General features: G+C 41.6%; 1 protein-coding gene across 1 annotated transcript; it reads left to right on the top strand.

The window, feature by feature from the left end:
- Nucleotides 1–26354: 26354 nt before the first annotated feature.
- On the top strand, nt 26355–90426 carry LOC119647900 (delta-1-pyrroline-5-carboxylate synthase). Its single transcript, XM_038049206.1, has 12 exons — nt 26355–27166; nt 55959–56132; nt 69904–70047; nt 70103–70210; nt 70282–70452; nt 70523–70711; nt 70791–70983; nt 71046–71287; nt 81122–81379; nt 89447–89672; nt 89744–90022; nt 90081–90426. Exons 1-12 carry the CDS (start codon nt 26996–26998, stop codon nt 90341–90343), a joined length of 2418 nt encoding a protein of 805 aa, XP_037905134.1. The 5' UTR covers nt 26355–26995; the 3' UTR covers nt 90344–90426.
- The last annotated feature ends 53753 nt before the right edge of the window (nt 90427–144179 follow it).

Genomic DNA, 144179 nt, shown 5'->3' on the forward strand with positions numbered 1-144179 from the left:
GAAACAGAAGAAGTAAAAATAGGTTGACCCGTTTGTCGACTCAGGGAGCAGATGTCCCTGGAGCGCTGCTCTAAATGCATTGGATTTGGCTACATACCAGCGAAATGCACCGGCGACTGTGACAGGTCAAAAAGATGCAGAAAATGTGCGGGCGAAGGCCATTTGTTCAGGGAGTACAAGGCTAAACCAGAATGTATGCTATGCAAGGAGAAAAAGGGCCGTTGACTGTCGGCAGGCAGCAGCAAATGCTTAGTGTTTTGGAGAGCCTTGGACGCATTAAAGGAATGAGGTAGATACAAATCAACCTTAACCACTGCGAGGCAGCTCAAGTCCTACTCTCACAGACCATCTAAGAGAAGGGGATCGCAGCTGCCATAATCAGGGATCGTTATCACAACAATAAGGGTGGTGTCTATTAGTAGGGAGGGGGCAATAGAAATCTAGGCATCCAAAAAGTTATAGAGTTTACCGAAGTTGGATGCGTCAGGCAAAAATAGCTGGCATCTGCATACATAGTTGCTACACTCGATCCAGCGCGACGATAGCAGAAGTGCGAACACCAGGTAGATTTCGTGCTTCCAAATACGGGAAATGTATCTATCTCTTGTGGGATTGGGTCGAGTTTAATAGTCCATCTGACATATGTGAGTGCCACATCGGTGGCGACAATGGTCTGGCATTATAATCATGGGCGCTCACCAGGCAATTTTCCTCCAGATCGAATATGGGCCGTGCATCGATGTATATTTTCGTGGAGCTGGAAATCAGGGCTGGTTCGTGAACAAGTTTAAAGAGGACTCATGCATAGAGATATTATTGCGAGGCCACAAAACCGATGGTGTGGCTTCAGAAAAGGTAGAGCAAACGATGAGACGTTTAATGGGAGCATACACGAGTTCTGGCAAATAGTCGGTCAAACTATTGGTGGAAAGAAGAGATCGCAGAGATGTGGGCTGCATGTTTTCCAACCATCCTAGGAGGATCTGCAAACGATCTAAGAAAGATCAGATTTCGACTAGAAACGGCAAGTATATGCCGGGGTAAGCCTAAGCACTGGTCGTCTAGACCATACTTGCGGTAACTGAGGAGTAACTTGCAGAGATTTGACGGAGAATTGCTCGAAAGCACTATTCGAATAGACTTCTCCCTATAATAAAATATAAGAATGCCCTATTGGAGCGACAATTTGGATTTCGACAAGCACACTCAACAATCGACGCCGTTGACGCGGTTTTGAAGCTGCTGTGCCAAGATAATATAATAATAATCGTTTGCGAAACAATCCATATTGGATCAGAGCCTTGAAGTGTGTTAGAGCATTTCTTTCAACACCGTAACGATACACTGGAGTACACTGTAGGAGGCAATGTGGTCAGCATTGCGCTTTTCTAATTTGACTCAAGTACTCATTCACAGCTGAGTCGAGTGATATCCGACGTCCAGTTACGATAACAAATCGCTTTGCCATTAGTGGGATTTGAATCGCGACAGCCCAGCGCTTTAACCATTTGAACCATCCGGATTCGTTGGAGGTCAAAAATGCGATCAAGTTAGCTGGGAATGGGTAAACCGCTCATTGGCTAGAACGGGTGTCTTTAGTTATTTGACCAAGCTCCTGGGGTGTCACCTCTCGGAAAAGACAGTTTAATTTGATACAGTCGAGGAACCTAAGCAGTACACCGCCATAGCAGGAGTACCACAGGGCTCAGTGTTGGGTCCTCTCCTGTGAAACGTCATGTACAATGGTGTCCCTGGTCTTCCCGTGCCAAAGGTAGTTACGGTAATTGGTCTCGCAGATGATCTAGCCACGGTTGTCCTTACGAAACTACCTCAAGACGTTGAAGTATACGCAAGCGTAACAATTAGTGTCATAAAAGTGTGGCTGGAAATTGTTCAGCTAGACCTTGCGAAACAAAAGACGAAAACGGTCTTTATTACCAACTTTAGTAAGAGGAGAACGATTAGAATTCGCGTTGGTGGCCACATCATCACTTCAAAGTAAGTTATCAAATACCAGAGGGTGCTGATTGACGCTATAATCAATTTCAAAAGACTATGCCTGTGGGAAAGCGGCAAGTACCAGCGTATCGTTAGCGCGAATAATGCATATCATTGGAGGTCCGATATACAGTCGCAGATTGTTTGTAGCCTAAAGTAAACATGACTTACCGCTGCTTAGTGGTGCTAAGCGTGTGCAGCGTCCTCAGAACAATCCCATGCGAGTGAGTGTGTAATATAGTGGGAATGATCCCGATGGATATTGTAGCAAGCGAGGCACGCTATTGGTACGAGGAAAGAAGAACGAATCCACCTGCAAAAGATACAGAATACTGCAAAGCGGGAGTCCCTGGAAAAGTGGCATCAACGGTGAAATGATTCGCAGATCCAGACGGCTCGGCGAGAATAACTGCCATCTGACCTGTCAGCGGACAGTGGTTACAGGCAGTATCTGTACCAGTTCAAGTTGGATGATTCTCCCTTTTGCCCTGTATGTGGTTGCACAGCTGAGGACCCAGAGCAGGTCATGTTCTACTGTCCACGAAGGAGAGGAGTGTACAGGTCCGAAAGGGATCAATTATTCAAGGAGCCGTTCTCTGAAAAAAAAAAAACAAATAGTAGATAAAGTTCAAATGTGGCGGAACAGCGGAGACGTGAACCGTCGACTGCATCGCCGGCAGTGTGAAAACCTACGATGCACTGTACTACCGCCGGCACATCTGGCAGCCGACGCATTACACTTCCTTCTCCGAGTTGCCGTAGTCGAGTGGGGACGTGTCGAATTCCTCTCGTAGATCTCTAAATTTTTTTGAATAAATAACTGTTTATTCTATTTTGAACCAAAAAGACGTTGTCAATTTTACGAATTTCAACTTTAAAATTAAACCATGTACCGACTTGTTGGAATGGTAGCCATCGCCACGTTATTATATTCTGGATCCCTGCTGCTAGTTAGGTTCCTAGGATCGTAAAATTGCAGTGAGATAGATTTTAAAGGAAGTGGCATACTGGAAAGTTTGGTAGAAATCCTACTGTTATTAACAAAGTTATAGTATGTAAAAATTATCTCTTTCCGTAAGGGATAAAAAGTCAGTACTACGACGTATTGGACATCGGGAATATTCAACGCATATGCACTAAGAGCTACGAGTATATATAAGTGGACGGCGCGATGGTTGAGAGGGTAGAGCTTCAGCCTCCCAATCTCGCTGTTCTGGGTCCCAGTCGACATGGGTGTCGTCTTGTGTTTGCCTCGCTGCTGTCAGATTAATTCTTGCACAGCGTTAAGTGTGCTGACAGTGAAACTGAAGTGCAATTGGACTGGATGCCTTATCCTCCACCAAGGAATGAACACGAGCACTATATATAAGTGGAACCATCGTGAACCCAGAGATTCTAACATCAAAAATTAACAAAAGCTTTCCTTCATACCTGAAGGGCCGACCTTGTGACTTTCGAACTGTTTATTTACATTTCTGTTATTTGAAAAAAAAGTCCAAGAATGATACAGGATTCTAAATATCTTCAAATGTCCGCTAAGGTAAACTAGATTCGTTTGCTCATCTGCGCTAGTGAAGGCTTTTATCAAAAACACCGCATATCATATTTGTAAGTTGGCTAAGTTGGTCAGAACAGCAATCAACTGAATATAATTGCAAGAGCTCTTGAAAATCAGGGAATTAAAATTGTGAGAAAAACTCCTGAAAATGAAATTGAGTTGATTAAAGTTAGGAAATTCACCACATTAGGTTGAATGTACGTTGGGGTGTGGGCTCAAAAAAGATTATCTGTTTTAGAGTTCATTAATCATTGACGTTGACAAATGATATTAATATAGCAAATAATATTATGAACCATTAAATCTTTGAAAATTACTGTATGAAATTATTATATTGCTTAAAGCGTCCAGCTGTTGATAAGTTTTTATTTCCGAAGTTTTTTTTGGAAGATTTATAAATAGAGAGTGAGAGTACGACTAGAGAAAATTCCATCACATTTTGGGGTGCTGTCTTTAACATGCCCTGGACTATCAAAATAGCGTGATGCAAACTGCTTTATACGAAGAAAGTTTAAAAAATGTTTTGTGTTATTGTTTACGTCAAATGTAAAGTTTAAGAGATACTTTTTTGATTCACCTCGACCCAGTGCTTAGGCTTACGAAATCAGAACACAATATGAAAATAAAACAAAAACAAAATAAAATTGCTCTATTTTTTTTAGTTTCCACGTTTTTTTCACATGTTTTTAGATATTCCAAAGAGAGGAAAGTATATAAAAGCAGCTAATACCAGTAGGTTCACTACTAATCTTAAGATATCGGTTTTTGATACTCAACATATGATGGCTGTGTGGAGTTGCCAAATTTACCATCAGGGGCGTGCCTTCATGCGGATAAGGGAACGCTCGGTGGATGCGTTGTGGATATGCATCAGGAGATGTGCGTGCATGTGCATGCCTATACTCACTCCGGGTAGGTGGGAAGTAAAGTCCCACCCGTGGATAAAAATTGGCTATGGGAAGGATACCCACAAATCAAACCAAATATGGAGGACGAAAAAGTTAGTTTTTTTACGGTGCAGGACCTCGGAAACCCAGTACTGGCGGTTTTTGGGAGTGGGCAAGCGAGCTCTGCCTTAGCAGTGGGAAACTTGGTTATTTTGACATCTAATGCTACAAGAGATCTTAGTGGAGTGGACATGAGATCTACACCGGATTCTTTTCGGAAAACCTTAAAATTTGGGAGGTCACCACTGAGAGCAACTTTATCCCTATACAGTCGAGATTCGTCGCGGGACTCGGAAAGGAACTTGGAGAGTTCCCGGGCTGACATAACTATCGATGCTGTAATAGGCTATCGTGGAAGACCGAAAACTGCAGCAGCGTTTATTTCACTGGGGGAACGCATAAATGAACTCTGTGATTTCATTAAAGAGAGGCGGAATATCAACCGAAATATCAGGGCTCTGATACGAGGTATTAAGTTGTCCTATATTTGGGCGGTGGATGAGAAAAACGCCCAAACGTCATGTGGTAAAGTCACGCTGTAGACGCCGATGACGCCATCTCAACATAAGGTAGGTAAGAATGCGGGCAAACGGAGTAAGGATGGAATAAATGAATCTTTTGGTGTCGAAAGAGCGGCCAAGAAGAAAAAAGCCTCTTCGCTAAAGAAAACTGAGCCGGCGAAAGTGCCGGGTAGTTCATAGATCATGGCTCCAGAAAAAGAAGATTCGTCTGGAAGTAATCATTACTTCTAAGAAAGGAGATATACCCTACGCCGATATCCTTCGGAAAGTCGGGCCGACCCGGAACTGACAGACTTGGGTGGCAGTGTGGCTCACACTGCCCCGTATCAAGCGTACGCAAAAGGGGAATCTGATGCTGGAACTAAACAAATCTAACGGAAAGACTGTGGATAGTTTTCACGATCATGTGGAAAAGGTGCTAGGGTAGCAAGCAGCCGTGAAAGTTCGAAAGCAATAGATAGTAATTGAGTGCAAAGACATAGACGAGGTCACATCGCGAGAGTTCATCTGTGCAGCGCTAAAGCAACAAATCAACCTTAGCGAAATAGAAGAAAGTGAATCAAAAGGATTCAGAAGGCATATGGAGGTACACAGGCCGCTGTTATTAGCTTGTCAGTGATTACCTCGGGCGGGTAAGAATAGGTTGCGTCGTATGACGACTAAGGAAGCAAATATCTCTCAAGAAATGCTTGAAATGTAGCATGTACTAGCGAGTCCGATAGGTCAAGAAGGTGCAGGAAGTGCGGATAAGAGAGCCACCTTATCAAAGACTGCATTGGAAATGCGCAATGCACGTTGTGCAAAGTGAAGACTGGAGTAGACCATCGCCACGTTGCAGGTGGTGGCAGGTACCCGGGATATAGGAGGGAGTTGAATCGTAAGGCTAAATGAGGTTAATACAAATCAACCTCAACCATTGCGAGGCAGTTCAAAACTTGCTTTCGCACACCATTCGAGATTCGAATGTGGACGAAGCGGTATTTTGTGAACCGTACCGAAATTACGTTGATGCTACGTGGGTGAAAGACTCATCGGGAAACGCGGCGATATGGACACAAGCTATTCAAGAAACAATGGCATTCCCGGGAGCCGGCTTTGTATGGAACATCGGTAGCCGGAGTAGAAATACCGGATCTTTGAAGTAGCCTCAAGAAGGCTATATGGAAAAGTAAACGGAAATAGTTCTGCCTTTAGGCAAATAAGAACCCGTGGGACCCTACTTACAAGGTTGTAATGAACAAGATTCGTCGACAAACATCACCCCAAGTGATGTACTCGCGACTCTTGTTCAAATTAATCGCAATCCTTTTCCCACAACAAGAAAAAAGGGGACCTCATCCAATGGTTCAACAAGACGTCTTCTCAATCTCCAGGGTGACCGAAAAGGAACTACGGGAGATCTGTGGACGAATTGGGGATTGTAAGGTTCCGGGATTCCGAACAAAGACCTGAAGTTGGCTGCTAAAATTAGACTCATCATTTGAATCATGCATGGTTGAAGGAGTGTTTCCCGCCCAGTGGAAGAGGCGGAGGCTGGTTTTCTTACCGAAACCAACCGCTTCATACCGCCTTATCTGTCTTTTAGACACTATGGGGAAGATGTTGCAGAGGGTGATATATAACAGGTGGCTTCCGTTCGTCGAGTTAGCGGGTGGTCTATCGTAGTGGCAGTACGAGTTTCGTAGAGCGCGGTCCACGGTTGAGGCCATTGTAATGGTAGTGGACTTGGCCCGGGAGGCATCGGGAGCCGGTAAGTGCTGCGCGGTGGTAACATTGGAATACAAGAATGCCTTTAACTCAGCTAACGCGTTGGATTAAGGGCACCTTGGCTTAACTGGGTGTCCTTGGTTAGTTAGTTTAGATAATCGGGAGTTACCTCTCGGAGAGGCTTTTTTGGTACGAGTCGGACGACGGGCCAAATGAACATGCTGTGAGAGGTGGCAGGCAGGTGTTCCTCAAGACTCCGTACTGGGGCCCCTACTGTGGAATATAATGTACGGAGTGCTCGGCCTTCGCGTGCCAAAAGAGGCAACATTGATTGGTTTTGTAGACGACCTGGCGGTGGTAGCAGTTGTAAAACACCACCTATCAAAGTATGGCTCCAAATGGTGAAATTGGACCTGACGAAAGGAGCTGTACAAGAGATGACAGCAACGGTGGGATAATTCCGAAAAAGTCCGCTGCACCATACACTGATCCCGTGTACTGAGAGATGGGTCGAACGCAATCATGGAAAACTGAATTACCACCTAATGCAGTTGGATATAAGAAGTACTTACATCGCTTCGGAGTGGATGAGTTCCCAGACTGTCCCGAATGCACCGCTACACCCGAAGACCCGGAGCATATTATATTCTACTGTCCGAGATTTGCGAATGGGAGAGGGAGATTAAACGATGCCCTCACGCGTGGAGGAGATGCTGAGGTCCGCAGCACCCTGGAGGGTGATAAACGGAACAGTAACTGCGATGCAGGAGAAGCTGTAGGAACCGGAACGAACCCGAAAAGCGCGACGTACGCGTGACTAAATTGTGTGGGTGTAAACCAGAGCCCTCCTCGCAAAGTATCACTTAGCCCTGCGAGGATATGGGCGGAGAAGTGGGGGTGCAACACTGCTGCAACCCGGTGCAGCATCGTCTTTATAAGATTTCCATCTCCACTCATACAAAAAAATGGTATCGGTTTATGATACTCAGCATAGGATGGCTATTATGGAGTGCCGAAAACGCATGCTAGTAAATCCATTTATCATATATTATATATTCAGTCTAATTAAGCTGATGTCGAAATTCGTTCCTATTTTAGAAATTACTATGGTTGTAAACCCTATTTTCTTTTACTTTCCTGCTGCATTCACGTAAAATTTTATTTAATTTTTTTGGAAGGTGCTTCAAGGTAGTAGTTGACCGCTGATATTGCTATTTTCTGCAGGACTATCTATAACTTCATAATGTAGGGGGAGCGAATAGATTAACTTTGGTTGTGAAGCCATTTGAGAGGTAATTTGAGAATTTCTGATTGGACTGCGCGTTACGGTCATATGAACTTATGAAAGTACGGTGGTAAATGGGAGGTTTCTCTTTTTTCCCAACAGAGTATTATCATAAGGATATAACTTTCATCTCGGATTATGTACTTTTTAAATTAAGACAGTCTGCAATTTTAAACAACCAATGAGCGTCTTGACGCCTTACAAAATTCAATCAGATAACCTAGTATTTTTCCTCAATTCAAAATGATGTAATTTTCTAAAGTCAAAAGTTCCAGTTGCATCAATGTAAGTCGCATATTTTAACAAAATGAAAAGTTTATAATTTACATTAAGAAAAGATTCACGAAATTGTACGAATAAAATTGGACGTACGTAATTCTTTCATAGGTTCAAAAAAATCTTATCTTAACCATAGCCAATTATTTTATTGACGTTGACAAGTATATATATACATAAATATGCATATATGAGTATATTATTTACTAACAAATTATTTTTAAAAAAATTGCAAATTGATGTCTCATTTTGTTTGGTTTATTACGGAAGTATCTTTTCAGCTGGTGATAAGCATTTATTTTTACTTTTTTTAATAATTTATAGATAGCGAAAGTGATGGTAATACATAAAATATTTCATCACAGTTTAAAGTGCTACCTTTGACTTGTTAAAAGTTATCAGGGTGGTGTGATATGTTTTGGAAGGGTGTGCAGTGTTTTTCGCATGTGGATAAATATACTAGCTATCAGCCGAAAGATAAGACACAAATGATGTTTCGCTGTTGAAGGAATGATCGACGTGGAAACAAATGGATATTGGAATGACTGATTTTATAACAAAAATTCTAGGGGAGCGTCGCGTCGATCCTATAATATTCGAATAACAATATTTGGCAGAAATATGATTGCAGTGGCGGGCAAAGTGAAGGCCCAACAGTATTCGCAATTTCTTGTCGTAAACAACGTTAAATCATTGGACGTATAAAGTTCGGAGCAAGAGAAATTATCGACGGTCTCAAAGTTGCATTCTCCCAACTTTATTATTCCCTTTTGATCAATGCGATTTGATGTTGCTTTTAGCACTGGCGTTTCCACCATCTATTTCGTCTCGTCTTCACTAATGTTCAGCCCAAGAACTCACATTGATCGCTGGCAGCTCGATCTGGATGAAGTCAAATTGTACATCTCGGTTTGTTCTTCCCCCCCTCCTTCCATCGTATAGGCCATTAGTTGGGTGGACTTGAAAATGATGATGTCTCTCGCATTAACATAACATCACGCATCACTTTTCCAGGGCCAGATTAAAAACGATGCATGATACACTTGTCTTTGATCATTGTTTAACGGAATTTTTCGGATGTTATTGAAAAGGAGGTTCTGCGAGCCATAAACAGTTCGAAGAACTGGAGGAGTGCAAGTCTGGATCGGGTGCAGAACTTCTGGTACAAAAAGTTTACTAGTGTACATGGTCGGCTGGCACATAGCATAAACCAGGTCATGTGGAAAATTTCACTCTTCCTCACTCCGGGGATTACCTACCTTATCCCAAAGATGGACAGGTTACACGATCCCGTAGACACAAGACCGATTAATTGCTTACCAATTCTCTACAAATTCATAACGGCCATTATTAGGACAGGAGCACAACCCGCACAACTTGGCTAATCGATGTCCTACATCTGTATCGCCTTGACCTGAAACTAATAAAGTTTTTGGCGACAATCATAGAAGGGTCGCATATCATCTTATTAGTGCGCTTATCTGAGAGTACCAATACCTCAAAGCCGATCCATATTTGGAGGGGCATTTTCCGGGGCGATTTGTTGAGTCTCCTTTGGTTTTGTATGGCGCTGAACCCCCATTTATGGCTACTGAATGATGCTAGACGGTATGGTTTTGCAATAAAATGTGGCCCGCGTGTTAAGTGTAAGCTGACACTGTAGCTGTATGCTGGTACAGACAACCACCTTAGAAGTTTGTTCCGAATACTGGAAATGTTTAACCGTGATATTCGGATGGAATTTAGATTAGACAAGTGTCGAATCCAAACCATCCGCGAAGGTCATCATGAGCCGCATGCCGCATGCCATTGCTGACCTCTTCTCGGGAAAGAATAAAATAGGTGCATTCAACATATTCGCTATCCCTTCGCTGGTATATGCATTCGGAATATTACCCTGGATGAGGACCGATCTGGAAAAGGTTCAGAGACGGATACGGACTACCATGTACAAACTTCGAGTGCATCACCCTAATTCTGCCATGGAGTGCATGCACCTACCTCGTGACATCTAAAGCAGGGGCGTGGTTGACGTGTCGGCACAACATCACCGTGAAGTCGACTTAATGACCGCTTATTTTTACAGCAAAGAGTAGGTTAGTTACTTGCATAAGGCTGTTTGAATGCAGACTGTGGGCTGACTCCATTTAACTTGAGGGATCGATCTTTCAATCCTTTGAGTGGGATGAAGTTAGACTAAGAGCGAATCGATAAATGGAAGTCGAAGGCAATGCACGGTGAAAACGTGATTTACCTTTGTCAACCATTTGTCGATTTGTGTTTGCCGAACAGATGGCTGTGTGCTTGTAAGCTCTTTGTGAAGACGGATGGATTCATGTGTGCCATTTAGGACGACGTGGTCGCTACCCGAGCTTATAAAAAGCTCATAATGGAAGAGCGGGTGGAGAATGACCAATGCAGAACGTGTGGTTCGGCGCTAGAGATGCTGGACCATATAATTTCTGGCTGCATTCGTATGGTGTAGATGCAATACTCAGTGGAATTATACTGTATATAAAGTACAGGCATGGGATGATCATGAGAATATGTCACCAATATGAGCCGAAGGCAATGTTTGATAGCTTTGGTGCTTTCTTGCCAGTCAAATCGTGTTCAACCTTTCTGAATACCACAATTGAAGAACTCACTGAGCCAAAGTGTTGGGTCCATGTTTTGCTTTCGCTTTCGCATCTGAGATGTTATCAGGCCCTGTTTCTTTCCCCGAAGACCGGTATGCTTGTGGAAGTGGAGGGTGAACAAACTCTTCCGTTGAACGAAATCTCCTCGAAATATTCTCGCCATCTATCCACCGTCCGAATTATCATGAAGATCTTTATAATGGACCGCTCGGGTAACAGCCATCGCTTTTTGCAATAGTAAGGCCAATGAGTGCCTATGGGACAGTAATGGGTAGACAGAACTGAACTCAGCACAACAGCCTAGGAGCTACACACATTTCGAAGGCTGGCTTGTGTGTCGGTCAGCGGGGCCATGAGGACATACCCAATGGCATTCCTGGAGGTCCTTCTGGGATAGACTCCCCTCACACATATCGATCTTCAGAGTATCCGATAGTATCACTGATATCAGGTTGATTTTGTTTCATTTCGATAGGAAGTTAGAAAATTTGAAACATTTTGGGGCAACAGGGCAAACTCGGAGAACGGTGCGGTGACCGGATTTCAAATAGTAAACAATTGACACTGACCGCACCCGCATAGCAGAATGAGTTGGCGCTGCGGTCATTTATTCAAGGAAAACTCATAGACAGACGTGCCTCCTTCAATCTCCAAAGGAATTGTACGGGGCGGAGTATAGGTCCAATCAGGTGAATCTTTCTGTGGAATCGGAAATGGTTTCATGGCCATGGTGCTGAAAAGCGAAGAGAACAAGCTTTCATAGGCATCCAGCTGGTTAATTTTCATTCATCATCATCATCATCATCAACGGCGCAGCAACCGGTATCCGGTCTAGGCCTGCCTTAATAAGGAACTCCAGACATCCCGGTTTTGCGCCGAGGTCCACCAATTCGATATCCCTAAAAGCTGTCTGGCGTCCTGGCCCACGCCATCGCTCCATCTTAGGCAGGGTCTGCCTCGTCTTCTTTTCCTACCATAGATATTGCCCTTATAGACTTTCCGGGTGGGATCATCTTCATCCATACGGATTAAGTGACCCGCCCACCGTAACCTATTGAGCCGGATTTTATCCACAACTGGACGGTCATGGTATCGCTCATAGATTTCGTCATTGTGTAGGCTGCGGAATCGTCCATCCTCATGCAGGGGGCCAAAAATTCTTCGGATTTCTTCTCTCGAACGCGGCCAAGAGTTCGCAATTTTTCTTGCTAAGAACCCAAGTTTCCGAGGAATACATGAGGACTGGCAAGATCATAGTCTTGTACAGTAAGAGCTTTGACCCTATGTTGAGACGTTTCGAGCGGAACAGTCTTTGTAAGCTGAAGTAGGCTCTGTTGGCTGACAACAACCGTGCGCGGATTTCATCATCGTAGTTGTTATCGGTTGTGATTTTCGACCCTAGATAGGAGAAATTGTCAACGGTCTCAAAATTGTATTCTCCTATCCTTATTCTTCTTCGTGTTTGTGTTTGACCAGTGCGGTTTGATGTTGTTGGTTGATTCGTCTTCGGTGCTGACGTTGCCACCATATATTTTGTTTTGCCTTCATTGATGTGCAGCCCAAGATCTCGCGCCGATCGCCGCCTGCTCGATCTGGATGAAGGCAGTTTGTACGTCTCGGGTGGTTCTTCCCATGATGTCAATATCGTCAGCATAGGCCAGTAGTTGGGTGGACTTGAAGAGGACCGTACCTCTTGCATTCACCTCAGCATCACGGATCACTTTCTCGAGGGCTAGGTTAAAGAGGACGCATGATAGCGCATCCCCTTGTCGTAGACCGTTGTTGATGTCGAATGGTCTTGAGAGTGATCCTGCTGCTTTTATCTGGCCTCGCACATTGGTCAGGATCAGCCTAGTCAGTCTTATTAATTTCGTAGGGATACCGAATTCTCTCATGGCCGTGTACAGTTTTACCCTGGCTATGCTATCATAGGCGGCTTTAAAGTCGATGAACAGATGGTGCAACTGTTGTCCATATTCCAACAGTTTTTCCATCGCCTGCCGCAGAGAGAAAATCTGATCTGTTGCTGATTTGCCTGGAGTGAAGCCTCTTTGGTATGGGCCAATGATGTTCTGGGCGTATGGGGCTATCCGGCCTAGCAAGATAGTGGAGAATATCTTATAGATGGTACTCAGCAACGTGATACCTCTATAATTGCTGCACTGTGTGATATCTCCCTTTTTATGTATGAGACAGATTATGCCTCGTTGCCAATCGTCAGGCATTGATTCGCTGTCCCATACCTTGAGCACAAGTTGATGAACCACTTGGTGTAACTGGTCGCCTCCATGTTTAACCAATTCGGCTGTAATTCCATCGGCTCCTGGCGACTTATGATTTTTTAGCCGATGAATTGCACGGACTGTTTCTACTAAACTTGGTGGTGGCAGTATTTGTCCGTCGTCTTCAGTTGGCGGGACCTCCAACTCGCCGATGTTCTGGTTGTTCAGTAGCTCATCAAAGTACTCAACCCATCGCTCTAATATGCCCATTCTGTCGGAAATCAGATTTCCCTCTTTGTCTCGGCAGGATGAGCATCGAGGTGTATAAGGCTTCATCCTGCTGACTTCTTGGTAAAACTTCCGCGCCTGGTGCGGTTGCTCCCTGTACTTTTCTAGTTCACAGACTTGTTGGTTCTCCCAGGCTTCCTTTTTCCGTCTGTGAAGTCGCTTCTCCGCTCGACGGAGTTCGTGATAAGTCTCTGCGCGTGCCCGCGTTCTTTGAGAATGCAACATTACTCGGTATGCGGCATTCTTCCGTTCCGTTGCTAGCTTACATTCATCGTCAAACCAGCCGTTCCGACTCGTTTTGCGGCAGGGGCCAAGTATATTTGTGGCCGTATCCATGATAACGTTCTTCAGGTGGTTGTGAAGATCATTAGTTGATGCTTCATCTCCAGGTCCTCTGTTGACTGCGGTTATTGCGGCATCCATTTCCCTCTTATAGGTGTCGTGGAGGGTTGTGTTGTGGATGGCTTCAGTGTTCACTCTCACCTGATTGTCGGAGGGGATTCTAGGTGGTATTGTTATTCGAGCTCGGAGCACCATGCCAACGAGATAGTGATCCGAGTCTATATTGGCCCCCCTATATGTTCCGATATTCATCAAGGCTGAGAGGTGGCGGCGTTCAATCAACACGTGGCCAATTTGGTTGAAAGTGGTCTCGTCTGGAGAGGTCCACGTATGTTTGTGGACCGCTTTCCGCGCAAACCAGGTACTTCCAACAACCATTTCGTGTGACCCTGCTAATTGAATAGTCCGCAGTCCGTTATCATTTGTTTTTTCGTGTAAGCTATGGGAGCCAACGTATCGCCTGAATACGGGCTCCTTCCCTACTTGGCTGTTAAAATCCCCAAGTATGATTTTGATATCATATCTGGGACAGGCTTCGAGGGTTCTTTCTACTGCCTCGTAGAAGGTATCCTTCTGCGACTCTGCAGTCTCCTCTGTAGGGGCGTGAACGTTTATGAAGCTTGTATTTCTAAACTTACCTCGCAAGCGCAGAGTGCATAGCCGTTCGCTTATGCTTTCAAAGCCGATAACAGCAGGTTTCATTTTTTGGCTGACTAAGAAACCTACTCCGAGCACATGGTTTACTGGATGACCGCTATAATATATGGTGTAGTGGCTCTTCTCCAGGAAACCGGTCCCTGTCCATCGCATCTCTTGCAACGCTGTTACATCAGCCCTATTTTGGGACAGGGTATCGGCTAGCTGCTTATCAGCTTCATCTCTGCACAGGGAGCGCACGTTCCATGAGAAAATGTGCAAATCGTTATTCCTTTTTCGTTGCCGGGTCCGTCGTTTTAAAATCCGTCCAATCCGAGGCTCCTGTTGTGGCTTCCGTGTTTTCCGTGTAGGGTTGTCAGCCCTACCCAACCCCCAACCTGGAGGACCAGTTGGTACAATTTGTCCCGTTTTTAGGCACGGAGACTCGCCTTCATCCTTCTCCGTCTGCAGCTTTTCGTCAAGAAAGAGCTCCCAGCGGTCACCACGTGGAGGTGGAGATAGGGTTTGGTAGTAGAGCTGTTGGAGTTGGTGCAGCAGGCATTTGCCAGGTTTTATGCTCCATCGTGGGTACCAATCCACGTTTCGCCCCGGGACCTATACTACCCTTTGACCACCTGCTTTAAAACCTTCAAATCATCGGCGCTTATTTTATGGCCGCATTCCACCATACATTTAGTCACCATAGATTTACGTAGATTACAAAAAGATTTACATAGATGATAGATGATTTGAAGGTGTTAAGGCAGGTAAGGAAAATTTACCAGCTGGATGCCTATGAAAGCTTGTTCATTAGCAAACAACCGGTAGACACTAGGTTGAATTCAAATCTGGGTAATTGTTATTCCCCATTGTTTAAAAAACTTTTTAAGAAAAATATATAAAAATATATAAATAATAAATAAAACGCTTCTCGTTTCAGGATAGATAAATTAGCCATTAGAATATAATTAAATATTTATTCTTTTATAGGACCTAGATATAAGTTTTTTAAAATTCTAATTTAGCCATAATTATTATATTATAGTATATAGTATAGATTTAGACTAGTATAAATGCAACTAATAAGCCTACAGGTGAGCAAACTTGTTAGCACTGATGAAGGGAACAAGTGGTTCCCGAAATATCGGTATTTGCAAGAATAAATATCCACACCAACGAAAAAAAAGCGAAAAGTTTTTTATTATTTCAGCCTCTGAATCGTCCCAATATTCCATATTCTGGGGAATTACTACTATGTATTTCCGAACAGATCTGCATTCTCTCTAGCTCCGTTTGATGGGCAGTTTGAGGCATTTGCGAACTTTCTTATAATTTAACGTTATTGCGCACCTGGCCTTGCAGCAAGTCGATCGAAGGGTGCTCAATTTCCTGAGCTCCATCCGTGGAGACTTTTGCCTTAATGGGATCTAACGACACCTCCATGAATGTTTGTTCATTCATTGCTTTTGCAGATAAATCTTCTCCTCCTTTTGTTCATAGGTGTTTATATCCCTTTCGCCAATCCATCGGTTGAATCTGTGATACTCATATGTCGCCGTGAGGATATCTGTTGGATTCATTTATAATGACAATTTCTCTAATATGTAGATGCATTAGTGATCTACTCAAGTAAATTCAGAGCGGCGCTGAGGTTTATTTGAATTAACCACATTTTTTTGTAGCATTCAATGCCTTTCTAAATTCCGGGCATTCGCCACGCAATATGTCGGTTATCCTGTTTATCCGTTTCGATTGGTGGACAGAGGGGAGGAGGGGGGGGGGGGGGTTAGGGAACCATAAAGGGACCACTTAATTAATTTAAAGGGGCAGAAGCTACCCATGAAAAAAATCATAATGATGCGTCTATATGACATCTGGACTCTGAAGCATCCTCCATTCCAATATTTGCTGAAATAAAATTCATAGTGGTAATTTATTTTAAAATTTATTTTATTATTTTATTTAAGTTTATTCTAGATCCTTGAAATCTTTCATTAGTATAAACTTTAAAGTGGAGTAGTTTACTGGAAAGTTTAGTGGAAATTCTAATAAAGGTAGTAAATATTGCCTCTTTTGTGTCAAATTGGTTGAACTTTAAAAAAACGTGAGAAACACAGGTTATATTTCGGAATCCATCTTGCATTGGCATGCAGAACATCAAATAAGATATTTCACCATCCAATCAATATGGCTTTCATTAAATGTTGTTTTTAAATAGTAAATTATTTCTCATTAGGTTGCCAGCACATCGAGGAGGGCGTCTTCATTTTATATTGGCGTAAATATCAAAGACATTATCTAGTTGCTTAGTGTAACAAAAATTATATTGTTTTTATGTTAGATTAAAATCTGACTGTTATGGAATTTAGCCTTATCATTCAGTTGAATATTTCCATTCAGATTTTATTAACATCCAGGTCTCAATTCTTGGCACGCGTAAGCTGGCATGCAGCTTGTCCGTGCCTTCGAATATTTGCCCTTGCGCTCCAATTTTTGGAGAATTGTTTTTGTTTACCATTTCTTTATTTTTATACCTTCAAAAATAGCACATTCAACCTAGGAACAGTGTGCTATATTACATATTATTCTTATCAATTTTTGCCTGATTGAAGCTCATTAGAGCCGATAAGAGACTTTATAGTTTTCGGACATATCATTCGATATGTTATCAAGAAAGAGAAGGATGCGTGGTTTATCTCTTGAGTAGGTAGTTAGGAACTTGAAAATTCTGTAACAAAATTAACTTGCAGACGTTCTTCGAGGAAACAATTTGTTCAACTAGATAGACAAGCAGGTAAACATATTCTTATAAATTTGTTAATTGGCTACCATTACATCAACAAGGAACTTATCTTAGAGGCGTTTTATTTCATGAACCTTAGTTTGGTTATTGCCATTTCGAAGTCAAGTGTCGTAGGAGATACGTCGCTCATCAGGTTTCGTAGCTCCGAGGGTGACGTGGGCCGCTTTCAAGTTCTTTTAGATCGGTTCGACCTTTCTTCCTAGGAAACCACTTTGCTGACAATAACGGTGAGAAAATAGAAGGCTCCTTACCAGATATATACTACAGAATGTTAAAAGATGATTCAACCATCTAGTAAACGATTACTGTGTATCGAAGCGAATTTCAGGAGTACGAGTGATATCCACGCCTTCCAGGGATAAAATCGAAAACAAAAAAAATTTTGCAAGGCCAGGGTCCATCTGGGGGAAGGTGGATTTCACTCGCCGTTTTAATGTTGGGTCTACGGCGACGTTGCCGGAGAAAGCCAAAAGTAGAATAGAGTTACTAGTCGTAAGAATGCTGTGCTTTCTGCAAGGATCTTTCCGCTTTTATCCCATATTGAACAAGTTAATGCCTACTGCTGGAGAAAAATTCATGTCATTGAAAAACAAAATTTGAAGTGTGAAAGGTAACTTTAACGCCAGACAGTGGTAAGTAAGTTTCAAGACTCAAACGCAAATAAAAGAGAATTCGCTGATTCACTAGTGGACCCAACAATAAGCCTTATTGCGTTGCCTCAGCTCGCAAAGGGAGAGCCCGTCAGTGCAAGCAGACCGGGTGGTGGTAAATAGCAGAAATTGCCAATTTCTGAAGGGATTGCTTTAAGTACAATTCCCGAGAGGCCAATTGAGATAGTTTGTAGATCCGTTGTATTTACAATGAAGCGAAATTAAGACTTGAGCCGGATTTACTGCTTAGCTCGCTCAACTTGTTTCTTAAAAACGGATGTTCTCGCTTTCTGCTGGAAGGCTACGATTTAGGTGCTGATAATCAAACCCAGTGGAGACGATGATTTGTTGTCAGCGTATTACCCTCTCAGCATCATGGATACAGTGGGGAAGGTGCTCGGGAACTTGCAAAGCCAAGATGAGCTTGCATAATTAGTGCGGTTGGAGACCTATCGCAGAAACAGTACGATTTTAGAGCGGGGTTATCTTCAATTAATGTCATTGAGCAGTGATATAAGTGGTTATATTATTATTATTATATATTATCATACTTGGTCGGATGCGAAAATCACTTTGCAAAGAAAGGATTCCCACTCAGTCATTCAGTCCCATAATTGAGTGCAAGCTAGCAGTGGAATATCTTCGCGTAATGATAGATTTCAAGCTGAACTCCAAATACTACAAATAAGGCTTCAGCTGAAACTGTGAAATTTTTACGATTGGCCGGCTATTGGTCTACGTCGGGTGCTCCGAATCGAGTAAACGTCACTTGCTAATGAGTGCAGTTCAGTTAATTCTTCTTTACGGTTCTGAAGTACAGACTGGTATCCTTAGTAAACAGATGTAGCCCGGTCTTCATCATCAACGGCGCAACAATAGGTATCCGGTTTAGTCCTGCCTTGATAAGAAACTCCAGACATCCCGGTTTTGGGCCGAGTTCCACCAATTCGATATCCCTAAAAGCTGTCTGGCGTCCTGACCTACGCCATCGCTCCATAACAGGCAGAGTCTGCCTCGTCTTCTTTTTCTACCATAGATATTGCCCTAATAGACTTTCCGGGCTGGATTATCCTCATCCATACGGATTAAGTGACCCGCCCACCGTAACCTATTGAGCCGGATTTCATCCACAACCTGACGGTCATAATATTATAATATTTTTCTCTGGAACGCGGCTAAGAGTTCGCAATTTTTCTTGTCAAGAACGCGTCTCCGAGGAATGCATACGGACTGGGAAGATCATTGATTTGTACAGTAAGAGCTTTGACCCTATGGTGAGACGTTTCGAGCGAAACAGTTTTTGTAAACTAAAATAGGCTCTGTTGGCTGCCAACAACCGTGCACGGATTTCATTATCGTAGCTGTTATCGGTGGTGATTTTCGATCCTAGATAGGAGAAATTATCCACGGTCCCAATTTTTTAGCCTCCTATCTTTATTCTTCCCATTTGACCAGTGATGTTGTTGGTTGGTTGGTTTTTAGTGGTGACGTTGCCACCATATATTTTGTCTTGCCTTCATTGCTGTGCAGTCCAAGATCTCGTGCCGCCTGCTCGATCCGGATGAAGGCAGTTTGTACGTCTCGGGTGGTTCTTTCCATGATGTCGATATCGTCAGCATAGGCCAGTAATTGGGTGGTCTTAAAGAGGATCGTGCCTCTTGCATTTACCGCAGCATCACGAATCACTTTCATTAAGGGCCAGGTTAAAGAGGACGCATGATAGGGCATCCTCTTGTCGTAGCCCATTGTTGATGTCGAATGGTCTTGAGAGTGATCGTGCTGCTTTTATCTGGTCTCCCACATTGGTCAGGGTCAGCCTAATCAGTCTTATTAATTTCGTCGGAATGCCGAATTCTGTCACGGCCGTATGTAATTTTACCCTTGTTATGTTGTCATAGGCGGCCTTAAAGTCAATGAAAAGATGCAACCCCACTGTAACTGATGGCCATATGACAACTGTTTTTCGATCACTTGCCGCAGGGGGGAAATCTGATCTGTTGCTGATTTACCTGGAGTGAAGCCTCTTTGGTATGGGCCAACGATGTTCTGGACGTATGGCGCTATCCGGCCTAGCAAGATAGAGGGGAATATCTCATAGATGGGACTAATCAATGTGATACCTCTATAATTCCTGCACTGCGCGATATTCCTCTTTTTATGTATGAGACAGATAATGCCAGTCGTCAAGCATTGATTCGCTGTCCCACACCTTGAGCATAAATTGATGAAACGCTTGGTTTAATTGGTCGCCTCCATATTTAACTAATACGGCTGTAATCCATCGACTCCTGGGAACTTATGATTTGTAAGCCAAAGAATTACACAGACTGTTTCTCCTGCATTTGGTGGTGGCAGTTTTTGTCCGCCGTCTTCAGTTGGCAGGACCTCCAGCTCGCCGATGTTCTGGTTGTTTAGCAGTTCATCAAAGTTTTCAACCCGTCGCTCCAATGTGCCCATTCTGTTGGAAATCAGATTTCCCTCTTTGTTTCGGCAGGATGAGCATCGAGGTCTGTAAGGCTTCATCGTGCTGGCTTATTGGAGAAACTTCCCCGTCTGTGCGGTTGCTTCCTGTACTTTTCGAGTTGACCGATTTGTTGGCCAGGCTCCCAGGCTTCCTTTCTCCGTCTAAAAAATCGTTCCATCTCTACTTGATTGTTAAAATCCCGAATTATATCATATCTGGAACAGGCTTTCAGGGTTTGTTCAACAGCCTCGTAGTAAGTATCCGTCTCCGACTCTACAGTCTCCTCTGTAGGTGCATGAACGTTAATGAGGTTTATATTTCTAAATTTGCCTGGCAAACGCAGAGTGCTTAGCCCTTCGCTTATATTTTCAAAGCTAGTAACAGCAGGTTTCATTTTTTGGCTGACTGAGAAATCTACTCCGAGTACATGGTTTACTGGAAGGGCACTATAATATATGGTGTAGTTTCTCGTTGTCGTCGCCGAATTCGTTTTCCCTGGTTTTATGCTCCATCGTGGGTACGAATCCACGTTTGGCCCTGGGACCTATACTACCCTTTGACCACTGATTTGCCATTCATGCTTATTCCCCCCGAAATCATTATATTTGAGCCTTGTTTTTTCTTTGCACATGATTTTTTCTTTTAGGTTTAGGAAGCAGCTCCACAATCGACTCATCTATGAACGGTATGCGGCTGCGTTGTTTGCAGCCTAACCTGTTATCTGCGGTAAATCCTTCTCTTAGCAGCAATATTTAATTCGCTTATTAACGGCTTAATGGATCTCGCAAATGCATGTCGGCCCCAAAGATGGGTTTTGATATATCTGAGAACGGTCGATCGACTTACTTTTTTTTATTGTGGTTAGTATCATTTTTGGTTACATTCAACCGTTTCGTTATGGTCCTTGTTCCTACGCCAGAAGTATTGTTAACCATATCGCGTACCTTTATTTTAATTTCTTGCGTCAATTCAGTCGGCTCACCACATCCGGGTTGATCTGAAATGTCCCATCTTTTTTCCTGGCCCATTTAATTACTGCTGCTTTGGATACCTAAAACGTCCTATTAATCTCGGCATTTGCCAAACCGATTCTGTTAAAGAGTTTGAATATTTGCACTAACTTGCTCCCTCTAGCTAAATTTACAATAAGAAAATATAAAACAAGAAGTTGAGAAACCTCCAGGTATGAAATCTTTTGTCTATGTATGTGTACATTTGCTCCATTAGTACGTAGCACGTAATATGTTGTATACATTATGTAAGAGTATCGACTTTGATGGTGATATTGACATTCTGGAATTTGCAAAGAGGGGACAACTTTGACCTATCATAATTTTATTAATAATAGTGCGATTTCTACCAAACTTATAGCCTATGTTACTGCGGACTTTCGTGGTGCTAGGAAGAACTTAAGAGGGGGGTTTTGCAACCAATTACCAAAAATTATAGTAATATGCTATTATTAACTTCATTTAAATAGATATCGGTATGGAAGGTATTTAGGAGCCTAGGTAACATACAGTGCAGCCTCTCGATTTTTTTCAGATTTTTCAGTCGGGTAGTTTCTGAGAATGGGTCGGTTAAAAAATCATCACTTTCGACGCCTCCCATTCCGCGCCTTTCCAACAAATGTCGAAACTAAGATCGCATCGAAAAGTACCAATGAAGATCTTTTTATCTAAGTTGAAATGTCCATGTTTTTTTTACAGTTGGTATATAAGTTGAAAAAAGAACTAGAACTAATCTTTGGGTACTAGCACTGAGGAAGGAGGCACGTGGTATGCGGGGAAAAAATAAAAATATTTACAGGATAAGGAAAAAAACCTAGTTCTTTTTTCAACTTATCTTTCATTTGATATCCAACATGACTACATTCGGTGAAAAAAAATTTACACCCCCCCTTGAGCGTTCACAGTTTCCATTTTTCCATCAAATTTGGTGTTAATCGCTACAAGCGTCTCCGAGAAAAATTTGTGTGACGGACAGACGACAGAAAGGTATGCACCAGCAGCATTGATAGATAGATAGATAGATAGCTTTATTAGTGTAAATCAATTCATGTTCAGATACAATCAATATTTAAGTGATACAGACTAAGTCTTTTCAACTATGGTAAGTTGTGCAGTATAAACAATCTTAATAAGTGCAATCGCTTCAATTCTCAAAATTCCCTAGGAAAATTTAAAAAAACAAAAAAACCTAGATTGCACCAGCAGCATTGATCGATCCGATCGATGCAGATGGTGTGGGGAGAAGAGCCATATTGCCAGAGAGTGCAATAGGAACCCCAAATGCCTATTGTGCGCAGTAAAAGAGGGACAGGATAACCGGCATATTGCCGGAAGTGGTAAATGTCCGGAATTTAGGAAGGCGCTCACTGCAATGAGAAAATGAGGTTTATTCAAATAAGCCCGAATTTTTGCAAGGTCGGTCAGGATTTACTTGAGCAGACCGAATCTGAGATGGAAATTGCCATCATAAGTGAAGTATAGAAACTGTCACGGTGGCATATGGTTCACAGATTCGACTGGTGGAGCGGCGACCAGACAATATACTCCAAGTCAGGCAGCCAGTGGCGTTGTATAGGCAAAAGTAAGTGGTGTATATGTATGCAGCTGCCATGCACTACCACGTCTGACACTGTTTGAATTCGAGGAAATTCTTGTTCTCGACGCAAGCGAACGAAGTCCAAAGGTGATTGTTGATGATTTTAATGCTTGGGCCCTTGAGTGGGGTAGCAGAGAATCAAATGCTAGGAGGCGCAGTTTATTAGAAACTTTTCGCAGATGGACATAGTTTTGGCTTTTGAAGCTGATGTGAATACTTTTCAGAAAGGGGAATCAGGTTCGGTTGTAGACCTGACCTTTGGCAACCCTGCGCTGGCGCGTGGTATGTCCTGGTGCGCCAGCGATCGCTACACCCACAGCGATCACCAGGCAATCTTCTTTGAGACATGTGTCGAGCGACTGGGCAAAGGGCTATCATCCCCGAAACTGAAGAAGATTTTAGGCAGGTCTGCAAAATCTTTGGATGAGCAGATCTTCGTGGAGGTGTGGTTAGATCAACCTGATAAAGCAGGCGCCTCTATGGAAAGAGCCGTCCAACTGATTCAATGCATCGCCAAAGTATGTAACGCGTCCATGCCTAGGAAATGCTCATTCCCTAGTAGAAGACTAAACTGCTGGTGGAATGATGAACTGACCGACCCTCGATCAGCCTGCAACCGAGCAAGAAGAGCGCCTCACCATCCAGCGAAGCAAGAGAAAATACTTTAAGGAGCTCTGCTCTGAAACGGACGTAAACCCGTGGGGGGGGGGGCGTGTTTATAGAATCGTGATGGGACGATTCAGAGGCCGTTCATCTCCGCAGATCACGTGTCCCACCCTCTTGGTGAAAATCATCCAGGGGTTATTCCCCCAGCAAGAGGAGGGCACCGATTCTTTTTAAACCACCTCTGAATCTGACGGTAATTCCGCCAGCCACCAGAGGCGAGCTGCTGGAGAACTGGACGGAGTACCGAATATGGGCCTTAAGCTTGCAGTGAAATCCAGACCGGACATGTTCGCTAAGTTGTTCGAAGTGTGTATGTCTGAGGGAATATTTCTAGCGGAATGGAAGCGGCAGAAGCCTGGTAGGTGAACCATCCTCATACCAACCCATATGTCTTTTAGACACTGTGAGAAAAATGTTAGAGCGGGTAATCTATAATAGATTAGTCCCGGTTGTTGAGAGCCAAGGCGGCTTTTCAGATCGGCAGTATGGGTTCCATAAAGCCAGATCAACCATTGATGCCATCAAATTGTTTACTGGTTTGGCCAAAGATGCGATCCACCAGCGAATATTGTGTGGTAGTAACTCTGGACGTAAAAAACGGATTCAATTCGGCCAATTGAAATCTAAATCCCAAATCCCTAGCGATGGTTGGTAATACCGCCTATCTTGCTGCTTTCGTCGATAGTTATTTAATTGAAAGGAGACTCTGGTGTGACACTGATGAGGGACCCCAGGAGTACAAACTGAGTGCAGTCTACAGGAGAGGAGAAAAGCGCAGTTACGTACGCTGCGTATAGAAGAAAGGTGCTAGAATGAGCTGACTCCGCCTCGTGATGTACGATGGTTCCCGCGGGGCAGGGAGAGAGTCGGGAGTGGTTTTAGTGGGTAAAAATCCCAGACACTGGCGTGTACAGACCAGTGTCTCCACCTCCTCAAAAAACAAAAAAAAAAGAGCAGACAGACAGTAGACAGATTTTAATAGGGAAAAAAGGAAAAACACTGTATTGAGAAAGTCCGACAAACATGCATTTAATTTGATAGAAAATACATACTCGTAAAAGTTGTTCGCAAACGCGTATATGACCAGTTTTGATTAATAATTTCGCCAAAACTAATTAAAAATGAATACAGATGATAGCGAAATCGTTATGATTTTCTAAAAAGGGGAAATCACATGTATCCAAACACACGGTGGGAATTTTTAAACACGCTAAACTTTAATAAGGTTTATAAAATGTACATATGCACACTTACATATACAAATGGAAATATTATGGGCGCAAATATTTTTACATTAAATCATCATCATCATCAACGGCGCAATAACCGGTATCCGGTCTAGGCCTGCCTTAATAAGGAACCTCAGACATCCCGGCTTTGGGTCCAGATTCGCCGATTTGATATCCCTAAGGGTTTTCTGCCATCCTGGCCAATGCCATCGTCGCATCTCAGGCAGGATCCGCCCCATCTTCTTTTTCTAGCATAGATATTGCACTTATAGACTTTTCGAGGTGGATCAACTTCATCTATACGGATTAAGTGACCCATCCACCGCAACATGACGGTCATGGGATCACTCATAGATTTCATCATTAGATAGCCTTACGGAATCGTCCATCCTCATGTAGGGGGCCAAAAATTCTTCGGAGGATTCTTGTCTGGAACGCAGCCACGAGTTTCCAATTTTTCTTGCTAAGAACCCAGGTCTCCAAGGAATACATGAGGACTGGCAAGATCATTGTCTTGTACAGTAAGAGCGTTGTGGTGGGACGTTAAAATAGGCTCCGTTGGCAGCCAACAACCGTGCGCGGATTGCATTAAACGTCATACCCTAATGTTTCCCAACTTAATTTAACATTGTAGATTTGGGACTGCGTTAGGCACAGTGTAAATCAATATGTTTTTCAATATGTGCCATTCGGGCTCTAATTTCTGCTCGACGATGGAGAAATTGGATACATTGCATTGAGGTGAATTGACCATGTTGGATTTGCCATGCAAACCTCACTGACATCATTCGTTACTCGAACTCTATGGGCTTTTTTGACTATGTCAATTCTTATTAGTTTCCTCGATGGTTTGGGAATAATTTCTCTGAAATTTTAGCCTCGCGCTGTTAGAGTTTGATCCATTCTGTTCCTCAGTTACTAGAGTTCTCAAAATGTGATCAATATTATTTTAAAGCTTTTCGTTATAACTGCGAATTTCTGTTGAGCTTTTCCTTTAACAGCATTAATATTGGTCTTTCCGGATATTTGATTCTTCCATTACGCCAGATTTTTTACACATTCTTTTGCTAAGCAGACCAAAAGGGATGTTCGAGAGTGTGTAAAATATGCTTATTCCTTGGTCAGGCTTGTAAAGGGTCGTTAATCACGTACGCATCTGAAGAATTTCTCGAACATTTGATTCAGCTGGTTCTAGGTAGTTTCAGTATTCGAACCAGTTTCAATTATTCGCTGATTCAATGAGTCTAATGTTTCTAAAGTGTTTCCGGATTCAGCCAAGTCCAAGGGTCCATTGCGGTGACCTTCATATACTCCCATGCATAAAGTTGATCTGAAAACATATTTGCATCGCAAGCCATGTGAACTTCATGCATGTCTTCAGTGTCAGTCCAATTAATTCGAGCTTGATGGACTGACAATTAAAATCAATAAAACTATATGAAATATGGTCTCCATTGCCTCTAAATTTCGATCAGCAGTCTGTTCCCAATTGCGCACTCGGAGGCAGTAATTGGTTTCTCATTCTCATTTTGTCTTCGTTACGTAACGCGTGCAAGTGTATACTTTGTATTTGATAACAGACAAGTTTGGCAATTTCGGGGTAGGCTATCAGCTAATCTATCTTACACCCTATTATCATATAATTTGGTGGCTAAGTGTTTTAGGGCGCGCTTTATAAAGCGGCTCACTGTTTTGAATCTGCTGTCAGACGATGGGAGGGGGAGGAAGAAAAATATGCAAGTCGAGTATTGATACGTATATTGTTGATTTATATACATATGTGCATATGTACACCGCGGGTTGATTTGATAAGAGCTAGGTCTCGGTGCTTTATGTACACTGAACAATAACGATCTGACTCGTCGGACTGACCCTTATCAATTTTATTGAATGTTAGTCGACTGGACTTCGAATATTTGCCATAGAATTGAGTAGATGCGGCCAAGAGGTCTTTAATTGATAAGAAACTCATCTACAAGTCAGTCTGTGTGGACTCTTGGGTTAAAAACATGTTTTCCGAATAGCATTTTATTGTGAATTTGCGCGTAGCTTATTCCATAAAGATTCGTTATTTAACATTACAATTTTTCCAATTGTTTCAATTTTCTACTTTAGTTTTATTTGTTCTAATAGTGAATACTTAGTTTGGTTGTAAACATGACGGTGCTAACGAAGGGAGTTAAGTTTGTAAATAGTGTTGTGTCGCGTAATAGGATTTTTTCACTTAGTGGAAATAAAAATTTGAATTTTTCGCAAAATCTTCATACGAAAACGCTGAAAAATGTTATCCGAAACTCATCAACAAAGGGTGGAACTGTAAGAAATCTGGTGGGTATTATCATGGATTAGTAGTGATCATAGCTTTTTATAGGTTGCCGTACATTGAACTTGATATGCGTCTTGCGTCATTCGAAAATTGCCAGATGAATTGAAAATTTTATCTGTAAGAACCTTTGACATGATTTCAGATAATTAAAAGTGGGATTAAAAAGTGAAAAGGTTAAGAGATTTTCAGAATCATTCTCCTTTAAAATGCAGTCTGGCAAATTTATTATACATCATTCGGAATATTTACATAGTGTTGTCTTGTGTGCGTGAAAATTTTTCAAAGACAATAACTGTCTGTCTGATTTCTAAATAGCTCTTATTGTGGCGAACATTTTACTGGTTCATCATTTAGTAGCAAATGGAACCCAAACATAATCAGTAATTTTGGAAAGTACATAGAATTACAGTTCTACGAAAAGGACCTACACTTCTATCACTGGATTCAATTAAGAATTGTTGGCAATCGATTGCGCACCAGTGATGGTTTCCCAAAACCTCGTACGTGACTGAGAAATACAGGCGAAGTTCATGATATCTCTTGATCCGATAAGTGACCGGAAATTCGGGGCTCAGCATAATCTGAAGGAACCCAAATTTTTGAAATCCATTTAATTTTAAAAAATCAATTGCACTTTCGTAATTAAGTATTGATATTCCACTTTGGAAGGCTTTGTATCCAACAAGCAGTTGCTGATGTTGATCTTGTAGGCCAACCAGAGCCGTAGAGAGGAAATGTGGAAAAATGAGCAAAAATGAAGGTCCTGAGCTGAAAATTATTCAGTTCTGGTATTAATATTATCATCATCATCAACGGCGCAACAACCGGTATCCGGTCTAGGCCTGCCTTAATAAGGAACTCCAGACATCCTGGTTTTGCGCCGAGGTCCACCAATTCGATATCCCTAAAAGCTGTCTGGCGTCCCGGCCCACCCCATCGGCTCATCTTAGGCAGGGTCTGCCTCGTCTTCTTTTTCTACCATAGATATTGCCCTTATAGACTTTCCGGGCGTAACCGTAACCTATTGAGCCGGATTTTATCCACAACCGGACAGTCATGGTATCGCTCATAGATTTCGTCATTGTGTAGGCTGCGGAATCGTCCATTGTCATGTAGGAGGTCAAAAATTCTTCGGAGGATTCTTCTCTCGAACGCGGCCAAGAGTTCGCAATTCTTTCTGCTAAGAACCCAAGTCTCCGAGAAATACATGGCGACTGGCAAGATCATTGTCTTATACAGTAAGAGCTTTGACCCTATGGTGAGACGTTTCGAGCGGAACAGTTTTTGTAAGGCTTTTGAAATAGGCTCTGTTGGCGGACAACAACCCTGCGTGGATTTCATCATCGTAGCTGTTATCGGTTGTGATTTTCGACCCTAGATAGGAGAAATTGTCAACGGTCTCAAAGTTGTATTCCTCTATCCTTATTCTTCCTGTTTGACCAGTGCGGTTTGATGTTGTTGGTTGGTTCGTCTTCGGTGCTGACGTTGCCATCATATATTTTGTCTTGCCTTCATTGATGTGCAGCCCAAGATCTCGCGCCGATCGCCGCCTGCTCGATCTGGATGAAGGCAGTTTGTACGTCTCGGGTGGTTCTTCCCATGATGTCGATATCGTCAGCATAGGCCAGTAGTTGGGTGGACTTAAAGAGGATCGTACCTCTTGCATTTACCTCAGCATCACGGATTACTTTCTCGAGGGCCAAGTTAAAGAGGACGCATGATAGGGCATCCCCTTGTCGAAGACCGTTGTTGATGTCGAATGGTCTTGAGAGTGATCTTGCTGCTTTTATCTGGCCTCGCACATTGGTCAGGGTCAGCCTAGTCAGTGTTATTAGTTTCGTCGGGATACCGAATTCTCTCATGGCCGTGTAAAGTTTTACCCTGACTATGCTATCATAGGTGGCTTTAAAGTCGATGAATAGATGGTGCAACTCGTGTTCATATTCCAACAGTTTTTCCATCGCTTGCCGCACAGAGAAAATCTGATCTGTTGCTGATTTGCCTGGAGTGAAGCCTCTTTGGTTCCGGCCGTATGGGGCTATCCGGCCTGTTATAGCAACGTGATACCTCTATAATTGCTGCACTGTGTGATATCTCCCTTTTTATGTATGAGACAGATAATGCCTCGTTGCCAATCGTCAGGCATTGATTCGCTGTCCCATACCTTGAGCACAAGTTGATGAACCACTTGGTGTAACTGGTCGCCTCCATATTTAACAAATTCGGCTATAATTCCATCGGTTCTTGGCGACTTATGATTTTTTAGCCGACGAATTGTACGGACTGTTTCTCCTAAACTTGGTGGTGGCAGTATTTGTCCGTCGTCTTCAGTTGGCGGGATCTCCAACTTGCTGATGTTCTGGTTGTTCTGTAGCTCATCAAAGTACTCAACCCATTACTCCAATATGCCCATTCTGTCGGAAATTAGATTTACCTCTTTGTCTCGGCAGGATGAGCATCGACGAGTATAAGGCTTCATCCTGCTGACTAGTTGGTAAAACTTGCGCGCCTGGTGCGGTTGCTCCCTGTACTTTTCTGGTTCACAGACTTGTTGGTTCTTCCATATTATGAGGGCCCCATATTATCCCCTTTTTTCACTGAAATTTCTATTGCGGTCCCCCGAGAAGATACTGATCCCGAAGAAAATCCCCCTTTTTTACCTCCCTCAATTTAGGTTTGAGGCCAACTATTAGAAAGAGCTCTTTGAGTCGGACGCGAAGTTACGCTTTCTTCTAATCCGCATCCGCATTCCTTCTAAAATAGACACTTTAGCTGAAATTGTACTTTAATGAAATAATTGTAATCATTGCCTTGAAATTTATCGCTGGACTTAAAAACATTTGGAAAGAAGCCGGATTTGGCTGGAAATATTTGTAACTGTTGAAATTTACCTTAGTCGAAGATAAGAACTACTAGTTTCAGCTGTCGAAGTCCAGTCGAATCTCATATTATTATCACATAACATTTATTTGCTAACACACTGACCCAATAAAAAAAGTACAAATATGAATTATACGTGGGTAAGCTGTACGCCTATTGAATGCGCGTTTGCTTGTTTTGAAGTAGCAATTGCATCGTATTTATGTAACAACCACAAGTTTACTATTGGAAATTCTAGTAAACTGCGGACAACTTACATTGTGAAACTTGGCTTGTCACTACACACCGGAAGCGATAGAACAGTCAAAACAATGCCTTGCTGAGGGGTGCAAAGTACTCGACAAGGTCATCGTCACTCCACTGTAAAGATGGGTGCAAATTTTGCTTAATATTGGTTTGTACATACTCGTGTAATGCTTCGTTTGATTCGAATAATTTTAAGATCCTTTTTGAATAATTCTCTGAAAATCCCGTAGTATAGTTGACCTAAGTGTCTTCGTACTGATTCATTTATAGTGAGGGTGCATTTATCCAAAAGTACCTTAAGCTGTTTCTACTTTTAAAGATGGTTCAGCATCACTTCTATAGCTGACAAAAGCTTTAGTGTGTTTTCTGGTTCTTGATGTTTTAGCTTTGAATTTGATACACTCCAGCTGTGTTTTCCTACTTCGTATAATTTATTTATAATTTTACTAATTCGTGGACAATGCCGGTTAATATCTCCGGTTTTCCCAGATAGTAGTTTAGCCTGCTAGGCTGCTTTCCTAAGGCTCGTAATTTTTTTCTTTAGCCTTTGTCCCATTCACAAGCGGTTGCACTATTTTGTTTTATCAAAAATCTGATCTGGATGCAATCGCGAGGCTGTCAAATTCACATCCAACGTGTCAAGCCACTGTTGTTTCGGCCGGCCTTTTGGTTACTTACCTTGACTTCGATGCTCAGACGATGTTAGCGAGTTGAGTTGCGTTGATACGACGAACCCAAAGAACACCAGTTGTGGAACGCCGTCTCTTTCAGACAGAGACACCAAGCGGTTTTGATATACCTGTCACACTTCGAACTTTACTCTTTGGATCGTGGTGGAGTAATTGAACCCGCGAGTTCTTCTGGTAGTAAGTGTTGTCGTAGAGCAGATGAGTTCGTGTGGCACACGGTCAAATGCTTTTTCTAGATCCAGAAATGCGATATAAAGACGGCGATGCTTCTCACGCTGTTTCTCCATGAGTAACAGGGCAGCATGTATTGCGTGAGTAGTTTCGCAGTTCTTGACAAATCCGGCTTGGTTCACGGTTATTTGAAAGGTTTCGGGAATATGCTTGTGAAGAATGCTTTGAAAAATTTTCATACTGTGGGAAAGATCGGATGGCCATTTGAACATTATACTGTGGATTTTTTCTAAGGCTCTCCTTGGTGCGGTTAAACAACTCTGGGTGCGCTTTGGTTCTCATTTCCTCAGAAAGCATCCTGTACTGTTCTATTCCTTGTAAATTCGCCTAGTATAGTTCCCAAATCGTTCCTCTTCTATCCTTCCCAATTCCACATGACAATTCTGGTCCATAGAGACTTTTATGCTTCCATCTTAATTAGCTCATTCCTGCTTTATTGCCTTCCTGTTATGGGTTACAAATCTTCAAAGTTATTCTAGTTCTCTTACATATATTTTTGACTTGCATCTTTTGGGGTAGCTTTTGGTTTAGTGTAATTTCCAAATATTTGATCCTTGTTTAACTCCGGTGTCGTGTAGTTTAATGGCCCTTAGGTGATCAAAGCTATGCTCCCTAGTGAATGGTACTATGGCGAATTGAATAAATAGAATTGGTGTACAGTCCTGCTATCCTAAACTAGGTAATAGTTATTCAGAATCTACGTTGGATTCTGTCACATAGGCTGCTCTCATATTTACCCGTACAGGTTTATATAATATCGTCAGGGTAACTCTGGATCCTTGTTACAGTGTTGATTAGCTTTTCTAAGGGCCTGTCAAATAGCATATTTCATACCGGTGATGCATGTGGACTTGGGTTTTATTGATGAACTTGTACATGGTGTTACTTTTACTGATCTTTTTCTCACACTTTGCCCATTCAGAACGCCAAAGTGTTCTCGACCCCTTCCTGATAAGGATATTTTGTATTTGCACATATCTTGTGTTGTCGAAAAAACTTTCGATATTCATAAACTCCTCTTTGGTGTTTGTTGCGCCACATAGTATATCGGCCAACTCATATAGGGAAGTTTGTGCTGATTCCCTGTTCGGTAAGCATGTTGGTAGGGATGTAGCGAATTGCACTTTAGATTATTAGTTCTGATACAATTGTCTAGTACCTTCTCCACTGTTTTCAATGCGAAGAATGCTAGGAATCTGAGCTCAAAAAATTTAGGCAGCGAGGATCGGAATGAAGGCCACTTTTGCCCGTCTTAAGGACTTGGTATATATATCCAGGGTACACCCCTTCTTATCATTCTCAACAGGCTGGCTAAGATGATTTCTGTAGTAACTTTGGGCATGTCGACTAGGTAGTGGATATTTTTGTTCACTACAAGAAAGTGCGGCTGAATGACGCTTTTGGGGAAAAAATTAGGTTGTGAGGTTTTAAGTTTTAAGTCAAGTGGGATTTCCGAAAATTTCACATAACTAGGTAGTGAATTCTCAATGTAGTTTGAGTTGATTTTGGAATATATTTGCTTTTACTTATTGAACTTCTTTATTCTTGTTGTTGCACTTCATATTGTAATTCAGTTTCTACTTTTTGGAGCAATTAGCAGTTGCCCCGTTTTTTGTTTTAAATTAGGAGATTGGAAAGGCTTCATGTATACTTAAAGAAGCAAACCATTCTGAAAAACTAACCACCGCAAAAATCTGAAAGAAATATGTTATTATCCGCCATCCTTCCTTTTCCAGCCAGAATAGTGGTACGTTGAGTACCACTATTCTGACATCTTTTTAAAAAAAGATAAAAATATATTGAAATATTTGAAAGTTTACTGCAAACCTATCTTAAACTCAACCTAGGATCACAAAAGTGATATAGGTTATAGGTTATAACATGAAGCATGAACATGAAATGATACTGACATGATACGACTGGAAATCTAGCTATTATTGACAAAAGTTAAACCGGAGGAAAATTATTCCGTTCGAGTAAATTTATGTGTCTCTAAGACGTGTCATTCATATTAAATGCATATGCACACTGAGGAAAAAGTTACTTACAAATATACCAGAATATTCCTACCTAAGAAATCTACAAAACCTTTCATGTCTTAAACGCTGAGCCTGTGCTTTCTATTTTGCTTTTGAGTTTTACTAAAGTAACTGCTTCAAAGATATTATCAGATTAGATTAGAATTAAACGATCTTTGAGATTGAGCTGGTTATTTATATGATTCAAATATTTGAAGTTCTTGCTTTAATCGGATTTGATTCCGAGAATTTATGCAATTTTTATAATCTCTTATGACCTGATCTTGTTGGCTAATATGATTGATGATATTTTCGGATTGTTTTATAATTTTTACGTTTAATTTAGATTGGTGAGTTATCTGGACATTTAATTTTTTATTATTTAGTATTTTGTTTATTTCTTTATTCGCTTTAATTGCATCTTCTGCTTGCAGATTAACAGTAATGTATTCGATGATTGTTAGCAAAGCGTTTATCAATCCTCGCTTGGTTCGTTGCTGAGGTGTTATTTTATTGTGAGAAGTTTATTATTAACTTTCCCAAGTTTGTTTCTTTTTAAGGTTTTGTGTGAAACAAAACCTTATTAGAATCGATTCGATGTCTGTCTGTCCGTCTGTCTGTCTGTCTGTCTGTCTGTCTGTCTGTCTGTCTGTCTGTCTTTTTTTTTTTTTTTTTTTTTTTTTTTTTGAGGAGGTGGAAATCTTCAAAAGACACTGGTCTGGACACACCAGCGTGTGGGATTTTTACCCACTAAAACCACCCCCGACTCCCCCCCTACCCCGTGGAACCACCTTTAGGTATTACATCACGGGGCGGAGTTAGCTTAGTTTAGCTAGGTCTCCTTCCGTCTTCCCGCGGGGTCCGTAACCGCGCCTTCCTCACTTCTTCTGCTTTTCGCAGTTTCTCCTGGATCACTGCGATCATGAAATTGATCGCATCCCAGTCTTCCTGGCAAGCTACCATTCTCCGGACAAAATTTTCCGGTGATAGCACTTCACCTAGAGTTTCCTCTAGGTTCCTCCTTTCTTCCACGAACCTAGGACATTGGAAGAATACGTGCGCTGGGTCTTCCGGGACCCCGTCGCAGTTTGGACAATTAGGCGAGGTGTCCAATTTAAACCTGTACAGGTATTGACGGTATCCTCCATGGCCGGTGAGAAACTGGGTGAGATTATAATTGATCTCCCCATGCTTTCTCTCCAGCCACTCCCTGATGGAAGGGATCAACCTGTAAGTCCAACGACCTTTTTCTGACTGGTTCCATCGCTGTTGCCACCTGCTTATGGATCTCTCTCTTTCGGCTTTTTTCACCTGCGATAAGGGAGAGATGGACCTGGTGTTATAAATGTTCATCATTTCGGTTGCCAGGATGTCAATTGGCATCATTCCCGAGATGATGAACGCTGCATCGTCTGAGACGGTCCTGAAGGCAGAACACACCCTTAAGGCTGTTCTTCTGTAAACCCTACTCAGTTTATATGCATTTCCTAAAACCTGCAGCGCGTTTCCCCAAACTGGGACTGCATACAGCATGATAGAACTCACCACCTTGGCTATGAGCAGCCTGCAAGTATGCCGCGGTCCTCCTACGTTCGGCATCATCCTTGCGAGAGCCATACTCGTGGTGGATGCTTTTTTACAAGTATGCTCTATGTGCTGCTTAAAATTGAGTTTTCCGTCTATCATCACCCCCAAGTATTTGATGGCCGGCTTGGAAGTGATGATACGATCCCCGATTCTGACGCAGGCGTAATTTCTTTTGCGGCGCTTAGTGATGAGGACCGCTTCCGTCTTTTCCTCCGCGAGTGCCAGTCCAGCACTTTCCAGCCAAGCCTTAACAGCACTGATTGCTTCGCTTGAGTACAACTCAGCATCCTCGAGATGCTTTGCGACCACAACCAGTGCTATGTCATCGGCGTAACCCACCACCGTGGCCTCCTCCGGAACCGGAAGGTTAAGCACATCATTGTACATGATGTTCCACAGTAGTGGGCCCAGTACAGAGCCCTGTGGGACACCCGCGGAGACAATGTACTCCTTGGGTCCATCATCGGTATTATACCACAATGTTCGCTCGTGCAAATAGCTATCTATGATAGTGGCAAGGTAGGTGGGAACACCAATCGTCGCCAGAGACTTTCGTATAAGGTTCCAATTGGCCGAGTTAAAAGCATTCCTCACATCCAGGGTGACCACCACACAATATTTGCTGGTAGAACCCCTTCCGTGAATTGCATTTTCGGCCAAGCCAGTAACCATTTTGATGGCATCAATGGTTGATCTGGCTTTGCGGAACCCATACTGCCTATCTGAAAGGCCGCCTTGGCTCTCGACGACTGGGAGCAGTCTATTATAAATAACCCGCTCCAACATTTTTCCCATAGTGTCTAGAAGACATATGGGTCTATAGGAGGACGGTTCCCCTGGCGGTTTGCCAGCCTTAGGCAGCAACACCAGCTTCTGCCGCTTCCACGTCGCTGGAAAGATACCCTCGGACATGCACGCTTCGAACAGCTCCGCGAACATATCCGGTCTACATTTGACGGCAAGTTTGAGCGCCTTATTCGGTATGCCGTCCAGACCCGGGGCTTTGCTGTCGCCTATTCGACTGCAGATCTCCAGCAGCTCGTCCCTGGTGACTGGTGGAAACGGCGTCACATTCAGGGGACGCTGGAAAGTGTTAGTACCCCGCTCCTGCTGGGGAAATAACCCCTGGATTATTTTCAACAAGAGCATAGGGCACGTGATCTGCGGTGATGATCGGCCTCTGAATCGCCCTGTCACGATTTTATAGGCGCTACCCCACGGATTTATGTCCGCTTCTAAACAGAGCTCCTTGAAACATTTCCTCTTACTCCGCTGGATGGCGAGCTTGAGGTTCTTGCGGGCTTCCCTATAGGCATACTCCTTTTGCCTTTGATCGATCCTACCTGTTGCCCTCTGAGCCGTTCGTCTGGCTCTGTGGCAAATCGATCGAAGACTGGCAAGTTCACTATTCCACCAATAATTGGGTCTTCTAGTGTAGAATGAGCATCTCCTAGGCATCGACGCGTCACATGCCTTGGAGACGCTTTGTGTAACATGGAGAGCTCTATCCGTGGACGTGCCGGCTTTGCTAGGCAGGTCTAGCCACACTTCCATGAATGTTGGCTCATCCATCGCTTTTGCAGACCATCCTGGTGTTCCTCTGGATTTCGGCTCCCGGGGTGCGGGTCTCCTGCCTTGTGGCTCGGTCCTTAGTTCAAAGGTGATCGCCTGGTGGTCGCTGTACGTGAAGTCCTCGCTAACTTGCCAGGACATGCCACGTGCCAGCGCAGGGCTGACAAAAGTCAGATCTACAATTGAACCAGTTCCCCCCTTCCGATAAGTGTTTACATTGCCTTCGTTGGCCAGAACTACATCTAACTGGGCAAATGCTTCTAATAAGCACCGCCCCTTTGCATTAGTCTCTTTGCTGCCCCACTCGATAGCCCACGCATTAAAGTCACCGGCTATCACCTTTGGACCTCGTCCCCTTGCGTCATGAACAAGATCATCTAACAATTCTTCAAACTCAGGAAGTGTGAGGCTCGGTGGAGCGTAGCAGCTGTATACGAATATACCGCTTATTTTCGCCCACACAAAGCCACTAGCCGCCTGACGCATACTATATTGTATGGCTTGACGACCGCACGCCCATATCGCCGCTCCACCACTCGCATCTGTGACCCATACACCACCGTCAAGATTTCTGTACGGTTCACTAATGATAGCAACCTCCATCGCGGACTCGTAAGTGGTCTGCGCAAGCAAATCTTGTGCGACCCTGCAATGATTTAGGTTTATTTGTATTAACCTCATTTTTTCACTGCAGTTAACGCCTTCCTAAATTCTGGGCATTTACCACTTCCGGCAATATGCCGGTTATCCCTTCCCTCCTTTTCTTCGCACAGAATGCATTTGGGGTCTCTATTGCACTCCTTGGCAATATGTCCTTTTTCCCCACACCGTCGACATCGATCGGACCGATCGATGCCGGTAGTGCATGCCTTCGCGAAGTGTCCAAACATTAGGCATTTGAAGCACCTTTTTAAAGAGATCTGTTCCCTTAGTCGGCAAACAACCCATCCAATCCGAACCTTCCCCACGGCCAACAACTTCTGCGCTGACTCTACTGGCAGTCGCAGTGTGGCCGTTTGAGTACCGCCATAAGCTTTTCTAAGGCTCACGATAGATGCTTCCCCAAATTCCTCCAACTTGAATTGTTCCTTCAAGGCAGTGCAGATCTCTTCTCTGGATGTTACCTCATCGAGATCCTTGCACTGGATATAGATCTCATGTTTTTGGGAACGAACCGCGACATTTTCCCCAAGTGAGTTTAAAACTTGGTTACGAAAGCCGTCAGTTTTCCCCACGCTGGATTTTTTTCAGTTCAAACATGAGATCCCCTTTCTGGGTCCTCCGGATTTTGCTGACATTTCCGCCTAGGTCTTTTAGGTCGGGGTCAGATTTCACCTTCTTTAGTATCTCCGCATACGTTAGATGTCCTTTGCTGGAGATTACAATTGCCTCCGGGCGAATTCGCATCTTTGGTTTCTTGTCTCTTTTCTTGTTCACGACCTTAGTCCAACGACCGCTCTTATTTTCTCTCGGTTTCGCTTCGCTAGCCGACGTTCCTACTTTGGGCACTTTGGGCCCTTCTGAACTTTTAGTTCCGTTTGTTGGACTAGTCGAGACTCCTTTCTTCCTTTTTGGTGCCTGTTGATTCACCAAAGCTTCGCCCTCTTTGTCTCGCACTCGCTTACTTGATCGAGGATCGGTGACCTTCTGCTTTGGTGTCACTTGGGTCGCCTGTGACACTGTTGAGGCTGGAATGTCCGGCTTTTCTTTAGGCTTTGTTACTTCTTCCTGGGACCTACTGTAAAGCACCCTGATGGCTCTCACCATGTTCTTGATGGCTTGGTGCACGTTGTGCTTGTCCTTGATGAATTCGGACAGCTCAACTATTTTAGTCCCAAGCTGCATAAAAGGTAGTTCTTCTGGGTCAGGGCTCTGTTCTCGGTGAGTCCTGGCCAGACTACTCCTTTTACTGGCTCCTTCACATTTTTCAATTGCTGAGCTCCCATGAGCTTTCTCTTTTGCCGGCTTTGATATTGGAGGAGATCGTAAAATTGATGAGCTTCTCCTGAATGGATCTATTTGGTGCTGCTGGAGTACCTCTTGATCAGATCCGATGGGTGTCGAAATCGCCTTTTTTGGCCAGCTATCTCCTTTTAGTCCATCATTCTTTGCCTTTGCAATTGGTGTTCTTGGCAGAGTCGTGCTTCGTTTGAACACCTCCTTCTCCAAATCTAAAACACTTGTAGTATTAGATGCAACGGTGGCCAAGTTGTCCACCACCGAGGCACTGCGGTCGAGGGATATCGACGGCCGGGAGCCCGCTTGCTCACTCCCAAAAGCCGCCGGTACTGGGGTTCCGAGCCCCTGCACCGTAACTTTACTCCTTCTCAATTCGTCCATGTTGGTTTTATTTTCTGGGTGTCCTTCCCATAGCCATTTTGGTCCACGCACCAGAGATGAGCAAACACTAGCCCATGCACAGTCAGAAAAGAAAAGTGCATGAACACATATTTACACATCAATAGGTATGCCCCTATCCGCCACCTGGGGTCGCGCCTGATGGGAGATCTGGCCACTCCTCACAGACTGTCTGTCTGTCTGTCTGTCCGTCTGTCTGTCTGTCTGTCTGTCTGTCTGTCACAGCCGATTTATTCGGAAACGGCTGGACCGATCGTCACGAAAATTGGTAGGAGTATGTAATCTGCCGTTCCCTTTACATGCAGCAACTGACGCCATTTTGTGTTAAGTTTAAGGGGGGGCTTTTCATACATGTGAAAGGAGGGTGCAAAATTTTTTTTCACAGAATGTAGCCATGTAGGGTATCAAATGAAAGGTCTCAATTAGTACTTTTCGAAACTGGTTCAATATTTGATGTTGGGGGAAACATAGGGGAGTGAGGGCTCAAAATATGACCCCCAAAAAGTGTAACAGGTCTCGTTCTCAGAACCTATCCAACCGAAAAATCTGGAAAAAATCACAGTGATGCATCTCTACGAAATCTAGGCCTCCGGTTCCGATATCTGCACAAATAAAGTTAATAATGGTATATTTCCACATTTTAGAAATTTACCCGGCACCCCCCCTTATGTTCATCCCAGAAGTACAAAATTTAGCATGCGTATAGTGAAGAACATAGTGCACGGTTTGGTCAAGTTTGAAGAAAATCCAAGTATTACTAACAAAGTTATAGGGGGTAAAACTTTACCATGTTTTGTGAATTTCGTGCACTCTACAACCCGCATGACGTCATCATCACATATCATTTCGTCAATACCACAACGAAATGAGTTGTTATGGATGGGGTCGTAAAGAATTATTTTGTTTTAGTTTTTTAATCATTTGTATGTGAATATCAATTACTCCAACCAGACATGTGTGTATGTAGGTATATAGTATATGCGTGCTAATGAACTTTGCGGGTAGTACCTAATTCAGATAAATATAGGAAGTAAATCGGAAATATGGGTACGATCAATTTATATACGTGCATATGTGTGTAAAGTATTCGGAAATAGACAGTTTGTTTGTTTAGGGTGAGCGTAATGTGTACGTATGTCTCGTAGTTTGGAAAAATATAAAGGATTATGTTGGATTTGTAGGTATATACGGATAGAGAAATGTGCGTTGAAATTTCTTACATAAGATGAACACAAAACCTTTATACCTGAAGTGCGAGCTTCCGGTATTCCGACTTGTTTTATTGTATTATTTCCAGCTTCGATATTATTTTTAAATGATAAAAGTAAATTTTATATTTTTGGTATTTTTCTGGGTAATTTTCCAATAGGATAATATGGATTAGATTTTGATGAGATATAAAGATTCGGAATCAAAGAATGCACAACATCGAATCGCACTGGTCAAACGAAAACAATAAAGATATGAGACTACAACTTTGAGATCGTTGAAAATTTCTCATATCTAGGCTCGAAAATCACAACCGATAACAGCTATCATGATGAAATCCACGCACGGTTGTTGGCAGCCAACAGAACCTATTTCAACTTACAAAAAGTTTTTTCGCTCGAAACGTTTCACCATAGAGCCAAAGCTCTGTACAAGACTGTGATCTTGTCAGCCCTTATGTATGATACAATATTTCTCAGAGGATTGCAACTCTTGGCCGTGTTCGAGAGAAGAATCCTCCGAAGAATTTTTGACTCCCTACATGAGAATGGACGATTCCGTAGCTTACATAACGACCAAATCTATTAGCGATACCTCGATGTTGCTCGTCTGGTGTGGTTAACCAGTTCACTATTCCACTAGCGGTTGGGTTTTCTGGTATCTCCTCAGCATCGGGGCGTCGTATATTTTTGCGATGCATTATATTATATGGGGGGCCTCTTCATGATGGCGCTCGCTTACGTTTTTTAAGCCATGCCTTCATGATTATTTACCTAATCACTATTTTTGCAGATCAATCTAACACGCTTCTCGGTTTTGGTATTGATTTTGAAGATGCGATCCGCGCTTAGAGGTTCCCTCCATGGTTCACATACCCTCCTGGTAGTAGCTGCGGATGTAGTCTTCGCTAGCGTGCTGGGACATGTTACAAGCAAGTACAGTGCAGACATTTTTTTCTCTACTACTCCATTCATGTTAAAATCACTGACAATCGAGCCAAAGCAAATTCGGGTAGTGAATATTAGCGACCTCGACTTTTGACAGATAGTTTGCGTAAGCAAGTTCTGAGCAGTTTTGCAATGACTGAGGCTTATTTGCTTGAATCGAAAAATTTATTTGATAATCGTATTTAATTAATTTCATTCTAACATCAAATTCCGGTTAAAATTAAGCAATATACTTGTTATCCCATCGTTCCTTTCTTTCGCCGCATATGCTTTGAGGTCCTTTTTTTTGTATTCCTTGGCAAAATATCTTGTCCATCAAACCTTCTGAGTGGAGTGTGTCAGTTGAAAATCGCTAGAATGACTACCCAGGTTGTGTCCAACCATGAGGAAAGGGATATCCAAAAAATCTCATCGCTCTCCTGAAGTGTTCCCTTGACATATACTAGCCTCTGCGCTAACACGACTTGGAAACATGGACCATAATTTTGGACACTTCAGTCCGGTCACACATTATGTATAAAACTTAACGTGTTTCATGTATACATGATCAGTTGGAAATGCAACAGAATCTGGAGAAATTGGAGGACGCTTGCATCATGAACACTAACAGACGCACGGGATTGTGGTAGATCAATTGAACCTAGCACACGAGTTTTTCTGGCACTAAGTGTTGTCGTAGAGCATCACAGATGAGTTCGTGTAGGACATAGTCAAACGCTTTCTCTAGATCCAGACATGAAATGTAGAGACGGCGATGCTTCTCATGGTGTTTCTCCATGAGTAGCGGCGCAGCCTGTATTGGCTCAGCAGTTCCACAGTTCTTCACAAACCCCCCCAGATTTACGGTTAATTCAACGATTTCGCAAATATGGTTGTCAAGAATGCATTAAAAAATGTTCATGGTTTGTGGTAGTAACTGGATTGAACGGTAATATGAACATTCTGCTGCATTATTTTCCCATATTGGAACCTTGGTTATTTCTTGCCAGTCAGATGGTGTTCCCCATTAACCCGATTAAAGAGTGCACTGACACACGATGTTGGGTCCTAGCTCTTCCATTCCAGAGCGCAAATGCGACGTCGTCAGGTCCGGTGGCTTTCCCCGATTTCATTCGTTTTGTTGCTTCTTCGATTTCAGTTGCGCAGGCAGGTGGAATTGCTTCAAATGTTGGCAATGTGCAATGTGGTAGTGGAGAATGAAAAAATTCGTCATCTATCCGTCGGGGCTCGACGATCGGTAAGCAAAGTACCGTTCTTGTATTAACGCAGCGGAAGTGTTCGATACCGTGTGTGTGCTCACGTCGGCTTTTGACAAGTCGATACAGATCTATCTTGCCATCCCGAGTGCCCAGTTTATCCTAAATTTCTTTGTAGTGGACTGCACGTGTGATAGGGCTCACTCTCCCTGCTAGTATGGCCATTAAGGTTGCCTGCAGTGATGATATAGTCATTAGCAGGCACGTTGAATCGAGAAGTTGCCAGAAGGTATCTTTCTTCGCATCAGGTCGATAGTACGATCAGTTTAAATAATGGTGAGCTTCATCAGCTGATCATCAAATCGTTCGACTTCTTTAGTGGTATCACGGAAACCCTGTGAGTTGGCAATGCCAACACCGTATTGGGTGTATGAGCTAACAAAAGTTTATAGTCATTTTTACCGCGCTCGGGTTCCATGTCGCAGCTTTTGGCATCACACCATCGGGTTTCTTGCATGCATGGGTGTTCACAGTTCCCACCTTCCCACCAAAGTTGGTATTAATGGCAATTAATTTGTATAGTAGTTTCTGAGAAAAGTGCATGTAATAGACAGGCAGAGAGACATACAATAAACATATTTTAATCAGGTTTTGCTTCACAGAAACCCTTAAGAACAAAAGTAACCTCGGGGTGATATATGCATAAGCAATGGGGTGTATCGAAAGCTTGGCTAGAGCAAAGATATGCAAGAGTGCATCGATGTAACATTTCAGTGAAGCTGCACGAAAGATAGGTGCTATCGGATTTGCACGCTTTACTACCGGCACTTTACAGGCTGCTGAGACAGTTTTTCCTTCGTGGTCAATCGGGCAGTTATTTTGCCCATATTACTTCGCTTATTGCAACTAGTGCCCAATGTGGATAAGACCAACTTCGTTTTTCCATAGCTGGATAGAGATAGCATTAGCTCTTCAACTAGGCTTCAGGTACAATTGTCTTCATTTTAAAGTTTTCGCTGCACGCCTTGTTCTGCAAGTTTTTCTTTATCTAATTCCATTTCTACCTTGTGGAGGAAAATTGTCTTCCCTGTTGTTCCGTGAATCATTTATCATTTGTGTGTTCATCTTGACTTTTATTATGTAGAAGATAATTATCTTCCAGAAATCTCTGGAAATCTGGCTATATACTGGAAGGTATAGCTGGTCGAGCCTCTGAGGAATGTCTTTCCCTAGTTTTTTGTTCTATCATTTTCAAAAGCTTTATATTTTCCCTATAATGGACCATACTAAACATATACCGTCTTCAATAGTTTATGCAAATTCTTTTCGCCAATTTTAGACAAGAAAAATTAGATTCGTGCGATTCCATTTGTTTGTTGACCTAAACCTGGGGAGAGGGATACCCCACAGGGAGAGTCCGATTTCATTCTTCTGATATGTAGTGCATCTACTCTTTTTGCATCACATACCAACATTTTGGGATTGTAGTGGGCGTCCTTTTATTATACAGCTCGACAGTCCCTAGAGAAGCAGCAGTTGAAATATGAAGGGGAGGCCTTTTCCGATTTCGTCAGTTTCTGACATCACTTCTACGCTAGCTTTGGGGGATAATTAGTTGCTTACAAAGAATTTTGGCTGGACTGAGCATGGTCAAATTTGGGACGGGATGAATCCTTGACCAGCCTTGTGGAAACGTTGGTCGCGAATATGGGGGTGCAATGGTGTGCTTTTAGGAAGTGTTTAGCCTTTCGCGAGTGGTAGAATTGGTGCTTGGATTAAATTTAGACTTGCGGTTTCGGCTAATTAGTTTCAGTTTCCCCGGGATGAAATTTGGTTAATAACCGATGGAAAGTTTCTCTGTTTTTGTTTGACAGTGCCTTGAAGCAGCAACGATTTTTGGTGTTAAGGTCTAAACCTATTATAAGGAACCAATCTTTACCTCGTGCTCGTAGTTGAGATACGCTGAAGGAAAGGATGTGTTGGATGTCACAGTTATAGAAGGATTGGTCAGGGCAGTAAGCAGCAGCAGCGAATACCGAAGATGATTGGATTTTTAAGGGAATAAGGTTAACTTCAATAAACTTGAATCAATTAGGACGAGGGAAGAGTTGGTTGCAGAGAAATTTCTCAGAAATAAGGATGGGCGTAGCACAACAGATAAGCTTGAGGTTTGGATTGGGAAAAGTTAAAATTTGGGAAGTTCAGTTTTTTTGCTTCTAGTGCAGTCTACTTGCCTGAGAATTTGGCCTTTGATGGACTGCTCAACTTAATGATGCTAACATCTATTGTTGGAAGTCACGATTCCAACCATCGCGTTGAACATCTATATGGATTTCGACGATTTCCAGGTGAAGTAGAAAAATCTAAATTGTAAAAATTAGTATGATTTACCGGTTGGGATCAGGTGGGACCTATGATGTGTGAAAGCGGAATAGAGGATAAGTCGACTTATTCAGGTGTTAGGGTTGGGATGGAGGGTAAGTTCATGCTTGTTCTAGAGCTCCGGTAAAACCCTGATTAAGTTCTGCGATTTCAAGAGTTTATGGGGTGTCATCCCCTCTACAAATTTTGGCGCTTATTTGAGTACTTTACAACATTTTCCCTGACTCTAAGCCTGGTCATATTTCATGCAGGGGTAGGATAGGTGTGAGTTAAATACTGCGTGTTTTGATGAAGGCAGCGCTTTGGTTAGTAAACGAGAAGCCAAATGTCAGAGGTCTAGCTGGTCGTTCATAGTCTTCGTCTAAGTTGTGACGAATGGTTTAATGCAGGTGATAATGCATGCTCGTTGAGGTTTCAGGTCATCTATGATTTTCGGAGGGGAAGGAAAGAATGAAAACCTCTAAGAAAGTGAGCTGTAGTTTCTTATGAAGGGAAGGTATAGGTGAAACACTTGTTACTACTCTCTACCAGGATCATTTTCACCGTAGATTAGTGTTCGGGCGTATTGGAAAGCATCCGATGAGATTACTTGATTTTTTATTCAGGTAGTTACTAGTTATTATGGAGAGAAAAGCGGATTCCTGGAATTATTGAGTCGTCAAACGACCACATGTGGGGGGGGGGGGACTTTTCGATTTTCCTTTTTATTACTATTATTCTTCATAAAATATTGGTGTTACGTTGTTGATAGTGGTGTGGGGGTGAAGACCTAGCTGGGGCAGATGTGGATGCTACGGGGCTATTGACTGTTGTTTGCGTGGATATTTGAAGCTTCTTTGGGGCCCCATTTCATCTCTACTTCAATTTGTCCGTTTGATTGTAGGCTCCCCGAGGTAAGCTTGATGGTAGCTTCTAGGAAAGCTATTTTTACCTAAAGTCCTCGGATTAGATCTTGCTGGGGCTTGTTTTTGGTCAGCGCTTCGATGAGCGTTTTTAACCCGCTCTTATTGTGGGCTTTCAGGTCCACGCGATGTCCGTTGACATCGACGGCTCCCTCGTCCTCGGGTCCTCATATCTTGAGGAGGGTGCTAACGCATCCTCTGCGACGCTTACTTCCGTCGCCGACCGAAAACCGATCTCTGACGGGAGTGCAGATTAATTTTGCTTCCCTTCTTTTTAAAGTTTTATGTAAAATAAAACCTTATTAAAATCGGTTTACCGTCGGCCTGTCTATCTGTCTGTCTATCTGTCCCTCACATGCATTTCTCTCGAAGATGGTTGTAGCGATTCATGCCAAATTTGGCGGAAAGGTGGGAACTGTGAACGCTCACACATACAGTGAGTTATATAATTCTACGACGAATATAAGGGGGATCCCAATACCTGCATTTTTTTTTCATCATATATTGTCATGTGGGCTATCAACTGAAAGGTCTCGGTTAGTACCTTTCGAAGCCGGTCTTAGTTTTGACGTTTGCTGGAGAGGTGGGGAGTGCGGGGGGTTGAAAGTGATCATTTCTTTAACGGACCCATTCTCAGAAACTACTCAACCGAAAAATCTAAAAGAAATAAACAGCGTGCCACTATATGCTTCCTAGGCTCGGAAATGCCCTACATACCGATATCTGTTCAAAAAAAGTTAATAATAGTATATTACTATAATTTTTAGTAATTGACTGCAAAACCCCCTTTAAGTTCACGGTAGTACCACAATTGGGCAATGTAGCCTATAATAGGGAGCATGATCCTGCCAAGCTTGGTGGAAATCTAAATCACTATTACTAACAAAGCTATAATAGGTTAAAGTGGTTGCTTCTATGCAAATTCAAGACTTTGAATATCACTTGAAAGTGGATAGTTTCACGCAATATATGCATATATTATATTATGTGCTACGTACTAATGGGACAAATGCACACTCAAATCTCTTTATAAACTCTTCATACCTGAAGCGTTCAGCTTCCGGTTTCCTGACTTGTTTAAGTAAGCCACCAGTCTCTCTCGAATTTCGATCTTTGTTTTTTTCTTCCTCAGTCTGCTTTGGATGGGCGACATTGCCTCCTAAATTTATTATATTAGCAGAATCCCTCGGAGTGAGATTCAGCCACGCCTGCACTGCACACGCCATTTCACGAATTTTTGATTTAATGAATAGATAGAGGACAAGTCCTTTAACACAATATAACACCTTCATGGCATTTCCGAAACACCATATCACTAATATCACTTGCTACACTTTACGAACGCCCGTATGACGGAAAAGACACCATACATCCGTTTGCTAGATAATCGTAACCGGAACTCCTACTGATTGTGGGGGTGGGTCTCATTCCCTTTCATATATTGTTAAATATTCTAGAAAGGAATACGAATAGTTTATTAGAAAATGAAATTTTTATAAGGAACTTCTTACCAACGTCCTAGTTATCTGTTATCAAATGTTCTAACTAAAAGTTCACCCCACTGTTATACAAGCTTTGTATCTTCCGCACGAAGGGGTGTGCCAGGCAGTTCTTCTTAACCAGCGTTGGCGTCCTGAACTTCACCACCTTCTATTGTACAGGAGGAGGAGGAATTATGTAAACTTAATGCGCCCGATGTCAAACAAGGAATAGGGATCATCTGATTGGCTCATCTGTGCTGAAATTGAGTGGACTTTATCAAGACAAGATATTAGACTCTTGTCTTTCATTTAATTTATTATTTTTGACTTTCAATCCTAAATGAGAGGTAATCGGTTTTTCCTTAATGAATTGCCATTTCTATAGCAAAATCCCTTTTTTGGTAACAAAATTATACATTTTGTGGAAAAAGCCCTGTGGTAGCCCCTTCGGAATCGTATTATACTAGGTTAAATTCGTGTCGATGGGTGCATACATGAATAGTATTTCCAAAGTTTCACTACACGTTTTTCCACTTTTCCAGACTATGTAAACGAAAAAATCCCACGAAAAAGTAGAATGTATTGATTAAACTTGTAGAGAGTCCTTGAATGGTTTTCACATAATGGCTAGTTAAGGTTTTTTGATTCCTCGATAAGGGAGGCGTTTTTAATTCAATCTGAACTCTGCTCTGTTAGCGAAACTTATTGTTCAATTTGTAATTGATTACTGTCCCCAAATTCAGAGAGCTAATTTCGTGTACTCATTTCTTTGTTGCTAGAAGTTATTTACTGCAGGAAATAAACCTGCTGGGAATGTAAAGTCAGATGACATTATCGACAAACGACAAAAAAATAAATTTCCGAGCAAAAAGTTTTCTATTTTCATCGTCTTTCCGACATTTCTGTAGGAGTTTCTTTTATGTATTCGTACATGAATTCAACTGTCGTTAAAAGATGTCAAAAAATTTCTGACTCATTTTACAGAGAAAACTTTGGAATTTGTTGAATTTATTTGAAATATATTGGATCAACTTAAAAAATGAGAGTAGAAAAACGGACGTTCGTGCTGCGGCTGCCTTTGAATGATAAACAGGTCAATAAAAAGTCTTTGGTCATTTCTAGATGTACAAGAAAAGTTTTGATTGTTGAGTCAATTGAAGTGGAATTTTATTTCATGGAAATGCATGTTTAGAACCACGAAGATATCTGTGACGAAATGTTACTTTTAAACGCAGTTTAGGCTTAATGAATGTGATATTAGTGCCGTTGTTATATTAATTTCAGTATTTTTATTAGAAAACTTGGGGAATATGTGTGGTTTTTCGGTAGGGTAGGTAGATTTGCTTGCACATTGAATGTTGAATTCCCGGTACCTGTTGAGTTACGAGACAACTTATCATATATGGTCTCGAAAAGTTAGACATATCACTAGTCTAAACCCCTCAACACAACTCCATTACTCAGCGGTCCTCACACTCTCCCTGACAATGCTTTTCGGGAATAGATTCTTCGTGTCTAGAAAGTTACCGACAAATTCCATCGCACCTTCCATAATAAAAAACATGTAATTGTAATTGGCTTCAACTACGATTCTCTCGCTGAAGACACAGTCAGAGAATCGTGACGTCCCAATCTTGGGTGAGTAAAATTGAAAACTTCGATGCCTGTTTAGAATCTGGTTACGGAAATAAGCAATCTCATTATGTTTTCGGTTCAACCCCGTTCATAAGTTTCTGACATGCCGCGCAGTTCATATGCCTCTCAGGAGGTTTCTCCAGCGCACCTCAAATCGATTGCTGATTCCCGTCTTGCGAATCAAGCCACGAAGACTCAATTGACGTGGCTTCAGTCACGAAATATTAGAAGGGGTATACTAGGAACCGGGATAGCCCTCTGAATTTATAATAAACATTCCAGGAGAATTCCTGCTTCATCTACTTTCAACCTAGTTGTAGTAATAGGTCCTCTAGTGGGAGTTTCATTTGGGTAGTGGTTACGTCCGTGGGGGCAAAGAGGTCTTCGAGCCTCAACCGAGAAGTTTCGCTTCAACTCGGGCGCCGTTCTCTTTAGTTTGGTAGAGATTCAGGTATGTCTTGCATCCACTAGTATGAGTGTTATGGCTTGCACTCAATGTAGACTGGTACTGTTGTTACTTGTCGCAGCGGGGTTCTGATTACGGGAACAAAATTAATCCATGTCTTAAGAAAACCATGGGGTTAAGTTCAGCAGGTACTCACATAAAAGCACAAAGGATGTCAGCGAGAAATCAACAGGACCTGGCGATATCGCATCTGAGCTCTGGAAAGTGAAAAGTTGGGACCCAACACTATAACTCAGTAAATCCTTCAATCGCGTTATTGACGAAGAGCACTATCTGATTGGCAAGAATGCACCACGGTTCCAACATGCAAAAAGGAAGGTAGTCCAGCAGAATGTACAAATTATAGTCTATCCGGTTACTGTACCGCGCTATGAAGATTTTTGAATGCATTCTTGTCAACCGCATTTGCGACGGACTGACGTATTACACGCTGCGCGGTTGCCCATAGAGAAACATCGTGAGAAACATAGGCTTGTTTACGTTGTATGCCTGGATCTGGAGAAAGCGTTTGACCATGTGCCACTCGAACTCATCTGGTATGTTCTACGAAAATATTTAATGCAAGAAAAACTCGTGTGCTCGGTGCAATTGTTCTACAATGATCCGAAAGGTAAAGTTTAAAGTGTGGCGGGTGTATCAAAATTGCTTGGTGTCTCTGTCGGTGTTCATCAAGGAACCACCCTCTCGCCGCTCTTCTTTGATCTTGTAATAGACACTCCTGCACCGGACATTCAACGTCCAGCGCCGTATACATTGCTTTATGCAGAAAAGGTTTTCCTAGTATCTCATGGCAAAGCTGATCTTGGGCAACTTGTCCAAAGATAACACGATTTCAAATTGAATATGAGTAAAATTGAATTTTTGACGACCGATCTCTAAGAAACAGGCGCTATCACTTTCAATGGCAGTGACCTGTCCAGAACTGACCTGGATCAATGTAATCTGAAAATGGTGAACTGCGTTATGAAATTGGCGTCCCACAACTGACGTTCTTTGTGATCAGCGTATCAACGAACGTCTCAAATCCAAAATTTACGGTAATGTCATCCGTCCTGTCGACCTCTGTGGTTCTGAGTGTTGGCCGACTATAAAAGGCAATAAGCGATGTCTCGCAGTAATGGAGGTGAAGAAGTTACGCTGAACTAGTGGAGTAACACGAGGTGGTTATATCTGAAATGTCGGTATTTGAAATCGGTATGGGGTATGAAGAGGTGGCTTCAACGAGAATTCACTCCTGCTAACAAGAATTCACTCACCAAGATTGGTCTGAACATCGAAGTAGATAGTAAGCGATCAAAAGGCCGGCGGAAATAATGGTAGCCTGGTACGCTGGATGGGGATTTGAAAGCCTCACGAGTGTATTCAAATCAGGCCTTTGACAAAACAAAATATCGAAACCGATCGCGACGAACCGCATTCCATTCCTCACAAGCAGCGACATTTCTCGCAATTGTAGATGGCATTGTGTTTCTTGACTAGGAATGCGACGTGAACTACAGGTTCGGAACGCTCTTTTTAGTCAATATGACTATTTCTGTTTTTCTTTCCAGCCGAGGACCGAAATCATGGGGCACCATTCGTCCACTTGTGTGAAGCATCAATATGCCAAGCCTACTTTGCGTTTGTTCAATAGTATGCCCGCCAGCAAGTTCTGTAATATTCGTCATCATTTCTTCAGGAAGCGTTTTAAATATCCGACCCTAGGATGGACCCCTGTTGCTCCTCCGATGTGATCTCCATCCTTAGGTGTGTTAGATAATCCCTCGTTATCCGCGATTGATCATCTTGCGAATTCCGTTACCCGTCTAGATATACAGACATACAATTTCGCTCAGTAAACTGCATCCATGACCTCCATGACATCCACGAGGGATCTACCTGTTTTGAAAACGAATTGTCTTGAGGATAAATCGCAGGCAGCAATATTGTCTTGGGAATTCTTCTCCTGACAAACTATCCGCAACTTCCCCGTAATGTTAGGCATATAGAGTATGAAATATGCAGACTGCAACTTAGGGTCTCCATTACCTTTGCCGATCAGCGCGAGCGTTACTATTGCAGGTATGGTCGGCGGTGAAAGGCCAGCTTACTTTCTTTTACCGGATGTCGCTGGGCTCTGGTGCATATTTCCCATTTTTCAAAGAGATGAAGTGTCACTTTCAGCTCTTTATTCCTGATCTGGGCTTCCGTGGTCAAGGCATTATTCTTCGAAGCATTAGGCTTATATCGAAAATTAGGTGCAGTTTCATTCGTTAAATATCGAATTCAGACCAACCAATCATCTCGGTTTGGGCTGAAGTCATGAGTTGTACACAACTCAGATAGTAACTGTCTTGATAAGTTAAGATGCCGTGAAGCTGGGTCCTTCTTTCGGTATGGTTCACTGGTTCGCATTCGGCAAGCTTTTACCCCTGGCGTGAACTGTGCACTGTTACCCTCCAGTTAATGTTGAATTGTCCTAGACTCTCCTCATTTCACCATGAATATCAAACACCGCCCCGACCCGTAGTAAGTCCAACACTGTCGATAGACACGCCACTATTCCTGAACAGAATGCAATTTTCTGACCTAGCTACCAGTACCAACGCCATGATATCTTCTTGTTGGATCTCCGGTAGGTTGTAGATGTGTGCCGATAGTAAAAGCACTTGTAACAAATGTTGGAGTTGTCCATATGGTGTCCCACATATTATTCAGCCAGTTGCGATTTTCTTGCTGTTAGGAACTCCTCTGGCATTGTTTGGCCAATTCCAAGACAGCGAGCTATCCGCTTCTAGAATTTGCCGAGGTGACGGTGTTCTGGGTATTGTTCGTCTCTGGATATTCCCGCTTGATGGAAAATAAAAAGGTCAAGATTTCGGATTTACAAAGTGCACATGCACTTCATGCTATAAGTCAAAGTCTTCTTTCGCAGTAGTCTTTTAAAGATGTAATTGAGTAAACCCTTCCCTGTTGCCTTTGGACAGGAACCTAATTTGTGGATAATTCCACCTGCCTTCCTTATCCGTACAGAAGACGATTCTAGCCCACTGCTCCGTAGCTTGACCTTAAAGCGGGTCTTGCTGAGGATTTTCGTAAAGGTCATGCTACTATTCGATTTAATGAATGTGTAAGGGAGGGGACCTCAATAATAGTCGACGAGTTAGCTGCAAAGAATATGAGCAATTTTCGTTTAGGGTTGAGAAAGCCCTGGGTCTGCGTTAACTTGATAAGGAACCACACTATTTGAAGAGGCATTGCCTCCGGGTTAGGAGGGCAAAATATCTATTATCTAAATGTAACTTCGCGGTGTTTCTAGCGATTAAATTATTTGAAATAATTAAGACTTGCTTTTTTCAACTCGCTAGTAACATTTATTGATCTTGCAAATACCAATATTTCGGGTACCACTTATTCCCTTCATCTGTGCTAACACGATTTGACTTGGACTAGTGATTCTCGAAATGTCGGAATTTGCTAGATCATTATATATCCCAGCTTGTGAGCGGGACAAAGGCTGAAGAAAAGAAGATTATATATCACCAGCGAATTGAAAAAACCAGTTTTAATTATTTCAAAGCATATCTATTTTTTGAAAAATGAAGTCTGGTAATTTTACCCTACCCTTGTATCAGAATGACAGAAAGTGCTTTCCAGATGTTGTTCCCTCTTTTATATGTATTCACAAAAACGACATTGTTGTCGTACCGACGTTCACTTGTCCGTCATTTTCAAGTGGCGAGACAGCTTGTCTTTTTCTGCTCATGAAACGCTTCTTAACTTGACAGAGTTCGTGGTAAGTCAGTGTATGCCCGCGTTTTTTGAGATTGCTGTTTGAATGCCAACGAAATGGCAGTTCGAGTCTATTTTGATCCCTTATATGTTCGATTTATATGTAGCGAATTTGGTTGAAAGTGTCTAGTCTGGAGTGCGATACGTTTGTTTATGGATTTCTTATGAGTCCTTAGCCAGCTGTGCAGTCTCCTTTTTCTATTACCTCAACTGTGTTGCAAAAGTTTTTAAAGCTTCTGTTTTTGCTTTGTTTGTTTGTTGCAAATCGTGCCTCAACTGTTTTAATTTGGAAAGCAGCTCCTGGAAGTCCAACCTTCTCGTCGAATGTTTGACGATTTTTCGGGCTCGCCGCGCACTGTCAACGTCTTTTGCTGGGACCTTGACAACATACTCAATGCTGTTAGGCCAACTTTTCTGCTGATCCTTAGCGCATATCAGCGGAATTCTTCAGCAAGTTAAACGCATCTTTATCGAAGACGCTATCCTTCCATTTTGAACCTGTCAGTTTGAGATTCTGCGAAATTCTGTACTCTTTGATTCAAGCACTACTGCCTGATGATCACTATGGGTGCATTCTGTGCTAACCCACCACCTCATCTTAGGCAGAAGAGAAAATCGTTCGAAAGTGGTGACTCACATGCCCATGAGCTATACCGGCTTAACGATATGTGTTTACCTCACCGTTATTGGCAGTTTTTGATTCCAGAGATGAAAACATTAGCAACAGTAGGTTACGACCCCTGAGGTTAGTATGCTTGCTACTACACGCTGTTAGTCATGCAGTGAAGTCACCACCTGTAATTAGCGGAGCGGAGCGACAGACAACACAACCTATTTCTACTTTCCCTGCTTCCAAAAGCTTCTTCGTACTTTATGCAGGAAGGACAAGTGCCACAGTTTGTATGCTGACTTACGCTTTTCGCGAGGATACCGAAGACGAGGCAGACCCTGCCTAAGATGGAGCAATGGCATAGGCCTGGACGCCAGACAACTTTTAGGGATATCGAATTGGTTGACCTCGGCACAAAACGGGGATGTCTGGAGTTTCTTATTAAGGCAGGCCTAGACCGGATACCGGTTGTTGCCCCGTTGATGATGATGATGATACGGTCTCCGCCTTGGTAGTAAATTCATCGATGTCTCAACATTTGATGGTAACACGAACGGTTAAGGTTTTAATCCTTGCTTGTACGATCAGGGCCTCACCGATGATCCTTCTGAACTCAGCTGATTTTTTTCTGTTTCGCTAAGATAAAGCAATAAATCTCCGTTTTGAGTTCTTCTAATTTTGGGCAGCATTTTGTCAAATTCCTCTATACTTTCAATGGTGTTTGCGGTTCGTGTTCGCTGACGGTCCGTTTTGAGCTTTTGCTTGGTGTTGTTCGAATTTTAAAACTCATTACGTACTCAGGTGACAGGATGCTGCAACTGTCAGCCCAAAGTCAGCAATTCAAACCATATCCCAATTCCGTGTGCCGTGTACGTTGCCTTCCTTGGGTTTATTTTCAGGATGACCTTTCAATAGATTTTTATATCTACAGCCAGGCATGACACAAGAACTTGTTTACCAACGCAAGAAATCGCCGGCACACACTCTTCTTGGGCGCCAATGCATTGCCCGACACTTACGACGTGGAGCTGAGAGTAGGATTTGGGAGCAGAGCTGTAGGTTGTAAATCAGAGTTCATTTCCCAGTTTTTGGTCATACTATACCGTGCCGTGCGGTCTACCATGCTGGGACATATACTACCCTTGATCCGTCTACCATCTCCCCTGTACTGACGTGAATGTTCCAGATCGAGATCCCTATTTGGAAATTTGTCTCGTGACCGCAGAGTACATTAAGTGAATAATTCAGTGCAGTGCTTCGTGATAGGTGACAATTCCGGGTGTGGATATTAGCTCCATACCAGCTTCTAGCCGTTGGCGTAGTTTACCTCGTTTTTAGACCAGAGAGACTAGTTATTCTGCTTCGGCTACAGTTTTTCATTAAGGAACTCCCAGCGATAACCATATGAAGGGGGAGATACGATCGTACACATCACTCCACACTTTCGCTCTGGGAGTTATGCTAGCATTTGACCGATTTTTAAGGCAATATTAGTCCTAAATAGTTTGCACCCTACAAGATGAAACTACAACTTGAAAAGTAACTCTATATCCCAAAAAATCGATTTATGAGTATACAATCTTTTGCTTTGCGGAGAGTAGTTTTATTTTACACGGTAAAGGCATGTGAATGTCCCGCGTAATGGAAGTCCTTGAAGTCAAAGTTAGTAGAGCGTTATAATTTATGTCCTAGATTTTTTTAGATCAACATACATACGTGCGATGGTTAGGAATCGGGAGATAAGTTATTTGCAAGTCGAGTTTGAAAAGCAATTCCAAAATTTTATTACACATTTTGAGAAGCCGAAACCAGATTTTCATGTAAAGTCATAGCTCCTCATTACTGATGAAACTGCTCCTTAAGTTGAAGATAGTAAAACAATCTTCGTCCTTATTCATTAAAAAAAGGTCATGATAAGGCTGTCCAAGTGTGAATAATTATTTTCCTTCTTTCTCCAAATGTCGTCTTAGTGCCCGTTTACGACCAGAAGTTAATATTTTAAGTGATTTTTCATACCCAGGTTACAGGAAAAGAAAAAGCTAAATAAAGAACAGATTGTGTTGCCTTATGTAACTTCCTACCTTGATTTCTCTGTGATGGAAATACCCAAACTTTTTTATAATTTAAATGGGTTAATCAAGAGTTAACCCTTCCTCTTATAGAATCTTTCGCTACCAAATCATTCTACATTCCTAAATTTAGGAAATAAGAAATCCCACGTCAAATCTTGCAAATTATATTAAAGTACGGACTGATTTAACATTAGGGAACATGGTCTTAGTGATACCGTTCACGCCTTGACTAGTGCGGACTAAAATAACAAACTCCTTATCTAAACATCCTCCCGGCCCTTCCATTTAAGATTCATCAAAGTAGATTCCCTGCAAACTGGTAAAATCCTTTAACCTGAAGATTTCCCTAAGGAACAACAATTTGCAAAGCAAACTTTAATTTTCTTCTCGTTTTTTAAAGCGAGGAGCAGCATAAATTATGAAAATAAACACGGAGGCATCAAAGGACGAAAATTAATAGACCAGCCATTTTTTCTCTTCCTCAATTTTCCATTTCTTCATTTCATTTCGCTTCGTCTAATCATTATTATCATTCTTTACAGACAACTCCGCTGGACAAGAGGATTCATAACCTGGACCCAAGGCAACCCATGTTCACGGAACGGAGCCAATTAAAGTATGCAAGACGTCTTGTGGTGAAGCTTGGAAGTGCTGTTATTACCCGAGAGGACAACAATGGTTTGGCACTCGGCCGATTGGCTTCCATTGTTGAGCAAGTAAGTGGCTCTGGTGCCGTACATTTCTATTTATTTTCATTATTAACTTCTGTGAATGTCAGGTTACACTTGGCCAGAATAGATTTAGAGATATTCCAGGATGGAGAGGAGAATAAAGAGAGATTGAGGACATTTTCAGTTCATTTCTTGAGGGGAATCACGGATATGATTTCATATTTTCCGTAACTTTATTGAATGTCAAGGTAACGAGCGAATACTTGTTCTTTGATTATAGAAATTGAGACGCTATCAACATTCCTGCCTTTGAAGTGAGCCAGTATTTTTCAATTTTCCCATTCCTTTCCAAAGTGCGAATCGTTCGCAGTAGGTCCTTTGACGTGTCTAGGCAATAAGATGAAGCCAATTCCAGTGCTATATGCTGTATAATATTGCTCCATTGTAAGGCAGCCATAGGTAGTCGTCGAGGGAGTTGCGAAATGAGACTTTGTTTCCCGAAATATACGTCCCTGCCTTTCATTTGTGATGGCATCAGATTCCCAAAAGAGGCAATAATATAGTTTTATTGATTTGTAAGGCTGGTTTCATCAATTTTTTATTTGCAATTCAATGACCCAATTTCTGGTAATGAGATTCCTTGATTTTGGCATTTATTATAACATTGCTAGCATATTGCCACTTGAATTTTGGTAACAGCTGCATTTTCCCTGGATTATCTCCCACTTATTTATATTTTTGCCAGCGAGGGAATTTGCCTGCCATTGATTCCAGGGAATCATAATTTTTATTAGGGGACCTTATTCAGGAAGTCTACTCCCGAATATAACGGATGGGGAATTATCAGATAGGGTGTGAAAAAGCAAGAGATCCTGTCCGTGTTTGGTGAAATAAACCAATCGTTAACAGAAAATATTTTAAATCATCATCATCATACAGAAGACTAAGATAGGTAAATGAAGGCGAGAGAATGATTCATAAAAAATGAAAAGGAACCATTCAAGGCCCACGAACTACATATAAGTAGTGTTTAACTCAGAAGATAACAGGTTGTGCGAAATCATGGAGGATTTGGAGAGGAAAGAGTGGTAAACAGCTTTGATGAAATCAGTGGAGACTATACAAATATCTTTTGTTATGCTCGGAGATTTCGCGACGAATTTCGCCGATGTAAAATTGTGACACCAGAAAAGCTACATTAACACCTATGCAACTCCTTTAAAATGAGATGTCTAAAACAAAACGAAAAGAAATTTTTTAGGACTCTCTGTACGCGCATACGTATGAAACCGTTCCCTTCTATTGCGTAACTATACCTCGCTTTTTCCTTTCCACTATACTAAGTTTTTTTTAGGGTGTTTATTAGAAATACCACTTTTTTCTGTAGACCGTATTTTGACTGTGCCTGGCGGTCCGCGATTGGTTTATTGGTCCACGACGTGAAGCCACTGCAGAAAAATGTAGCATCTTTTGCTTCTCCTTTCTGAGCAGGGCAAGTCGGACATGCTGCGAATCGTAGTGTCCATGACTATGACTAAATATAACGCAGATAGCTGGTAACTACAGTCTCCGTAATAAAGATGAAGCAATATAGCGATAATTAGAATTATATTATGTGCTCATCGGCCAAGAAGTTTACTAGTAACAAACCAGCTACGACTAACGATGCATCATTCGATATCGTTTGGTTGTTGAAAATAAAACCTTATTCAAATCGGTTCACTGTCTGTCCACCTGTTTGTCTGTTTCTCAGTCTGTCACACGCACTTTTCTCCGAAATGACTATACCGATTAATACGAAATAGTGGGAAGGCGGGAACAGTGAACAACAACGCATGCAGTGAATTATATTGTTGCATATTGAACTTAAGGCGGGTCTCCATATATCCAAAAGCGGCTTGCAAAATTTGTTTCATTGAATATAGCCATGTGCAGTATCAAATTAAAGGTCGTGATTAGTACTTATCGAGTCAAATATTAGTTTTGAAATCAGTAACAAAGGAGAGCAATGCGGAGTCCGAAAAGAGACTTCAAAGATCTTTGCTTAGAAACCACCCAATCGAAAAATGTACAAATTAAATTATGGTCCGTAGACATGGCATCTGGGCCTCAAAATACTCATCATTACGATTTCAGCTCAAATAAATTTAATAGTAGTATATTTTCATATTTTAAAAATTTACTAGGAAGCACCTTTAAGTTCATGCCTGCAATAAAACAGGCAGCATCCTACTGGAAAGTTTTTTGAAAATCATACTATTATTAACAAAGTTATTGCAGGCCAAATTTCTTTTTTCGCATCAAATAACTACTCGCTAAGAGATGAAATCCCAGTACCATCCGATCACAATATCGCGTATATTCAACGTAAATACACTACGAGCTAAATATACGAGTAATTGGACCATCGTGCTGCCAAATATTCTTATATAAAATATGAACAAAAACGTTCATACCTGAGGCGCCGAGCTTCCGGTTTCCGACTTCTTTTTATTTCCTCCCGCGTTAATCCGCCACCTTTGCAAGGACATCATCCAGTCGGACCAAGCCCATGACTTGAAGAAGCTGACGTGTCTGGGTTCTTCGATATTTGATAACAATGCAACAGTGATGCCTTTTTCTGTGAATTCCATATGCAATTTCAATTTTAACCTGATTATCGAGCATTACTCATAAGCATTTCACTGCACTTCTGAAGTGGTTTCTAACTCGTATTTTGATGTATTCCAGGCTTTTGCGGCTTTTTAACAGCATAACTTCCGTTTTGTGATCCACAAGTATTATTTCGGTAGTTTCAAGCCAATTAAGTGACAAATTGTAATGGAGGATGGCCAAAAGCTAATCCTGGCTAGCCGGAGATGACTAAGAAGGGATAGCTAACTCGAAAGCTTAAAAAGGAAAGAAAGTTGGCTTAGTTGACCGTGCAGGTCCGCCTGGAAATACTGACGCTCCGTCGAAGTATTCTTTCGACACGTGTTCGTTTGCCTCTTTTCTAGCTAGGCTCGAGAGTGTGGTGATCCTATCAGTACTTCGATGCCTCAGGTGTCATTAAACAAAACTTCCCATGTCCTTAAACCGTTAAGTCGGTTCACATCGGAGCCTAAAAAAAAACATTGGAACAACATGCGGAAGATATTATGCGAGGTAAAGTTGGAAATAAAGCGACTGTGCGCGTGCAGCCGTAGTCGGACCCGACTCCAAGGGAAAATCGCCTACGATCTTCTTCTGCCTTAAATATCCATGAGATGCGGCGTCTGTGGTTTCAACGATGTCTTGACATCATCATAATTTAAAAATGTTATTCTACACACTAGGAAAAAGAAAAGTAGGAAAATTATAAAAAAAAAGAAAAAAAAACAAGAAACACTTCAGTCAGAGATTGTAGCAACCACTATCTTAGTTGGTTTCGGAAGTATTGAAACTTAAACAAATCGAAAACTGGAAGCTCAGCCGTTCAGTTACGGAAGGTTTTGAGTATTTTTCTGTAAGAATATTTGATAGAACTTTTCCATTTGCCCATAGATTTTATATGCATTCAGCATGTCAGACTTTTCACTTACAGGGGGAATCGTCCCCCTCCAATTTGAGCCGATATCGGTATGGAAAGTATGGGCCGTGGACATCAGGTTTGTGATTTTTTTCAGATTTTTTAGTTTCTTCGACAGATTATCAGAAGTCTTAATCGTTTTGTTTCATTCATTTTTTTTCATCCTCTGTGGTGGCTTTAATCTCCCTATCCTCTCCTGGCCTTCCCTCCCTTCTTTAATAAGTGCACCCACCCTTTCCTTCCGTTATCCACTTTGGTGTACACCTATGCCGCCCTCCAGTGTAACCTTTCTAGAAGCTACTTAGATCGCACTCTTGATCTTGACCTCTCTAATCTTCCTGTGCCTTGCCTTTCCCAATCCCCTCATGCCCCCCCTTACGTTGCCTCCGAACATCCTCTCAAGTTTGATGCTCAGATATCCCGGTTCCATTCCCCTGTCGCGCGCATGCCTACCAGGTTCAACTTTCATAAGGTGAACTTCGTAAAGTTAACTCTCCCCAACTATCTTTCTTCAGTTTATGTTCTCTCTCCTTCCTGCTGTTCCTTCTCACTAGTGGATGTAGCCTACCTCGCATCGCCTACCATTCCCCCTCTTACCCCTCTCCTTGTCGAGTACCTCATTGGCAAACTTGATGCTAATGTCAGTCATGACTACGATGGTCTTCCAAACCTCTTTTTGCTTAAATTAGTCAGTCCATCTTCCTTTCAATATCCCTTATTTTCAACAAAAGGCTCAAAGAGAATCATTTTCCCGGCTTCGATTCTCATCATTGCCATTCACAAAAGTGGCGATCGTACGGTTGTCGAGAATTATCGTCCCATATCCCTCCTCTTCTCCAGTTCCAAAATCTTGGAAAGATATGTTAGCAGTTGTCCGTCAATTTTGGCCACCACATAGTAAAAGAGCAACACGGCTTTGTTAAGCGGAGGTCCACTGCCTCCAACTTGCTCGACGGCCTTATATGTATCTTCGCATATGGATTGTGCTTCCCTTCAACCTAACCTAGACACTCTGGTTCGTTGGGGCTCTGCTAATGGTTAAGCTCTAAAAGTCAGAAGGTGTCACTCTATGTGCTACTCGCGTGAATTCTCTCCCACTTACTTCTCCTATTCTCTTAACGGAGATATTGTCGACTATAAGCCTCGCTTCAATACCCATTGCCTCAAAGTTACCAATCGAGCACCAACATTGTCACGGTTTATACTTCGCTCCTCTTTTGATTTTGATTCCATTCCCTCGCGCAGAATACCTTTGAGTACCATCCGTGATCTGGTCACCTTCCCGTAACTGTGATTGTCTTGCCCTTGAAAATGTGCCACGTAAATTCACCTGTTCCCTCTTCTTTAAGAAAAACTTCCCCCGCGTGGACTACCCCTCCTCTTCCTACAACAGCGTGGATCCTATCGAGATTTTTGCATATTTTTTCAACTATCCTCGAGTCTGATGGGCTGCTTCGTCTCTAACGATATCACCTACCATTCTGACTCTTATAACACACGTAACGCAGACATTTTCAACGTGCCATTCGCAGAGGTCGAAGTTTATTTGCAATTCCCGATTCCTAGGCTTTCCTGAAGTTACAACGCCCAACAGCTTGGTCCTTTTAACTTCTCTTTTTTAAATAGTTTAAAGCATAAATTACTGTTTTCGACTAGGGAATTGGGCATCATCTCACCACTTTAAATTCTAAATCATTCTTAGACCTAACTACCTACAAAAGCTCACAACTGACGCCAATATAATTCCCTATGCAGAAAAAGATTGAGATCCGAGTTTCTGTTTTCCAGGTTTCGCTACTGGTATCTGGGTTGGCAGGAAAAATATAGACTGAATGAACTGATAAGTGAAGAATTGTTTAAACTAGAGAATAATTATTTTCAAATTGTTCGGCCGGGTAATTTTTGGAAGTTGATCCCAAAAATATATGTGCAATTTCCCCTCCTTTATCACAATTGTCAAAACTAATGTCTGCTCCGAAAAGTAGTAATCAATTCATTTCACCCCCCTTAAAAAACAAAAAGTGATTTCATTCAATGCATATATAATAGTTGCAGTTCCAATCTTAAGATAGGAACCGATTTTGGAAAGTTTCATAGGAGTGCTACTACTGTTAACAAAGGTACAGTATGGTAGCTTTGTACTGATGAAGGGAGTAAATTGCTCCCGAAATATATATATATAGTACATAATAAAATAAAATTGTAGTTTGGAGTAAGCTACTGGTCTATCAATTTGAAAGATACAGTAGGTTAAACGTGAATAGGACTTTAAAATGGTGAAATCATGACTGCAGTCTTCATATTACCATGCTTCTATCGTGATTGTATGTCGGATACCGGCTCACTCAGCTGTGAACGAGTATTTGCGTCAGTGACGGCAATGATCACAAATGAGCCTCCTGTAGTGAACGGCTACAGTCTCCTATCTAGGGCCGAAAATCACAACCGATAACAACTATGACAATAAAATCCGCACATGGTTGCTGGCAGCTAACAGAGCCTATTTCAATTTACAAAAATTGTTTCGTTCGAAACATTTCACCATAGGGTCAAAGTTCTTAGTCAATGATCCTGCCATTCCTTATGTATTCCTTGGACATTTGTGTTCTTAATAAGAAAAATTGCGAACCATTGGCCACGTTTGAGAGAAGAATCCTCCGAAGAATTTTGGCTCTCTGCATGAGGATCGACGTTTCCGTAGCCTAGATAACGACGAAATCTGTGAGTGATATCACGTCCGTTTCAATAGGTTGTGATTGGCGGATCACCTAATCGGCATGGGTTAGGATAATCTAGCCCGGAAAGTTTATAAGGGCAATATCTATGGAAGAAAAAGTAGACGAGGCAGAATCTGCCTAAGATGGAGCGATGGGGTAGACCAGGACGCCAAACAGCTTTTAGGGATATCGAATTAGTGGACCTCGGCGCAAAACCGGGATGTCTGAAGTTCCTTACTAAGGCGCATCTAGACTAGATGGCGAATTTGATTGCCTACTGTCCAAGAATATCTCAGATCGATCTAAACACTCCTGTTCAAAATCACTCAGATCTGAAAAATGTAAGTTTGTATTTCTATCGTTGGCTAAATTTTGGAGCTTTGAAAACGTACACATAACTAAATGATCTAATTACTAAAGGTTGGAGTGAATCTCGAATTTATTGAACCAAGATTATCTCGCTTTTCTAAATATCCCTAATAGATGTACAGGAAGTATGGTTCATACGCATGTTCATACGCTAACCGCAGTTTTTATCGATATTTCTAGATATGGAGATTTAATTGCCATGTTTTTGCGAAATACCAATCGTCTCGACATTATCAAAGGTTAAAGCTCAATCCGCTTTCACAACATTCTTATCAACGCTTGTTATTATATATTAGGTCAAAGATTAGCTAGTGCACTGAACTTGGGACGTACTTATTATTTCTATATACGAGTATGTTTTAGTAACGGCGTCGACGAGATTAATCCAACTCTCGCGGGATAAGATTATTAAGCTCTAAAGATTCTTTTTATTGCTGATATCTATCTTAACATCAGACAAAAAGGAACCATTTCGATAACAGTCGAGGTAAGTTTCGAATTGGATTTCCGATGACTGATGAACATTGATCACTTGGTGAATGAGTGCTCGCTATCGCAAATTCTCCGATAATTAAAAATCTTTTCGTATATATATATATATACATGAGTGTTTATGAATGCATGATGTATTTTGAAATTGTTCGATGATTTTGATACTTTGAGAAACGTTAGTTCATATCAGCGCGGAGATTATGTTTGCAGTCTAGTCACTAATTGAAAACTGTGTAAGTGTGGATGGATAGGAAGAAGTAGGCGTGGAGCCGGTGAATTAACTGAAGGCATATATCGATTAGATTGAAGGCTGCACAGTTGGAAATCAAGGCTCATCACAATGAGTTAAGTCTGAATAGATAACAAGCTGATAACGTCATTCACTCACAAATGCATATCTATCTCGGAGGTCCTAGACACTTTCATAAGATTAATCCACTATTTTTAGAAGCTGATTTTCAATATTGAAGCACGTTAATTTTTTTGGCGGCTTCAGTTTTGCAAAACTAATGAATGGTTTGGACTTTGAAATAAGGTCTTGCAGATAGTCGGCAAGGTAATTGTGTTTCAGATTAGATTAAGTGGTTAAGTAGGCTTCAACATTTTTCAAAAATTTGAAAGGAATCCGAGTAAAATTCTATGACATTGGGTCTTTGAAAGTTGGCCGGAGCAGCCACGAGTATGCTCGAAAAGATAACATCGCTTAACGCTTCAGGTATAAAAGGCTTTGTGTTTTCTTATTGAGGAACATAACGCAGTTCTCCATTGGCCGATAGCATTGACTCGAGATATTCAAATCTCTCAGTTGTGTCAACGGCGGTGACCTGCCCAGAACTAAGCGATTTAAATATCTAGGGTCAATGCTATCAGCCAATGGAGAATTGCGTAATGAAATTGCTTCACACTTTAACGCAATCTGAATGAAGTGGCATTCCAAAACCGGTGTTCTTTGCGATCGACGTATCTCTATACTTCTGAGTGTTGGTCTACTAATAATAAATAATAATCGTTGGCACAACAATCCATATTGGATCAAGGCCTTGAAGTGTGTTAGAGCACTTCATTCAAGACCGTAACGGTATACCACAGTACACTGTGGGAGGCAATGTGGTCAGCATTGCGCTCGCCCGAGATTATTACCCTGATTTGACTCAGGTACTCATTCACAGCCGAGTCGACTGGTGTCCGTCATCCAGTCACGATAACAAATTCCTCTGCCCCCAGCGAAATTTGAACCGCGACCTTCCGCTACGATAGCCCAGCGCTCTAACCACTTGGTTAGTCTACTATAAAAGATGATAAACGGCGTTTTGCGGTAATGGGGACCAAGATGCTTGTGAACGGCACAAAGGCTGAAGAAAAAGAAGAAGATGTGAGGAGCGACGAGCGCATGACAGCTCCATGTTACATACCTAAAAATTCCATTGATATCTACTTTTTGGAAAGCTATTTAAATAAATCATTTGATGGAAGGCCCTGTATTGATAATAGTCAACCTCATACGCTTCACACTCTGAGTTTAATATTATTAGCAAATGCGAAGAATTTAAACGACACCCTTTACATATATGGGGACCCCTCCTAAATCTAAACGCAGGAGGTTATCACTCATTGCATATCTGGGCGTTCACAGTTCCCACTTTCTCCCCAAATTTCTCGTCAATCGGTATAGCCGTTTCTGAGAAAAGTTCGTGTGACAGACAGACAGATATTGAACCGACTTTAATAAGGTTTTGTTTTGCAAACAAAACCTTAAAAAGGGCTGAGGAGAAATAGATTCTTCATGAATGGAATTTTAATATTTCATCATATTATCATCATATTATTTGTATTGCTTAGGATGCTGTTAATTCGCATGAAATTGATAAGTTTGTACTGCTATAACTTTGACACTAATAGTTGGATTTTCATGAAAGTTGGCATGCGTGTGGACGATACTATATTTTCTTGCCTTCATTCACGCGCAGCCTAAGATCTTGCGCCGGTCGCAGCCTGCTCGATATGGATAAAGGCAGTTTTGCCGTCTCGGGTCGTTCGTCAGGATAGGTTGGGTAGACTTAAAAAGAATTATTCCTCTCGCATTTACCTCAGTATCATGGATCACTTTTTCCAGGGTTAGGTTCAAGTGGACGCATGATAGAGCATTCCCTTATCTTTCACCGTTTTTGATGTTCAATGGTCCGAGAGCGATCCTGCTGTTTTATTTGGCCTCGCACATGAGTCAGGGTCAGCCTAGTCAGCCTTATCAATTTCGTTGGGATACCGAATTCTCTCTGGCCGTGTACAGCCTTATTTCTTGCCGTTTCGCCTTTTTACAAATGAGTTTTTCAATAATCGGTTGGAAGCCATTTTTTATTCCGTCAATAACATGCTCCTTTTTTTCCCTAAATCTTTCAGCACTGAGGGTGGGCACTCACTCGTTAATAACTTGGAAATGGAAAGAAGAAGGGAGACATACATTCTGCGGCTTCGTTGAATCTTATATAAAAGATGAAAGAGTTAAACATCGACATGGTTCTATCGAGTAGGATTCACCGTCTCGAAAACAGGCTAGCTTCCCTCAAGGACCACAATTTAAAACACGAATCCAGCGGTATATATAAAGTGACAAATGCAAAAGACTTGTTGCGGTACGCTGGTGAGGGCATCATGAAACAACCAGGAGAAAGAAGAAGAAGGGCGAAGTATTGAATTCCATGATAGAACAGTACATCACTGAGAGGAGACATAGCATCACATGGGACAATGTGGAGGTCATCAAAGAATGGTGGAATAAAAGGAAGAGAGCTTGGCGATCCTAAAGGAACTAGAAGGAGACAGGTTGAACTACGGTACGGGCAACGTGCAATTGAGCTTCTGTTGTCTGTCTGTCTTACGCACTTTTCGCAGAAACGGTTATACCTTTCGACACGAAATTCAGTGAAAAGGGTGGGACATACTCATAGACATGAGGGGTTTCAAATGAAAGATCTCGAATAGTACTTTCCGAAGCAGTTTTGATATTGGTTGAAATGAGGAGGGCGGGGTCCGAACGGGGTAAATTAAGTCAAGGACCCATTCTCAGAAACCAAAAAATTAAAAAAGAGTGTGCTGCTACACGTGCATGGTATCTTGGCTCCGAAATACACTCTGTTATGATATCTGCCCAAATATAGTTAACAATTGTACATTAATATATTTTGAAAATTTTCTTCTACCCCTCTTTAAGTTGCTGGGGTAGCATTCTGAAAAGTGTAGTTGAAATCCTATTCTACCACCATTATTAAAAATGTTATAGTAGGTCGAAGTTTGCGTCTTTCGTGGAAATTACTACTCCCTAAGAGATATAATATCAGTACCACATCGACCTGAATATCATGTGTATTCAACGTATATGCACTACGAGTTATATATAAATGGAAACATCTTCTTCTTTTTTCTTCTTTTACTTTAGACTTTGTAATGACTAACAATGAGATGTGATGATCAAACGACCATCATGAGTGGTCGGAGACGACGTAGAGGGAAGAGCTTTCTGAGTTTCAGGTTCCATAAATCCGCGGAAGATAGCATATTCCGGCTCACAACTTCGTTTTGTTGCGGCCTTTGCGGTCTCTGTGAAGAGCCCTTCAGTGCCTTTTTGTTAAACAGCTACCCCTTCGTTTCAGATTTTGTAAAATTTAATATTCTTTCTTCTTCGTAGAGATGAAGTGAGTGTGATGAATCCTTGATGGAATACAGAGGTAGTCGGCTATGTACTGTGTTTTGTCCTCAATGATTCATCTTATCTTTGTTCTCTGACTTCAAACGAAGAAGATTGAATTCGTGCGATCCCTTTTGTTTGTTTTGATTATCGATTCTCTGCGAATGGGATCGAGGTTGTGATCCTTCGCGGATCCTTCCTCCCGACAATGGCACTCGGGTCCGGAGATTTACAACTTCACGCGCCCGGTCGAGCCGTTTCTTTTTTGTTTCAAATTTAGCTCGCGTGTGGTCATATCGTTAGGTGCATGTGTATCTCCGCGTTTGTCTATGTTTTTTTAGGATCTGGTTCGGGATCATGGGCCGGCCAAGGCACGTGATGTTTTGATTTATTGACACGTGAGAAATCGAAGCGATCAAAGGATTCCCTCTCATTCCCGAACCTGGCTAAAACAGAAGCGTGCCAGCACGTGTCGATGGAGTGTCAAGATTTGAGGCCAGACCTTCACGGTCAATTTCGCCAATTTTCGTTCTTTGTTTAGGTTTTCGAGATAGCTCTTCGCTCTAGTTCGCCTTCCGCCACTCTTAATGCTCGTCTGACCATCCCATTACTTAAGTCATTGTACCTTTCTCCCGTTTACAAGGGGGGTCGGCTCATCGTAATCAGTTGCACTATTTTTCTACCTGTTTATCAAGGGCTTAAAACGGATGTAATCGCGAGGCTTTCGAATCACCATCTAGCACATCAAGCCACCATTATTTTGGCCGGTCTTTTAGTCGCTTACCATCAACTTCGATATTCAGACCAATCTTGGCAAGTCAATTCTCATTCGCGTGGTCGGGTTGACAGCGATCACTTTCTTTACTTCCCGGTTGGCATTGTTGTAAATTTCCCAATTGGCGCATTATTGTTGAGAAACTTGTGGTAAAAGTGTTTCTTTTTACGGACCATCATTTAGACATCGTCATTCCAAAGCCAGGTATCTCCGTTGGTGGCTTTTTTTCCTGACTTGGTGATCTGGGTTGCGTTGGCCGTTTTGGGATATCTGTTACCGTTTGCCTTTTCACCCACATGACCATTAATGCCATGGGCACGTGATGAAGAAGTGAGTGGCGTGGCCAGCTAATATAATCGTGAGCTTCATCAACCGGTCTTCAAATCGCATGACTTCTCTAATGGCATCAGGCAAACCCTCTCTCGTATGAATTGTACGAGTTACGAAAATAGAGAAGTTTTACCGCGTTTGCGTTCTATGTCGTAGCTTTTGGCACAAGACCATCGGGTTCCTTGTTGAGTGCAAATATTAATGCGTTTTTTTCAAAGGCATCTTGCGTGTTTCTCGGTTTTTCCAGTGAGGGTACCAATATACTGACACGTATTTGAGTTGCTCAAACTAATTTACTTACTTCCTTGCTGCATCCATGCGCCAAGAACTCTCGCCCATTTTTCCACCGGACCGGAGCCTGTCCTGCCGCGACGACCGATATGAACGCCCTAGCTTTTTCCCAGGCTTATGATTCAACACAATCACTTTGTTTTTAAAGTCATTCAATGCATTTGCTTGATTAACCTGTTGCGCGAACTGTCATCAACAGAGGTCAGGTAGGATTTAGTATAGTAGTATAATTCCAACTATAACATTTATCTCTTCCCTTGATTTCAACATTTTATTTTTTTTTTACTGAGGATAGCACAAAGTACGTTGCCTCAAACCCTCCTCCTTTACCTGGGCTTGGGATCACCTGGGTAAATAACAAATAGTTTGCACAACAAATCAACCAAACCTTTTATATCTGAAGCGCCGAGCTCCGTGTTCCGACTTCTTACGGCTTAAAAATTAATGCCAAAGGGTACATTCAGAGCCGATAGTGATGCCTCAGCAGGGGGTGATGCCTTCAAGCAGGACTTAGGGAGCTAATCAAACGGGAAGGGTTTGCTATCCAATTGCTAGTCTCTAGGCATTTGGCTATAGGTGTTTGAGGAAGGATGTTATGATCTAATAAAACCCCTCACGCCCTCCAGATGAGACAATATGAAGCACATATGTCTTGCATAGAGTATTCCATGCCCACATTGTTGAAAGCCTTTTTAAAATCGATGGAGAATGGAATGGAAATGCTTCTTTTATCTCATCAACTACTCCACGTGGAAGGGAAGCCGACCGGTAACGTCTTTCAAGGGACCATTGAAGGGCTTGTATGATAGCGAAGTCGTTGCATATGCATGCTACCTTCTACTTCCCCAATGAATGCAATGGTGGACTTCCTTTTATCAGGGCGTACGCTACGCTACACTTCTCGCACTTTTTCATTGGAACGGAGCTCCAGGGTGTCACGCACGTCTCTATTAGCAGCCGGTAGCTCCTTTTCAAATCCGATGTCAGAACGAGTTCCGGTATGCACATTCAAAAGACAACTTCAGAATCTACTGCTGATCATAATCTAGTCTATCGGATTACAAATTTGTTGCCTGTCAGTCGAGACGGAATTGACGTTAGGGCAGGCCCTGGGCTGCTGTGCTTTTGTAAAGCTTTTCATTAAATGGAATTTCAGTCCATTGTTATTCTGCTTCCTTATTCTCAATCGTAATACACAAGTAAGTAACCTTCCCGACTGGAATCCATTAACTAATAAGGAATGTCTTTAATTGAATTAAATTATGGCCGGAAAAATACTCGAAAAATCATCTGCAAAGTCAAACTTTGAATTAATTTTCCAACTCGTATTTCACTTTCATATAATTCACTTAATTCATCAGAACTTTGCCCTGACCAAGGGTGTCTGTTAAATAAAGTCAGTATTGAGGTCAATATGTGCATACAAACTTTTCCAATTTCGTTGTCGAGAGTTATTGACTTCCGACACTGGAATGAATAACTGAAATAGTTTCTCAGTTTTTCACTATATTTTTCTACACCATTTGGCTCCATGCATATCCTGCCTCATTCAAATTTCAACGGCACAGTTGCAGCAAAGTATGATATTATATATTGAATTCTCTCCGTTACAGGTAGCTGAATGTCACTTGGAAGGACGAGAATGCATCATGGTTACAAGCGGGGCGGTGGCGTTCGGAAAACAGAAGCTCACACAGGAGCTGTTGATGTCGTTGTCCATGAGAGAAACATTGTCACCAAAGGACCATACACGAGAGGTACACGTACTTACTTAGAATACAGGCACTATAAAAGCTCTATAAATTGATGTAGGATGCTGGAATGCTCCTTGAACCTCGAGCAGCTGCTGCTGTAGGACAATCAGGATTAATGTCCCTCTATGATGCCATGTTCGCCCAGTACGGGGTGAAAATTGCACAGGTATGCATATACCCTTGGGGTGGGGGGTAGTGTAAAATAAACTCTAATCCACCTCGCCGTTGCACGAATAGGTGTTGGTGACCAAACCTGATTTCTACAACGAGGAAACTCGCCAAAACTTATTCTCAACCCTCTCCGAACTAATTAGCTTGAATATTGTGCCGATAATTAATACAAATGACGCAGTTTCGCCTCCCATGTTCATTGTTGACGAGGAAGTTTACACGCCGGGCTCCAAGAAGGTAAGTAAGTTTGCAACTCTGCCGTTGCGCTATATGAAAGGACCGAACTCTTTAATTTTCTGTCCTGCAGGGAATTTCGATTAGGGACAACGACAGCTTATCTGCCATGTTAGCGGCCGAGGTACAAGCGGATCTCTTGATTTTGATGTCCGACGTGGACGGCATCTACAACAAGCCACCGTGGGAAGATGGTGCAAAATTAATGTCCACCTACACATCAAACGACAAGCACGTCATTGAGTTCGGTAAAAAATCCAAGGTAAGAAATCTTCTGCCTCCCAACTTCGCCATTAATTCAACGATGTTTAATTAATGGACCTCGTCTCGTCTATATTTAGGTAGGAACCGGTGGCATGGATTCGAAGGTGAACGCCGCTACATGGGCACTGGAGCGTGGTGTCAGTGTCGTAATTTGCAATGGAATGCAAGAGAAGGCAATCAAGACAATTATAGCCGGCCGAAAAGTTGGAACTTTCTTCACGGAGAGTGCGGATACTACATCGGTTTCAGTGGAAACTTTGGCAGAAAATGGTAAGAGTTAATTTGGTGGGGCATTCCCAAGTGGTGCAGAATAACTTTTACCAATATTGTAGCTCGAACTGGCAGTCGACTTTTACAGGCACTTAGTCCCGAACAAAGGGCCTCAGCTGTGCATTCCCTGGCCGACCTGCTGCTGTCCAGGGAGAAGTTCATTTTAGATGCCAATGCTCAAGATTTATCCGAGGCCAAGAAGAATGGTTTGGCGAAACCACTATTGTCTAGATTGTCGTTGAATCCGTCCAAGTTGAAATCACTTTCAACAGGTCTTAATCAAATTGCTGAAGCCAGCCACAAGGTAAATCATTTATGATTGTATTTTTCTTGGGACTTTTCTTGAGAGGGATGGGTTCCTTTAGATTATTGGCAAAAGTTTATCGATGCAGCTTGTAAGTAAAGCTCTTTCAATAAGTTATTTGTTTACTTGATTATTTGTTGTCTCCACTGCTAGAGATAATCTTTTTATTGGAGAGTTGATCACTATATTCAACGGGATTTCTAAAATCAATTTATTCAGAAGCATATTCAAAATATACATTTTTATGGCCACAAATTGAAACGAAAGATATGACACGTTGAGAGCACATTTCTTCGCAAACTCTTTTTCTAATATTGACCCCGAATGCTATGCCATTCAATGTAATTTTCCGGTTCGTTGGGAGAATGCTCTCTTGCATAGACGAATGATTTTCTTCTATAGAAATTCTTTCTACGAAAAAATCAATCCAGATTTATTGAAGCATAGCCAGCGTTTCGTGAAAATCCTTCAATATGAGGTTTTTATATCTGAGAGTAGTGTGGAGGATTTGGTTGTTATTGCAGCAAATGAATAAAAAAAAAGCAAAAAAACAGTACAAAATTCCATCAAGTTGATGTTTCTGAAGGGTCAAGTATCCGATTGAAAGTGATTTGATTTGTATGGAATTTATTTTTGAAATGAGAAAGTTACATCTTTATAGATTTGCCGAAATGAAGCTCCACTATTCATTCTAACTATAGTAAATCGCAGGGCGATCGAGAAGTGGGGATCTACGATGAATTTCTTTCTCATCCCATGCTTATATGGAGGTGCATCCCTATCTCGACATCTTCCAGCCAATCAAAACGCCGCTTGAAACCTGGAGTGGGCAGGAAGGATCCCCAAATGAAAGAGAGACAGCGATGGATTTGCTGCATTTCTTAATGTGTGACCTTTTCACTGTCACTTACGCTATTTCATCAATATTTGCTCGGGTGTCGATCCCATACGGCAACGAAATTCTTCATTTGAAATTATGTCAGGCCAGGGTACCCCGAAGACATGATGCAAACAAGTGTTGACAAAAGCTTTCACTTTTCGAATAACAATCTCGGTCACTTTCTAGATTTTGCTTCTCAATAGCAACATACAGAGTATATTGGCGACGAAGAATTTAAACTTGATATTGGTGTTGAGTTAGTTGGATTTTCGCATTTTTGACAAAACAGCGGAGTTGGATTTAAAGCTGTTGACGTATCGGGCAAGTTCGGTGCTACCCTCGGCAGAAATAGCGCTTCTAATATAACTCAAATTAACCAACATCTTCAATGCTCTGCAAATTAACGCAGATAGGAATGGAGGAGGATGCCATTGCGGAATGCCTAACTACTTTCTTCCGTGCCCCTCTTACGAAGGATAATCTATCAGAGAGTTAAGGAAGCTCTACCGAGGCTACAGGGGCTGCGATTTCGTTTACAAGTTAATTTAAGATAGAATTGAGTAGCTGTAAGCCGAAAGCACAAGAAAATTGACAGGCGCGGCATTCCAGGGAGAATTTGTCTCAAACGACTAATTCTGGTCGTTTCGTTAGTTCTACATGTTTCAATTGATAACAATTTTGGAAAGTTTTCTGCTGTTTTCTAAACACTTGTTCAGTATACAATTGAGACGATGGATTTCTCTATGCAAGGAAACAGACGGTTTCCGATTTTTGTTTCTGCGAACTCTATTTCGGTAGATGAAATGGATGGAATTTTTGGCTGAAATTCCTGCCAGAAAATCTGGCAACTCCCTTGACGTCTTTTTCAACCGTTCTCTTTTCTTTGCTTCCTAAAAACCAATCCTCCGTTGATCATCCGACTACCTGCAAAATTAGCTATTTCTCGTTTCAATCAGCTTGGACTTCCAATAACAGCCAACTTTTTTTTTATGCTTAAGAAAGAGGAGCGCACAAATTTGATTAATATTTATCCTATAAAGGCAAACAAGCAAGTCATATTGAAACTAATCCCATAAATAGTTTGGAAATCCTTTCGCATCCTGGTTAGGTTCTAAGCTTCTAAACACTCAGTCATCATATCATGGGACCATGTCACTGTCTGTCGACTGGGGTTTGAGGAGCATATACTAGTCAGAGTCGTTTTCCGATCTTTCTAATACTGGTCACATATACCCACTAGCCCCAAACCTGATTCTCTCTATGTGGTATGGGATAATTCCTCCTTAAAAGCTGTACTAGAGTCCGCGTGTCCTTCGTTTTTATATTCGATAATAAAAATGAGGGCATCCTTTTATGAAATGTTTCGCCTGCTAGCGCAAATTAATATATTCTAAAAAACCCACGAACACTTTCCCCGTCCAACCTAAGGATGTGGTGGAGGCAACATCCAAATGCCAGCATCACAATGCGAAAATGTGTTCCTTCATCCCTGATTATCGCAAATATTTCAAGTAGTGACATATAGCTTTTGGCGCCTCCATGCGTCCATCCGTTGGGTCAAGATCTACATATATATATTAGCCTTCAGTCCATACACAACAGTAATGAAACTCAAAAGTCGGTTCTTGTCCCACCATTACGAGCGTCTGCTACACCAGTTAGTCTGTCAGCCTGACTACCATATTGTAATGCCCTAGAACCGGCAGTAACGCTTCATTTAGCCAGTCCAATTTAGGTATCAACTGATGACAGTTGTCGTACTTGATTTGTAGGCTATCTTCTAGTGCCAATAAAACGTCGAATACCCTCCTCCAGTATGATTGTTATTTTACTGAGGAACTGGACCGGGCCTATAATTGGGTTTCCGCCAACTTTGAATTGCCATCTTCCAGGGCGGATGACCCAACTGATTAACAGTGTATCGATTTATTAATGGAGATACTGTGATGGTTATGGGTGATCTGTGTGTGAGAGTGCAGCTTTCACCGACTGCTTGCCACAAAGTCAGTTGAGCTTCATTGACTGGTAAACAACATTTAATAACATCGGCCATATAGTGATCAGTAGTAAATTTAGTAATTCCTTTCGAAGGTACTACTATTTGCAGTTCCTAAGTTCAACACGGGTGGCATCCGCGATCTGACTGTCGACCATCAGTGGAAAATTTCCTTGGCATGGGATCAACAAAAACTTGGAACTACCTGTCCAAAAGTGTTGACGAGCAGTGAGCTAACAACAAAAGTGCCTTTATCTGAGGTGCAGATAAAGTTGCCGACCATGTCCCAAAAATACCTTACAAGACCACGCTAACTGAGAGTTGACGTTTATCGCGTTACCTAGAAATGGTATGCAAGATTCTGCATAGAGTGTAGAAACAGCGGCTGCAGTAAATATTAACAACACTCCTACTAACATCACGAAACAACTTGCAGGTAGCCATAATTCTCTCGATGGTTTTGTGAAAACCGACAAGAGTAGGCTTCTTATCTACGATGACGAGATCCTGATAAGGTGGAAGGGCCAGTTCCTCACGATTAACATCAGTCATCGAGTCAGATAATTCCCGCTGGTTATCCGTGTCGGCCATAAAATTTCTCCTCCCTTAATGGAAACGACTTTTATTAGTAACTGATGGGTATAATGATAGTTTCCTCAGCAAGTACCTGTTTCTGTACTCGCCTCTTTACAGCCATTCAGACTGTTATCCCTTCTTGTTTCATAATCGGGTTTGAGATCAGCTAGCATTGTACTCTTATGTATTATCATTACCGTATTGTATCAAAAGATATTCCCTACTTAGTCTTTCTTCAGGTATGAATGTAAAAGGAGAAGTACTGCTCCTATTGCACAAATTTCAAAACATGTTTTAAGCTTCATTTCATCGACGGTGCTAAGACCGTTTGAGACAGGAAGAGGGACGAATCACTATGGTTTGACAGTGTAACATCCTGATGTCTCAGGAAGTACGTGCCGCCTTCATATCCATTCGTTGTTAATTTATTCTATGTTTACCCCAGTGTGATAGTGACTTCCATGTGGGACGGAAGAATTCAATCATATTATTCCCTGCCTGTTACATGTGAGCTTAGATGGTGGGTCTCTGGGGAATATTCCTCTTCTTCTTACCTACCTGTATACTCCAGAAAACTAGTTTAGACAGGTTGTTGACTGAGGAAATCAAGTGTAGAAGGAAGAACATTTCAATAGTATAGTGCTGGGCACCAACGAACGTTTTCGATGCAGAGGACGGATGCTTCCAATGACAAATAGAATGCTGTCTACGAGAGACTTCCTAAAGGTGATGTTATGATCGTGTTGGGTGATCTGAATACCAAAGTGAGCTATTATCATGTCTTGGTCGGACATGCGATGGCAAAACGCGATCTTGGCGTTCGTAACGATAATGGTGGGAGATTTGCACATTTTTGCAGTTTTCATAGCCTCGTCATTGGCGACAAAGCGCTGCAACTAACCTTTTAGATGAAATATAATAGCTTGTCACCGCAATATTCGGATACAGACTTCTCCTCTATATAAAGAGAAATCATGTCAACCATGATTGCACCCAAATGGAGTTAGCAACTGGGCTTGATATTCTCCTCACAGAACTATTCACCTTTGGGAATCCGAGACCTTTCCCAGAGAGTGGAAGGAGATAAATAAAATTCCGAAAGGGCACCCATGTTGAGTGCTACAATTGGAAGAGTATCTTCATGCTCCTTGCCGTCGCAAAGATAATAGCTAAAATTATCCTGGAACACATCAAGGAGTATCTCGAAATCTTGATTGAGAAAGAGCAAGCTGGTTTCTGCTCTAGATCCTCCTGCATTGACGGCGTCAGTACCGCGCGGATCATTTTAAAATGAAGTTTAGATTTCAACTTCACCTGCTCTTCATCGATTCCGATAGAGTGAACAGGGAGTGTATCTGGCGCGTTCTACACCTTAACGTATTTAGGTAACCATGTAGATTTTCTCAGAAAGGTTACTCGTCCGAGCCTAATGCTTGTACAAAGGATAGTTTATCCTGACACTGCCTTGTTTTCTTGTTTAAGTGCGGTAGACCGAGTCTCATCGACAAATTTTGCAAGGCTCGAACCTCCAGATATCTTAACTGTGCTTCAGAAAATTTCTCAGGGACCTGCGAGGTCAAAAAATGCCTATTGTGTGAAGAGGTCTCTAACAACGCAAGGGATATGAGATGCTTCAAAAAGATATACCACCACGTTGTAGTAACGAAGTACCAGAGAGAAATAAGCAAAATATTGCTAATGCTCAATGAATCTGTTATAAGATCAGATGATCAGGAACTTAAGATTAAGGTCCCTGAAAACTTGAAGACACTTAAGGAAACCGATTTGGAATGTCCTAATTTCCCTTGGTAGCATCGGTGATACTACAGTAAAATATTCAAAGCTTAAGGGCAAGTAAATCAAACATAGAATATTATGCTAACAGCAACAACTTCGATATTCTTGTCCAGCAAGAAACCATTAACTATTCTTCCCTCTCAAAGTTTATTTCGGATTTTAATCTAATAGCAAAGTTTAGGGAAGATAGCTCAAATGTTTCAATTCAATCTGTTTCAACTCATGATACTCTTGTAGCAGAAACACTCAACCTTACTTCTAATTTCATGATCTTGTCATTCTATCTTCCTCTCAGTATCTCTAACAGGGAGTTCAACACGGCCTTTGATAGGCTCCTCACTTTTTGTGAGAAGTATAACAAGGTACTGATCACAGGAAATCTTAATGCTAGATCCAAAAATCTGTGTAGCTGCCTTAGGAATGGCAAAGGGATTAGATTTGAAGTTGCTGTTCTCAACTCCTCATTTCATTTTCTTAATAATAGGATGCCCGCTTTTTTAAACCCTCCGTCTATGCTTAATCAATCGGGCCAGGTTCTAGACATGGCTCTTGCTAATTCTGCTAGTCAATGTTGGCAGTGGAATCCGATTATGGATAAAATGTCTAATGGTCACCATACTCCCATTTGCATCTCATCGCAGGCAGTGTTTCTCCTAAATCTAAGATTGATTCAAATCGGTTAAAAGTGCAGATCAGCAACTTAGAGCCTTTAGTAGATATCACTACTCTTCTAACACTTTGAAAAAGGAAATTGCTCATTCAACTAGACCTTAAATTGTACTTTAAAAGGAAACAAATCGCGTATAGGTGATTCAGGGTTAGTTCCAGCACCGCAAATTTTCTCCTATTTGAGGAGACCAAACGTCTTTGGAAGATGGTTGTTGCTGACGCGAAGCGGAAGCGTTGGCATGAAATTTGGTTTGACTTATCTGTGTGAGATGTTAAGCCCTTCTGGAAATCTATGAAGGGTTTTCGTGGTTTCCTCTGTGACAAGCCCCATTTTGGGATCCTAATAAAAATCTTGAATATGTGGATTCTCTGCTTGGGCAATGCAGCCTACGTGTTCGGACAGCTGAGTGGTTAGAGCACAAGGAAGGTCGCGGTTCAAATCTCATTGGTGGCAGTGGAGTTTTTATCGTGATTTGACGTCGGATATCAGGCGACTCAGCTGTGAAGGAGTACTTGAATCAAATCAGGGTAATAATCTCGAGCAAGCGCAATGCTGACCACATTGCGTCCTATAGGGTACTGTAACCCTGTAATGTATCGTTACGGTCTTGAATGAAGGGATCTCACATACTTCAAGGTCCTAATCCAATTGGATTGTTTCGCCAACGATTATTATTATCAAATACAGTCCCCTTCCTCCCTCTTCTGAATACCCTTATATATCTCACTGTTTCTTAGCCCTTCTCCCTAAAAAACTGACACCAGCATTGCCCCTGGTATGGGTGATATTACTTATCAACATGTGCGCTGGTTGGCGCTGGGAACATTCTTTGCAGTGCTACAGGGGCGCAATTTCATCAGGTGTAGGTTGAGTCCTCCTGAGGATTAGGCTATTATTCGGTTGGTACCCATTCAACACTTAAGGACCCAGAACTTTTGACCATTTACCGCCCTATTGCTCTCATCAATGGGTTTGCCAAACTGCTTAACTCGATGATCAAGGTTCGTATCAAGAATTTCATTGTATGGCAAAGCCTAGTTGGCGGCTACGTGTGGTAGAGGCGTGGAGGGCTTGAAATCATGGGGGTTTCTGTTTCTCGCGTCTGATGCTGCGTTCATGCGTGGTGGGTCTGCCTGTGCGGTAGTTGGTCCGGATGAGACGCAAGTCTCACGCTTTTTCTTGGATATCAGTTCGGTTTCGGCGGCTAAACTTTTTGCTGTGCTTCAGGATATCAAATTGGCTTTCAGGATGGGTGAGGAGAAGGTTGGTGTCATTACAAACTCTCTCCATACTTGTAAATGAGAAAGGGCATTTACAAGTATGGATGACCCCCCTTTTAAGTCTTTAAAAGTTCTACGGTATCCGGTGCACGTGGGACACCCATTAAATGAACTCGTCCATGTAGAGGCCCGTAATGCTCTGGGCTCTATTCTCATCAGTTCGGTCGAACCTTCCCCTGTAGATGTTCTCAGGGTAATTCGGGAACTTTTCTATAGAGAGTGGGTGGATGACTTTTTGGCGATATCACGTGTCAAAGGACCATTTCTCTCTAACATTATTATGTATTGTGTTTGTTTACAGCTTTGAAGAAAAAATACTGAATCTTCTTCAAACCAATCACACATATAACAAAGTTATTCTTAAAAGGGTTGGAAACATAGACTCAAATAAATGTGACACTTGCTTGGTTAACGAATACATAATTTTGAGTGTAAGTTCAGTTTCGGATTAAGCGTAGATGGTACCATAACCTTCAACAAATCCTTTTGAGTAGGGATACTTTCATGATTGATGACCTTTTATATTTTTTAAGGAGGTTATAGTCAGATTATAATAAATATAATTTCATTTTCTTCGCGGCAGGTCATTTCCTGTCATCCCCGATTGTGGGTGGTATCAGGTCCTGTTTGGACTGTCAGCCTCCCGGGTATCAGGTGATAAACAAAAAAAAAAGACAGCAACAACAGCATTTTGGTTTTCTTTTGGCTGAAAAATAAAAGTTGTCTTGCGAAAAAAAACAAATTTTCGAGGAAGAAAAGCGGCCATTTTCATGATGTAAAATGCAACTTGCTATATGTTTTCCATAGACCCCCTAAGTGGAGCAGAACTCGTCATAAGTGTAGATGAGGTTCTTAAGGGTTTGTGGCAAAGATATAAAAACGCCACCTTTACGCCAATGAATAGCTGTTACCAGAGCCGAAAGCACAGGATACGCAACACAAAGTATGCAAACTTATTCATTCTTAAACTTTACTTGCAATTAGCTTCTATTTTCAACTACTGGTTACAAGGCAACACCAGGAGTGCGCCAAACTGAATTCATTGTTGATGTTAGACTCAGCGCTATTCAAATTACAAGAAAAACCCCCAAAGTGGCGTAAGAAGTGTAGTCCTTGTGGCAACACAATTCCAAACAATAAATTCACAAAGGAATTTATTATCAACTGAAGTGTCCAAGTAGTTGGATAAACTTTGTGTTCAGACAGCGCCAAACCCTTCGAAACATGAAGTATTAACTTTTAATATTAGTTTTTCTCCCTGTTGTTAACTACAACAGTTGCAGATGCATTTAAAATTGAAGTGCAAACTGCTGGTAGTCCACACCATGAAATTTGTAATTTTAAACGAAAATCCCCTGAATTTCAAACTCTTCCCTTTTGTAAGAAGTTTAAATTGTCCTTAAAATTCCTTACGTCAGCTAAGAAATTCAAATTGTCCTCAGGATTGCTCTCTTTGAATAGTTGCTTCCTTCAAAACATGTTTATCCTTTTGCCAGTTTCCAATTAAGTGCTTTACTTATTGCGCTTCAGCACGCTCCAGCACTCTCCTCAATTTGACCGGAATCTCAATGGACGCAATAAGGAAACACTTTAGCGCTTTACCTGGCGAATATGTCTCTCAATTTCCCAACAGCCAAACAGTTACCTAAAGTTAGAAAGATTTCCGGATTGTACATTTTCCCTAGACATGGTTATTTATCTTCTAGAGTTATAGCTTTCTGCATTCGCTCCTGCATTTCGCAGGAAAGTTTGTTCTCGGATAAATTGGGAACATGCTTCGTGGAGTAATGAAGTTGGGTTGATTTTCAAGTGGCTTAATTTCATTTTCATGTTATTGCTGGGATACTGCTGGATGTTGTGTCGTACTTGATATTGAAAACATGTTTTTGTACAGTAATCATTTGTACTTGAAGAGTTTGCGACAAATAATCATGCAGCCTTGACGAGCTTATTCCTGGGATAGACTTGTTTATAGGGAAAAAAACGAAAACGTGGATACACTCTCAAGAAGACGATTAAAGTCACATTTCAGGAGAATACTGCTCACATTTGAAATCGAAATCCTTAACTTTGGGAACGCTTGGAGATTGCATTCGGACTCAATTGCGTTCCTGAAAATTGTTAGACCATATCCTGACAGTTTCATAGAAGAAAATTGCTGATTTTGAAACAGCACAGCATGAAACTTTCAAGAGCAAGTTCCACTAAATTTCTAGGAGCACTCAACCTGCACATATCTCCAGTAACCACTCCTTAGAATCTTGAAAACCACATCGTTAAGTTATTGTCGGAATGACTGCAACTGTTCTCGGAAATATGTTGTGAGCGTCAATCAAGTACGTGAACACGTAACACGCACAGATTTCTCCAAATTTCCCGAATATCCGATGTTGAACTTTTCCTTTCTCAATTAAAGTTCCATTCGTGTCGAGCGAATCAAATTTTGAACTCATCGAAACTTTCTTAATCAAGAGTAAAACACTTTACCAGGCCGGCTCGCTGCATTTCACCTGCCCGTACACAACGAAAAAGCGATAAATAAGTTTTGATGACGAATTTCAATTTTAGATAAGAGAAAACAAGATTTTCATGATTTCATTTTAATTTTCGTTTTCATTTTGAATTCCATTTACAGAATGTCGGGAGGGTGCTCCGCCGAACAAAGTTGGCCGAGAATTTGGAATTACGACAAGTGACCGTACCCATTGGCGTCCTGTTGGTAATTTTTGAGTCCCGACCAGATTCATTACCTCAAGTTGCTGCCTTGGCCATAGCTTCAGCTAATGGTCTCCTACTCAAGGGCGGAAAGGAGGCGAGCCATAGTAATAAAGCGTTGATGGAGCTAGTTAGGGAGTCATTGGCATCGGTTGGAGCTGAAAATGCCATTTCGTTGGTAAGTTGAAAAGGATCCAACCAAAAATACCTATTGAGTTATATTTTGGCTTTCGGAGCGTTAGTTTACTAATTAGTAGTTTTGGTAAGTATTGATGTAGTTATATCGTATTCAGTAGGGTCTGTTAACATTGAAACGAATTGTACAAAGGCTAATGAAGTAGACAGCAAAAACTAGATGCACACAAAATCCAAATCGATACTATTAATTTTATAGGCTTTGATTTAGTTAGATTACACTTGGTTCCTTTTAGAGGATGAATTTTTGCCAGACGTTGGCATGAGTTTTTGTGATTCTATTTTGAGAGTTTCTGTTCTTACATAGGACACCTTTACACAACTAGGCTTAACGTTGGAGCGACATAAAATCTCCGTATCCACCCAGACCATGATATGTATATCTTCATCACTAGAAATGTAATGTAATCTAATGTGTTGTAAAGAATGACGAGAAAAGGAAATTGATTTTTGTTCAGGCAGGCTCCATCTCAATCTCAATTTGACTGAGTGTCGAGCCATAATGGCACTGATGAGCAGCGTTTGGGTGGAATCATAAAGGATTTGGTTGGAGTTATATTTCGTACGATTGTCATTTTTACGATTTTGTGTGAAACAAAACCTTATTAGAATTGATTCGATGTCTGTGTGTCTTTTCTTTGTAAGGAGGTGGCAATCTTCAAAAGATTTTCTCTTTTTACCCCCTAAAACCACAGATATTACCAACGTAGTCGAGGTTTTTGAGGAAACTTGTAATCAAGAAGAAATAATATCGATGAAAGGATATAACCCTGGCAGGCTCCACCTTGGATTGGATATTTTACGCCAACATATTTCGTTTAGATAAAAGCTATTAGTTCCCCGGAAATGCCTTTTCTTTTGTAGAGTACTCCAGATACATTCCACATTCATGATATCGAAAGCTTTGTCCAAATCGAAGAAGAGCAGGTGAAGCAAAGATCTAAATTTCGCGTACTATTCCAAGGTGATCCGTAGAGTGCTGATGTGGTCAATGCGAAATCGATCGAGGTTTCCAGATTTTCTGTCGTGTGTTCCAGGTTCAGTTTAGGTATTATCTTTGCGGAACGGAGCATTGAAATGGTCGATGTTGAACTTGAGTGTTGCAGTTCCCTAACCCTGCGAAAAGTGGCGGACGCAATGCGTAAGCAAACGTAATCGTCATGCTTTTTTATTAACCTTGGTCTCCCGCATGCATCTCCTCCAATTATCTCGAATCAAAGACCGCGTCCTCCAACAAAAAAATCTTAGAATTGATCTGCAATCTGCGTCCACTGAGTCTTGTCAATGTTTCCTTGGCTTCCCATTTGGTTGGCTGCTATTGGCTTTGCCTTTCACCACTCGTTTCTGAATCCTTGCCTCATGCATTCGTCAAGTCTAATTATCTGTATCTAATTCTAATCTCCTTCCGTAACGGTTCGGAAAATCTTTGGGAGGACTTTCCACTCGAAGATATCGATCTATTATTCCGATATTTGCGTCAAGATCCACGTCCCGTCAGCAGTATGGATGCGTAGTTTATTGCATCTGTATGCTTTTCTTGATGTCATTATGGGGAGGACCGCATAAAATGCTTTATGAGCAGTGGCAATCCGCTTTTGGACTTCGTGTTTTCGTTTCCGTCTTTCGAGAGTAGGGCTCCTGGGTAGACGAATTGTTCCACCTGTTCGAAACTATGCAAAGTTCTGCATACTAGCAGACATCTTTCGAGTTTGGGTCATGTATTTCATTTTGGATTCATTAAGCCTGAGCCCTAATTCACTCACTGCTGACTCGAACTGCTCGAACACTTCTTTCGATCGGGCAAAAAATCCCACGCCGTTGGCATATGCTACCGGTTGCGCGGATTTCATCAGTAACGTACCTCTGGGATCAACAGAAGTCATCTTCCTAACACCGTATTCGAGCACCAAGTTAAAGAGGCTGGTGGCGACACCATTGCCTTGCTTAAATCTGGACACTCTGGGTAAGTTTTATGTCAGTTCATTTTGGGTTTTACCTAGCCTTCATTTAAGTGAAATTATGCGGTGTTTCCAACGATTAATTAATTGAAATAATAAAACTTGTTGTTTCTTTTTCGTTGGTGTGGATATTTCGGGAACCACTTGTTCCCTTCATCAGTGCTAACAAGTTGTTATCAGTATTTGCAAGAATAAATATCCACACCAACGAAAAAGAAACAACAAGTTTTATTATTTCAACTAGCCTTCATTGTTAATCATTGTAGCTTTCACTAGTTGGACTCACTTCGGGGGGATGGGATTTTCAGCTGGATCATTATTCGGTACAGAGCATTGTGATTTACAGAAGTCAACGAACAGTTAGCATACATCGATATCATATTCCCATCATTTTTCAAGAGTTTGTTTAACTGCGAATATCTGGTTCGTTGTCGATCGGCAAGATCTGAAGCCACCTTGGTGTTCCCCGATGATGTCATCTGAATACTCTCTCAGTTTCATTATGTGTACGGCAATGAGATCCTTCTGTAGTTTCCACAACGCTGACGATCACCCTTTTTGTCAGGTCAGGTGTTTGTTCGGTTGACCAGATTCTGCTACTTTGTAGATTCAATCAGTGAGCTCTCAAAAAGTATCGTGTACATTGTTTCCGTTTATTGTCCCAAACAAATAACCCTCAGCTCGTTCTACACAGATCAACAGCATCCAGCAGACAAATCGCAGTCCCTTATTTTAGAACTTAAACGAAGGACATAGCTCTCCGTGCGAAGCTGCCAGTGCTACTAAATGAGATCTAAACCCAAATACTTTCCCATCTCATGAAACCACCACTGCATCAGTGAGCACATCGCTATCATCCTCGACATACACCTCCCGAATCACCTGACTTGCGGAATACCAACTAACGGCTGATTAATCAACCTCCGTTTAGCCTTGCGCAACTTCACTTTTCCTTTAAACCGCTGCATAACAAATGATACTATTGATAACACAGTTCATCAAAACACTGAAAGGATTCAGGAAGTATGCAACGAACTTATGCCGACATATTCCTTCAAATACCAAAACCTCAATTCCATCCCGGACGATATTCTCCAGAACATCTTAAAAAAATCCTACTGCAAATTGATATATGAATTGATGAATACCACTCGTCTTGATAACCACCTTTCCAACATAGAATTAAACCTAAGCATTATTATTACTCTCTTAACGAGAGTTGCACTGCGTCCTAAAGCACCATTGTCTCAATTTTATTGTTTAAAGTGTACCTATTAACTATAGTATGTCAGGCAAGCCCTTAATCATCAGGAATTTCAATATATTTTGAGCAGATTTCAACAAAAGAATTTGTTCACCCAGCACTTCCGCAAGTATTGTCGACATTTGAAGCAATTCCACCTGTCAGGGCAATTTAAATGGAGGAAGGCCATAGGACCTGATGGTATCGGATCTGAGCTCTGGAAAGCAAAGAGCTGGGACCCAACATTGCGGTTCAGTGAATTCTTCAGTCGGGTTATTCAGTAAGGTAGAACACCATCTGACAAACAAGGAAGTCCCACAATTCCAATATGGAAAAAGAAAGGTAGTCCAGTAGCATGTTCAAATTACCGTCCGATCCGGTCCCATACTATGAACATGAAATCATTCAAATAACCATGAAATAACCGGAACTACTGACGGAATACACGCTGCGCGGTTATTCATGGAGAAACACCGTGAGAAGCATCGCCCTCTTTACATTGAATTTCTGGATCTGGAGAAAGCGTTTGACCACATGAACTCATCTGGTAGGCTCTACGTCAACTCTTAGTGGCAGAAGAACTTGTGCGCTGGGTTCAAATGCTCTGCCACGATCCGAAAAGTAAAGTTCGAAGTGTGGCGGGTATATCAAAACTGCTTCGCGTCGCTGTTGGTGTTCATCAAGGAAGCGTCCTCTCCTTACTCCTCTTTATTCTTGTTATGGACACTGTCGCACGGGGCATCAAATATCCAGCGCGCTATACACTACTTTTTACAGATGCAACACCATCTCAGATTGAATCTCAATAAAACTGAATTTTTAACGATCGATCCCCATGAAACTGGCACTATCACTGTCAGCGGCAGTGACCTGCCCAGAACTGAAAGATTTAAATATTTCGGGTAAATACTAGCCAATGGAGAACTGGATGAATTGGCGTCTACAACTGCTGCTCTTTATGATCGCTGTATCAACGAACGTCCCAAATCTAAAATTTACCACTACGTTGTCCGTCCTGTCGCCTTTCATGGGCTTGAGTGTTCGCCGATTATAACAGACAATGAACGGTGTCTCGCAGTGATGGAAACGAAGAGGTTGCGTTGGATCAGTGCGTCACATGCTTTGATCGCATCCATAATGAGGATATTCGCTATCAATATGGGATTATACCGATCGTGGAAAAATTGCGAGATAGGCGTGTTTTAAGGTATGGTCACGTAATTCGTGCTAATGAGAATTCACTTGTCAAGATTGGTCTGAATATCGAAGTCTATGGTAAGCGACCGAAAGACCGGCCGAAACAACAGTTGTTTGATACGCTGGATGGGCATTGGAAAGCCTCTCGGTTGCATCCAGACCGGGCTTTTAATAAGGCAAAATTGAGCAACCGATCATAATGGGCCGACCCCGTTTATGAACGGAAGAAAGGGTGAAAAAAAAGAAGAAAATATAGTATTAAATATTCTCCCAGGGGCCTCGACCTAATTTGCACAAGTGCCGGACACTGTAACAGAATGTGTATAAAGGTTTCATCGCACTGCGCACAGAGCCTGTAGGCAGTGTCCGTAGATATCCCTAGCTCCCCAAGTGATAGTTTAGTTGGCAGTGACCAGTGAGTATTCCAACTATAATCAAGAGATTCTCCTTGGTGAGATTTAAACAGTCCTTTGTACGCTTGGGTTTGTATACGCTCTGAGGACTGCTCCATTCTCGCTAGGTTTACTCAGTATAGCTCTTTCAGTCGTTCTATCTGCGATTCCATAAAAGGGTTCTGGTCCATGTAGAGGCATCCCTGCTTCCTTCCCGGTCAGTGAAACCAGCGCTTGATTGTCATCCAACCCAACATGGCCCGGAAGCCAAAGAATCCGAACCTTTTTCTAAGCCAGGCGTGTTCAATCTCCCCAGGCATTCCATACATTTGGAGTTCACCTGGTTGGACCTAAGTGCCTTGTTCGCTGCTTGGTTGTCCGTCAGAATGGCAATATTCTGCGCCTATAGTTTTTTTGGAGGTTGAGGAAGGCACATCTGTTTATCGCGTATATTTCCACCTGCAATATGCTAGTGTGCATACCCATCGGATCCCAGTACGTTTTCCTTCGACCAATGACCCCAGCGTTTACTCCTTCTACTGTGAGGGATCCGTCCGTGGACCAGGTAATGAGTTACAGATTTAACCCGTATGGCAAAGCTACGCTCCCCCAGTTCGCCTTACTCTCGCGATGTAAATCCTTGCTATGGACCTGCAAGTCATATGAGCCCTCGTAGCTATCCGACAAGTGCTTATCACATGAGTCTTCTAGAATCATTTATGGTCCAGTGTAATTCCAAAAGATTTGAGTTCTCTTTCTCGTTCCCCAGGTGATTAAGCTTATGCTATGCTATTACAATTAACTCCAACCAACCAGCCCAATATTCCACATGTCAATACTGCATTAAGTTGTGTAAATGGTACCTTTAGGTCACTACTATATCCAGCCCGCAAAAGGTCAAAATATTCTGCAACAAATAATTAATTAGACCTTTGATCACTTTCGGATTCATTTTCTGATATCTCGCCACTCATATGGAGGGACTACCGGCATATTAAAGGAATCGGAATACCGGAAACTGAAGGTTTCGGTATAAAGGTTTTATGTTCATCCCGTGTGAGAAATTTCCTATGCACGTTCTTCCATTCGTACAAATCCAAAATATTCCTTGATATATCCAACTTCACCGTCCATATGAGATCACTTTATATGATAATGATGTTATAGATTCGTCTTAGATTGCGATAAATTCACGTGAAATACACAACTTGAGCTCCTATAACTTTGCTAGTAATAGCTAGAGTTTTTTTCAAATTTAGTGCTACTAGCATGAATTTAAGTGAGTTTTCAGGTAAATTAACTTTATTTGAGCGGATATCGGAATGAGATGTATTTGGAGACCTAGATTACGACCAGCTGCACCACCAAGATTTCTGAATAAATCGGGTGTGATAGACAGACAAAGAAACCAATATGGAAGAAGAGAGAAGGAGGAGGTGCAGGTGCTCGGAATCCCAGTACCGGCGGAGTAAGCAAACGGGCTCCCGCCGTCTGTATCCCTCGACCGCATACGTGATTTAGAGTTGGAGAACGAGGTGTTCAAGCGAAGCAAGATCTTACCAAGAACACCAATAACGAAAGCGAAAAATGATGGGTTGAAAGGAGATCGCTACCCGACTAAGGCGGTTTCGACTCCCACCGCATTTGTCCAAGAGGGGTGACAACAGGAGGTACTCCGAGACCGAGGTTAAGGTGGACTGAAGATAAACGATAACAAGCCAAAGTTCTTAGTCTGACCCATTAACGGTCAGAGCATCGAAAGCGTTGATTAATTTGTATAACTAGGAAGCGTAGTTTCTGCGACGGCGGGACCGAGCAGGATGTTGCTCAATGCATTAACAGCGCCAAATCCGCTTTCGCTGTCTAAAATCTGGAAGTGACGTCATCACAACACCAAAATCAAGTTGAGGCTATTCTATGCTTTTGTGTCTTCCTTCTGTGTTGCTATATGGTAGTAGTACATGGAAAGTGACCCCTATTGTTACTCAAAATCTCCAAGTCTCCGCCAACGGGTGCTTGCGTCGTATCGTTGGAGCACACTGGTCTGACTCTATCTCAAACGGAGAACTTGGTTGACGCACATGCCTGGCACTCGTACGCAGAAGTGGCAGTGGATAGCTCACATATTAAGGATGGACGACCATTGCATAGTGGGCTATGCTATTCAGTGAAATCCTCTCCCCCAAGATAGTCGACGAGTGGGTCGCCCCAAGGGCAGCAGAGGGGGAGCGCGGGCGTCTTGGGAAGTCGGTGGTGTGGTTGATGCGCTACACCCCACCAAGGGTAAATGGCAACCATATATGGCTGATAGCTCGGAAATTCAAATAGATACCCCACTAAAGAAGGCTGCCTGGGGCTTACCTGGGGTTCCTGTTTCATCTGATCTTATAGGGAGGAAACCTTTAATAACAAGCACTCTTTTGGATTCGGTTGTGGATCAGTAATCTTCTGCAAATGAGTGTTAGAACTTTAGCTACCGTAGGTTTGGAGTTTTCCCTGAGAATACATTTTTTATAAGTGTGAAAGTGTTAGGCCAATACATTTTGGCTCTTACAATTTCATAAGCAGTGAAGGAGTTTCATTTGCCAGGACATAAATAATGTGGGTGGGCGTCAATCTTGTGAGATATAAATATTTGGATAGTTGGGCAGCTGGTGATTTGTGTGCACAAAAATAGATGTGACGAAACTCCTGTGTAGGGATAGACCTTGTTTGGGATACAGCTCATATTTGCAACCAGATGTGAAGACATACGAATGACATTATTTAACGGAGAGTGCAATTTCACTCTGCTAAATTAAGTCTGAAATGAGCTGCGGGGTGCTTAGCTTTGTTCAACGTTTGGTCTCCATAACTTAAGAGAACTGTTTGAGTCAATTTTTGAGGTTGTTCAAGTTATTTTTTTTCTTGGGAAAGGAAGACATTAAAGTGTGAGATCGATAATTATAAGGTATGGGATTTTGCACCGTTTTGACGCTTGGGAAAATCCAGGTTCTAGGCGTTTTTTCCAAAGATTTTACCTTTTTGATATTTGATGTTAAATTCCATTTAAAATGGGACTTAAATTAGTTTACTCTAGCATTACACTCATTGCTGTGCAAGTGGCAAATATGCAACTTAAATCTCCATGGTCGCAAGGAATCTGATCAATTAAATATTTAACAATATTTACTTCTTAAAACAATTCTACATTTGTCGCCTTTAAAAAAAACAATGAAAAAGGTTAGGAAATATTAACTCTTTTATGTTCTCAACCGCAGGTATCCACCCGCGAAGAAATCAGCGACTTACTTTCTATGGAAAACCATATTGATCTCATTATACCACGTGGCTCATCTGAACTTGTTCGTTCTATTCAAGATCAATCCGCCCATATTCCTGTATTAGGACATGCAGAAGGAATATGCCACGTTTTCGTAGATAAGGATGCTGATTTGTCGAAAGCCTTAAAAATTATACGTGACGCAAAGTGTGATTATCCTGCTGGTAAGTCAGAAGGATGGGAGATTATGATGTTTTTGAAAATTGTGCATAATATTCCTTTTTGTTATCTTCAGCGTGCAATGCAATGGAAACATTGTTGATCCATGAAGATGTTCTACACACCAATTTCTTCAATGAAGTATGTAATATGTTTAAAAAAGAAGGCGTGAAAGTATACTCAGGACCGAAATTAGCCCAAAGACTTACATTCGGACCACCACCAGCTAAATCGATGAAGCATGAATACGGTTCACTTGAATGTGCTATAGAAGTCGTGAAGGACTTGGAAGAAGCCGTCGATCATATTCATAGTTTTGGAAGTGGACACACCGATGTCATAATCACTGAAAATTGTAAGTTCACAGGATCTTCTTATGGCTATGTTCTAATATTCTTAAACTGTTTTTGCAGCTGATGCAGCTAAATACTTCCAAGGTCAAGTGGATAGTGCCTGCGTTTTCCATAATGCAAGTTCCAGATTTGCTGATGGCTTCCGATTTGGACTTGGAGCTGAGGTAGGAATATCGACAGCTAGGATTCATGCTCGTGGTCCTGTCGGTGTTGAAGGTCTATTGACCACCAAGTGGGTGTTGGATGGCGTCGATCATACTGCGGCTGAATTTGGAGATGGAGGCACCCGACAGTGGGTGCATCAAAGCTTGCCTCTAGAATAGAGACAGGCGGAGAAAAATAATTCATTATAATGTTGTGAGGATATATGGAACTGTTTATGGAAATAAATGATATTTTTACTGAATTTGTATTGATGCTTATATTTTCTCTTCCCTTCCTTTTGTGACTGGATTGGGTTTTATTGTTAGCAAGTTTATAATACTTCACTACATAAGGGTTGCGACAGTATTTGTGTTGAACTACATATTGTGCTCGAGCCATATAACCTACCACCATTGTATTCTCAACAGTCTTCTTCTAAGTCGTGTGTAAACAATAAATTTGGTTTACTGTCTGTTCTTTGGTCTTTTTTAAGGTTGATAGTGGAAATGCTTACTTTCACTTGACTATACTTCTTCGGCTCCGGTATTGTATTGTACAGTTAGGATAGAAAGCTTTGATACACCTACAATGTGATGGATCCAAATCGGTAGAAAAATTAGTAACACATCTAATCTCGAACCTTCTTTACATAAGCTTTAGTGACGCTAAGAATAAAAATGTACAACTTTCGGCTTATCGGATCCCTATGCTTTGGTCTACAAGGAGTCGCGTTTAGATATCTGAAATAATAAAAAAATTGTTGTTTCTTTTTCATTGGTGTGAATATTTATTCTTGCAAATACCGATATTTCGGGAACCACTTGTTCCTTCATCAGTGCTAACAAGTCTTATTAGCCGACCGTGCTTCCCCATCGCATGTCATGTCAGAGTTCACCTTAACATTTAGGCCAACCACCACGATCACAACATCACCTTTACAAAGCCTCTCCTCAACTGTACAAAATTGCTCATAAAAAGCTTCTTTCTCCATGACTCGTCTGATGCTGCTTAAAGTGGACCGGAATTTTGCAGTCAGAAATTTATCAGAAACTGGGTACCAGGTGAAGAGAGCGCCGTGTATCCAATCACTCGGCTTTGTAGAGTACAAAAGCGCATGCCGCGTAGCCTACTGCGCTTAAGCCCAGAATGTTCAGCTTACTATATATCACTGGGATTCTCGCTCAAGTAGTAGAAAGCTAGCATTCTGGGGACGCTTGCTTCTGCAGTCGAGGAGCGAGCGCATTCCAGAAACTAATCATAGTCTGTTTTCGATGGCCAAAGATCTTCGGAGTGAGGTGAGTTCCTATCCGAAGCTGTGTTGATGTTTTGGTAACAGTAAAATTTGGAAATTTTCAAGTGTATCAATCACAAGTTTCAGCAGCAGGGAAGATTTTGAGTATATTCTTCAGCTCCGAATCATAGTATAAAAACTTTGGTGGGATATCATAAATCCACAGTCGAGTGATACTGCCGAATCGGTAATTACCTGGCGTAAAATAAGCTGGTCAAAGGCGGCATAATGTCAGTCGTAGTTCAATAGTAGCAAATCAAGGTTTTGCCGTAGCTTGTGGAGCTGCATTTCGTTCAGATACGTAGCTTTTCTGGAGACAGGCGAGCGTGGTTCTCATACTGAACGCACGTCTTAGAGTCCGTGAAGAACTTTCAGCTAATTAGCTTCAACTTTTCATGTTGACAACACACACAGGATAATCCACGTAAACCTCTCTTCATGAGATAATTAGCATGGTTAAAGTAGCTGCTTGACCAGAGCTGTGAGCATAGCGCGCGTTAGAATGGCGTCATTTATCTGGTTGATAATGATGGATTAAATTCTATGGATACTGGACTGGAGTGGGATGAAGGTGGTAGCGTATGCCAACGACGTCGTGATATTGATGTTAGGGTGTTTTCCGCGTTGTGGGTGAAACCATGTAAGGTGGGTTGGGAAAGGTTTACGTATACGGTTGCAAGATGCGGACTCATCCTAAATCGAACCAAAGCGGAGTTGATGCAACTTACCCCCAAGTTAACGGCACCCGTATTCCACCTCCCGTGGTCAAATTTACAAATATTGACCCTTTCGTCTAATATTAAGTAGCTTTGTACGCCTGCGACTATGGTTCCCATCCTCCAGATGCTCCTAATGTAGTTCTGCGCCTCTTCATTCTGGACTTTTTCATTATGTTAAGTGCGCTGTAGTGCACCGTGCTGTCAAACTACGTGCGTCAAAGTTTTGGGTGAAGCCCTTCCGTTATAGTAATGCCTTAGATATAGTATAATACTTCAGAAACTCTGGGGTTACGTTACACGCAAGTGAGCTTCAAAAGGGATGTTATTTCCAACCAGGGCTGCTTATACGGTTTTTCGGGATTTTCCAGGATATTCCAACCTGAGGGCTGGCGATACTGAAAGCCTGTTGATGCCTAGGGCATAATCCCCTGGTCATTCAGCCAGTGGTGAAATAGTTCGGGCTAATGTTGTAACCCATTGACGCACTGAACAGTGTGGGTGGCATGGTCAAATTCACTCTACTTTGGATTCCCGATTAGCTGGCGACTATGGAGGGTGGGATTTACTCACAAATGAATACAGAGTTATTGCGATTAGTATGAGGTACTAACCTATAGGCGATCAAAAGCAAGTCTCGTCATACCTGCCATTTGCATTGCCAAAGTTGCGCAGAGGATAGAGAAAACCTCAACTACTACCTTTGTGATTGCCCAGTTTTACATAGAGCCTGGGTGAAGACACTAGGTAAACCATTCTTCAGAAATCTCAAAGAGCTACTTGTTTTGAACATTTACACATTTTGCAAGTATCAGAAACTACTTTACGCTGATGTGTATTTCTGATAGACGGGTAAGTAACCTTTCCCGGACAACTTCTTTCAAAACCCGAAGGCCATCTATTTTATTGTTAAAATCACAGAAAAATCAACTTCTAGCTTGCGACGCCTTCACACATTGATTGCGAATCTCTTTTGTGAACTAGAAACATATCAACTATCATGGTTTCTTTAACCAACGTTCGCTAAAGTATTTCAGAGATTAGTTTTTCTGATTTTCGGTCTGCCCCGCCAACAAAAACTTTTTGTGTACCAATCGCCAAGCAATCACTTCTGAAGTGGTCCCAAGGTCTTCTCCACTGGTCAAATGATTACACGATCGTCCATAACAACGGAAAAAAGGACGCTGGTATCTGTTTTCAGCAGCCTTCAATAAACCCAGTGAGTTGCAGTTTAAGAATACACTTAACGCAACCAAAAGGGATAGAAATTTGAGGGCAAACGACCAGCAATTTTGAAACTTTATTGCTGGCGAAACGTCAACAATGCCTCGGATAGTGATTGACCGCACCTTTGGCTATCTAAATCGGACTATAATTGGCTTTTTGAATGGGCACGCGCTCCTCGACAATGGTAGCGAGGATCTACAGAATGCTCACTTTCTCCAACTTGAGCGCGATTTCCAGCGATATAAGCCAAAAATTCTGGGAATAAGCGAAGTAACATGGTGGAGAGTATTCCTCTCCCTCTTGCCACACTTATGACTACGTGTTGTACTCTGCAAAGCCAAGTGGTGGCAGACCCAAATCCGGTGTCGGATTGACTGTGGGTCGTGGAAGCAAATCGATTAACAGAAGGGGTTGAAGGCGCTACTGACCGGGCTACTGATGGCGGGCGTGTCGCGCTTGAACTTCGATCCCAAGGAGTTTAGCGTAGTGTACGGCCTGACAAAGGAGAATTTGCTGTTGCCCTGGTCAGGAAAGCGCACGACGCCGCAATCGCAATGGTTTTAGAACTGTATACCGCATCACAAAAAAGCTTGCATGTGGTTGTAAATCCTTTGATAGTCCTGTGAAGGATATCAAAGGTCGACTTCTCATTCACGATGATAAACAACGGAAAAGGCGGAATACACACTTTACCACAATTCTTAACCGTATTACATCCAGTGAGGTTCCTCGTCTTTTGGATGAAATGGCTAGTCACCGTAAAATGCGGATACGGACTGTTCCTCCAAACAGAAGAGGAGTAAAGTCGCTGGGTTTGACTCCTATGGAAATTTTGGGAATTTGCGACAGATGATCCTTGGGATTCCAAAAAGTGGCACAGGTTTTGAGAATGACAATTGGAGGGGTACCACCGTGCTACCTGCCAATGCAAAAATAATAGCTAAAATAATTGTGGAACGTATCAAAGGACATCTCGAAGCTTGACCGACATCAGGCAGGTTAGTTTCTGCTCCGACATATGATGGCGCACAATGTCACGTGCTGCACCGAGGTAAAACCTCGAAAGATTTCGAGTTCAATGCGCAGTCAGCCAGTAATGCATCCTGTAAGCGATAATATTTCTTCTTGTTATCGGTGACGTTCTTGATACTGCCTTGTTCGGAGGACGTGGAGGAATTTAATGGACTATGATATTTTTCCTCAAACACCTCGACTACGCTGATGACATTTGTTTTCTCTCTCACCTAGTCACCGAGACATGGACTCTGGCCAAATGTCCCTAGATTTGGAGAGAGAGGCAAATAGAATTGGACTAAAAATAAACACGAACAAAACCAAGGCTCTCAGTCTGACGCGTCATCGTTCTCTCTATATCTGCATTAATGGGCAGAGCATCGAAAGCATCGATCAATTTGTAATCTAGGAAGCGTGGTTTCTGCCGACGGCGATAATGAACTAGATGTTGCCAGACGTATTAGTAGCGCTAGATCCGTTTTCGCTGCACTGTATAACATCATGTTGATATTGTTCTGTATTATTGTACACAGGAAAAATTCTGTGCTACTACTTGGGAATAGCATATGGAAAGTGAACTTCTCTGCTACTCAAAAACTCCAAGCTTTCGTCAGTACTTGTCTTCATTGTATCACCGGAGTACGTTGACTACGTCCTCGGACCAAGAACTTGGTCGGTGGACAGGCTTGGCACCCTTAAGCGATGTGATAGGAAGGCGGAAGTGGCAGTGGATAGGTCTCATACAATAACAAGGGGGGCTATGCAATGCAGTGAAATCCACTCTACCAAGATGGCCGACTGGTTGGTCGCCCCAAGCCCGCTTGGGTTGAGCACTAGAAGGGAGTGCGAGCGTATCGGGAAGTCGTGGGAGGGGCTAACGCGGATTGGTCCACCACGTGGTGAAGGGCAACTATATAGATATATATATATTTGTTTCTGGCGACCGGAGCTACTTCTCTAATGGTTCATCGATAGATCATCCGGAGCAAAGAAGACCTGAACAAGCTTCGTGCACTTTCGTATGCAAAAAGTGCAGGGCACATTCCGTACTTGTACACAATTTGTACACTAATTCTCTATTGAAACAAACAGCTTGAGCATTCGATTGCATGCCTTCTTTCAAACTCAACATTCTACTCAAATTCTACCATTGACTTCACGAAAAGGGTTTCACAGAAGCTTACAAAAGATTTATCGGTTTCCGAACAAGTTGAGTGTAAAGAAAACCAAATAAACGTTGAATTGAAAGGATGGACACCCAGTTGATTTTAATAGGATTTTCTTTCACACAAACTTTAGAAAGCATTTTAAGATTAAAGTTAGACTAAATCGACACTGGAAAAATAGCCGAGGGATGCGACTATTATTAGCAATATCGATGGTATATGAGCAAATATTTTTAATTAATTAACCACATTATTTCGTTGCCTGACTTTATAATGGAAATGCAGGATGAGCCACACAAAAGAATTTCATTAAATACCATATATTTGGAGGGTGTCCGTCTGGCATAGCTGATTCTATATTAAATGAGAGCTTTCTCAAATTAATGACCCGTGGCAATTAATTTAAGTACAAACTCCTGCAGATTTTATATTATATTTTTGTCTACCCCATAATACCCAGCACCGAAGTAAACCAACCCCTAACGCTTACTTCAACTCTCATGAAAAATTCAATATTTTACTTCCGGTACAACGAAACAGGATATTTCTTTTCATTGAATTCTCAAGTGCTATCATATTTGAAATCGCAATTTGTCCGGTTCAAAGAAATTTCGACAAAAAATGCGATGAAATCTCATAAAATGTTGTACGAGTATCTAGCGCACATCTTCATCGTTCCCCATGATTCAAGAAATGTTCGACAGGATATGAGTTGAAACCCTTAGTAAGTAATTGATTTTGTGCCCCATATGACCTGATTGGAGCTTGACCTTGTAACGAGGAGCCTCGGAGTGTTCCATTTTGATGATTTGGAAATGTTTACAGGGAAAATATAGATACAGATTCTTATTGGAGTATTTTTTTATCAAATACGATTGGCGAGTATTTCCAAAAGTGCCGCTGAAGCTTTCGCCTATTTTATTAAGGGTTGATGCAATGCACATAGTCTGGGTCTGTATTTAGGCATGCTACAAGTAGGCTGAATCCATTCCCTACAAACTTATGATGAAACTCAGTCCCTTCCCCCGAAATCATCCATTATTTTACCTCGAAATAACATACTCCCTTTGAATTCAGGACATCGTACTTCACACCTCCTCACCATCACGGTACGCAGTTAATCTTTCCGCACCTCTAAATAAACCCATCGGCAGTTTATTTTCCTGAATTATTCACTCTTCCGCCAGCGAACTTTTTCAATTGACTGTTGAAGTAAATTGATGAATGGATGCTTAATAAAAAAGGAAGAGCATCATAAAAGTGATGAATATTGGGGTTGATTGCATCGTCATCAATACTAACCAGCAAAATCACTGACTAGCGTCAAAAATTTGGATGATTTATAGCTGGATAAAAGAAATATTATCCTGCGGTTTTCACTTAGTCCATTGCCGAGCCGAACAGCAATCAGAGCGATGAATCGGTTTTATGAGTGTAATAAACCAGAAATGAATATAAATTAATCAAAAGATCCAATAAACGCGGAGTATGTAGTACTTTGTAAGGTTGTATTTCGGGACCAGGTATAATTTATTGAATTTGGGATTTTCGGAGTCATTTTTTGGATAATGCATTGAGGGTTAGGCTCAAATTTCTCTTTTAGGGATGAATGGCCTCAGGGCTGAATGTGATGATGGTACTTATCTAAAATAAACTCTCATTATGAAACCCATAAATAACCACTCTTTGCAAATGATAGTCCCAACAGATGACAACAAATTCTGAATTAGGCAGCTTCATCCCAATAATTTTATGATTCAGAGTTAAGCTAGACATGTGTGGGCGAAGTTGTCAGTAGACAGATAAATGGAAAATCCATCTTAGTCGATTTCAAAGCATGTTTCCATCTAGGGTAATTATGATTTGTTTTTATGTGGGAGGGTCTTTTAACTTGAAGGATATTGGTAGGTAATTTCAAACCATATACCCGTAGTCTTTCATTGAATCATCAGTTTTAAGTCGACTTTATTCTGAGGACCACTTCCTTTCTCATGAAGCAATTCAAAAGTTTTGGAAACAAACGAGAGGCTCCTATTGGACTGATAATAACTTGTTAGAAGGGTAGGTTTGATCCTTTAGCTGAGATTTTTGCAGTGTAGCTCGACGGAACCATTTTTAAGGTAAATGAACCGAGCCTTATTAAAATTGATTCAATGTCTGTCTGTCTGTCACATGCTTTTTTCTCCAAAACAGTTAAACCAATTCAGACGAAATTTGGGGGACTTATGGGAACTATCAAATCGCACAGATACAGTGAGTGACACACATGCGAAAAGGGAATGAAATTTTTTCTACCGTATAGAGTCATGTTGGGTATCAAATGAAAGGCCCCAATGAGTACTTTCCAAAATTGATATTAGTTTTGACATAAATTGCAAGGTGCACAAGTAAGGAACCAAAAGGTGCTCAGAAGTGGGACAGAACTAATTTTTGAAAACTACCAAACCTAAAAGTCCAAAAAATAAGCGTGGTGCGCCTGTATGAAATCAAGGCCTCAAAATATGTCCCATTCCGATATCTGCTCAAATAAACTTCCTAGTATATTGCCAATTTTTTTAAATTGTCAGGAAAGCCCTCCTAGGAGAGTACGAAATACAACAGCATAGAATACAGCATTGCACATAACACCACCAACTTTCATGTAAATCCGACTTTGTCAAAGTTCTAGCATTTCGAACTTATCAATTTCACGCGGACTCACTGCATCTTAAGCCATGCCGTCATAATTCACGAGAATAATTGCGATTCGCGTGAAAAATTAAAGCTTCTTCATAAATGGCTGCTTCTATTTCCCTCCTGCCCTATTTAAGCTTTTGTGTGAAACAAAACTTTACTAAAATCGATTCAATGTCAGTCTGTCTGCCTGTCTGTCAGTCACACCCGATTTATTCCAAAACCTCTGAACCGATTTTCACGAAATTTGAACATGCGGTCTGTGTGTCTCTTTATATAGTACCGTTTTGTGTTGAGTTTCAAAGGGGGGGGGGGGCGGATTTCCATATATGCGAAATGGGGCTGTATTTTATTTACAGAGTATAGTAACGTATGGTGTATCAAATGGAAGGGTTCGATTAGTACTTTCCGAAACTGGTTTTATTTCCGATATAGATGAAACATATATACATATATATAGTGAGGGCAAACGTGTATGTTTGTCTGTCACACCCACTTTCCTCCAAAACGGCTAAACCAATCCGAACGAAATTTGGTGGACATATGGGAACTATCAAATCTCACGCATACAGTGGGTGACATAAATTTGGGTGCATACATTTAAAGGGGGTGTAAAATTTTTTTTTCATCGAATATAGTCATGTGGGGTATCGAATGAAAGATCTCAATTAGCATTTTCCGAATATGATATTAGTTTTATTTACCAACTTTTAGAAATCGACTCCTTAAGTTAATCGTAGGAGTACTAAATTTTACGCAGGCATAGAGGGCAGTCTCGTGCATACGCATGGCAAAATTCAACTATTAGCGTCAAAGTTATAGCAGCTTATCAATTTTGTGCGAATTAACAGCATCCTAAGCCATACAAATAAGATGCTCACGTCATAATTAGCGAGAACAATTGACATTCGAGTGAAATATTACAATTCCATTCCCAAAGAATCTACTTCTCCCCAGCGCTTTGTGTAAACACAAAACCTTATCAGAATCGAGTCGATGTCTGTTTGTCTGCCTGTTACACCCAATTTATTCGGAAACGTGTGTTAAGTTTAATACATGTGAATAGAGGGCGCAAATTTTTTTTCCATAAAATTTGGCCATGTAGGGTTACAAACGAAAGGGTTCCATATTAGATGTCAGGGGAAATATAGGGGAGTGAGGGCTCAAAATACGATCATTAAAAAGTGTAACAGGTCTCGTTCTCAGAACCTACCCAACCCAAAAATCTGAGAAAAATTGCAGTGGTGCATCTCTACGAATTCTAGGCTTCAAAATACATCCGGTTCCGATATCTGCACAAATAAAGTTAATAATAGCACATTGGCATATTCTAGAAATTTGGCCGGAAACCCCTCTTAGGTTCAAGCTAGAACTACAAAATGCATTTGTGTAAAGGACAAAACAAGGCACAATTTGGTCAGGTTTGAAGCAAATCCAGCTATTATTAACAAAGTTATAGGGGGTGAAACTTTCCCAATTGCTATGAATTTCGTGGATTTTACAACATGTATGACGTAATCATCCCTTTTCAATTCGTCAATACCACAACAAAGTCAGCTGATTTGAATGGGAGGCAACAAAGAAACATTTTATTTTAAGTTTTTGGGTCATTTGTATTTCAATATCAATTACTCCAGACAGACAAGTGTATATGCAGATATATATGCGTGCAAATGAGGTTTGCAGGCAGTTAATCCAGACAGATATATTTGTACATTAAACCAGCCGTATTCGATATACGTACTATATATGTACATATGTATGAAGTAAACCGGAAATATTGAAACGATCAATTTATATACGTGCATACAGTATTGGGTAACAGGTAGTTTGTTTGTTTAGAATGAAAATAATATCTATGTCTGTAATATGTAAGCATATCTTGTAGTTTGGAAAAATATGAGGGAATATGTTGGATTGGCAGCTATATACGGATGGAAAAATATGCGTAGGAGTTTCTCACATAAGATGAACACAAAATCTTTATACCCCAAGCGCGAGCTTCCGTTCCGTTGCTAGCTTACATTCATTGTCAAACCAGCCGTTCCAACTCCTTTTGCGGCTGGACCCAAGTATGTTTGTGGCCGTATTTATGATAACGTTCTTCAGGTCGTTGTGAAGATCATGTGGTGATGCTTCATCTTCAGGTCTATGTTGACTGCGGTTATTGCGGCATCCCGGCATCCCGGCATCCATTTCCCTCTTATAGGTTTCGCCCCCCCAACCCAACCTGGAGGACCAGTTGGTACAATTTGTCCCGCATATTTCTGAGGTCCACAAACTAGAATAATTACGATTCATCCAGTAGTTTTTCTTATTCACCAAGGCACCAAAAATTTAGCTTTTAATACTTTTTAATAATCCTTGTTTGCGGACTGTAGTTAAGTCTGAACGTTAAAATGTCATTTACTTTTTTTTCTTTAAAATGGTCACAGCGGCCTCTGGTGTGGCAGCAGAAAAACACCTTTTTTTGGAGATGAGTGCATATTTTGCTCTGTATTTCAATAATTAAGTATCGGGCTGGGAAAATTATTACGAATGTTCAAGATATTAATAAATATATGGTGAGAAATTCTTATATTTGTATCTTTATCCAGTTCTTACAAACATTTCTAAAAAAAAGTAAAAAAAACCGGCCTTCACACGGGATGACTCCATTAAATCGCCATCCAGTGTATCAAGCCACAGTTGTTTCGGCCGGCCATTTGGGTGCTTACGATTTATTTCGATGTTCAGACCGATATTGGTAAGTGAATTCTCGTTAGCGCGCATTACGTGACCGCACCATCGAAAATGCCTCTCTGGCAGTTTTTCCATGATCGGTGCAACCCCATATCGATCGCGAATATCCTCATTTCGGATATGATCAAAACGTGTCACGCCACTAGTCCAATGCAACATTTTAGTCCCCATTACCGCAAGACATCGTTCATTGTTTTTATAGTCGGCCAACACCCAGGTTACGTTAATATATGAGGCAATTTCATTATGCAGGTCTCCATTGGCTGATAGAACTGACTGACAGAACTGAATGATTTAAATATCTCCTGTGAATGCTATCAGTCAATGGAGAACTGCGTATTGCTCCTCACATAGGGAAACACAAAACCTTTTATACTTTTATATTAGACCAGTAGCGTCTATATCACCAGCAGCACTGCGGGTTTTTCGCGCAACTGACAGGCCGAACTGAACATGTATTTCGGCCTTTCTAATCCATATTTTAACCAAAAGGTTAAAGTCATTTGCTATCTTACTCTAGTTAGACTCACCAACGAGTAGCCATTTTAGTTTAACTTGAGTGCCATCAACGGCTAAGAAGTACGGAATTTCTTTTTGAGGTAGGGACACTATAAGTGAGTGGTATCGGTGTGCTGTGGTCGAACATGTGCAAGAGCTTTCTGTCTCCATAAAATTTCAAAGAATGTTTTGGGAGTTGAATGCCTTGTGTCTTCTTGAATTAATGTTAAGTGGGATCAAAAGCAGAAATCCACTAGTAGCTGCGAAATGGTGATTAGCGGCGGCCGTGCTCAGTTCTGCACTTTGTTTTTTTTGGTGAAACCATGTAAATAATGTAGATATTTTGCAGGTGTTGCTTTCACCTCCGGTGGTTAGGAATTAGTTATGGGATTATATTATTGTTATATTGTTATATTCATTTCGTTATTTATTCAACCAAAAAAGAAGAATAAAATAATCATGTCTTTCAATAATATCTTTATTAGTTTTAACAAGTCGGGAAACCGGAAGCTGGACGCTTCAGGTATGAAAGGTTTTGTGTATTTCTTTTATAAAGACATTTGACATTTCCCATTAGTATGTAACACGGAATATACGCACATATTTTATGAGAATACTCACTTTTGGATGACATTGACATTCAAAATCTAAAATTTTCAAAGAAGTGACAACTTTGACCTATTATAACTTTGTTAGTGATAGTGTGATCTCCGCCAAACTTGGTAAAATCAAGCTCCATATCATAGCCTATATTGCTTTCGTGGTGCTAGGATGAATTTAAAGGGAGTTCTGCAGCCAAATACTGAAAATTATAGTAATGTACTATTATTACCTTTATTTGAAGGGATATCAGTATGGAAGGTATTTTGGAGCCTAGCCACCATATATTGGCATCCTCTTGATTTTTTCCAGATTTTTCGGTTGGGCAGTTTCTGAGAATGGCCCCCTTAAATAAATGGTCACTTTTGATCCCTCTCACTTCCCACTTTTCCAAAAAATTGCTAAACTAAGACCAGCTTCGGGAACTACTAACCGAGACCTTTAATTTGATGTCCCACATGACTATATTTAGTGAAAAAACATTTGCACCCCCCTTTTGCATGTATGGGGACGTAAAAGGATGTAACTCACTGCATGCGTGAGTGTTCACAGTTTCCAACTTTTCACCAAATTTGGTGTCAATCACTACTATAGTCTCCTAGAAAAATGCGTGTGGCAGACAGACAGACGAACAGGCAGACAGTAAACCGATTTTAGTAAGGTTTTGTGTTTACAAACTCGGTTTACTGTCTGCCTGTCTATCGGTCTGTTTGTTTGTCCTTGACACGCGGAAACGCCCCCGCCCCCAAAAAGGGGTCATGTGTATAGTCATGTGGGGTATCAAATTGTCTCGGTTAGTACTTTCTGAAACCGGTCTTAATTTTGACATTTGTTGGAGTCTTTATATAAGAAATACACAAAATCTTTCATACCTGATGCGTCCAGCTTACGGTTTCCCGGTATATATATAGTTGGCTGCCGTGACTTTAGTCGGGGAAAGTAAGTCGATCCAATCAGAGCCCCTTTTTTCCGAGGCAAAGTTAGTTGAAGCTGGTACCATGAGTTCACCGTTCACGGTAACATCTTAACCCCCGTGACCATGGGGTTTTGGTCACTACTTAACTTCCGGTGTCAGCACTGGTTTCCAGGGATAAGCAACTACAGTCTTACTCACTAAGAATATTCGTATTAGATATATATAGTAAAGGCTAATCTAATAAATTTAACAGAGTTTGTAGAAAAATCAGTTAATTCCACAGATAAAAATTGACATATCCATTTCACATTGAAAACATTTCTTCAATTATTCTCTTCTAAAGCAATCACGCTGATATATTATATAATTCTGGTTGTTTTCGTATTTTGTCGGGAGGATGAATACATATTTTATTTGAGTTCACAGTTCCTCATTTGATCTATTTTCTCGGACTACCAGTACACATATCTTAAAAGCCGAAACAAGAAAAAGAGAAGATGTCGTCTCATTTAACCGAATTCCCAAAATAGAAAACTTTTTTATGATTCAACAAGTTTTTGTAACGATTAGTCTGCAGATGAACCTCCATCACGTGTCATTAGTCAAGCTTGGCACGAAATATATTGAGAAATAATTAACACAAGTGTGTCGTCGAGAGACTAATGAACCAGATAATAATCCAACTCATTCCGAAATGATAGGTCTAAGGATCCTAGATGAATGAGACACGGATATCTGTTACACAAATAACTTTCTCATTAAGATTGTTATTGCAGTTTTAGGCGAATCTATTTCGAGCATCGTCAAAGGCAAGAAATTTTCCAAGGGAAAACTCTAAAGGAGATCAACTGTTAATGAAGGAAATTAGGTACAAAACGTCGGAATTTCAATTATCATGTTTCACTTAAACAACAATTATTATGATGTGATATGACAAAGTCCTTGTCCTTGAAAACATCCATGACTAAGATAAATAAATTATTTAGGAAGTAAAATAGACTTCATTTTCAAGTTAATGATGATGAATGATAGATTTAGAGCTTACCGGAGAATGAGGATGAAAGTTTTATCAGAATCTTCACCAGTTTTTCCTTCGATAAGCAACCATATATCCTGGAAAAAGCAATTAAAGAATGTTGAAAAATTTCACCTCGGAAGAATACCGGCCATTCTTCTGCTATTCTTGCGGATGAGCTAGTAAGCGGTTTACTAAATGACTAAAACTGTCACTTGGTAAATCCTTTTATTTTTCTCTGTAAACTCTCTATTTAAGTATTACACTGTTAAATATTATAACCTGAAATACATCCGTTGTTAATCACGCGACTACCATTTAAATCGCTTGAAACGTATGGTGAGAATTTTCTCTATACAACCTCTCTTAAGGTAATTTGCGAATAGATGAGTAGAAAGCCGAAGGATGCAATGTTTTCACTACCGACAGATGATCGATTGAAATCCTATTTGATACTGTCCTTCGAGTTTTCTTGGCATCCACAGTTTCAAAGGCGTCTAAAACCAGCTCGTTGATCGCTAGAATGCTACCAAATAGAGGGGGTCTAAAACGCTGGGATTATGCTTGTCGACATCTTGGCGATTGCAGCCCTACTGATTTACGAACCAGTTTATGAAACTGTTGAACCTAACGCCGTTCGGCGGCAGTCGGCATGGGACGAGATCAAGAAAGGCCTCTGCACATATTGGGTGATACCGAATATCGAGAGCTGGATTAAAAGAAGGCATGGGATCGTAGACTATGACTTGACCCAGTTTTGAAGCGAATAATGTGGATAACGAGGATACCTTTACCAATTAACAATAACAGTACAGATCCAGCCCCACGACGGGGGTGATTTTAATGGGTAAAAGTCCCACAGACAGAAGTCGACGGTAGCTTTTGAAACTTTCCACCTGCCACATGTAAAAACAAGTTGAGAAACCGGAATGAAAGGTTTTGTGCATTTCCTTTATAAAGACATTTGAGTGCGAATTTGTCTCATTAGTATGTAACAAGCAATATACGCATATGTTATATGATAATATCTACTTTCGGATGATATTGACATTCAAAATCTTGAATTTCCAAAGAAGTGATAACTTCGACCTATTATTATTTTGTTAATAATAATGCGATTTCCACCAAACTTGGTGAGATTAAGCTCTATATTATAGCCTACATTGCTGCAATTTCGTGGTGCTAGGATTAATTTAAGGGAGTTTCTGCAGCCAATTACTGAAAATTTCTACTATTATTCCTTTATTTGAAGGGATTATTACTTTATTTGAAGGGATATCGGTATGGAAGGTATTTCGGAGCCTAGCCACCATATAGTGGCAGTCTCTTCATTTTTTTTTCAGATTTTTCGGCTGGGCAGTTTCTACGAATGGCTCCGTTAAATAAGTGATCATTTTCGACCCCCTGCACTCCCCGCGTTTTCAACAAACGTCAAAACTAACACCACTTTCGAAAAGTACTAATCGAGACCATTCATTTGATACTTCACAGATCTATAATACATTTGGTGAAAAAAATTTTACACCCCCCTTTTGCATGTATAGGGAATTCCTCTTAAATTCAATATAACGGAATGTAACTTACTCTATGCGTGAGCGTTCACAGTTCCCACTTTTCCACTAAATTTGGTGTCAATCGTTGCTACAGTCTGCGAGAAAAATGCGTGTGACGGACAGACAGACAAACAGTAAACCGATATAAAACAAAACTTTAAAAAATAACAGACAATAAAGTGATTTTAAAACGTTTTGTTTTACGCAAAGTATTAAAAATGACGTAATGGGGGTGATGATGTCAAGATGAGGTAAAAAAAGAATCGAAGTGTAACGATTGAAGGAGGCTCCACTTACTTTGCTTTTTGGGTAAGGTATCAATCAAATGAAAACAAGTGGTGGAGAGCCATAAGAGAGGAGTTCAAACAGGGTATGGCCAACGAAATGAAAACTCTAGAGAGGGCAGTGTACACATGTCTTCTTTCATTTAGGGAGTTGGAGACAAAATTGAAAAACTCCCATAAGTTACCCACGGTCCAGTGCCGCCTTTGAAACTTGTGTTGCTCGTTCGCGTGAATGGCTCGAGGCAAAATAATCTTCCCAAAAATTTGGAACATACAACAGCGGTCAATAAGCTTTTAAAGTATTTAAAGTTTTATGTAAAACAAAGCCTTACCAAAATCCGTGGAATGAACGTCTGTCCGTCTGTCTGTTGGTTTGTCTGTCCGTTTGCCTCTCTGTCAGTCCGTTTGCAATATGTGAACCGCTACACGTGCAAGGGGTGGCACCATTTCCCTAGCAATTTTTTTTTCATAGAATACGGTCATGCAGAATATCAGAAGAAAGGGCTCAATTAATACTTTTCCAAAATTAGCATATCGAGTAAGACATCGGGTAGTGAGGCCTCAAAATGTGAACTCCAAAAAGTGAAACATGTCACTTTCTCAGAACCTATTCAACCGAAGAATCTGCAAAAAGTCACAGCAATGCATCGCTCCCTGTACAGAGATGGAGCTGCCAAGCAGCTAGCCGATACGCTATCCCAATATAGGGCTACCAAGGAGACACGCCCTACCAAGGAGACTGCAGAGTCGGAGAAAGATTTGTGGGTTATTCTTATTTTGTCTGCTGGTCAAGGTGACGCGGAATCCACGTTTATGAAGTCGTTCATGTTAAGTTAAGTTAATGTTCTGCGTTCGACCCGAATAGGTTAATGTTATCCATTGCCTAGGCTCTGTGTTCACCTTCTGGAAGAGTGTTGAAAATTGCTGTGTTGAGGCCTCGCGTAGTTTCTTGTTGATCTGATTTTTCATGTCGTCTCCACCCTCCCAGATTTTGAATTCGACACCTACACAAAACCGGCCCAGGCACAACGAACCATTAAAAACTCCCCAAGCCACGATTGCCATCATAAGATGGCGGCATACAACTTTATGATTCAGAGGATGGTCACAATACCCCTCAATGACGAGAGAAGAAATAAAGAAATGAAATCCATCCTGGAAGCCATCCAGCCAAGAAAAACAGATACAACAGGAACCTCATCCAAAATCGGATCAAAAAGAGACTACGCCAGGCCTCAAGACAGCAGCTTTCAACAGTCTTCCAGGAGGTGAACACAGAACAATGGAAAAACTGTTGGAATATAGACATCACTTGCACCATCTGTTCGTCGATTTTAAAGCCACCTAGCCAGGGTTAAACTGTACACGACCATGAGAGAATTCGGTATCCCGACGAAATTAATAAGGCTGACTAGGTTCACCCTGACCAATCTGCGAGGCCAAATAAAAACAACAGGATCTCTCTGGACACCATTCAACATCAACAACGGTCTAAGACAAGGAGATGCCCTATCATGCGTCTTCTATAGCTTGACCCTGGAGAAAGTGATTTGCGATACAGATGTGAATGCGAGAGTCATCATCCTCTTCAAGTCCACCCAACTACTGTCATACGCTGACAATATTGTGGTTCTGGATAAAATCCGGCTCAACAGGTTGTGGTGGGCGGGTCACTTAATCCGTATGGATGAGGATGATCCAGCCCGGAAAGTCTATAATATCTATGGTAGGAAAAGAAGATGAGGCAGACCCTGCCTGAGACGGAGCAATGGCGTAGGTCAGGACGCCAGGCAGCTTTTAAGGATATCGAATTGGTGGACTTCGTCGCAAAACCGGGATGTGTGGAGTTCCTTATTAACACAGTCCTAGACCGGATAACGGTTGTTGCACCGTTGATGATTATGAATGCATCTCTACAAAATATGTGCTGCAAAACACATCCATTACGATATCTGTACAAATAAAGTTAATAATAGCATAACTACATTTTCAAAATTTAGCCGAAAATCCACATTAAGTTTATGCTAGAAGTATGAAATTTGGCATCGCATAAGTGGTCAAAATTGTATATTTCACATGAGCATTGGTGGGTTTTGAGTCCGCCACCTGCTACTCAGTGGCTGGACTAATTTGAGAAGCAACTCGTTCCGCCATTAGTTGATGGTCGCCCTGAACTGCAATGCAAATAGTTGTCTCTAGATGATACTTACAACACTTAGGTTTGTCCAAAATTATTATAAATTATCTTCAAAAAAAGATAAAAGTAGTGATAACTGTAAAAACTTTAATATTTACATAATGAGCAAGTTCAAATATGTCAAAAGGTTCGCGGTCTCCATTTGAAAGAATAAGAAGCAAACGTCTGGCTTTGGACAAGGAGGAAATTAACTTCTTTAGTAGCAAACGTTTTTTTGTGATTTCTGAAAAACTAATCTAAAGACTGACGGTTTCTTTCGAGGTAGAGGCAACTCATCAGACGCTGTCTCACCTCTGCCCTGGGAGTAGCGTGACCGAAAGTGGCAACAGATGGTCCCGAAACGACGAGAAGGATGCAAGTTATATCCATATTGAACCACCAATGCTAGATTTTTGTTTGGAATATGAGGGATCCTACGTCCACATCAACTTGATGTTGGTCGAAAAAACTTGGAAGTAAGTTGGGTTACGTCACTTTTGTGGCGAGGGTGCGATACGTACACATCAGTGTAGACGGTAATAGACAATGTTTGTTTAGAATGTGGATAATATTTATAATTTTAAATAGTACATATATCTGAAAGTTTGGAAATATATGAAGGAATATGAATTTATAGCTATCAGCGAAAAGAAAAACATGCATGGAAGGTTCTTCACATAAGATGGACACAAAACCTTTATACTTGTTTAAATTGTCGGTGCTACTCAAATTATTCTTGTCAGTTTTAACATTCACAAGCATCTATATGCTTACCCAGTAAAGTCCGCCATGAGCTGTGGACAGAAATTAAAACAAATGTGCCTCCAAATCAAGCTCCCGGCTATGAACTTATTACAGGGATAATACCAAGAGTTTCCAGAAAATGGTATAATCAAATTTTTACAAATAATTAATGCAGCCTTCAGATTAAAATGCGTCCTTCGACGTATTTTACGAAGCAGTCTAGTTGAGTCGAATCGTGTCGACCAATATTGCTACTCATTACTTCAGCCAAGCTATTTGAAAGGCTTCTTCTTAAAAGATTCAAGCAAATTATTTCGGATCGAAACGTACTACCACCTTACCGAATCGGTTTCCGCGAAAAGCATTCCACAATCCAACAGATGCACAGGATCACAAATCCGATAGAAAATGCAATCGAAAAGAAGCAGGTGTGTACAGTCATTTTACCTGATGTTGCCCTGCCGTTTGGTAAAGTGTGGCATCCAGGGCTGTTGTATAAATTGTATATGAACCTCCCAGACAATTTTCTCGACATCTTAAAATCATATATATCAGAGCGCCTATTCAGAGTGAAATAAGAAGGAACCTACTCTGAACTCAGAAAGTTGCAGCTGGTGTACCGCAGGCAGTCTCTTGGCCGGAACCCTGTTTCTCCTGTATATCAATGATATACCTTGCTGTAAAGAAGCCAAAATAGTGACATTTGCGGACGACACTGCTATCCTTACCATGGATAAAACTACGGAAAAAGCAAAAATAAAGTTACAAACAGATATTGACAACATTTTAGAATGCCCCGAGAAGTGAAAAATAAAATTAAACGGAAGCAAATCAACGTACATTAACTCCACCAACAAGTAGCATAGTAGGCGCTTCCTGGTTCGTTCGTAATGAGGATCTGCGTGGGGACCTGAAAGTACAGTTGGTTAGTGAAGTCATCCAAGACCAAGCAATTGAACATAGCCATCGACCATCCATGAAAATAACGAAGTCCGAAAATTGATCGATATCGCAGATATAATGAGACGACTGAAAAGATTAAAGCCTTGCTAATATAAAGGATGTCTAATGTTATAAGCTACTGTGGAACAACCAGTTCCGCACTGAAGCTAACCAAAGTGCTGGGGAGGATCACAGGATCTTCTCACAATAAAAACGAAACGTAAATATAGGAAAGCTGGTAGATGGGAAAATCTCAGTCGTAGCTTGGCGAGAGGTGGTTTTGGGCGGTAAATATCCCACACTTTCAGGGATCTTGAAGCCACCTGCCCAGGAGAAAACCCAAGTAGTCATTATTATTTACGAGTTAACACAATCTCGCAGACGCCGGATTTTACCTAAGCATTTAAGCTCGGACGATCCTACCTACTTAAAAACTAAGGGGGCGCTGGTGGTAGTGGCCGGTGGTAGGTCAATGAAAGAATCCGTCGAGTACTACCCGCAACATCGAGCACATACGCAGAATGGTGTACTTCCGCATGGTTCGAACCAGACTGCGCGAAAGCCCCAGGACATCAAGGGAGCTACAGCTACAATAGCTGTAGCTGACAATATTATGGAAATAACAATGACCCGCTCGAGACGCCAAATTTCTTTGATTTCCCGAGCCAATGGCTGATAGTTCTTCTTCACGTTCCTCTCCCGTTCATTGTTGCTATTATGGGAGATAGCAGTATCAATAATATACGCGGAGCTACCCGTCTTGTTAACTAACAGGACGTCAGGCTTGTTATGTGCAGTATGGCAATCAGTCAGAACTTGCCGGTCCCAATACATGCTGTAAACAGAACTATCAAGTTTTGCTTCCGGCTCATATTGGTAAACCTTGGTCCAACTTCACCCTACTCAGAGGATTGAAAGATTGATCGAGTTAAGTGGAGTTAGTAAAAATAAACGCGCAGCGAGTCGACTTGCTGATGATGTTGTACCGTCACATCAACCACGTCCCTTTCTAAGATGTCACAAGGCAAGTTCATCTGCTCTACGGCAGACTTTAGATGATGCATTCGGGATGTGGGCATAGTTGTCCTTCTCCGCAGCTGGACGTTTTCCAGATTGGTCTTCGTCCGCGGCAATATTGTGAATGCATAAGTCAGTAAAGGGATAGCGAATATATTCAATGCGCTTATTGTATTCTTCCTCAAGAGATGGGATTTCAGCACCAGCTTTACACGTCGCAGGAATTCAGAATTGCAGAATTCCTATGTACTTATAGAAGTTTGTCTTGGTCATTGCTTTGATGTGGAGATAACCAATGCTATGTGCGGCATGCGGCTTATGATGACCTTTACGGATGGCTTGGATTCGACACTTATCTAATCCAAACTCCATCCGAATATTACTGCTGATATTATTCGCAACAGACTTCTAAGATGGTCGTCAGTACCAGCTTACAGCTTGATGTCATCTAAGTACATCAAGTGTGTCAGTTCGCACTTAGTACGTAGGCCATACTTTATTGGAAAACCATACCCTCTACTTTCATTCAGTAGCCATGAAAAGGGTTTTAGTGTCACACAAAACCAAAGGGGACTCAGCGAATCCGTCTGGAAAATGCCCCTTCGTATACGGATGGGCTCTGTAGTATTAGTACCCTCAGATGTACGCACTGATAAGGTGGTATGCCACCCTTCCATGACTGTCGCCAAAAAGTTTATTAGTTTCAGGCATAATAGATGCTCCTCGGAGAGGTGCGAGGTGCGCGTTGACCCTCCCGCTAATAATGGACGTTATGAATTTGTAGATGGTTAGTAGGCAAGTAATCGGTCTTGTGTCTGCGGGGTCCTGCACCGTGTCCTTCTTAGGGAGAAGGTAGGTAATTATTGCAATGAGGAAGGGTGGAAATTCCTCCGGCCGACTCATGACTTGATTTATGCTGCATGCCAACCGACTGTGTACGCTGGTAAATTTCCCATACCAGAAATTCTGCACCCGATCCAGACCTGCCGCCCCCCCCCCCAGTTCTTCGAACTGTTTATGGCTTGTCGAACTTCCTCTTCGGTAACATCTGCAAAGTTCATGCCAGGCATATTGGCATGGCGAGTGCCTTCGGCGATGATCCACTCTGCTGGGCGGGTAATCCCCAAAGTCCACCGCAATACTCTTTCGCTTCCGTTACCGAAAACTTTACTGTCTGGTCGCTCTGTTGGGATTCGTTGAGAGATCTGAAAAGGCTCTGATGGTTCCTCACATATGTTGCATTCTAGACACGTCTGACTTTCGCCATATCGTCGTAAACGACTGCATATGACAGAAAGTTTCTGCACTAGTGTGTCCAGAATTTCAACTACGGGTGTCTCACTGGGGATGGCATAGTTCCGGTAAACCCTCTGCGCTTTATTTCTCACCCGTCTGGCATTGCCAGTGCTGATCTGAATCAGCAATGTCCTTCCTTAGTGAGTCGCGCTGACATTCCAGCCGAATTTTCCATGGTGGATCTCTTTAGTCACTCAACCCAATAACACGAAAGCGAATTTTCTGACCGTGCAGTCTGATAGCCATAACTGCACCACAATACACAAGTGATTATAGTTGCTGCAGCGACATATCAGTACACAGCCGAGATGCAATCTCATCATTGATCTGAGATGGAATTCGTGGCGTTGCTAGAGATGCATAATGCCTGGGAATACCTAGTCTATGCAAAGGATCCATGTCCGAGAATTCTATACACGCTCGTTGGAATTCGTCCCGAACCTCACCAGAAACCTCAGCTGGACGGTGGAGAAGAGTGCTTCGGCTAGTACTGAAACTGTTGCCTGCAGTGCGGCGTGGTGTTGTTGACGCCGCCGCCTCTACCCCATCGACTCTTGGTCACCAGTTACCCCGATGACGAACACGCTCCCTGAAGATGGCTAGGATTGTGTCGCTGCGAGTAATAAAGCGGTACTGGCCTGCGACTCGCTATACAGTCACGTGCGCGAAGTGCGGGAAACCCAATAATATTATAATATTCTTTTTTGTTAAAGAGAAAATAAAACTATTCCTTTGAGTCGGTGATTTATTTATTATCTCATATGCGCATTTTCGTAGTTACTTGCTGCCTTCATCAGCGGGTAGTAGTCATCCTGGCTAAAAGGAGAACTACGATCCTGAGTCCCATGTCGATAGGCGAATCGATAATCGAGTCAAAAGCAACTATAATATACCTTGGACTGACTCTTGTTTCAAATATGGGCCTTTCCAAGCAAATTAGGTCGACTAACAACGGGCTCTAGGTCTAGTAGACGACTTCTCCTGATGAGTTCAACGCAGTCTGTTCTGCTTTATGGCGCAGAGATATGCACTGACTTTCTTGGTAAGGAGGTAACCGGAAGCGTCTCGAGCAAAAGACTGGCGGCTTTGCGGTTGGCGTCTGCGTACCACACAGACTCTGAACCGTCGTGATGGTGATCTATCGCGATCATTCCGTTGCCCTTCTTGCTAAGAAGAGTAAAGTCATGTACAAACTTCCTCGTGAAGAATGCCAACCTACACTTGATGAGTGTCAATTCCCTTGACAAAATTAGACTAGAAGGAGATGGACTACGCGGTTCATTGGCAAATTAGGCGTGTAGCTGAATCGGAAGAATGGTGACACTGACTATTTCCTTACCTAGCTCGAAAGTGGCCATGTAAGTTTTCAGTCTTACTTAGACAAGATTGGAAAGGCACGATCTCCTGATTATGGAGTTGTAGACGATGATGAGCATTGTCAACTTTTCCCTTGTGGAAGCTGGGATGGGATTCGTCCGGAACTCTATTTAAACACAGGGGATCTCTCTCCAGACAACATTGTCGAGGAGATACTGAGGAGCGTTAACAACTGGAGTTGTCTTGCGCATAACGTTCGGGTTCTTCTCATTGCAACGAAGATAGGGTTCGACCGGTGAAGGGCCGGATGGCTGGGGGTTCCTTGGACTAACAGTTCTCTCTTCTTCTCGTCTTTCGTTGGTGAAAGGAATTCCCTGATTTGAAGGCTCCACACGGCAGAGGAGAGTTCGGGGGCTAACCCGAAATGATGTGACGAACGATTCCAGGGTAGCTCCATGACGATGGGGAGACGTTTAGTTGAACGTACGACGGCGTACTCTTGCGGGAGCCTTACATTCTGTGCGTAAATGCACTCACCTACCCTAATGGGGAAAAAAATGATCCAAACAATTGAGAAATGTGACACAGCTTCTATGGATATAATCGGTAATATTTGTATTATTTGATAGATTACTTTCTCGAGTCTGATATGTATTTCAAAATGCTCTTTGGGGCATATTTTGAGAGCTATTCGACATTTCTAAAAGTAATCGATCATGCATTCCAATGTTTTTAAATTTTCGTAAAATATTTTTACTTTAAAACATTTCACAAGATGAATTCTTTGCATATATACCGCTTTTTCAAGAATCTACTCAATTACGATGACGTGGTGACAGAATATTTATGGGAATAATGGAGGGTTCGTTTCTTACAACAATTTTTTGAATATATTTTGAATAGAGAAGTGCCTTTATTATACTTCCTCACATGGGACATCAAGGAGTGAAAATACTTCTAACTGCGACCTATAAATGCTTATTTAATATGAGTGTTTACTCCTTTTAAATTCACCCCAAAAATGTCTGCTTATAATGAAAATATTTTGCGAGAAAAGGGAGCATAGCGACGCCATTTACCTTTACAACTCAAACAAATCCGACATTTTTATGTTGTCTGGCGATAGCACATAAAGCTCAATTTCCATTGGAATAAATGTCCGCAATTTGCACCCCATCTTTCTTCATTTATATTTCTGTCCCAGAACAAATTGTGGATCTCACGCAATGTCTGCAAGATAAGAAATATGCATGGATGTATTGCCACACTTTTTCATTGTGTATCATATCACAACCCTTCAATTCTTCCCTCGTACTAAGTGTATTTCCTTTCTATTCAGACAAATAGCGTCTGGGAGGGGAGCAAATTCCATATGACATTTTTCATGGAAAAATAAAGCGTGCCGTTGTGTGTACAGAAGTAAGCACATGAAGAATTGACATCGATGAAGCATCCTTGGCCTATATCGAGCAGCCATGAGTATTATGATAACAACAATGAAATTTTTTACTTCTCCGTTCCCATTGATACCAGGGGCGCCTACAGTTGTGTACCCACTGTACATGCGAATACGAGTATAGTTGGTGCCACTTTTGGATCCCTATTTCGATCATAATCTGCTCTTCGGGATGAGGACATACGCCGCGCTAATATTATAGGCTGTCATGGGCAGATTCAGCCTTTTTTCACTGGAACAAAAGTGAGTGAAAAAATTGAACCAGGATATGCTTTCAATGGATGATTGCGAGTCTATGGTCCTTGAGAGCTTGTTCAAAAGGCAACGCGAGAAGAAATATATTTGCTGTGACAGCATAGAAAAGTTTGGTATTGTCGGTGATCCTAACAATGCTAATAGTGTTGTGTGGCAAGCATGCTAGTCCTTAAATAAGGCTTTTGTCTCGCAGAACAAAATGAATGTGGGTTGTAGATATATCTTTGCTATTATAAACAGGATGCATGTAACATATCTTACAGAAAACAGCAATTATTTGCAGTTGTGGGTGAGAGGTTCTATTATGAGGCTTTCTGAAGAGTCTTTGTCCTGAAATCATACATTAAATCTCATCGTACTGCACGTTTCCACGCCATTGTCTTTTCTCCATTGCGTAACGATGTATCTTCCACAGATATATATCCTACCTCCGAACTCATATAATACAATATAGTATCAGAATAGGCAGTATAGTTTTAATATTCAGAATTGTTACAAATGTAAGCAAACGATAATGCGCTTACTATACAGAATTTTGATTTTGTTCTGCCTTTAAGAAGGCACATATTGGGTTTTCACATTGAACAAATGACCTCGCTCAGATATAATAAAAATTTATTTAATCGCATGTAGCTTATGTTTCTCAGATTTTTTTCTATAAATGGAGGTGCAAATCTTAGAAAGGTGTTGTAGTAGTGCGTGGGATTCTCAACCCCATATCCACGCCAACCCATAATGAAGTGTTACTTCCCTGAGACGACTTTCGATACAAGAGCACAATCAAATTATGCAGTTGGAGCTTTGTGTAAAACAAAACTTTTACTTTAAAATCAATTCGACGTTTGTCTGTCCGTTTATCTGTCTGTCACAATCGATTTACCACACCAATTGTCACGAAATTTAGTGAGAACGCGTGGTCTGTGAATCCCTTTACATAAAACGGGTTACGTTATTTTCGTACAGGATTTAAGGGAGGGAGGCTCCCCAGGGGGGTTTAATTTTTTTTTTACAGAATATAGTCGTGTGGAATATCAAATGGAAGAGCTCAATTAGCAAAGTCAACCGTTTTTTTTTCCGCCAAAAAACAATGCTTTATTAACACATGAAAATTTTTCTATCCATTATCTTCAAATAAATAAAATTTGTGACAGGCGGGAGACTTATCCAATCCCATGCGATGTGACCACCGTGCCCCTACTATGCCAATAGGTAATTAATTCTCCTTGCTTTCGTTCGACCCATATCTCAATATACGATCCTGGTTGTGAACGGGACACAGGCTAATGAAGAAGAAGTATGTATAATAGATCCAGCGGTCTTTTCCGTCTCATCGTTGTTGCCACCTCTTACACAGCTTCTTCTTTTTGGCTTTTGGGAAATCGCTATTCACCTCGAATAGATTCGTCTTCTCTCTGGTAAGATAGTCTACTTCATTAGCATTCGTCATTTGTAATGAAATTAAGTGGGTATAATGATCAGAGCGATCATGCTAAGTGGCCGACAACGACCTAGAGGGCAGAGCTATCCCAGAAACCTAAAAAATTGGCTAAGTTGACCGTGAAGGTCCGCCCGCAAAGATTGAAGCTCCATCAAAGTTTGAGCACTTTGATCCCTCACGCTTCATTACTACAAAAATCAACGTGTCTATTCCTATGCGTGGATCCGCGCCCGATTCCAAAATAGACAATACTAGGCAATTCGCGACGGCCTATCGAATATCAACCAGAACGCGAACTAAAATTGGAAAATAAAAAAAAGGCTCGACCGCGCGCGTGGAGCCGTAGGTCTTCGAACCCGAGTGCCACGATCAAGGAGGGGAAAATCCACGACGGATCACAGCCCCGGCTATTGCCTCTTCCGCCTCAGATCTTGAATGAGGCACCCTGCCTCTGCTGTTTTTTGATGTAACACTTCATTTCCACGAATGTTATAATTTTCGATTGTTAATATTAATTTAAACAGCGTCACGGTTAGTCTTTGAAGCAGTCCCAGAGGCTTTCTTTGTCCGGAACAGAGACGGCAAAGGTTTCGTGCCGTTCACGTCCCTTCAAAATTTCCCCTTAATTCCTCCATCAATCCACTTCCTCGTCGCGATTTTGATTTCCCCTTTTTTTACTTTCTTTCTTCTTCAACCATTCCTCAATCGAAATCTTGGGGAAAAGAAAAGTCACGCACACTGTTCATTTCCCTGTTTTCACTTTCTTCAATCTCCCGCCAAAAAAAACGAACCTCCTAATTCACCCGACAACAGTTCAAAAAACTACTTCCCGGCCTTCGGCCTCTCGCCTGTTTTTCTCAGCACCGCTTCGTTTCCCGCTACGTTGCCTTGAACTCCACAGTTTAGGTTGCGGCAACATGCGCATGCGTTGGCGGATGCGGCAAATCATTCGCCTCTGTCAAGATTAATTCGCCCGAATGCATTCAATAATGTGCAATCTGCGGCGAACATTAGGGTAATTGCACATTATTAAATGCATTATTTAAGCAAATTAATTAAGAAAGAGCCGAACGAGATTCCGCTTCCATATCGCAGCCACGATCCCTACACATTCCCAATATGAGACGAGCACACGCGCACACCACCAGGACAATTGGCAGGTATACCAAACTCACTTTTTCTAGTGCCCAATGTTTTCCTCTAAACAGAAGCCGGATTTAGTAAGATGAATCTCGCTACCTCTACCCCGGTGAAGCGTGGTTCACTTTTTTCATGTTGAAATATCACATCAATTGGAATGATCTTTGACGACAAATTGTACTTATTAGAACTTCGCAAATTCGTGTGCTAAAGGCACGGCTGCTTGTATCAATTGCATTTACCTTCCTATAAGGCTTTTGAAGAGAACTATTCTGGCTTCCTTCGTTCCCTTTAGTTAGGTCTCTTTGTCCGGAAACAAAATGGTCTTGATGTCGAGATCACCTGGTTCCCTCAATAGTTTAGTTTTCCCCAGTCAGTTGTATTCTAGTGCGAAAGTTACACGTCAACATAACTAAGTAACCTTTTCCATTGCCATTCCCTTCGGATCGTAATTTCCTTCTACGGCCGCTAGGAATATGTCCCCCAAATGCTCCAGTTCACCAGCCGGTTATCCTAGATTTTTTCAAGAAATTTGGCTTGATGGTCACTATGGGCGTAGTTCAGTACTTTGCAGAATATCGCTCGCTAACGACATACTCAGCTATGCCAAGCTAATTATCGAATTATTTTAGGAATTTAGTCACTAGTGTCCATCATCAGACTTTCTGGCATCCCCTCATATTGTGTTATTATTGCATTAGGATAGCTGTGTCCGGATAGCTAAGTAGTTAGAGCACAAGGCTGTCATATGGAAGGTCGCGGTTCAAATCTCGTTGGTGGTAGTGGGATTTGTATCGTGATTTGATTTCGGATACCGTCAGATAACGCCAAAACTAATATGTTGTTGGGGAAAACACAAAAAAAAAAAACGACTGGGACAAAACAAGCCTCCAAGAGGAGCGAGGAAATGAACGATTACCGAAGAGTGCGGGAGATCCAAGAAAACTGAAGGCTCAGCACTTCATGTTTACATCCAAAGCTAAGAGGGTTCAAATCTTAGGGAAGTCAGGGATTTGGAAGGGAGCCTCGTTAGATGTTAGGGTTAGGGTAGACTGCCTGAAGCCAATGGTAAACAGAAGACTTTTTGAGCCGTTGCAGAGGTTGTGGGTTTCCTGGCTATCGTAGGTTCAAGTACGCGGGGGGGCAACATTCTAATGAAGAACGAGTTTCGTAGCAATGATGTATACTAAGGTAATTGTTTTGCCATCAAAGATGGCAATCTTACTAGATTTGAATAAACTTTTCCCGGTATTTGTCGGCGAATTAATTACTCAATTTGCTCTAGTTTGAAAAATTTTCAGCCACCTCCTAAAGGACGAGGGTTGTCTTTGCTAATTATCTAATAGTCTACACGCTACATGAAAAGGCGACTGTGGGTTCGAAATCCTTTTGAAGGATTTTTACATTGTAACGAACGAGGAAGAACGAGAAAGTGCATTCCCAATAAGAGGTGCGTCTTAGTCAGCATCTCCAATTTATCGGACAGATTAAAAGCGCATATGGAAGGTTATTTCGAAAAACCTCTCACGGCAGGTTTCGTTCCTCCTGGAATGTTTTTGTATCTTTACAAAAATAGTTAAGTTATTGATTCTGCCGGTGATCCGGTTAGGTGTCATATATCTATGCGGCTCACCGACAAAGAAATAGAATATCCTTCGCTTTTGACTGTGGGGCCCCGAGATATTCTATGATTCTTTCCGACCATACATTTGATAGAAACGTCGGGATTATCAGCCCGCATGTATGCAGGGTAAGATTAGAGTGATAACTCGATTGCATAGCATAAACAGAAATTAAGTTGTCGCCTTATTTGATGTGTGACCTACGCACGGTCACTTGTGATTAGGCCAGATCAATTAAGCTATTGATTAATAATAATAATAATCGTTGGCGCAACAATCCATATTGGATCAAGGCCTTGAAGTGTGTTAGAGCACTTCATTCAAGACCGTAACGGTATACCACAGTACACTGTGGGAGGCAGTGTGGTCAGCATTGCGCTCGCCCGAGATTATTACCCTGATTTGACTCAAGTACTCATTCACAGCTGAGTCGGCTGGTCTCCGACATCCAGTCACGATAACAAGTTATTGATTAGTTGGTCAAAATACTCAGATAACATGACGCGGAAAGCTTAGAGCTTTTTTGTAAAACTTTCCGTGCAGCACTCTCTTGCTGCGATTTACCGGAGCTGCATCTGGGATACGTACCATACACTTAGAGACGCCATACTGAAAATCACCAGGCATGGTCATGAGTCCCCAAAGGACTTTCTACCAATTAGCCTCCCTTCTTTCGTATTGGGCACCCTAGAGCGCGTCCTGATCGTCCACTTAAGTGTGATTATGGACAAGAAGCCTTCTTTCCAAGTTTAAGTATGCCTACCTCAAAGGAAAATTCACAGAGACTGTTCTACATGAGGTAATTAGCATGGTTGATCGGTCGCTATAGTACAAAGAATATACTCCAGCTGCCTGCAACAATTTTAGTACCAACGTGATCTAGGAATCCTTAACCAGAATAGGATTGGAGGGGTATCTTATGCAGTAGATAATATCCATGCTAAGAGCTAGGATAATCCAATTTGATCTGATCTGAGTGGCAGCCCTTTGACCACAGCTACGCGCAGAGTTACACCTCAGGGTGGCGCCATATCACCGATGCACTGTTTGATATTCATGGAAATTCTATGCACTGACAAGAGCGGAGTAAAGGTTGTAGTGGATGCCGACAGCTTGGTGATGTTGGTCTCAGTTATCAACGATCATGCAGGAGCGTTGAGAAAAGTCTGCATGTGGGCTACAACAAGCCCACTCGGCATAAATCCAACCAAAGCGGAGCTGATGCTGTTCAACACTTAGTCAAGAGTATCCGAATTCCTCTTCCAGCGGATGGATCAACAAGGATTGATTGTTTCTTCCAATGTAAATTACTTGGTTATGATCCTGGATCTAAGTTAAATTGGATATCGCACAGAAAACTGTGTGTTAAGGAAGCGCGTAGAGCTTCCTATACATGAAAGAGGATTGTTCTTTGGGTGTACATAGCTGTGGTTCATCTCATTTTAACGTGTGTGTTTTATTGTGAGCGAAAAGTATAATAAAATGAAATTTAATTAGCTTAATAGCAGGGCAGAATGGAAGAACGGTGGCATGTTGCAAGGCTATGACACAGTATTCTGCACCGTCGGATCATAGGATGGGGGAGTTTTTTCAAATACACACAGTGTATCCGAGTGGTACTGTCTCCTAGGTTCTGCCAGTGTATTCCAAGCGAAAGCACTGGTGATACTGGTAATTTGTGGATGGCTGGAGCATTATCGTAGCACTAAGCATATCATTGTTATTCCGACCGATAGCCAAGAGGCCATCAAACCTTTATACTTCTAGGCTGTTGGAGTAGTGCAAGAACGCGTCGAACAGTCTGGACGGTCTGCTCAATTTCACTCTTCTCTGGGTTTCCGGTCATAGGAATATAGAAGGAAATTAACGAACTGACAGACTGTATAAGCGGGCTTTGGTCTTGGAAGTCCCTAGTGGGCACAGTCTGTGTCCCGTAAAGAGTGGAATTAACTGATGGTGAAAAGTCACTACCTGCGCTAAATCGAGGAAGATTTGGCTCGCTTATAATAGGACTTGATCGTAACAGCTCTTATGCCAGACGCTTGCAAATACATATAGAATTATCGCGGTCTGCACAGGACATTGGAGACCAGACTCGGCATACTATACAACTCGCATTGTCAAAGCTGCCCAAAAAGTGAGAAAACCTCAAGCACTTCCTTTGCGATTGCCTGAACCTGACTAGAGCCAGGCTGCGGATACTTGGTAAATCATTCTCAGAAGGAGGTCTATAATTGCAGGGTGCAAGAGCTGCTTTCCATTGTGAATGCTATGGACTGGCTCTCAAGATCTGAGTCGGCTGGACTCTGCTCTCCTTACTCCTATCACAGGACTCATGGTCTTTGAAGTTTGCGGAAGTGACGCACTACATCGCTAATCGAGTTCCTCGGAGAGTCCACTGATTCCTGTGTATCTACCTACTCCCGTATAGCAGTGCAGGGAGAACGTTGGCACAGAATAACCTTTACTTGATGCTAATGTTGAGATAGTTGCCAAATTTTTGCATAAAATAGTGAATGTGGGTTTCACGCTGTTAAGTTAATTCGATTATAGCAGAAACTACATCTCCTAGATTCACAAATTATACATCGCCTTCGATGTGTTCTCCATTAATGTACCATAAGTTCAGTTCGTCAGAGTGTGAAGCTTGGTTTTGTTAGTGTTTATCTTTAATTCATTTCATTTGGCTCAAGCAAATATCATCAGCAATGGTCAAAGGGTTGTATAGGTCCCAGGGAGAAACGTGGATTGGCACCCACGATGGAGCATAAAACCTGAGAAATGCCTGCTGAACCAACACCAACAGCTCTACTACCAAACCCTATCTCCACTCGCACGTGGTGACCGCTGGGAGCTCTTCCATAACGAAAAGCTGCAGACGGAGAAGGATGAAGGCGAGTCTCCTGCACTTAAAAACCGGACAAATTGTACCAACTGGTCCTCCAGGGGCTGACAACCCTACAAGGAACACAACTTGTTACGAAGCCACAACAGGAGCCTCGGATTGGACGGATTATACAACGACGAACCCGGCAAAGACAAAGGAATAACGATTTGCGCATTTTCTCATGGAACGTGCGCTCCCTGTACAGACCGAATGCTGCTGAGCAGCTAGCCGATACCCTGTCCCAATATAGGGCTGATGTAACAGCGTTACAGGAGATGCGTTGCACAGGGACCGGTTTCCTGGAGAAGAGTCGCTACACCATATATTATAGTAGCCATCCAGTAAACCATGTGCTCGGAGTAGGTTTCTACCAAGAAATGAACCCTGCTGCTATCGGTTTTGAAAACATAAGTGAACGGCTATGCACTCTGCGCTTGCGAGGCAAGTTTAGAAATATAAACCTCATTAACGTTCACGCTCCTACAGAGGAGACTGCAGAGTCGGCGAAGGATACCTTCTCCGAAGCAGTGGAACGAACCCTCGAAGCCTGGCCCAGATATGAGATCAAAATCATACTTGGCGATTTTAACAACCAAGTAGGGAAGGAGTCCGTATTCAGACGATACGTTGGCTCCCATAGCTTACACGAAAAAACAAATGATAACGGACTGCGGATTATTCAATTAGCAGGGTCACACGAAATGGTTATTGGAAGTACCTGGTTTGCGCAGAAAGCGGTCCACAAACATACGTGGGCCTCTCCAGACAGGACCACTTTCAACCAAATTAACCACGTGTTGATCGAACGCCGCCACCTCTCAGCCTTGATGAATATCAGAACATATAAGGGGGACCAATATAGACTCGTATCACTATCTCGTTGACAAGGTGCTCCGAGCTCGAATAACAACACCACCTAGAATCCCCTCTGACAATCAGAGTTAACACTGAAGCAATCCATAACACAGCCCTCCGAGATACATATAAGAGGAAAATGGATGCCGCAATAACCACAGTCAACAGAAAACCTGGAGATGAAGCATCAACAAATGATCTTCCCAATCACCTGAAGAACGTTATCATTGATACGGCCACAAACATACTTGGCCCCAGCCGCAAAAGGAGTCGGAACGGCTGGTTTCACAATGAAGGTAAGCTAGCAACGGAACGGAAAAATGCCGCATACCGAGTAATGTTGCATTCTCAAAGAACCATCTATTCATCGACTTTAAAGCCGCCTATGATCCTGTTATACTCAAGACATGCTCTTCGGGTTCTCAATAACCATCCCTCTGCACACTGCTGAAGACCCCGAGCCCCAAGGATTTACGAATTATTGAGGTAGCAATTTTGCAAAGACCGCATGGGCTACACGCAGAGGTTCCGCAGGGAGACCATCAAGATTGCGGCTTTATTCGCCTGAGTGTGTTGGTTTCAGGGATAATTTTGTTTTTATTTGAGGGAGCAGTCCGTATTCGGACGTTACTATATCTTGCCGTATCATCCAGTAGGGGTAAACATTATTACTTGTAGCACTTTCTACTTTCTTCACCAACACCATGGATAAATTCTTTTCGAAATGAAAGCCAACAGATGCTGTTGATACGAGAGATGGTCATTTAGCCTCTCATCCACAAAATTGGCGAACTCGATCTACGCGTGCTAGCTCTATCGAAGAGGACTAAGGCTAAACAAGAAGAAGAAATTCTAGATTCAAGGATGAAAGAAAAAATCTAGAGGTGGGAGTTGAGGAGGCACTTGTTTGTTTGTGGAAGCGGGGGTACCAAAAGATGCGAATGCAATTGATGGAAGGTGGGTACTTATGTGGACGTGGAAGAGGTTGGAAGAAAAACACATAGAAACGAACAAATGTAATACAATTTTTAAAAGAAATGCAGATCTCGAAGGATTTCGAAACACCATTTTTACCTAGGTTGGGAAATTGTTCGCACCCTTAACTTTAACGGAATTGGTAGGATAATTTAAATAAGAAGTTTATTCTATTCTCGATCCTTCTCTAGATGGTTTGTTTAAAGAAAAACATTACAAATGTATCTGAAAATAATGGCGGAATTTAAGAAATGGTAGTGACGTAGCTGACTTATGACATTGTCCACGGCAGAAGCAACGTTGCTTCACATCTGCCTTAGGAGCAACGTGGCTACAAGCCTCTCTCCTAAATGACATTCCCAGGTCTACTTTTGCAAATTAGGTGCTAATCCAATACTGAGGACTCCCCCACAAGGAGTGGAAGAAAGTTTCATTCCAGCTGATCCAGCGAATTTTGGTAGAAAGATCTTTTGAAAGCAATTCAGAAAGGATGACAGTAGTTAATGACGATAAGGGCATGAATTACTCGCATTAATAAACAAGGAAAGAATATGGAAAGGAAATTTTTAATTTTTAATTCCTGAATTGATTGAAAGAAAAAAATTCCAAAAATTCTTAATGGTTCTAATTCGCTGAGAAGGTCTATATAATGTTATTTTAAGGATTGACTTTTATTGCTTTCAAACCTTCTCGATATTTGCATATCATCACATACAGCGCGCCACTTTCTATGGAAGCCCCTTCCATAGTCGCTTCAACTGGTTTTAAGAAGTCTTAAAACGAGATTAAATGAATTTGCGTAGGCAGTACTCTGTGAAGAGAAATCCTTCTTTGGTATGTATCCTTCAGCTGTTATCAGAGAAGCATCTAACCGGAGTTTTCACAGTAAACGATTATCCTAATGGTACTTGAAAAGCAAATACAAATTGGTAAATTTATTTAAAAAGATTCGTTACCAAGAAATATAAAAATCCTCTTTCAGTCGTTCTTTGTTTAAAAGGTACAGAAAATACCAAGAAAAAGCTTAATATCTATGAATTTGCAAATTGCCAAAATATGTGGACTCCTAAAAGATTATAAGCAAGAGTTTCCCTTGCGACCAATCTCCAGAAAAGTATTAGAGAGAACAATGGGGGAATGTATTTTACATGGATCGAAAAATTACCACGATAATCGATATTTCAACAAGACAAAACAGAAGGACTGCAGTTCCAGAGCTTGTTTTTGAAAACTGATTTCTAACTTATTCAAAGAAACAGGGAGGTCAGATGAACGAAATTCTGTCCTATTTGATACACTAACTGATGAGGTTAAGTGATGGTACCAGTAGAGGAAAGGATGAATACTTGAGAAAATTCAGGTGAGGAAAATCTACGGCAGTTAGACCTCGAATCAATAGTGTTTAAGGCCACTTCAAATCAGTAGCGATGTAGTGGATGCACTATCAATACTCATTAACTGAACGATAACGAGCTAAAAAGAAAGAAAATTGTTCCTCAGATATAACAGAACATCTAATGACTGGAAATCTGAAGGTGAAACTAGGCAAGATTTCCTTTACTAGCAGGGCTAAAGGAAACCACGAACACATTATCCAGGGGGGTTTGAATATCCCGAAGCAGCGCAGCTGTTAGTGGTAAGACCATTTCTATAAGTTGAGCATCACATTTAACATTTCGAATAACTAATTTAGCTTAAAGAGCTTCAAATGGAAAAGAAATGAATGAGGCATATTTTAATTTTCTTTGATAAATTTCTGAGTCCGTCATCTACTTCATGGCCGATCGGCAAATTGGCAAGAGACTTTTTTCCAATGTTTTCCGGACACCTCCTTTTAGGGCTGGCCCCTAATTGGCAAAATACATAAAAGCGACTTGCGGCTTCGTACAGGGTAGAGGCAACTCGCCTACCTCAATTCTTAAGCACAGTTTACACTTGCCTAAGCCGGTTAAGACCGTTTTTATCATGCATATAATCCACGCCCACGTCGTGCTTAAGAATTGTATATAAGGGTGTAAACTACACGTAGCAACCACTTGGATCACGCGCTGCCCAGGCCAAAAGTGAGGCAGCATCTAATGAGTAGCTTATGCCCTAGACATAACCACTAGTCGACTCAGAGTACTGGTATAGACACCGCTCCACGCTGATGTCCAGGGTGACCCAAGCTCACGAAATGTAAGTCTCTTGATTAGTGTGTTAGGATGCTGTCTAGGCAATGGCTGAGCACCAGCCCTTGATCTTGTTGGAATACTGGCCATCGTGAATGCTTGTGTTCGATTTGTGCTGTTTCGAAAATCATTAAATCTGACGATAACTGGAGGGCAGCCGTGTAATTGAAAACAAGTCGAGAAACCGGAAGCTGGACGTTTCAGGTATGAAAGGTTTTGTGTATTTATTTTATAAAGACATTTGGGTGTGCATTTGTCCCATTAGTACGTAGCACGTAATATATGCATATATTATGTGAGAACATTCACATTCAGTCTTGAATTTGCAAATAAGGGACAACTTTGACCTATTATAACTTTGTTTCTATTAGTGCGATTTCCACCAAACTTGGTAAGATCATGCTCTATGCTATACCCTACATTTTTGCATGGTATTGGAATGAATTAGAAAGGGGGTTTTGCAGCTAATTACTAAAAATTATAGTAATATAATATTTGAATTATTATTTGAAGATATATCGGTATAGAGGGTATTTCGGAGCCAAGATACCATATAGTGGCAGCCTTTTGATTTTTTTCAGATTGGGGGGTGGAATGGGTCCGTTAAAGAAATGCTCACTTTCAACTCTCGCACTCCCTACCTTTGCAACAAATCCCAAAACTAAGACGGTTTCTGGAAGTACTAACCGAGACCTTTCATTCGATGCCCCACATGACTATATGTGATGAAAAGAATTGTACACCCCCCTTTTGCATGTTTGGGGACCCCCCTTAAATTCGATGTAGAATTATGAGACTCATTGTATACGTGAGCGTTCATAGTTCCCATGTTTCTACCAAATTTGGTGTGAATCGCTACAATTGTCTTCGAGAAAAATGAGTGTGACGAACAGACGGACAGACAGACAGTAATAATAATAATAATAGCCGTAACCGGCCCCAAGCCCGGTTGTGAAAGGAGGAGGGATGGATAGCTTCAGTCTGAATGGCTGCACGTCACCGCAGTGTCTCAGACGGTAGGTGAGGTAAATGCAGGAACTTTGCAGTATTGCAGATTACTTACTGAGGAAGCTATCCCCACATCTGGCAGCTAGGGATAAAATGCCCCACCAAAAATGAGATGAAGAAGAAATTTAAGGTCAGGTGCGGATAACCGGCGGGAGTCGTCTGACTTGGTGTCTGGGTCGGGCTCTCGTAATGGACAGCACGGCGTCTAAACCGCTAGTCGTGGGGCTGTTCGACATCTAGGCGTCACGACGACCAGGAGCATAGCTTCGCTTGCTGCAGCTGTTTCGCCACAACTTGTGGTGATCAATTCAGCAGATTCGCGTAGGCAGCGGATGAAATGGACAGAAGAAATGAATCTCTTCGTTATCCGCTCCTACTACGAAATAACGGGGGGGGGGGGCGGGTATGATATCTTACCGCCCTTGTTGCACCAGAGATTCGTCGAGCGTTTCTCGCAATTCGCGTACGTGACTGTGCAGCGTGTACAGAACTTTCGGAAATGGATCCTTTGCATAGACCAGGTATTCCCAAGCTATATGCATCTCTAGTAACTCCGGGAGTTCTATCTAAAATCAATGATGAGATTGCATGTCGGCTGTGTGCTGATATGTCGCTGCTTCAACTACAACCACTTGTGTATTATGGTGCAGTTACGGCTATTAGATTGTACGGTCACAAGATTCGCTTTCGTGTTATTGGGTTGAGTGACTAAAGAGATCCACCATGGAAAATTCGTCTGGAACGTCGGTGGGACTCACTAAGGTAGGAAATTGTTAGACTGATTCAGCTCAGCACTGACAATGCCAGCAGACGGATGAGAAATAAAGTGCAAAGGGTTTACCGGAACTATCCCATCCCCAGTGAGACACCCGTTGTTGAAATTCTGGACATAGTAAAGCAGAAACTTTCTGTCATATGCAGTCGGTATGACGAAAGTCATTCCAGATGTGTCTAGAATGCAATGAGGAACCAGCGGAATTTTTTCAGATCTCTCAGCGAATCCCAACAGAGCGTCCAGACCATACAGTTTTCCGTGATGGAAGCGAAAGAGTATTGGGGTGGACTTTAGGGGTTACCTAGCCAACATACTGAGCATGCTGAGTAGGTCACCGCCGAAGGCACCCGCCATGCCAATACGCCTGACATGAATTTTGCGGATGTTACCGAAGAGGAAGTTGGACAAGCTATAAACAACTTGAAGAACTGGAGGGGTCCAGGTCTGGATCGAGTGCAGAATTTCTGCAATAGGTGATGTCTATAATCATTGACTTCTCCCCTAAGTTAAGATCCCGCCTTCTACCAATAAAGCTCCACAATACATGTCCCGCAATTACATAATCCACTTCATCCCTCCCACTGTGGGTCACTGTCCTTGCACAGGTTCAAATGATTAAAAGGTAGTCCTTTCTCAGTATGCTACCACCATTGAGAAAGGACTGCGCTTTACTCCAAATCCGTCGATCAAAACTGTCCGCCGGTACCTAAAAACTCCCTTTTTCCCTGTTTTCTAGTATGGAGTACTCTTTTGTGTTGTTTTGTGTTATGCTTGTTTAGTTGTAGGTTATAAATTATTCTTCGGTTTGAGCACATGTTATGTCAAATGGGCATTGACATGCACCACTCTTTCACTTTATACCATGTAACCGGCTAGGCCGGATATTTCCGTAAGTTAGCGTAACATAATTAGCCACGCTTGAGCTTTTAAGTTACTATTCTTTTTGTATCGCACATGTATTCTTTTCTTTAATAATAATAATCGTTGGCGCAACAATCCATATTGGATCAGGGCCTTGAAGTGTGTTAGAGCGCTTCATTCAAGACCGTAACGGTACACTACAGGATTATATTATAGTTCCCTGTAGGAGGCACTGTGGCCGGCATTGTGCTCGCCCGAGATTTTTACCCTGGTTATTATTCACAGCTGAGTCGACTGGTATCCGACGTCAAATCACGACACAAATTCCACTGTCACCAGCGAAATTTGAACCGTGACCTTCCGTACGGCAGCCTTGCGCTCTAATCATTCAACTATTCGGACACATTTCTTTTCTTTGCTCAATAAATAAATCTGAAATCTAAAAATCTGACAGCGATCAATAAAATAATATTAATATGTATCGGCTGTGGAACTAAAGCGACTTGACAGCGACTAACGAAATTATATTGATATGGATCGAAATTTAGCATTAGAGTTTGACAGTTACTTGAGGCTCTTCCTTCGTGACCCAGCGAAGTGTTCTGTTCCGTGTTCTGTTAATAAACCGATAATTATTTAAAACGGACTATTATTAATCGTGACCCCTTCATTGGTAACCCCTTCAGGTCGTCCGCGTTATCGCCCTCTATGTTCCTCAGTGTTTGCCAAATACAGAAGACAGTGAGTAACGTCTTCACGAAGATATTGGGTTGGATCAGTGGCGTAACACGTTTTGATCACCTCCGAAATGAGAATATCCACGGTCGATTTGATGTTATATCGATCGTGGAAAAATTACTCGAAAGGCTTCTTCGCTGGTATGGTCAGATAATTCGCGCTAATGAGAATTCATTTGCCAAGATTGGTCTGAACATCAAGATCAATGGTAAGCGACCGAAAAGCAGGCCGGTGACTTGATACGGTGGATGGGGTTTCGAAAGCTTCGCGGTTGCATCCAGATCAAGCCTTTAATAAAACAAAATGGCACAACCGATCAAGATGGACCGACCCGGTTATGAAGCCACAAAGGCTAAAAAAAAAGAAAATTCTTTGAATTCCAAGAAAGCAATATTGACCAACGTGTTCAAAACCTAGTTTTTGCGCTTAAAACCAACACTTTGTAACATTAGACATACCAGCATTTACTTACCGTCACACTTCTCTTCTCTGGCGAATAAATTTGGGATATACTTGCACCAAACAACTTTCCAAGAAGATTATTATGCATAGTTCTTAGAAATTTTCTCTACCATTTGCCTTTCACAATTATTATATGTTAATTTAAGATTCCCGGAAAAGATGGCATGCATTTTCTAATTTAAAGTTCGTTATTGCGTAGAGACAAATTTCGCTCTGCACCGTTTGCTACCTTGTTCATATGTTTTGATTAAATTTCTTGGAAAATTTTGTAAGCGGAAAGTAAGCCAACGAGTTTTAAGGATGGCAAAGTGGCATCTTTTATATTTCTGAAAAGTTAGAGGAGCAATATTGGAAAAGTAGTTTGTCTGCCATGCTGAAGAAAGAAATATTTCATAGTTTGCTTTGAAGTTGGCCAAGTAAAATTAAATTCAATCTGCTGATGTAAATACAAAATTGTTGGTAATTGCCCGGGAATATGAACTTCGTTTATATATCATACATACATAATAGGAGGAAGATGGCGTAAAGTTGAAAGAAAATTATATGCTCTGGGTATACCGGTCAAAGCTCCCAGACATTCTATTTTGTCTTCTGTCCTAAAATGTTGCTTTCAATCTTGTTATTATTATGAGTTGGGTAAAGTTCTCTAGTATCCTCCGGAATTGGGTAATATAATAGTACTATAAATTAATGAGTTCTAACTTCTGTGAGATGCTCATTACATTAGATTGGACCATTATATTTTATTGCTTAATTGTGGCAAATACATATTTGATACTTTGAATTTTCGAAAACATTCTGCAATTGCCTAAATGTTTCCAATAATAGTCTAGTTGCAAGTTTTAGTTGAAAGTGGCAGTCTCTCACTTCAATACTTTCTGGCATGGTCCTATGGTCCAAATTACCAGATGAGGACGTCTTGTATTATAAAATGTATTTCAAAAAATTAGCCAAATGTTTAGAACGACACGACGGTGAATTACATCGCCCCACGTTCAACTTAAGGGGGAAGGGTCCTCGTACACATCAAAGACGGGTGCAAATTTTCTTTCACCGAATACAACCATGTGAGGTATCAGATCAAAAGTCTCGATGAGTACTTTTCGAAGCAGATGTTAGTTTTGACATTGGCTGCAAAGGGGAACCGAAAAAATCGAAAAGTTAATTACTTTAAGGAGCCGTTCTCAGAAACTACTAATCCCAAAAATCTGAAAAAAATACGGTGATCCGTATAGGTGGTATTCAGATTTTTAAACACTCATCGCTACAATATATGCTCAAATAATGTTAACAATAGTATATTATCATATTTTGAAAAGTTACTGCCAACCCCTTTAATTTCAGCCTAGATCCATGAAATACAGTAGATCCCGAAATACTTGTATCGTCAAGGGGCTGACGGCTCGGCACAAACTATCGGGATTATTATCGGAATTAAAAAATAACGGAAGTAGCTCTGGGGACCCGCAGATTTGTATGAATTAGCTGGAAATACGAAAAATTGGTAAACAAATAATCGGGATTCCACTGTACGGGTTTTGATATGGAGTATCATTCTATTAAGTTTGATAGAAACCCTACTATTTGCAATATAGTTACAGTAAATCAAGGTTGCCTCTTTCGCATTAAACTACTACTTCCTTAGAAATAAAATGTCAGTACCAACTGAATACTAGGTACATTCAACGTAAATATACACTCTATGAGCTATGTATAAATGCAATTTTTTTTTACAGAAAAGACTAGAGAGAGGGGTTTCCGGGTCGTAATGCAATCGAAGTGCGCATTCCAACATTAGGCTGCTCGTGCACTGCTCCTTCTATAGCACTGCCTAGTTTGCAATCGTTAGTACTAAAGAAATGTAAGTTACAGACTGTACAGTTTGTTTGTTTTGCCTGTGCCTGCTTCTCGGCTTATCTGCCTATTTATTTGTCATGGACACCCTGCTTTGCAGTATTTACGCTTGTTGACACGAAATTTCCGTGAAAACCTTCGCCCCCACATACAATGAGTGACTTCGTTCTATTTAAGTTTAAGGGGGATCATACGTTCAAAAGGAGGGTGTTGACATTTTTTACTTACCTAATATAGCCTGAGTCAAATCAAGATAATTATCTCGGGCGAAAGCAGTGTTGACGACATTTCCTTCTACAGGGTACCGTAGTCCTGTAGTGCATCGTTATGGTATTGAATGAAGTGCTCCAACACATTTCCAGGCACAACTGGATTGTCGAACCAACGATTATTAATGTGGAGCAAAAAATTAATCGTCTTAATTAGCGGGAAGGGAGAGAAGTGAGTGGTTGAAAAGTGTCCACTTAAATCCGGCCACTGATGTAACCAGCTGACTAGATACAGAATCCCAGTCATTTTGTGGACTATCTGATGCTCGAATCATCCAACTAATTGTCCATAGAGTGTTGCAGGACGTGTGAGTTGAGACTTTCAATTACACCCAATATCTTCCCTGCTTGTTGTGAGAGGTGGCAATGAGGAGTAGGAATTTGTGGGCTAGCATCCTGCGAATTTCGATGCTTTATTGTTCTTAATGACGCCTTGGATACGGACTGACCTCACAGCTACGACCTTTAGCAATCGAAAATGGACTATGATTTTCTCAGGAATGTGTGTACGCGCCTCTACAACAGTAGCGAGGGTCCTCAGAATGCTTGCTTTCTCTAACACGTGTGGGAATTCTAACGACATAAGCTCGATATTATGCAGCGAAGTATGGGAGAATATTCCATTCTTTTTTGCTATACTGCTGGCAATGTGCTTTTGTAAGGTCAGTGTTAGACTGAAACGGAGTAAACCCGCTGGGCTTCACGGTTTCCCCATAGAGTTATTTATCGCAGCCCCGCAGTAATATTGGGAATTCGAGCCCTTTTCCAGAGTGTAGAAGAAGGGGATAATCGTTATTCTTTTTGAGTGTGATAATTGAGGAGGTATCTTGGGGCTACATGCCGTTACATAGTCAACGAATAAAATAATCCTGGAACGCATGAAAGGACTACTAGACAGCTTTGTCGAGAGACAGGCGGGATAGGGGTGGACGATTTTAATAGACTATGGTAAGTTTCTTCCAATACCTACAAAACGCTGATGACGTTTGTTTGCCCTCTCATTGGATAATGGACCTTGGCCAAATGGCTCTGGAAAAAGAGGTGAGTGGAGCTGGACTCAAAATCTTCTTCTTTTTCTTCAGCGTTTGTCCCGTTCACAAGCGGAGTCGGCTCGTCGTGATCGGTTTCGTAATTTGGTTCTATCAAAACCCTGATGTGGATGTAATCGCGAGGCTTTCAAATTCCCAAATCCAGCGGATATTTTAGAAATTTAGATCTACCAGCAAAACCAAGGTTACAGTCTGACGGACCATAGCATTCTTCCTTTCTGCATTAATGGGCAGAACATCGAAGGCATCGATCAATTCTAATATGAAAGAAGCGTGGTTTCTGGCGACGGTGGGAACCAGCAGTGTTAGATCCGGGGAGAGCCGAATAGCATTTCAGGTAACCGCGGAAGATGACGTGCTATACCTGATCAAAGGGTAAATTGCAACCATATATATATGTTTTCTTAGTAAGGAATCAAAATGTGTAGATATTACTGTTTTGTTGAAAACTAATAATAATATAATAATAATCGTTGGCGCAACAATCCAATTGGATCAGGACCTTGTGAGTTGAACCTCTTCATTGAAGACTGTAACGGTACACTACGGGTTAGAACACACTATTAGAGCCAATGTAATTATTATCTTGATTTAACTCAGGTACTCACTCATTCACAGCTAAGTCTATGAGTGATATAAATTTACGTGCGGTTTAAAGGGGAGCTAAAGGGGGGATGTAATATATAGTCATGTGGAATATCAAATGAAAGGTCTTGATAAGTGAAATAATAAAGAAATTGTTTTTTCTTATTCGATATTTGCTAACAAGTCTGCCTGTGGCAAGGCTCATTTTCGGAAACTACCCAACCCAAAAATTGGAAAAAAATCAGGAAGGTGCGCTTGGATGATATCTAGACCTCAAAATACGTTTTATTCCAATAACTGCTCAAATAAACTTACTAATAGCATAGTACCAACGGTTATACATGTTCAGAACCCCCTCCACCTTCCCCTTAAATTCGTCTTTATTAGAGTCGATTCGATGTCTACCTATCTGTCGGTGAAACTTGATTTATTTGGAAACGGCTAGGCCGATTATAATGGTGAGAACGTGTGGTATGCGACTTCCCTTTACATATAGGAAATGGCACTATTTCGTGTTGAGTTTAACATACATACAGAACGAGGGTGCCAATTTTTTTTCCACAGAATATGGCGATGGAGTACAGAATGAAAGGGTTCAATTAATACTTTTCGAAAATCCCATATCTGAAATCGAGTGAAATGCAGGGGAGTGACGGCTCAACATATGACCTTCAAAAAGTGGAACTAGTCTCGTTCTCAGAACCTATCCAACAGAAAAATCCGAAAAAAATCACGATTGTGCACCTATATGAAATCTAGACCTCAAAATACATTCCGCTCCTATATCTGCACAAATAAAGTTAATAATAGCATATGGGCATATTATAGAAATTTAGCCAGTAACCACCAAATCCAACCATTACTAACAAAGTCATAGAAGATGAAACTTTCACGTTTTATGTGAATTTCGTGCATTCGAAAAGGTGCATGATGGCACCATACCATATCAATTCGTCAATACTACAATAAAGTGATCTCATATGAATAAAATATAAGCGAAAGGCTACGCATTCTGTGTTTATGAGACAAAATTAGAAATATTAGCCTCATAAACGTTTTCGCCCCTACAGAGGAGACTGCAGATTTGAAGAAGGGGGAGGAAGTAAGTTGCTCTCCAAGTGGTCCGGTCCGTCACCAAGTAGGTGCGGACTCAGGACTTCCAGCATCCTTATGAAGAAGGGTACTTTCCACGAGCCAGTTGGGCGGACCCTCGAAGCCTGTCCCAGGTATAATCTCAAAATCAACCTTCGAGATTTACCCTGTCAAATAGGGACGGAACCCGTATTCAGGCGATACGTCGACTCCCATAGCCTATATAAAGATACCAATAATAACGGACTGCGGATTATTCAGTTAGCAGTATCGCACGAATTGGTTGTGGGAAGTACCTGGTTTGCCTGGGAAGCCTGGGCCTCTCCAGGCGGGACCATTTTCAACCAAATTGACCACGTGCTGATAGAACGTCGCCTCCTCTCAGCCTTAATTAATGTAAGAACATATGGGGGCGAATACAGGTTCGGATCACTATCTCTGTGGAATATTGCTCCGGGCTCGGATTACAACAACGTCTACAATCCCAGATGAGAGTGAATACTGAAGCCATTCACAACACACCCCTCCGTAACACATACAAGGGGGAAATGGATGTCGCAATAACCTTTGCTAGCAGATGTCCTGTTGTCAAGAAATGATCCTTACAACTACATGAAGGGCGTTTTCATTAATACGGTCGCAAACATATTTGGCTCCAGGCGTAAGAAAAGTCGGAACGGCTGGTTCGACCATGAATGTAAGCTAGCAACGCAACGGAAGAGTGCTAGAACGGTCTAAGACAAAGGGATGCCACATCATGCATCATGCTTCCGCTATTCCGACTTATTCTGTTTTTGGTGGGGGGTAATCCATTATGGATATGTATTTACAATCGATTGCATGCATGCCGGGCTTTTACCGACTAAAGCCTCCCATGCTTTCTCCAGATTATACTTGCGGGACCATCGGTCTGGTATTGCTTTGAGGGCTGCTCAATTGATTAAGTGTTCATGGCATAGCTGCTTCTGTTTTATGTGATGTTAGTTGCTTTAGTTTCGCCTCTAGAGCCCCGTTCAGTTTCTGCTTCCGTCGAGTATAAATACAAGTTTTTGTAGTTTCCTTTTTGCGGGGAAGCATCCTTATTTTAGGCAGTCTGTGAATACCTGTGCGAACATTTTGGTGTCATTCTCATAGCCAGTAGTTCAATACCGGGGGCTGAGTCATCCCAGGCTCGTTTTACTGCGTCCAGAACTTTGTCTGCGGTTACTGGAGGGATATTTTCTGCTCTTAGTGATATCGTAAGAAATGCAGTTTCCGGATGTCGAGGAGGCAGTGTCGAAACGATCTCCCACAGCAATCTGAGACACATAATAGAAGGAGACCATTTACCTTTTACTGGCGACATAACCGATTTGTAGGCACCTTCCCATGGGTTAGAATCTGCCTCATTAAAGAGTCGCTCCAAGCAGTCGTCTTACGCGCGTGTTCATACTTCAGGCATAATTGCTCATATTCCGGCGTGTTTCTTCGCCGTTGACTTCGCCTTCTGGTTTTCAGGCAATCCGTCCGCCATTTCGCTATTTCAGCGTTCCACTAGCATTTTGGATTCCGCTTTTGAGAGTGTATATGTTTTGGCATGGGAGCATCGCATGCACGATATATGCACGATTGGGACAGTCAGGAAAGTCTTATATGCCGCTTCGCGCGCCACCGCAATACCTGTAGAACTGTAACCTCATCAAGCGATCCTGACAACCAACTTGGTTCTGCTCTCTTCAGATTGACATTTATTGTCCTAGGTCGCTTATCAATGGAGATATATATGTTTGTCTGTCCGGCTGCCTATCTGTCATAAGCACTGTTCTCAGAAATGATAATGCCGATTGATACGAAATTTGGTGGTGAACTAAATAACTTAAGAAGGGGCAGGGGGGCGGGGTATACACCTAAAAGATGCAAGACAACTTTTTATTCACGGGATATGGCCATGTGGGGTTTCAAATTAAAGGTCTCTGTTAGTACTTTTACTTTTCAAAGCAAATATTAGTTTTAACATTGGTTACAAAGGCGAGGAATGCGTACGCCCGAAAAGGTCAATTACTTGAAATATCCATTCTCAGAAACTACCTAACCGAAAAATTTGAAAAAATCATGGTAATCCATGCGCTTGATATCTAGGTCTGAAAATACTTCCCATTATGATATACCCTCAAACAAAGTTAATAATAGTATATTTTAATGTTTTAAAAATTTACTGTGAACCCCGTTAAGTTTATCCTATATCCGGATAATTTCCAATGAAGTAGACGTTAGTAGGGAGTAGCGTACTGGAAAGTTTGGTGGAAATGCCACTATTATTAAGAAAATTAAAGTAGGTCCAATTTGGTCTTTCGCGTTTAATTGCTACTATCCAGAGATGAAATGTCAGTATCACATCAAATTGACTATAGGGTATAATTACGTGGCATGTCTAGCGATTCAATTATTTGAAATATTAAAAACTTGTTTTTCCATTCGCTAGTGTTAATTTATTGGTCTCGCAACCGATACTCCGGGAACACAGTGCGGCAATTATACTCGTAGAAGTATCACATTGCCGAGTACCATCTATAAGATATTTTCCGTTATATTGCTAAGCCGGATAGCCCTATACGCCTAGAATATCATTAGCCCATACCAAAGAAGCTTCACTCCAGGCAAATCAGCAACAGATCAGATTTTCTCTGTGCAGCAACCGATGGAAAAACTGTTGGATTACGGACATCAGTTGCAGCATCTATTTATGGACTTTCAAGCCGCCTATGATAGCATAGCCAGGGTAAAACTGTACACGGCCATAAGAGAGTTCGGTATCCCGACGAAATTGATAAGACTGACTAGGATGACCCTTACAAATGTGCGAGGCCAGAGAAAAGTAGCAGTATCACTCTAGCAACCGTTCAACATCAACAAGAAGTCTAAGATAAGGGGATGCCCTATCATGCGTTCTCTTTAACCTGACCCAGGAAAAAGTGGTCCTGATGCTGAGGTTAATGCGAGTGGGGCGATCCACTTTAAGTACACCCAATTGCTAGCTTATGGTGACGGTATCGACATTATGGGAAGAGGAACGGTTACAACTTTCAGACTGTTGATAATTTCTCCTATCTAGGTTCGAAAATCACAACCGATAACAGCTACGCCGATGAAATCCGCGCACGGTTGTTGGCAGCCGACAGTGCCAATTTCAGCTCACAAAAACCCTTCCTCTCGAAACGTCTCCCCATAGAGCCAAAGCTCTTACTGTGGAAGACTATGATATTGCAAGTCTTTATTTATTCCTCGGAGGCTTGAGTTTTCAGCAAGAAAAATTGCGAACCCTTGGTCGCGTTCAAGAGAAGAATCCTTCGATTCGGTAGCTTACATTATGACGAAATCTATGAGCGACATCACGACCGTCTGGATGTGGATAAAATCCGGCTCAACAGGTTGTGCTGGCCGGGCTACTTAGTCCGTATGGATGCGATAATATCTATGGTAGAAAAAGAAGACGAGGCAGACTCACCAGACTTGGGAATTTGGAAGATTTGGGGAGAGAGAAAGAATACCTTAAATCCGTATTCGCTCTGTTCGGCTCTGGCTGCCGGAGAGACATTTGCATAACTTTTATCATAGATGCTCTTCCCTGTCTTGGTTATTTTTTCGTAGTCATCGCTCTGAACTACAGAGTATTATCAGCAAATATAAGGTTTTGATTCAAATGGGACCGAAACTGTTACGGCTAATTTGAAATTCTCCTCAACCTTTCACAGATGTCATAATCAATACACCAAGGCTTAACGGAATAGATAAAAGTGGCTACATAAAAAGCAAAACTCCTAACAATCCCTTGAAGAAGAAAAGCATTTTCATGTACGAAAGCCGGTTATTGTAGCTCTGCTTATCCAAAATATTCTGTATAATAGATATTGCTGTTACTTTTACAAATAAAAGGGGTTTAGTGGTAGTTTGAGATGAATAAGTTTTGATATGCGCACAAGAGCGATTTCAAAATTTATAAGGATCATAAATTTGGTATGAAGAATTCAATGTGCTGCGATACGATCATATTTTCGTAACCGTAACCACCACTTTTTCGGATGGAATTATTTCATCAAAAATAAATCGCAAAAGCAAGTGTTTTTTTCAAAACACTAATTTATGTATGATGACATCAAAAACGATTCCTAAGCTTTACGTTGTCAAAGAAATCTGATGTTGTGTTCTCGTTTCGTATTCATTTAATTCAGATTGCCTCAACAGAATACACATTCATGGAATATGAATAAAATCTTTGCCTTGTTTCCTCCAATACGCTCCTCTAGAATTACATATTAGACCTTGTCGCAGTAGCTACGCCACATATGAAGTTGAACAAGAAAGAAGTTGTCACCACCGAACGTGCTTTAAAGTTACAAGGTACGTGCTAACAGTGCCAAGTTGGTTTTCCCTCTAGCCTACACATTTTCCACAAGCAAACACATACTAATCTTTTGCTCGTAGCGTATCTGGAAAGTTACCGCAGGACGAACATTCAATTTACCTACTTCTTACTTCTAGAGTTTTCCATTACTCTTTCAAATCCTCCCTTTCCTATTGGCTAACCAACTTTACAAAGAGAAGGTTATAGATTACGATGGATATTCTTTAAGTGGATGTCTCAAAGGACTTGCTATGAAATATTTGCAGATAACGAACAACATTCAAGGGGAAACTGTGAGTGAAAAAATGTGTCTACGGCGACACATTTCCTGGAAAAAGGTACAAGAGTGTGTAGTGTAGAACTTGAAAAATGAGGAGAATTTTCATCTAGATTAAGGACGTGCCCTTCTCATCGCTTATGGTCCCCCAACTACCGAGCGTTTCATTAGAAGCAGAAAAATGGTGGAATGTTTATCGGTGTAGCGGAATTACATGGAAAATCCTTGTCGTCAACAAACCTACGAGTGTATGTACAGAGGAAGCAGCTAGCGTTGAAATGAATTGCGAAAACGCTAGTATTATTCAATTTTATAGAAAAGCCAGATAACCGTTTAGAGGGGATTTCCAAACGAGAATGATTTGAGTAGTTTCGATAGCAAGGATCCAATTTATCAGGATAAAGATATGAGTTATCTGAGAAGCGGATTGTTGAAACGTTTGAAGGAGAAAGAAAGCAACGATAAGAACCCATTAGGCAAGCTCAAGGAGGGCTTACTGAGATTATTTGGTAGTTTCATCAATAAGTTAAGGATACAAGCGTGCATTGAATCAGACCTCTCTTTGCTTCATGAATTTTCCATGAATATGACTTAAATAGGCAAACTAATGGTTGTTATCGAGCCTTCCTCCATTCTTTCAAGAAATATTGAGCAGAAAATCCAATTACGCCATTTTCTTTCGCTGTACAAGGGAAAGCACGTCCCATTGTTTGCTTTTAAAAACTCTATTTGTTTGGTGAAATTAAATTTTCGGGCGAGTACATAAACCACTTACTCAAATGTACATAACCTGTGTACATTTATTATATAATAAATCGGACATCTTTCCTGCATGACATATACACCGGTTAATATTTGTGGAAATGCTTCATTTTCCAATTTAATATTCCATTAGGTACGCAAAGGTAATCTCTGAAAATCCCGGTTGTAACTTCTGGTAAATGTGCCAAAACGTTGCATGCGAATATGTTCCGAAAAGTGAAAAGTGCATGCAAGGATTAAATGGAAATGGCAAAATTATGCACCGTAACACATGCTTTTACCAGGGATTTCTAACGGCGAATTTAATCATATGATATGGCATTCACTTTGTGGCTTCTGGAGATTGAAAGTAAGTGGAAAATGGATGTGCCATGGGAGAGAGTTTTCTTTGTTAAAGGCAACAATTTTGTACGAGGATAAATATAATTTTGGCTACATGTTGACAGCGAATTACTTCGAGGCTGCTCTTTTTAAAAATTGATCCTAAATAAAAGTGGGGAAAAAATATTGAAATGTTTATCTTTAGCTTAGAACGCAACCGTACGGGAAGGTACATGATTTACATAAAGCATTTAATTATATCCAGAACCATCAAGAAATAGGAAACTTTTACTCTGGATGACAAGAGCTGCCCGAACGACTATATTTGCTCTTCCTTGCACGGTAAATGAGGTTTGAAAAACCCAACCCAAGGTGGGACAGTATACGTCAGAGGCTGTCTGCTAAAGCGGAGTTTGAATACCTTAGGCGCTTTTGGTTTCATTTAAACCCTTCAACTTGGAGCCCATATAAGCCAGGGTAAACTTATTGCCTGGAATGATTCTGGTATTAAGCATGAATATTTTAAGGAAAAATCCCGAAAACCTTGTGGATCTTGCTTCGAATCAAATGGAAACTACTTTCGCTCATAATGCCGCGGGTACCACCGGCTGCACTCCTGTGCTTCCTTCGATGGAGAAATGCAAGACGGATTGCCAGCGCGTCAATGATATATGCGCGCCATTGTTCCCGGTTACCTGAAATTCTCTTCAGTTCCTCTCATAGCTTCACCCGAGACGCTCATACTACTCTTCTACTGTTCTGCACCAAGTGCTCTTGGGGCGGCCCACTTGTCGTCCATCTTGGGAGAGTGGATTCCACTGCATAGCGTAGGCCGCAATGCAATTGCAACCCCTACTTAATATGTCACCTTTGCACGGATACTTATGTCTTCCGATTTCAGTGCGTACGAGTCCCAGGCCTGTACGCCTACCAAGTTCTTCATTTGAAATCGTGTAAGACCAGCGTACTCCAATGACGAAACGAAAGCTTTGAGTTTTTGGATAACACTGGAGTTCGCTTTCCATGTGCTACTTGGAAATAGCAACACAGAAACAGCACAAGCACAGAACAGTCTTAACTTGATCTTAGTGTTGAGATAACTGCATTTCTAGATTTAAAAATGGGGCAGCAGATCTAGCGCTATTAATGCGTTTGGCAACATCTAGTTCGGTATCATCGTCGGCAGAAACCACACTTTATAGTTATACATATCGATCGATGCTTTTGATGCTCTGCCCATTAATGCAGATAGAGAGACTGCTATGACCAGTCAGACTGTGAAGCTTATTTTTTTGTGTTTATATTCAGTGCATCTCTAATTGCCTCCTTTTCCAGAGTAATTCGGCCAAGGTCCATGACACGGTGAGAACGGTGAGAGAGCAAACAGATGTCATCAAAGGATTTGAAGCCTTTAAGGAAAGGTGTCATAGTTCATTCAATTCCTCCACTTCTTTTGAATAGATCAGCAATAAGAACGTCAGCGATAAGAAGAAGAAATAATATTGGTGGCAGGATACAACCCTAGTGGATTCCGCTTTGGACCTCAATACCCTCTGGGATTTTATTTCGGTGCAGCGCGTGACATTTTGGCCATCATATCGCGCTCGAATAATTGCTATTAGTTTCTCCCCCCATAGGTAAAGCACTCCTGATACACTCCCTGTTGCCGCTATCGAAAGGTTTCTCTAAATCGATGACGGGTGGGTGCAGCGACGATTTAAACTTTGCGCCCTGTTCCAAAATCATCCGTAGGGTGTCGATGTATCCAATGCAGGAGCGTCCCGAGCGGAAACAAGAGGTCAGTATGTTATCTGTCCATCAAGCTTTCGAGATATTCTCTGAAGCGTTCCACAATTATTTCAGCAATTGTCATTGCAACGATAGGAGACACGTAGATACGCCTTCAAATGGTCACACACAAAACTCCTTATTTTAAATATTGACTATCATCTCCTTCTTCCACTCTCTGGCCCTCTGGTATGAGTGCAAGCAGCAGATTTGCAGATTGCAGATGCAGCAGTGTAAATAATTCTGCGGGGAGACCATAAAGCCCAGCAGCTTTTCTTGGTTTGAGTGCATCGAGGGCCGAAATGATTTCCTATCTGTTTAAAGAAACTGTTCGTATTCACATGTTAAGGTGACTACCCATTTTATCCACAAGAGGAAGAACCTTACCTGATGTTATACGGTTAAGAACCACGGTAAAGTGTTCTTTCCATCTTTTCAGTTGTTCATAAAGGTGCATGAGAAGTCGACCGTTGACGTCCTTCACAGGTGCATCAAAATATTTACGAACACATGCAAGATTCTTCATGATGCAATACACATTTCTGAAATCATTGCAATCTGCGGCATCTTCCGCTTCCCTATCCTATATAGCTAATTCTCTCTTACCAGGGTGCACACTACCCTGAACTTGTTGGGGTTTTGATCGGTATCGGATTTCGAGCGCGTCTCGCCCGCAATCGCATGCAGCCGTCAGTAGAGCCTACAACGTCTTCTGTTTCTCGATTTGCTTCCACGTTTCCGTAGTCAGGCAGATCCTGTGACGCTCATTCGGAACGACGTGTGTAGTACCCGAGAAAAGAGAATTTTTGATGGCGGCTCAACGCTCCTCGATATTCTCAAGCGGGTTACTCGGGAAATAGTAACCAATCAACAGGATGGCTTTCCCACTGTCGAGCAACAGCTGGTTCATACAAGCGGTTGATGTTGAACTTAGGGTGCCGGGGCTCTCCAACCCTGCGAGAAATTCCGGTCGCAACACGCAAACGAACTTAAGCGACCATCACATGGTGACCCCTTTGAGGTCAATGTCGCCGTCTCTCATCTTACGTACATACAGGTGATAACTCCTGAGTCTACTGCTGATCGCGAAGTGGTCAATCTAATTATTTGTACGGTGTCGGTCAGTTGAAACCAAACTGGTCTTATAGCAGGCTCAATGCTTAAACAGTGTGCCGTCAATGATGAGGCGGTTGAAATTTCAGAAATCTACGAACCTCCCACCATTACCGTTACGGTCTCGAAGACCATGTTTACTTAAAGTTCAATTAGGTATCCATCATCACTACAAGGAATTTGATGACCGACTTTGAATTGATGATGTGTTTCGAATACAAAACTAGCATATTTAAACCACTTTTCTTAGCAGGGATTGCTTCGGATGAATTAAACTCCATCTTGCAACAACAATCATTACTACGCCATTGACCTAACTCACTGTTGTGGCATTGCTAGCAAGCAGCACGTTGCAGACGTTGTTATAGATGTATAGTGTCCTGGCAAAGCCTCCTTCCTGTTAGATAACAATTGACAAGTGAAGATAAATAACTGCGCACATAAATCGTCGTCGGAGATATCCCAGGTTCCAATCGGCCGAGTTGAATGGACTTTGCTAATAAAAGATTGCGCAATACTTCCTAGTTCTACTCTTTCTGTGCGTTGCGTTTTCAGCCAAGCCAGCCGTCGGTTTGGCGTTTTCATACATTAGGGATGATTTAATCTACCAGGTGTGCTTCGACCAATTCAATAAAAATATTTGGTCTCACCTTAACAGTCAGCTGAAGGGCTTTTGCTTGGTATATCGCTCTGT

Source organism: Hermetia illucens, chromosome 2, assembly GCF_905115235.1.
Source record: "Hermetia illucens chromosome 2, iHerIll2.2.curated.20191125, whole genome shotgun sequence".
Classification (NCBI taxonomy): domain Eukaryota; kingdom Metazoa; phylum Arthropoda; class Insecta; order Diptera; family Stratiomyidae; genus Hermetia; species Hermetia illucens.

What these genes read in the sequence shown, in the direction of transcription:
- LOC119647900 (XM_038049206.1), top strand. Translation starts at nt 26,996, where the DNA reads ATGACGGTGCTAACGAAGGGAGTTAAGTTTGTAAATAGTGTTGTGTCG. An exon ending in ACGGGGTGAAAATTGCACAG is followed by an intron (nt 70,211 to 70,281) that starts GTATGCATATAC and finishes TTGCACGAATAG; the next exon opens with GTGTTGGTGACCAAACCTGA. An exon ending in TTGCTGAAGCCAGCCACAAG is followed by an intron (nt 71,288 to 81,121) that starts GTAAATCATTTA and finishes TTCCATTTACAG; the next exon opens with AATGTCGGGAGGGTGCTCCG.